Genomic DNA, 144,179 nt, shown 5'->3' on the forward strand with positions numbered 1-144,179 from the left:
TAGTCTTCTATTTTTAGACGAATAGACTTCTTTGAGCATAAATATTTCCCAAGGTGGCAAATGGTGGCAGATCAAACTATGAGTTCCACCAGAACTTTCTGATGACCGCTATAAAACTGCTTTCTGACCAAGTGGCCCACTCCTCAGAATGTTTTCACAACCGCTATAAGAATTAGGTTATAAGCTCAAGTAGTCGTATCATGCTTTTGCAATTTTCGAAAACTGGTTGTTTTAACAAATTGAAAATATTCAGTTAGTCAATCTCAATTACTAGCAAAATCATTTTAGTTGCTTCCTCTGACAGGAAAACCGAGTGATAATAACTTTCTTTCTGCAAAACACTCTGCTTTGATAAATTTTTGTTTGCGAGCTAAACAAAATACTAGAATATGGCAATATGGCTTCGCATAAAAAAATGATTTTGGTGTTGACCTTTGGTATTCTTCATAATAGCAGCAAACGAATTGTTTGGTCAGTGTGTTACCATTTTAATAGCTCAATGAAACTAACAGATTTATTGCGGTTTGACAAGTAACCGTGATAAGATCAATTTTGATTGGTGCGCCATTTTGTATTGCTACGCCACACTTATGCACTTACTGCGAGGGCGCTGCAAGTTTAATCATACATTTCCTTTGAACTACACAAAATTTCATCACAGAAAAACAGACAAGATTCTTACGGTAATTCCATCGTGCATGCAAAAACCACTCAGTCATTAAAAAAAGTTTTGCAACATGTCCGCTCGGCGCTTGTGTTTTGCTTTGTGTTTTCGAGTTTTATTTTCTGGTAGCCCAAAATCACTATTTCTTACGGCAAAAGCTGTCTCTTGAAAGTATTGATTGATTGTTAAGTTTGCTGGATGTCTTCGTCTACGGCATGCCTTAATCTACTGTCTTGTTATAGAGGCAAACAAGAATATTATCTGTCTAAGTGGATGTACACGTACAGGCATGAAGTGTAAAGCTCATTTCGTGGCAAAAAGTTACTTAAGACATAACTCGTTTTAAAATTTAAAATAAAGTAAAACGTGTGTTTAGGATAAAGATAGGGGGTCTGCAATCCTAACAAGATAGTAAAAAATACTTTACGCAACCCATTTGGAGAAAAATTGTTAAGCGATTGTTGAGGCAAAAGTTGATAAAATCAATCACATTGCTAAGCGATTTTCTCAACTTTTGCCTCCAACTGAGCCAAAAGTCATAACATGTTGGACGTTGCAGCATTCCTCGTTTTTATTCGTCATTAACCTCCCGTGTTGAGTAGGTAGGCCTCACTAACAAGCCAACTAAAAAAAGCTATTGAACTCTCCACAACAAAAACTGACCTTCGCTCTAAGCATATTGTCCGCAGTTTTCCAAATGACTGACCTGCTATGCCGGCAAAGTGGCGGTGCGGTGGCGATCGGACGCATTTCTAATTTAATTCCGATCAGCGGGCCGATCCGAGGGAGCAACACATTAACATGGTTTCCACGTTCCCCTTTTTATGGGTGATTCGGTGATGACGAACCCATCATTTTACTGTATAATGCAATCAATACGAACAATGAAAAAAAAAGTTGAATAGACTGCTGAAACCGTGCGCTCCGTGGCATAATGTTGTGGTGGCTGCTGGTAAACAAACAGCACGCGCATTCGATTGATTTTTCCTGCTTTCCATAGATCCGTTGTTGCGGTTGTGTGTATTCACACGACGTGCGATGATTCGGAAACATTTTATGGCGCACTGGCTGGCGGGGTGGAATTCAGGGAGCTTGCCGGTTCATATTTTTACGATATTTACATATATGCGAACGGGTGGTAGTAAACTGGTTCAGCCGAACCAGCGCACGCACGCATGTTGTTTGCCTCGGTCCAGACATGCACCGCACCGTGTAGAGGCCGCTGCTCTTCAGAGAGATTAAAAACGCAGAGAGAACTTGTTCCGGATTTCAAGCCACCACAATAAACTTTTCGCTTTCTAAAGAGTGAAGCGGCTCCGGGGAGGTTTAACGAGGTCTGCCCTCATCTGGTCTTGTCACTTTCTATCTGTATACAAACAAATAAACGGTTGATACTTCACCATCACCACCTGGTGAAGTTTTGACACTTTTCTCCGTAAGTAGCATGACGCAGAGAAATTACACACTTTACGCGTAAATTCACCTCTTTGATACTTTGACAGCGTATGGTTGAGTTCCATACCACATTCAAATTACTAGTTTAGATCGAGTGGAAGAGATTATACGACAGTGAAATAAGTGCCGTACGCTTAATGCCTGATTTTTTAAGTCATTCTGCAAAAAAAAAATACATCTAGCATTACGTACTTTTAACAGCGTTTTATCTCAACTTGCTAATAGTTTATGTTTACCGAATTAATAACATTTATACATTTTTTATTATAGAATTTTACAATTATGTCGTTTTCACCTAATCATTTTTAATAAAAAAAAGCATTTTCAACCTTTATTATAACTTCCGTTTGAGGTAATATCCTTAAGTCACAAAATACACAGACAACGTAAGTGATTTTTCCGCCTTCAATTCAAAATGTGAGCGACGATATATTTCTCACCTGCTCTTTTTTACGTGAAATATCATACCAAAGATTCACAGTGCTTTCCTCGATAATACTAGGGGAATCATAGGTTTTGTTCGAAATGTATGCATTTTCATTCCTGGAATAGTTCACTGCAGCAGACTCAGCACATTCCTCGCAATTGATTCCGACCTTTTTAGCGAAAAAGCGAACTACAGTAGTTCAATAGGCTTTTTACTCTCTCAAAATGGCTTCCTGCAACTTCTGGTTGATCCTTATGATCAACGGCCATTGAAAGTAACACGTTTTCAGGCAACCACGAACATTACGGCTGCTAAGAGGATCGAGCGAAAAGGGCTCCTCGAGATGCTTCCAACAATGGCAACCCCAATAAGGAAGTATATACGATGTCTCAGGTAGACTACAGTGATGGAGATTAGGTTTCCGGCTGAGGGATTTTCTCGGAAGTACCCGAGTGTTTAGGAAGCACTTAGGAAGAGTCGTGGCGCTGCAGGAGATTAACTGGAAGAGAACGATAATACGTATGTATATGGACGGTCATACTATCTTCCAGAGCTGCTACAGTACACACCAACTGGGAATAGTTTTCTATCGTGATGGGTGAGATGCAATATAATCCCGAATGTGCAGATCAAGAATTAAAGGCCGATTCTTCAAGATTAGCACAATTAACGTGCGCAGTTCTCATAATGCTAAGGTTGATCAGGAGGAGGAATTCTAACCGGTAAACGGACGCTCCAGTGCACACTAGCAAATGAACGAAATGAATGGCTTAAGATTTATCGACTTCGTCGCCACCAGAAACATTATTATACGCAGTACCTTTTTCCACTACGATGAACGGCTGAATAGTGTGCAAGCGGAAGACCGTGATAGTGAAGAAAGCGACTTCATTGGTGCAGCAAGCAGCGGAGTTGTATCACCTCCATCGATAAGTGAAGTTAAAGAAGCCATCCAGCGGCTGAACTAAAGCAGCGGGAAAGGACGACAGTAGAGCGGCACTTATGAAACCGCGACCTGACAAGCAGCTGGTCAGCTGTTTGCATCAATTGATTGTTAGGATTTGAGATACGGAGCGATTACCGGAGTAGTGGAAAGATACCCTATCTACAAGAAAGATGATAAGCTAAATTGTGAGAACTACGGAGCAATCCCTATCCAGCATGTTGCCAAGCTGGCTTCAGGGAGAGTTGATACACAACGAGCCGAATCTTCACCCTACGTCAGTTCTTCCAGAACTCGCAAATATAGATTTCCAATGCATCACCTGTTAATTAATTTCAAAGCTGCATATGGTAGAGTTAGATCAGAGTTCCCTCGCACTATTTGTTCGTTGCCTTCAAAGCTGCATATGATACCACTGACCGAAAAGAGTTATGGAAAATCATGAACGAGAACAGCTTCCCCAGGAACAGCTCATCCAACTGATTAAATCTACGATAGTTGATACACAGTGCAGTGTTCGAATTTCAGGCGGATTGTCAAATTAATTCAAAGCACTCAGAAGGCTTCGTCAAGGTGATGGTCTCTCAAGACTGCTGTTTAACATAGCGACAATGACACCAGCCGTCAGATTCGGATGCGTATTATCAGCGGAAGTCGTGCTTAATGGCCTTCATAAGCAATTGCGCTTATTAGGCCGGTTGTTCTCTATGGGCATGAAACGTGGACAATGCCCGAAGAGGACCTGCCAGTGCTCGGAGTTTTTGAAAAACGAGTGCTAAGAACGATTTTCGGCGGTGTACAGGAGAACGGATTACCTAGGGGGGAAAAGATCCATGAACTCGTACAGCTCCATGTCACACCCAGTATTCGAAAGGTGGCTAAAGTTGGACGGATACGATGGGTAGGACACGTTGCAAGAATGCAGGTCAACTACCCTGCAAAGATGGTGTTCGCCTCAAATCCGGTAGCAACAAGATGACCAAGGGCACAATAAGCAAGATGGTTAGACAAGTGACTAGGTGGAGCGAGATCTGGCGGAGAGTACGCGGTATCCAAGGAATTGGAGGGTGGTAGCCCATAGCCGAGTAAATTGGAGAAACTTTGGTCATCAGAATTTGTCTTCGAACGGCAAACTAACTAAGTAAGTAAGTAAGTGATATGATAGAGTAAACCTACAAAAGCTTTGGAAAATCCTGGATGAGAACGGCTTTCCTTGGAAAATGACTAGATTCATTATGGTTATGATACATGGGATCCAGTACTGTGTCCGGCATCCCAAGTAACAATTCTAAAGCCACTTGGAATTACTTGAATTTTATAAAGGTTTTATTGCGGTATTAACCATTACCTCTGGGTTTATTGTGATATTGCGCAATACCAACAGAATACCAGTCCAAACACACTTATAGCCAGCTAGAAAACCATATAAAAACTGTTAATAAAGCAAATTTATTGTGGTTGCTTTTATTACCGCGTTAAAACTTGTTGGCTGCACCACGTCTCTTATAAATTTACCATAAGTGTGGCGTAGCAATACAAAATGGCGCACCAATCAAAATTGATCTTATCGCGGTTACTTGTAAACCGCAATAAGTCTGTTAGTTTTATTGAGCTATCAAAATGGTAACACCCTGACCAAACAATTTTGTTATTGCTATTATGAAGAATAGCAAAGGTCAACACCAAAATCATTTTTTTATACGAAGCCATATTGCCATATTCTGGTATTTTGTTTAGCTCGCAAAAAAAAATTCATCAAAGCAAAGTGTTTTGCAGAAAGAAAGTTATTATCAATCGGTTTTCCTGTCAGAGGAAGCAACTAAAATGATTTTGCTAGAAATTGAGATTGACTAACTGAATATTTTCAATTTGTTAAAGCAACCAGTTCACTATGGTCCAGAAAGCGATTTTAGACGGACAAAAATGATTGCGCCTTAACGGGATATTCTAGCTCAATGAAGTCTTCGGCAACTTTTTGAATGAAAACATGACGCATCTTTTAAAAGGGTCGTCTAATGTTCAGATGATACCGTAACAATAAGTCAAGTAATAATTTTTTAAATAAGTTTGTTTTCCATTTTTTAGTTTCAAAACATTAAAGATAGATTAATTTCACGTAATTTTTCTAAACATTCCAAATTTCTAACTCTTACGTATTTTCAGCAGTGGACCTTTGTTTATGGACGACGCGTAAAATCATATTTCCTCTTATAACTCTTTTATCTCAACAGATAGCTCAATATGATGTTCTACAAAAATTTGTATACGTAAGAGAAGAATATTTTTGCAGAAGACTGTTTTGCTTTATCTTTATGAGTTAATAAGTTACAGCCGAATTCAGGTTAAAAACAGACCAATTTTACTGAAGCATAACTCAAAAAGCGGCAAACGGATCTTGATGAAACTTTGGCGATTTAATATGCACATATGCATAAAGTTTTTAGCAAAAAATGGTGGAGATGTTATTTTTAAAAAAAAAGATAAAATTCTTTGAACTTTATGATTTACTATAGCTAAAGTTTTCGTTTTATCCATCCCTAACTGCCCAGGTACAGTTTCTTGCTCAGTTTCAAAGCGTTAAAACATAATTTTGTGTAACTATTTTTTTAGAAAATGTCTAAAACATAATACAAAGCTTGTTGTTTTACTATTTATGTTTTATCGAGACAAATACGAACGCTTATCTTACGACAATCGCGGTCTTTTCAATCTGTTTGTGAAAAATATTCATGAAGTTTATTTGATACGTTTAGTATCAATGCCTACATTGAGAGAAAAACTATTATATATACACTGATAAATTACATAATTAAGAAATCTAAATACTATTTGCACTGCACTGTCGGAGGCAAAGGATACCAGCCATAGAGCTATACATATAGATTGTTCTGTGTATTCCCGAAACTGTACATATTTAACCTTCTAAAGAGGCAACGATAGATAATGACTATTTTTCAAGAAAGCACACTCAAAAGAAAGTCAATTTGATATTCATGCAAAAGTAATAATCTGGACTAGCAACAGTTAAGGCATATTATAAAATCTTTATTTTGGGTTTCATATCCAATCCTTGTTTTTCCAAATATTACAAAACTCAGTGCGTAGTTCATCACTGAATATTTTTGAGGTCGAACATTTTGTTTTAGATGTCCTATGTTTTCAAAAGTAAAAATTGACAAAAATCGTGCAATTATTTTCGTCACAATTTTCCTGAATTTTTGATTTTAAAACATAAGAACTCTTAAACGCATAGTCAGAATGTTGCAATGCTGATGCCAAAATGTCAATCTATTCTCAGCACAGATATTGTGTTATTCAATTAGAATAAATTTCATATATGGCTCTAAGACTCTCAAAGCAAAAACTATCTACAGAAGTCTACCCGTTAAAGGGTTAGTTATATGTTTGCTAATAATTATTAGCATCTCGTGCATTCGCTCAAATAAATCAACGTGGTGTATATTTAATAAATGTTGAAATTGACTGAAGTTTTTTAAGCGTTTCAGTGGAATACTAAGATTGAAAATAAAGAAAAAAAAATCCCGATTTATTTCCATTGTTAATTTTATAGTTTTAAATGGATTTAAAAATCATAATAGAATTCTTCTTGAATTTCAATGGTAAATTTCCCGAAAAGTATAACAATTAGTGGAATTTCAAAACATATTGCGAATATACGCGTATAACAGTAAAAGTCCGTGTTAGTATCTAAAGGGATCGTAAAAATCGTTTAATTCAAGGTTATTATTAAACATTCTTTTAGTTTTTTCGATTAAAAATAAGATTGCGAATGTAACTCTTTGAATGCATTCACTATTTTAGTATCAACCATGGTTATTGCCAGTATATTTGTTGTGTATAGTATTCCGTGGTCGCATACTTGATTACTTGAATGTGAATCTATGAAGAAAACGACAATTCTAGCTATAGTAAATCATAAAATTCAAAGAATTTTATCTTTTTTTAAAAAAATAACACCTCTACCATTTTTTGCTAAAAACTTTATGCATATGTGTATATTAAATCGCCAAAGTTTCATCAAGATCCGTTTGCCGCTTTTTGAGTTATGTTTCAGTAAAATTGGTCTGTTTTTAACCTGAATTCGGCTATAACTTATTAACTCATAAAGATAAAGCAAAACAGTCTTCTGCAAAAATATTCTTCTCTTACGTATACAAATTTTTGTAGAACATCATATTGAGCTATTTGTTGAGATAAATGAGTTATAAGAGGAAATATGATTTTACGGGTCGTCCATAAACAAACGTCCACTGCTGAAAATACGTAAGAGTTAGAAATTTGAAATGTTTAGAAAAGTTATGGGAAATTAATCTATCTTTAATGTTTTGAAACTAAAAAATGGAAAACAAACTTATTTAAAAAATTATTACTTGAATTGTTGTTACGGTATCATCTGAACATTGGACGACCCTTTCAAAAGATGCGTCATGTTTTCATTCAAAAAGTTGCCGAAGACTTCATTGAGCTAGAATATTCCCTTTAGGCGCAATCATTTTTGTCCGTCTAAAATCGCTTTCTGGACCATAGTGCAGTTGTCGAAAATTACAAAATTTCAGTGGCGCACTGATTTTATCGACCTATCATAACAATATGCACGATGAAATTAAATGCGCACATGCTGCAAACCAACTGGCTTAAAATTTAATAGATATTCTATGGGATATTTTATTCTGATCGCTTTAAACCAAATCATTCAGAACGATCTATCAGCAGAAAAGTTTAATTCTGCTCACGGATATATTTTCAAGTTGACAAACCTAGCGATTTTAGCTTATTTAGTTTTTGCCAGAAAAGCGAAAAGCGAAAAGATTTTTTAAATTATGGCGATGGCTGTCAAGCAGCGGTTTTATTGCTGCTTTCAGTAGAGCGTGATACGACTGCTTAAGCTTATAACCTAGTTCTTATAGCGGTTATGAAAACATTCTGAGGAGTGGGTCACTTGGTCAGAAAGCAGTTTTAAAGCGGGTAGCTACGCTTAACAAGTAGTCGCGGGTGTTGTGGGTTCGAATCCGGTTATAATCTCAGATTATTGCTTGGTTCGACCCATGCACCTTCCAGCATTGGACAAAAGGTAGGAGTCAAAACGAAGTACTTGTTAAATGTAGCTACCAATACATACCAGCGCTCCCCTCCTCACCTTTCCGCTCTTTCCCATCCTTCACCAAAAAAATTTCATTTCTTCGTAAGTAGCACATTTTTGTCACATTTTGTTTCTACCACCTATTTATGAAGGGGATACTTGTGAAGATTCAACAATCTAAGTGCTGGTATGTTCCATTTTCAAATTTTATTGTTATTCAAGTTTTTATTATTTTCTACAAATTAGGACCCACAGACAAAAACTATTTGTTCAACATATAATATACACCTAATACAGTGGAAGAGAAAAACTGACGTGTTGAATGCTACTGTTACTGGGAATACAGTTGATATGAGCTACGAACGTAGCAGCCTAGTTTTTACGCCAAACTATGCGAATAAAAACGTTCATCAAAACGACTGATTATTCGCAAAAACTGGCGTAGGCGTTTTTCAGATAATATAAACTTGTATTGAATTTACGATTTACTATTTGATGGGGCTTTCAACCGTTGGTTGGTTCGCCCCAATTGTATTGAATTACAAAACCTAGTCGGCCCATTTCTTATGAATAATCTTCATTGAAATGACAGATTATTTAGTTGAAAATGTTAACAGATATGGTTAAAACAATATGAACGCGTTTTCCCAACAACGATGGTGATGGTTGTCACGTCAACTATGCATCCATGGGCAGTATCAAGGGCAGTACCCATGGGCAGTATGAAGGGACCTTCATCAATTGTAGAACCATCGTTTGTAATATTCATGCTGCTAATAAAAGACACCATGCGTCTCCATTGCATTATGTAAGTTTCGATAATGCCATGGAGACGCATGGTATTTTTCTTAATAGTTTTTCTTTTCCTAAAAATTTGAGTTTTATTGTTAAATATTAAAGAAACACAAAATAAAAGAAACGAATTCTCAATGTTTTTGAAATTATACATGTGTTTGTGCTTCAGTTAAATATTTCCTGAAAAATTCCTTCGATACTAAAATCAATAAAATCGGCTCAGTGATTCAAAATTTATAAATTATAAAAAAAGTAAGAAGGAAAAACTTACAAAACTGATTAGTTTAGAAGGGAACCAAATAAAAAATTCGGGCCTAATATTTTCCAAAAAGCAACAAGTACACAAGTTTAAAATAAAATTGGACCATTTGTAAATTTGGGTCTATTTTTGTGAATGGCCGATAAATTAGAACATTTACATAGAATTTACATTGAATATGTTGCCATTTTTTGCGTGCCACACCAACACCTAAGCTATGTTTGACAAGTTTTCGTAAAAGAAAAACGACATCAACTCCGCAGAAGCGACGAGCCCAGACAATCCGCATTTTCCTTGTACATACAACATTATTGCATCGGCCGTATTAATGCACATTCGAACACTTAACTATCAACTGAGCCGGTGAAGCTCTCATTCACACGAGACAGTCAGTACAATGGCATTTCTACAGAGCAAAGTCGCGATTACATCGGCTGTAAACCTAGATTCTTTTGCATTCTTTGTTCTTCTCTCGCGTTTTTCGCATATGAAAATTTTCCCGTACAACGCCTTTCATTGTTAGTTGCGAGTTTCTCGAACATCACCACGCAAGCAGTGTGGCGTAGGGTTGGGGAGACTACCGTTTGTTTTTTCGTACCAACATTAGCAGCGTACTGTTTGCTCATAGATTCAGGCGACTTGTTTGGAATTCCCACCTCTTGTCAACCGAGCCTGCGACGAGTAGCCCGACGCAAGTTAAGAGGATAGACAAAAACAAACTTTGAATGACGGATGCGATCTGCAATCGGGCAGAATTTTGCATATTCAACAATTGACACACAGCGAAACTGCAGCGAGTAATCGTAGAAAGAAGTGACTTTTAAGCAAAGGTTTATCTTAAGCAAACGGGTTGATTAAATGCATTTTCAAATTACAATTTTTGAAGTGCATAAATATGTAGCGAGAAAACATTTCGTCGTTTATCGTTGGTGCCTTCCGTCGTCGCACGGATTGCGCCGGTAAATTATTATTCCATTTGTTTTTTTTTTAATTCGATTTCATCAGTACTCATTAGCACAGCTCAGCACACGGGGCTGGCACGCGATTTTCGCATTTGACGATTAAGTCAGAAAATAATCATCAGATTTCAGACGCCGTATGTCGCGTGAAAATTTACACACATCACGTCAGTGATTCGGAGCTCGGAGGAGGTGCAGTCGGTTGCGATCGCTATCGTTCTCAGCTCTGCTCAACTTCACCCGGTACTAATTAAGCCAAACAATGAAGCTACTGCGTGTAAACGAGTCAAATTTTGCGTGAATTTACAGTCCTCAGTTAATACTCACATACCTAATTAGAGGTATTAGGGATACAAAGTGTAGATTTTTGTAGATTTTCCTCAATTTTCAATCGTCAATTCACACCGGTGTCAGCACAATTCGATCGTCGGGATAGGTCCGGGTTTAATAGAAACACTCTTAATCATTTTAATAAACTACTGACACTAGACAACTAAATTGTCGACTGATGTACAGAGAAATATTCTCCGTAATTGTCCTCCATCTATGGGTCAGATTTTAAAGTCAAAGAACTTCACCACTAAAGCTAGATTCGACTGGATAGTCTCCTCGGCACATTAATGATTTCGCAGAATGGATACTAATCGGGACTGAAGCATTTGTACCGCCCGGCTGTTAACCTTAATTATATAGCACCCTACAACGACTCTATGCAATCAACCACAAAGCAAAGGTAGATCAAATTATACTAACGTAGTTGTTTTCGTTCCTTTCATTTCAGGTTAGTATTACCGGACGGCAGACGCGAGATAAAGACATCTTTGACTTGGGCTGCTGCTGCTGCTGCCTGTTGCTGCTGGGCTGTGCGATGAAAAGGTTAATTGGTATGCTGCGCGACCGCCATGGTTCTGTACAATTCTATTGCATTATGCGCATAATTTGCAGTAACAGTGGCAGCAAAGGAGTGCAATGACCATTGAAGTTTCGCAAATCTCAAAGTTGCATCTGCCAGGTGGTTTTGTTGTTATTGCCTGGACTTGTGCAACCGGCTATTCGCTGCAGGGGCAGGTAGGGTAGCTAATCTGGAAAGTTTCGCAACCGTTCCGACTGGAAACAACTCTAACTGGCCCTCCCCCTCTCGGCCGTTTTTCTACCATATGATCCACCATCTGAACCAGTCAAGTTCATTAATCGTGGACTTTGGCTACACGGAGGGATTTGAACGAGTCAATTTGCGCTACACCGTACTGTGGGGAGATAATGACTAAAGGCCATGTAGTTCTTTCGCAACCTGATGGAACAACTTCCAGTAATTTCATAATATTTACTTCAACAACAACTCGGACATGCTTAAATGTGGAATTGATAGTGTACATCTTTTATTACAAACTAGCATGATTAGTCAACCGCTCAATGGCACCCATATGGACAGTAGAACCGGATGTTTTACATGCCAGCAAAACCCAGGTTCAGCGTCAGACTATTTGGACACGCGACAGCATGTAGCGGGCGAGATTGATGGTTGTTCAGTTGTGAATCCGGTGTCTACAGCAAGTGGCAACCGCAGTGATTATCAGATTCGCAATGGCCAATTGAGAGCTCCTTATTTGGCCGGCCAGTTTAACCCGAGTAGTGAAGATATATTTTCTCCTTATTTTTGTTTCCTTTAAAGGGACATACCAGTGAGTGTCTACCGCTGGCTGGTTACGGCGCGGTAAGGGTCGGTATTGGAAACCGGTGCCGCACGGTTCTCTTGTGGTGAGAGGATGAAAAATTTCCGAAGAATGCAACGCTGACCAGATATGTCTGTAAAAGTTGTTTCTTTTTTCCACGCATAGTCGCCGGACGAGTAATTTTCCTTTCACTATCGGAAATAATTGAGCATCACGACGATTACCTCGAAAACACGAAATGGTTTCACTTTTATAACATTGTGCATAGCTGCTACTACGGGTGAGCTACAACAGGACCAGATCGGGTTTAAGTGATGATGAAACTATGATCGTTTCTTTTATCGATAGTTGGAGAATTTTGAAGTGGAAAAATATGTGCTGGAAAAAATCGTAAAGGCCCAGACTCAATGCATACGAATTTTAATACGTTGCGGAAATTTAACCGTTTTTTCATGGATTTTGTAGTAAATTTTAGCAAAGTATAATAATCCATACGCATTGTCTGGGCCTTTCTATTTCATGGCTTTACGATTTAGGCTTTTACAGTCCGAACGGCACACAACTTCTTAAACGTTGCTTCAGTGACCCTCCCTTATACCTAATTTGCCGCTCTTTCCCCTTCACGTCTTGTTCCCATTCTGTTTGGAACTCTATCAATATCTTTATTTACTTTCTTCAACCGTCCCGTTAGGTTATAGGCCAAATTACAGCCAGATTTTTCCAGACATTTTTATTCTCGTTTTCCAGATTTTTGTAAAAACCGGTTTGCAACGCTGCCTGGAGGTTTGTTTACATGGTGTTAGATTTTCAATTGAAATTTTTTACCCGTTGATAATGAATTAACGGCAAAATGACGTCATCGTGAAATGATCTATTCTTTCTTTCTAAGATTCCCTCCCTGTCTTTCTCTCTCATCCTGGCTTTCTGTGGATTCCGGGTTGCCGTGTCATTCACGCTCTACTCCCATTTTCAAAGAGTTAACCCTCTCTGTCCCAGGGGTGTTTTGGTGGTTTACCGTTTTTGATCATGTAAAAAAGATATGAATTAACAATTCGTCAAACGCAACTATACACCTTGTAAAACAATGCTTTTACTACGTTATAGAATCAAAATATCCATATTTAAATACCTCAAAATTTTTATCGGTCGATTTTAGTATCGAAAGTCATGGAGCACCTGTGCTACCATGGGACAGAGAGGGTTAAGAATATTGTGCCTCGCAGCAATTTTACGAATCCTACGCAAATTCATTTTTTAATAGTAATTATCCTGTACTTACCAAATATATTGAAAATATATTTGTCAAGCAAGGAGTTGGGCAAGGGGGAAAGCAATAACTAAAAACTGATAGTTCAAATTGCTAAATTGCAAGCATGTGTGGGACACACAGAAAATAATCATAATTTTCGCGTCTGAGTCTAAAAAGTTGGAATCTCCCACGGGGCTAATCACTTCAAATTTATTAAATATATTTCATACATATTACATATTTTCACTTGGGTGCTAAATATATTCACCCGTATTTAATATTTTATGAAAGTTTCGACCTTCTTCTACACGATCTTGAACCTGTCAAATCCCATAAACAGTATGTAACAAGAGTTGTTACGATGAGGTGAACACATTCAAAATATTAAATATATTTATCACATATTGAATATTCAAGCGGGAAGTGATTTACCCCGTGGAATCTCCGCAATATGAGCCCAAATTTTTTGTTGAAATCAGAAATCTACTGCTGTATTTGTAGGCAAATTACTTATATATTGCATGGAGAGTAATGTAATTTTACTTTTGTTTTTGAAAAGTTGGGAATAAAGGGTGTCTGCGATACACAACTGGCAACACGCTAAAATTGCTCTAACTTTTGGACAATGGTTTGAACAATGGTGGCTGCTGGTTGCTCACACTTACAATTGGCAAGCCAATTGTCTTCAAAAACTAGACACTAAACAAAACGTGATGAACAAAGTTTCTTCAATTTACCCGGTTGTGGACTAGCGCTCTCTAATTCCTCTGTACTCTCCACCTGGTCTAACTATCGCTGCGCCCCTGGTCGTCTTGTTCCTACAGGATTTGGGGCAAACACCATCTTTGCAGGGTAGTTGTCAGACATTCTTGCAATATGCCCTCTCTTTCACCACCACCAGGACCAGATGGTATTCCATCAGCTGTATACTGTCGCTGTATCGATGCTTTAGCCAAACCACTCTGCTTGATTTATAACAAATCGTTCGCTCAGCGTGTATTCCCTAGTGCATGGAAAACATCATTTATGATCCCCGTGTTCAAAACCGGTGATAAGCGCAATGTAAGAAACTACCGAGGTATAACAAACCTTTCGGCCGGATCCAAGCTCTTTAAGATCATTGTGGGCAATGTATTCTCTATTCAAATTACAAACTATATTTCTCCGGAACAACATGGATTTATGCCCGGCCGCTCAGTTACCACCAACTTACTGGAGTTCACATCGACTTACATTACACACCTCGAAAACAAAGCCCAGGTTGACGTCATATACACCGATCTGAAAGTGGCTTTCAATCGAATTGATCATGTAATCCTGTTGTGTAAATTAAAACGCCTGGGAGTATCAGATGATATGATCCGTTGGCTGCAATCTTATCTGGTCGGTAGAACACTTCGTGTACGATTGGATACGTATACATCGGAACCATTCGTCAATGCATCCGGTGTACCGCAGGGTAGCAACTTGGACCCGCTACTATTTATTCTCTATATCAATGACATTGTACTCATGCTTAACTCAGGTTGCAAGTTAGCATATGCGGATGATTTGAAGATGTTTTATGAAGTTCGTTCACCTGATGATTGCAGGCACCTACAAGAACTTGTGGATAGCTTCGTTAACTGGTGCAGACGAAATCGACTTACGATTAGCATTCCAAAATATGTCGTCATGAGGTACAACCGCAATCGTTTCCCTATTATATTCGACTATAGAATCGATGGTGTTGTACTACAAAGGGCAGACCAAGTGAGCGATCTATGCGTGGTTTTGGATCAAAAATTATCATTCGATCAGCATCGATCGGCGATAGTTGCCAAAGCGAATCGGCAACTAGGATTTATATCTAAGCTCTCTAGAGACTTTACGGAGCCTTACTGCCTAAAATCGCTGTATTGTGCACTAGTTCGACCAATCCTCGAAAATGCTTCTTTGGTTTGGTATCCTTATCATCTATCTTGGACTCTACGGTTAGATCGTGTACAAAAACGGTTTATTCGTCTCGCTCGTCAGGAACCTGCCATGGAACGACCCCGTAAATCTGCCGCCGTATGGCGATCGCTGCCGGTTGTTGAACTTGGATACGCTTGAAACACGACACAAGATTCAACAAGCAACTTTTGTAGCAAAATTGCTCAATGAAGAACTCGATGCCCCATGGCTGCTATCGTCATTGAATTTTCGAGCACAGCAGAGACCTACGAGGTCAACAGCGTTACTAAAGCACAACTTTCATCGCACCTCCTATGGGCTAAATGAGCCGATCACATCCATGACCCGCAGTTTCTGCTTAATTTAGTTCATTAAAGCCACTATGCTGGATGGAAAAAGATTAATAAATAAATAAATAAATAAATAAATAAATAAATATATGTTCAGCTTTAGCCACCTTTTAAATACTGGGTTCGCCGTTTTCCTGTACGCCGCCGAAGATCGTTCTTAGCACTCGTCTTTCGTTAACTCCGAGCACTCGCAGGTTTGATGAGCTTCCTCGGGAAGCTGTTCCGTCCATGATTATCCATAGCTCTTTTTGGTCGATGGTATCATACGCTGCCTTGAAGCCAACGAACAAATGGTGCGTGAGAATTCTGTATTCACGGCCTTTCCGGAGGATCTGCCGCAGAGTAAATTTTTGATCCGTTGCAGACCGTCCTTCGACGAATCCGGCTTGATAAGTTCCCACAAATCTGTTCGCACTTGGTGATAGTCGGCGGAAATATATTTGGGACAGAACTTTGTAGGCGGCATTGAGAACGGTGATCGCTCTATAGATCTCAAATCAACTTGTCACCATTTTTGTAGATCCGGCAGATAACTGCTCCGATAGCTGTTCCGTATCCCAAATTCTAATAATAACGCGGTGCATATAAACAACCAGCTTTTCTGTTCCCATTTTTTAAGCTCCGTTCCGATACCATAACTTTCAGCTGATTTATTGTTGTTTACCCGCATGATCGTCTCCTTAACTTCGCCTATCGTTGTGGCTGACCTCCCCTTCCCCGTTTGTTGCATCGTCGAAAACGCTTTCTCCGCTGCCATTGTTCTACGCCTAAGCGGCAATCAGGTGTTCATCAAAGTGCTGCTTTCACCTTTCGGTCACCTCACAATCGTCCATCAAAATACTGCCATTTTTATCCCGATACAATTCGGTTCGCGACACAAAGCCTTTACGGGATCCATTCAGTTTCTGATAGAACTTTCTCGTTTCCTGAGAATGATGCAGCCGCTCCAATTCTGCATGTTCTATCTCTTATAGGTATCGCCTTTTCTCCCGGAAGATTTGGTTTCGCTGAATCTTCTTCTGTTTGTAGTTTCCACGTTCTGACGTGTGACACTGCACATCTTGGCCGCCCGCGCAGGATTCTACTCATTCATCATCCGCCTACATTGATCGTTAAACCAATCCAGCTCGTCCTCTTCTAGCAGCGCAACTTCGAGTGAGTGCGCTTAGTTTGCGGCGACATCTAATTGCTTCATAAGCACGAGATTTATCCAAGGCTGGCGTCGGTACCCAAGTAACAATTTGAGTTTTATTACACTCTTATGATGGCATTTAAGCCCAAAATAAGTCTTGAAGATCACCATAAGCGTACAATAAAACTCGCATTGTTGCTTGGGTACTGAATGTTGTTCTCAACGAAGAGTTTTGGGTGCATCTTCACCAGCAATGGTTCGAGTCAACGTTAGCGCTTCGATAAGGATCTGACTTCGATAATGTCTAAGAAGTGTCAACGGTCGATCAAAACGCAGTCGATCTGTGGTTCTGTCTGATTTGATTACCTCTAGGTTTATTTTGTGTAGGAGTCTGTGCTGGAAGAAGGTTCTACGTACGGCCACGTTCTTCGTCCCCGATGACGATCTTGATATAATGTTTTGGGTAGCGATCGTATTCACTGCGCGTGAAATTGATCCTTGTCGTCATCGGTACATCTGAGGAAAGGGCTGTGCACGTCGATGATGCTTATGTTAAAGAACCGGTCCTTGACTTTCAATCTGCATATTCGTAGATTGATTGGCCACAACCCAATCACCCGTTTCCGAATCTGTACCCAGCTGTACCCAGCTAGGGTGTGTTATCGCAGCTGTGGTAGATAGTTTGTCCATCTCTGTACGTACTGCGCAAAGACGTCGAACTTGCGGCTCTTCAATACGTCGGAGAGCACTCGAGTGCTCCATTGGAATCCATAGTCCTTTTTTGTCTCGTGCATCTATCCTGAATGTTCCAATCCTAATTTCATTGCTCTTCGTTCGTTGCTTGATAGTTTTTCGTGGTGGTGGCTTGCAAAGCTTCCAACACCAACCCTCTTTCTTGCCGGAGGACCAACGAAGTTCAAAAGAGCCCTCCTTCTCTGTCAGCATACGACCTTGGCTTCCACCAAGGTTGCTCGTATTCCGGCTAGTACCTCGAGGAGGTCGATTAAGGGGCGGTGAACCGCTGTAGGGTCTATTTTATGCCTACAGGTGCACAAGGCACCGACAGTAAGCATTGTTCTGTCGTTTACCAGTTTACACCATTATCAATAGATTCTTTCTTAGATTCTTTTAGAGATCTCCTGATGAAAATATTTTACCATCCGCTTTTAATAATGGCAACCCCACCCATAGGAAATGAATAGTTTTGTTATTGTACTTTTCTAAACACAGCTTTACATTTATTTACTAATGTAGTATTACATGCTATCCTAATAAAAAAAGTAGAAGGTGCAACAGTGTTTTTGTTCCATGGATACAACAAACCTGTCATTCCTTTCATCTCACTTCAAGACAAAACTTGTTCGTAAACAATGTTTTAGTGTCACCACCAGGAGCAAGTATGCATAAATTATTGGCTGAGCCTACTCTGGAGCATACCACATAAAGTTTACCTTGGGAAAAACATGGTGTTCTCAGATGAACTCCACGCTGTTTGAATGATTGCCCCTGTGACTCAAACAGAGTCGGCCAACAACAATTAGCACTAATGATCGAACACTTTTTATACAGGTCACTTTGATTCGGTGCATAATTACACTTGACAAATCTACAGCTGCGAGCACTGCAGTTTAGTATTTCGTATTCTGAGTTTTTTGTTGTACGGATAAATTGTTACAGTCATATGGGCGTTACTCCCCCCTTCTCGTCAGCAACCTCCGGTCATCAGCTCCCCCTTTTGTCCTACCGGTATGTACTTATGGGAGAACCGTCTAAATATTTCGGTCCCCCTGTTGTCAACCCCTTCAGTGCTGATTCTCTTATGTCAAGGAACATGTGTGCCAAGTTTGATGAAAAACGATCAAGGCATTTCGGAGTAAAGGACCCCCCCCCTTCCTGTTATGACCCCTCCTCTTGTGTCAACCCCCCAGTGCTGATTCTCTTATATCAAGGAACATGTATGCCAAGTTTGGTGGAGATCGGTCAAGGCGTTCTGGAGTTATTGTGAAACACACAAACATACAAACATTCTCACGCTCACTTTTATCTATACCTATAAAGAAGGATTTCAGTCTGTCTGTCTGTCTGTCTGTCCGTATGTTCCTTATAGAATCGAAAACTACTGAACCAATCGGCATGAAAATATGCATGTAGAGGTTTTTTGGGGCCAGGAAAGGTTTTAGTGATGGTTAGAAACCCCTCCCCCCACTAAGAGGGGGGGCTCCCATACAAATGAAACACAAATTTCTGCATAACTCGACAACTAATCAAGCAAATAGAACAAAATTTGGCATGTGGGTGTTTGCGGTGACAAGAATTTATTCTATGGTAAATTGAGACCCCTCCCCTCTTTATAAGGGGAATTATAACTCCTCTCCTCTTTAAAAGGGGGGGCTTCCATACAAATTTCCTCATAACTCGAGAACTAATCAAGCAAATGGAAGCACATTTGGCATGTGAAGGTTTTCGAGGGCAAGAATATTTTCTATAGTAAATTAGGACCCCTCCCCACTTTAAGAGGGGGGGCTCCTGTACCAAAGAAACACAATTTTCCTCATAACTCGAGAAGTAATTAAGCAAATGGAACCAAATTTGGCATGTGGGTGTTTTTGGAGACAAAAATTTTTTCTATGATGAATTGGGACCCCTCCCCGTTTTAGGAGGGGGGGATCCTATACACATGAAATACAAATTTCCTCATAACTGAAGAACTAATCAAGCAAATGGAACAAAATTTGGCATGTGAAAGTTTTCTATGAATATTTTCTATGGTGAATTAGGACCCCTCCCAACTTTAAGAGGGGGGGGCTCCTATACAAACGAAATACAAATTTCCTCATAACTCGAGAACTAATCAAGCAAATGGAACCAAATTTGGCACGTGGGTGTTTTTGGAGACAAAATTTTTTTCTATGGTGAATTAGGACCCCTCCCCACTTTAAGAGGGGGGGGCTCCTATACAAACGAAATACAAATTTCCTCATATCTCGAGAACTAATCAAGCAAATTGAACAAAATTTGGCACGTGGGTGTTTTTGGAGACAAAATTTTTTTCTATGATGATTTGGGACCCCTCCCCACTTTTGCAAGGGGGGCTCCTATACAAATGAAATGCAAATTTCCTCATAACTCGAGAATTAATCAAGAAAATGGAACCAAATTTGGCATGTGAAAGTTTTCTAGGGCATGAATATTTTCTATGGTCAATTAGAATCCCTCCCCACTTTAAGAGGGGGGGCTCCTATACAAACGAAATACAAATTTCTGCATAACTCGAGAACTAATCAAGCAAATGGAACCAAATTTGACATGTGGGTGTTTTTGGAGACAAAAATTTTTTCTATGATAAACTGGGACCCCTCCTCACTTTAGGAGGGGAGGCTCCTATACAAATGAAATACAAATTTTCTCATAACTCGAGAGCTAATCAAGCAAATGGAACCAAATTTGGCATGTGAAAGTTTTCGAGGGCAAGAATATTTTCTATGATGAATTGGGACCCCTACCCACTTTAGGAGGGGGGCTCCTATACAAATGAAATTCAAATTTCCTCATAACTCGAGAACTAATCAAGCAAATAGAACCAAATTTGGCATGTGGAGGTTTCTGGAGGCAAAAATATTTTCTATGGTGAATTAGGACCCCTCCCAACTTTAAGAGGGGGTGCTTCTACACAAATGAAATACAAATTTCCTCATAATTCGAGAACTAATCAAGCAAATGGAACCATATTTGGCATGTGGGTGTTTTTGGAGGCAACCATTTTTTTTATGATGAATTAGGACCCCTTACCTTTTTAAAAGGGGGGGCTCTCATACAAACGAAATACAAATTTCCTCATAACTCTAGAACTAATCAAGCAAATGGAACCAAATTTATCATGTGGGTGTTTTTGTAGGCAAGAATATTTTCTATGGTATATTTTCTATGGATTTCCCCACTTTAAGAGGGGGGGGGGCTCCTATACAAATGAAATACAAATTTCCTCATAACTCGAGAACTAATCAAGCAAATGGAACCAAATTTGACATGTAAGTGGTTTTGGACGCAAGATTTTTTTCTATGTTGAATTGAGACCCCTCTCTTCTTTAGAAAGCGACTTATGGCCCATCTCCTCTTTAAGAGGGTGGGCTTCCATACAAATGAAATGCAAATTTCCTCTTATCTCGAGAACTAATCAATCAAATGGAACCAAATTTGGCATGTGGGAGTTTTAGATGGCAGAAATTTTTTCTATGGTGAATTACGACCCCTTCCCCTTTTAAGAGGGGAACTCCCATACAAATGCAATTCAAATTTCCTTATAACTTGAGAACTAATCAAGCAAATGGAACCAAATTTGGCATGTGGGAGATTTTGGAGTCTTGAATTTATTTTACGATAGTTAGAGACCTCTCACCCCTGTGGTAGGGGGATATGGACTCTCATACAAATAAAACAGAAATTTTTGCGAAACTCAAAAACTAATCGAACTCGAGAAATTCGAGACTCTTCCATAAAACATTAGTCAATACAAGACCACAAAAACTATCTATAGTAACACTAGATCATTCAGGACGAGACGGTCGGGAGTGTTGCCGGTGACCCGCCGTCGGAAGCGCCGCCCACTGGGGGGCTTGCAAAACTCGAAATTGTGACAAAGATCATCCGAGATTCATGATTTATGTACAACACAGGTTAATTTGTGGCAATACGAAGTTTGTCGGGTCAGCTAGTATATATATAGATTAAATATGTGTTCTAGCGACAAACAGTCTTCAGAGAAAGTGAGTATTTTAGCATACTGAATAACTTTGTAGAGCACTCGAAAGCAATAGAAAAATCGTGTGCAAAGTTATTGAGCATAATTGATAGAAAACAAAAGATGTAACATTGTACAGCAAACTCATTGTTTTATTGTGTACGGTAATTTTTGTTGACAGGAGATGAGGATCATCGCTCGTGCATATTGTTGGTGTACATTTTGTTGGTGTACATTTTGTTGGCCTCGTAGCGTACGGTTAGCCTGATGAGAGACAGTAAAAGAATGAATAGGTACACATAAAAGTGCTATCAATCCTTAGGATAAGCGGATGACTTGGAAGTTTGAACGAAGCATCCAAATCCAAACTCAATTCGATAATGGCCAACATAACTTAGTAACTCGCGAGTACTTGACATCATTAAACCAGCGACACTCTTTGATGATAGTTTCGCTGAATTTTCCATCATCGATAAGTGTCGTGGGTTTAATGATGCGAGTTATTGAGTTACTTGGCCATTCTCTAATTAGGCGTCTTTAATTGGTAATAGGGTCAATGTAGAGAGCAGCACTCACCAGGTGTTGTTGAACAGACCGGTACTGTCATTAGAGACGGCAAACACTCACTGAAGGGATTCCAGTACCTAATCCACGATTTCTAAGGCCATTGTGTGAGGATGTTCGCAATCGAACGGTTGCGGAAGAGGCAGCCCTCGAAGACATCCGAGACTTTGTTAATAGCCACGTTCATCAGCAAAATCTCCATAATGTTGTTGAAGTTCGGCAGCTCCGGCGCGAGCTCATATAACGTCTCACGATAACGGCCCATTCTTCTTAGCTGGTTCGTTCGTGTCTCAAGAGTCGAAAGTCTGAGAGGTAGACGCTAACTTTGAGATGGATTTTTGCGATGACAGCGATGTTGATGGAAAAGTCGATCAATTCGATGTATTTGCTCCTTGGAGAGCAAGGACTCCATTTAATTAAGGAGAGGGCTTTACGCTCCATACTTGCTGATGATGGGCGTTACATTTTGGAACTGCTTAGTTAAAATCTTGCTGGAACTTTTGAAGGTGATAACATGCCATACGAGCTCTTCCATTGTGGGTCGGGAACCGGTGAACGTACCGGAAGCAACGAGGGCAAAAGTGAGACCTTGATCTAGTTATGTAGCTGCCGTGGCAAATCTGTGAGGAGCTGAATGGATAGTAGAGGTCATTTGATGGATTGCTGTATTTACAACGGTGATTATTTGACTGTTGATAGGGAGCGAGGCAGTTTAGGGATCTGCCGGCGAGTCTGAAGGGCAGAATGCTTGACATCTGTGTTAACTGGTAACCGGCGATCGGCATGCCTGGGCACTTGGAGCAAGTGCAGTTGGTGGCGCAATAGTTTTCACCGTAGATGGTACACTTATGCTGGATGTCGTCAAGATGTACACAAATCGTAATGGGTTGGACACCAGCACACTTGTCGCAGCGTTTAGCTACGCTTGGTCTTGATGACCACACCAAAGGTAACTTGTTCATTAGATCACATCACGATGTTACAAGAGCTCCCTCTTGATTTACCAACAGTGAACCAACACCAACTGCAACCGAAAGCTATCCTGGGATGCTTCTGCAGCAGTCGCATCTCATAGACAATTCCGGACAATTCTGACTCTATCTAGTAGTACCGCCCAAACAAGATTCGAACATGCTTGTTAGACCAGCATCGTGCCTCGAAGCTAATTGGGCAGAGTGGCGTTTTGGTCATACATTCCGGTAATTTCCGTTATAGTGAAGCTAGATTATCGCATCGAATAAGTGTTTTTTCGCCGAAATTAGAGAAAATTAGGATCGGTACATTCAATTCGCTCCCAATTAGACGTGAGGCGTCTAACGCGGGCTACGGCTAGTAGGTTGATATCTATGTATACTGGCTCAGACTCATACTTTAGATGTAGTCTCAGACTGAGTGGTTTGAAACCAAACGTGGAATAAAAGAAACGCAAAGGAAACCTGGTAGAGATTATAATTATTATATAAGCCATAAACTGGTATATTAATAACATATGGAGAATTTCCCGTGAAATTATGTCATAGTACACCTGGCGTTTCGGACACTCGTTTCAACCGTTCTTTGCAACATCGACAATATAATTGTTCAACAACATGTGTTTAGTATAGACATTGAGTGGAAATATGAAGCACATTCTAATATATAACTTTTAGACACGTTTAAATATAGCTCACCAGACACGTTATATGGCTAATAATGTCATGTTAATACATCTTCGCGGCCTACAATTTACGCTACCATTCACTCCCTCGTCATAAATCAAAACCGACAGCATCACCTCCATCTAATGTGGCAGCATGCACCGTTACCCAAAATTCACACGTTCTTTGCTGATTTCTGAAGTGCCCCTTTCGATCTGCCAGCCAGAGTGGGTACATTCGCGCTGGTATTTCATAATAACCTCTCATTACCTGTCGCTCACCCGTGTAGGGTTACGCCATACCGGCAGCAGGCCTTCATATACATACAAGGAAGAAGTACCTAGTTCAGCATACATGGCCACAAAATGTGCCCGTCGGCACACCGTCTTCACCGAGCACCGCGCAGTAAGCGCTTCTTGGCTGCCAATTTGACCTGCATCATCATTAGTCCCCACCAACCTGCCGAGAGCTGGCTGAGGAAGATGATTTATTTCCAAACCTTGCCGCATCGAATGGCTCAGGAAGACGGAGCATCATGCCGATCGGCGTATGTTTAGCTGAAAGAAGCCAACCGTCCGTCCCATTCGTCCACTCACCATTGACTGCACTACTGGCGGTGCGCTGCGCTCTGGTGCGAAGACATCCTTCAACGTCTCGGCAGTCTCTCCCCGTCGAACGCCATTATGCAAGATCGTGATCAGCACAGCAGCCGGTACTTTTAGTTTCGTTTGAATTCGGTTTATTTATTCGACCCGTTTTGCTAAGCAAACACGATGCTGATTAACAAACAGGCTATATCAACATTAGTACAAGGGTTCATTTTATGTAACCTAATATTGTGTTTGTAGTGTGTGTTTTTGAATTTACTTCGACAGATGTTCATATTTTAATTTTTAATTACCTCTAGTTAGTAATTGATAATTTAGAATTAAATTTAACATAGATTTTCGGTTGGTATTTCAAAACTTCAATTTAATATTTTGAAGGATACTATTATCCTAATCGATCTAAAAATGTATAAATGAGGCCAAATAGCTTGATTTGTTATTCTAATTCTCGATGCTATACCTCACGTAACTGAAGAATGACACCCATAAAGTAAAGTAAAGTAAAGTAGAGGACTACAATTGAAGCATCTATAATTAAATGGCGATATTGTTGATGATGACATCGTTGTCGGTTTTCTTTTCGCCATACTGACCCAGAGCGCCAATAGCGGTCGTCGAGCTGGGGCAATTGAGGCAGCACCCAAACAAGACATACCACGTACCCTGGTTCATTTGCATAAAAGCATTGCCAAACTTGCGCTGGTGTTCCACCTCGTTGATCCACCGTGAAAATATGCACCAATGTGTGTATCAGCCATTTCTCTGCACGCTGCTGCACGTACGGCGTTCCGAAATGTCGAAATAAACCCGCAGCGAAGACTGCAATCGAGTATATTGGTTTTCTGGTACGTGTTTCAATAATGTCACTGATCGTACCAATGGAACCGTCACAGGTTGAAGGAATTGTTTGTTATTCGATTCTGACCATCCAGCAATAGGATTGGATTCGGCTGAGCTGTTCTGTTCTATCTGTCGAATATCGCAACTAAATGTCATTATACTAGAGCCAATATACCATCTCGACTTATGTTCAGCATAGGTCAACATACACACTTAAACGATTCGGTAAAATTTACCGAAATCTAAACAGCTGAAAGTTCGGTAAAATTTTTTATTGCACCAAACATTACTAATGATCTGTAAACGTCGATTGGCACCATTGAAATTTTTACCGAACGTTCAGCTGTTTAGATTTCGGTAAAATTTTACCGAATTCGGTGCTTTTTATTAAGTGTGTAGATTTAAATGTTATTCCTAATGTCAACCGTAGCTTCCACGTTTTGGAAACACAATATAATACGTTTAGATATAAAAAAACTGTACGATTCGTTGACTATCACCTTTACCCATCTACGCGGTAACATCTGTAGTATTTTTACACCATCTTGTAAGATCAATTCAAAGTTCAAATGCAAAAACTTGAATTTGCGAATTAGCAAAAAAGAAATATCTGAAATATCTATTTTACCAGCACCTAACAGTAAAACAGCCTAATTTTTCAATAGCTTTTCACAGTAAGGTAATATTTAGTGTTTTTTATCTGCTGGGGTAACACTAGAACACTACTAATGTTTTAGAAAGCAAGTACTACTCGCATTTTAAATCAAAGGTCAACCAGTCGAGTTCTAGCATCCCTTACGTCGAGATCGAGATGACCACAGTAGAAGTCTGTACATTGACGTAACACAGAATGTAGGAAAGGACACGAAGGGAAAGGGAATAAACTTCATTCGTCTAGTTTCTAAACATCTTCAAACATCATTTATTTGATTGCTAAACTGGTTTTAAAGTAATAAAATATCGTATTGATGTTGAAAAAAAAACAACACATGCATATTTAGTTGTTGATACGATGAGAAGATTTGCTGGGAAATGCAAATTTGGTTTAACAACCGTACCGTACGTAGAACATCTTCAATATATTGAAATTTCGTAAAAAGAAAGAAATAAATCTTGTACACGGCAATACGGATTTTTAAAGCAACTATAACTTTTGAGGATACAGCCAGATACAAACAATTAACACTTGCTTTTACAGGGTTTTTGTTGTACTTTTAAGTAGAGGTTGTTTGATCTGCCACCATTTGCCACCTTGGGAAATATTTAAGCTCCAAAAGAGCTCAAAATCTCCGAAACTTCAGCAAATAACATATAATAATGTTCCACAAAAAGGTTGATTTTAGCAAAATAAACAACTTTTTAGAACACTATGAACACGTAAAAATTGACCAGAATAAGTCAGGGGTTAAAAACAGTTTTAAAGGGGTTGTCCACGAATAACGCTTCATAGATAATTTCCATGAAGAGATACAAGTATGGTGCCTTTGATAAAGTTCTTTGTACTGAAGTTTAATACAACTTTGCCGAAAGTACCAAACCTGTATCCCGAATATACGAGAAAATAAATTTCGTATCTCACTTTTAAGGGAATTAATCACCCAAAGATTTTTCACACAAGAAGGGGCATGTTATACCAAGAAATGTTCCTAACGACACTACATTCGAAAAACTTCACGTTTCGGATCAATATCACACGATTACGTATTTCGCTGTTTGGACCACTGTGCGGCGATAGAAAAAAAGAGCCATTATACAAAAATAATTATAGCTATCTGCAGATAGCCAGCTGAATGCGATATTTCGATGCGTATTTCGACATTTTAAACTTCTAAAACAACTTGTTTTTAAAACGATCAGCTACTGTGAATTTACCATTTCCTGTGTAAAGCTCCCATCCTGGGATTTGATGAAAGTCAACTGATGTATACATATAAATCCATTCGAAATTCTAAAATCGAACGCCGTCTACAGACCTGCAGCCTTACCCGTTTCAGGATTAACATGGTAAAAATAAACATAATTTACAGGCATTAAGCCTTATGAACTGCGAAATTCTATATATTTATCAATTCAGAGCAATAAACTTTTGGTTTCGCGATGATATTACACACTTAAAATAAAATAACATCATTTTCAGTATGGACATGAAAAAGTTTTTGTTAGAAACTTTTTTTCGCTTAAATATGTACATTTTGCGATGTATGGAAGACATACAACAGGTCGCAAAATTATCTATCTTTAAAAAAAATTCATCAATCTCTGAGATGGCCCATTTTAGCAAATCAATTTTTAGCTTTTAATATGCTTCTTTTAATGTAGAAATTTAGTTTTATTTCAGTATTTTATTTTTGAAAATTCAGGATATTTTCTAAAAGTTACCCTTCGATGATTTTGATCGTATAATTTTGGAGTTATTGACCACAGTTTGTTTTGTTTGTTCATCGCGGTTTGGCAAATTTGATACCTTATGAGTATGTAATCCAGTTTTTGCTTTGACTTTTTGGACACAGTTTTGTAAAACGCCGATCTCCTTGGCAACATCACTTGTTGAAATATTGGGATTTCAGATAAAATTAGCCTTGACCTTTCCCTCCGTCTTCCTGCAAGCCACTCATGGTTTTCTTGCAGATGTTGGTTTATGATCAAATGTTAAGAGATCCTAGAACGTTTTTTCTAACACTCTAGAATGGTTGAATTACAGATCTTCAACCTTTTCCAAAGCACGAAGGGATAGCTCCGGATTTTGCATATGAGCGTACAACATCTTCTCACGCATCTCTACATGACATGCCTCCATCTTGGTCGAAACAAAACGCACACGGGAAAGGGAGGAAGTGTCTGATGCGAAAAATGATTAATTAGATGAACTGAAAAAAATTATAGACCAAAAATACATCGGGGGACGCTCTCTTAGTTGGTACCCGAGTGTTTTACTAACTAAACTACCGCCACCCTCCATATTAGGTAGTCTAATGTGGAATTATTACACTCTTATGATGGCATTTAAGACCAAAATTGGTCATGAAAATCGCCATAAGAGTACAATAAAACTCACATTGTTGCTTGGGATTCTTCCAATTCTATCACTCCCGTATACGCAACACAAACTTCCCCATGCGACGATATTATTTGTATGACAATTTTTTGCTTCTACCAGTAGATCCAGTAGATAGACCCGGTCAATGTGATAGATACAGAACAGTGCGTTGCTGACGTTCACCACGGCACGTCACAGATTAAATCTCAATGTTTTTCATGATCGCATAAATATTAAAAATATTCACTTTTTGGTGTTTTCGTGCAATGTAGACCAGAGAGTCCCCATTTTTTATACTTTTTTCGAAAATTGTTAATTATTAGCTTATTAGGCCAGCGTCTTCGCTCGAGGCCAATTGGAAGATATTTTTTACATAACATATCAAAAACTCAGAAAAGCATAATTTTAAATTTTAGGACTAGTTTTTTTAAAGTTATAAACCCACAATGAAGAGGCATGGTCTTTTGAATTTATCTTTGGCAGTGAAAAGCAGTTCTCTTGTTTATTTATTTGTTTCAAAGCTTCTACAATAATCTAGTGTTTTGCCCATTTTTTCTCGATAATGTATTTTTGTATTTTTTTTAAGTTTAGAGTTAATTTTGTTTACTAAAAACCGACTTTTATGTTTGAATGTTTGCCATTTTGACGTAGGACTACGTCTTCCCGCACGGTGTCATTCCTTAATTTAGATTCTAGTTCCATTCTTTGCCATTACGCGGTTGCAACCGTCAAGGCACGAAAATTGATTAACATTAGCCGGTTCATGACTGCAAATGTCGCCTGTTTGCAGCATTCTGTAGCTAGCAAAAGCCAAACGATGATGGTTTTGCTTTTTTTCGTCATTTCAATAGTCTTAACATGTGAAGAAGGCCGCAAGTTTATTCCGATTCTCTGTCTTGAAACAGCAGCAGCAGCTACCACAACCACAAGCTTGGTGAATGTAATCGTCCGTCCGTCATCCGTCTACACGGAAAATGTATGGGAAAATTGTAAACTAAAAGTTTCCATTGATTTTCTTCATGTAGCGATTTTCTAACAATCTTTTCGAGAAAGCCATACAATTGCTGTATCTTTTATGAATCGAATAGTATGGAAATCAGCAAAATCCGTTCTAAATTGAAAGAGCTATTAGCGTTCAAAATCTTTCATTCTTTCGTGACGCTGGCTTGCGTCCAAATTTTGGATTGACACCCTAGCGTTATAACGTAGTTCTACGTCAAAAATTGTGAATCAATCACGAGATAATTCAATATGCTTTCATATTATTTTGGAATATTTCATTTCGGATGAACCACCAAGCGCTAATCCATGGTACCGCATTTTATGTCTTCTTTGAATGATCAAGGAGCCATAGGGGAGAAGGGAAGAGACTCCTAGATGAAAACAAAATTGTTAATGTTGGACTAAAGTGAAATGTTTAGAATACAAAAGACCCGAATCAAGTCGTTATTCGCGTTATCGAGAAAAAATATTTGAAGTGAGAAAAATATGGCGTTAAAACTTCTATGCCGTCTTAACGGGAAATTTCGTCGGAAAGTCAGATTTCGGAAGCAGGTTTTGGGCCCAAAAGCGGGATTCTGATAATAAAAATGTAGGTATTCATTGTATTATTTTTGCCAATCTGAACACAACGTATATATTTTCATCAACAGAATTTTTGTTACAAACAAAAAACAGCTTTTGAAATTGGCAGAATTGATGAAGACTAATTTCCTTAAGCTGTTTTGTACGTCCAATCAGTAACTGGCCAGCTCTGCGACATATTAGCACACATCCTGGCACCATTAAGATAAGAAATGTCGTAATGCAGACGGAAAAATTCCTTCAGATGTTTTCAATTCAATAACTTGTACTGCATCGTCACCGTCAATTCCAGGTAATAATTTGATAATTCGCGCTAATTTGGAGCCATATTTTCCTCTTTAAATAGCACAAATCTTCCTTTAGTTACATTTGGTGAACGGATGATTCATTTTCCGTGAGCCTATAATTGTATAAGAAACTCCACTGACTACCTTTTCCAAAAATGTTGTTTAAGCAACTGAAGATGCTAGAAGCGAAACAATGAATTATGAGGATTAATTACATACAGGTTAAGGTAAAAAATAAGCGGACGTAATGACGGAAGATTCGATTGGATCACTGCTAGAAACAAACAGTATGGAATTTAGGGTTACCTTTAGGGGTGTGTAAGAATGATGCTGTATTCCTCAAAACTCACAGAGGTTTTCACGAGAATTCAATTTAACTGGGTTTTTAACATTTTTAACAGTCGCTTCCTAGCACCCTCCGGAATTAAAAGAGGCAATTCCGCTCAATTCTCAAATCTAACAAACCATTTGTTTACTCACTAGCTATATTTCTCATTGCATCGAAACTCGCAGAAAACATACGACATACCCAGACTATTTAATGACCACCTGACACCACAACTACTGATACATGTAGGCCAGAAATTGATCAACCTAATAATACAGCATCCAACAACTTTTATCGCCTGTCTTATATATCAGCATTCTTATGACAAACAATGCAAAACTACTTATTCCCTAGTATTTTAGTTTGTTGTCTATCATACGCGATCAATCAAAGTGAGCTGAGATCTATTTAAATGCTTTTTGTCATTAAAGAGGTCCTACCAGCCAAATTTCCTACGTTTTTTCGTGCGACGAAAAAGAAAATGTCGACTAACCGTTTTAATTTCCGTCATTCATAAATGAAAATAACTAACGCTAGGCATTGTCGTTATTCTACAGCCAGGAAAACTTGCCTGACCTGCAGAAATTTTTCAGAATAACATTTGTCAACACAAATACATGCGCGTTAGCTTCCTAAATATTGTTGTGATTTTTAGTTCGGACGATGAAAAATTTTGATGGACGGATTTTAAAACAGTACGACAAATTTAAGAAGTAAAGGCAGTTGCGCAATTTCAATAATATGCTTTAATAATCGCTTTTCAGTGATTTCAAAGCTCACGGATCGGAAGGTAAGTGTGTTTTAGTCAAATCAGCACAAGAACTTTTGGAGTATTCATTAAATTCCTCTAACAAATGATGAAAATTAGAATGGCTTTAGTTACTACGACGGGAATTAGAAATAAACCCTACTATACAAGTAAGTTAAAGTTGTTTGCAAAAGGTTTTGTACCTTACTACCTTATACTGACTTAACGGTCAAATAAACATTGACATCACTACGGATCACTCCTGCCTTGTCTTGTTCATCATTTTTGAACGAAATTAATCTAAATGTAATACTTGACTATTGAAACTATGTAAAGAATTGCAGGCAACTAACTGACGCAAAGCAGCAAATGAAACGTTCATATTTTTGGATAAGAGAGTCGCTGATTTTCCTCGCTTTGAGAATTGCTGCGTCACGTGAAATGCACAAATATCCCTTCAGCCCTATTTCCAAGCAAGACAACAGTTCCGAACAAACTCTTGCAGCATATGGATGCAATCTGGCCAAAGGAAAGGGTGACCGCACACTTTTCTATGAAGTTTGACTTTCAGGACATCAAATTAGACTAGATTTAATGTTTAAAGGTGATATCGGTTAAAGGAACGGAGGACGTCAAATTGGACCAGGTTTAATGTTTAAACGCTAACACCGGTTGAAGAAGAGGGGTGGTTTCGCAGTCTGGTGTACTTCCCAAGCACAGACAACAAATTGGACTAGGTTTAATCGCGTTCGTAAGGAATTTTGTTGGGACGAGCGGACTTTATCACTCTTTCTGGCGTACTTCCCAAGCACAGATATCAAATTGGTCTAGGTTCAACCGTCGCAAAGAATCTTCGACCCGTTGGGACGGGGATATTTCATCACTTTTTTTCTAAAAATACGTTAAAACTATGATGGCGTCTTTTGCAACCAATTACGAAGCGAGGATTTACAGTTGGACATTGCTTCATTATTTTCAATTTTTGAATAGTTCAACATCATGTATCCTTACTTTTCTTCATTTGGGTCAATTTTTAGAAGATATTCCGAATCGATTTAGAAACCGCTAAGCTATTAGCGTTCAAAACCTGACCACTTTTCAAGAAAGATTTTTTGGAATGACACCCTATCCCAAACCTTGCCGTGAGACGTAGTCCTACCTCAAAAATTACTGCCAAATGAAGTCGTGTGTTCGAATCTGGGCTGGGAGAGGCTGTTAGAATTAATAGGGTCGTATTATTAGCCCCGGAAGTGTCCTGTACTCTAATAGCTGACTGCGAAATCTGTCGTATAAAAACAGAAGGTCAAGTCAGGTCAGATCGATAACGGAATGTAGCACCTCGGCTTTGCTTTGCTTTTTATAAGTAACCTGGTAATTAAAGAAATGAAAAAGCAACGGTTTCAAGTTACTTCCTTGTGTAACACAAACGTATTTGGATTTTTACGGAACAAATCCGATACCTGAAATTGGTGAAGACATTGGAAAAAAAATGAATGAGAAAATCAAATGGTATAAATTAGTTTTTCAAATTTCCAATTCTGCGACGGGTCAATGAAATCGTATTAAGTCTTTAAAATTCAACCTCTTCAAATAGAAAACGAAAAACTAGCAACGAAAATTTCCAGAGGAGGCAAAGCTAAGTAGCCTCCCGTCGATTGGATAATAATCATTCAACAACATCTTACTTCAATTATTCCGGTAGAAACCCTCGTCAGCCGCATGACAGTATCTGACTGTGCCGCGCAAACTTTTTTTTCATAATCACTTTTCATTAGGGGTTATCGTGGGTGCAAAAAGTTACGGCAATCACGACGATGACATTTGGGTTTCATCCTGCAAGCGAAGATTCAGCCAGTCCACCACCGCCACCGCTAGCAGGTAGGTACTTACTTACCAATCAACTGGCTGTGGGAGAAAGTTTATCATGCGGCAAAATAAACCTGAACCGTGGGCTCTTTCTCGAAAAACTGCAAAGCGTGATTTGGCATTGGCTGATGGCATTCGTTTTATTTTCTTCCTCGTTGGCTCTTTCGTGGTGTCCTCACGAAACCGTTGCAGGCCATTTAAATACGGCAAGCATGGCACGAATTTTGATAAGCCTTTACATATATTATGTAACTGCGTTGGCAATTTCCAAGCTTTGAGTTTTTTCTTTCATTTGAATGGAGGTCGATCGCAAAACTATGCGATTGGGTTTGTTGCATGAGCAATTAAAAGCCCGAACAAAAATGGTGCCAATGGCGATGTGGTTTATGTGACAGCAAATCACACTTCAACTCGATTCAGTTTCGTCAGAACTTTTGGAACTGCTGTTCCAGCGGTGACAGTGACGGAACACATGCCATCAGACTATGCATAAAACCCCCAGCTGGCATTGAGAACTATTCAACGATATCATTCGAACACGTTCATGCGCTGTGCGATTGACACGTTGGTGCGACTTTTCAAATCATTTAATCAATTTCATCTATTGGAAAAGTACATTACCATAACAATAATCCTATGAAACATTCCAAACCAATCGTGAAATTGAAATTGATTGCGCCCCAAACGACAGCCGATATTGGATGGGAACCAGCGCTAACAAAAGCCGCAGTGGCGCGGTATTTGTGGTGTATGTGTACAGCACAACAACAAAAAAAACAAACATCGAGTTTCAGGAAATGGGCTTGCCGTAACGATGAGCAGACGACATGAACGGAGCCACGATTCGTAATGGTTATTTTGGCGCATAAAAGCAACGGAATTCCACTGAATCCACTAATCGTTCGAGTTAGTTAAGGTTATTTTCAGCTAACAATGATACTACCTACTTCATTACCCAAAGGGGACATTATGTTAACGGTAGCGTGTTTTTTTCTTTTCTCGTAATTGCAGGATGTCCGTTTTGCGAACACTGGCACTGCTGGCCATCGGTGCCACCGTGGTGTTGGCCCAGCGACGACTCGCCCTGCCCGACCCTAGGAGTTGTGCAAACCGTAAGTATTGCAGAGTGCGAAAGCCCCACAATTATTAGTAACAAATCTAATAAATAAAATGTTTTAAGCAGAAATTATGTTCTGTTCAAGTGGTTTTAGTTTTTGTGTATGATTTTGATTAGAAGCTAAATTCTTCGTTAAAAGTTAATCGCTCAATAGTTTAAAATCGTGCTTGCAGTGATTTAATCCTATGTGCTAAATTGAAACCCTGTTTTTAATTGCCACAAGGCTTATACAAGAATTCAAACTCAATCAATAGTGATAATTATTGCAACCAAATGTCATTCTCCCCCAAAGAATCAAGCCAAATTGAATTCTTGACAGCTTGTTTGAAACTAGAAATGATCCACCCGAAATCCGAACAGAGCACCATCCATCGTAAATTGAATCAGTTTGACCAGCTTCTTGAGGAAGCTGTTCTCGTCCATGATTTTCCATAGCTCTTTTCAGACGATTGTATCATGTGCAGCTTTGAAGTCAACGCACTAATGGTACGTGGTAACATTGTTTGCACTGCCTTTTTGGAGGATCTGCCGCAGTGTAAATATTTGATCCGTTGTTGACCCTCCGTCAACGAAGTCACCTTGATAAACTCCCACAAATCTGTTCGCAATTGATGATAATCAGCAGATAATGATTTGAAACAACACTTTTGTAGGCGGCATTGAGAACGGTGAACGCACGTTAGTTCTCGCAGTTCAACTTGTCGTCTTTCTTTTAGATCGGGCAGATAACCTTTTCTTGACACTGCTTTATTCTGTTTTTCAAATTCTAACAATTAACCGGTGCAGCCAAGTGGCCAGGTTTTCTAGTCCTATTTTAATAGGCTCCGCTCCGATGCCATGTCTCTCAGCCAATTTACTGTTATTTAGCTGCCAAATGGCCTCCTTAACGTCGCCTTTATCTGGGGCTGTCAAGTCTTCCTCGTTTGGTGTACCGTAGAAATTGCTTTTTCCGCCTGCGTGATCATCCGACAAGACGCCATTCAGGTGTTCATCGAAGTGCTGTTTGCACCTTTCGGTCAACTCTCGATCGTCCGTCAAAATGGTATCATTTTTATCCCGACGCATTTATGCTCGCGGCACAAAGCCATTGTTCAGTTTCTGGTAGAATTTGTTTAGTTTCTGGTAGAATATTTGCGATTCCTGAGAACGATGATGCAGCTGCTCCAACTGCGCATAGTCCTGCTCTGCCAGGTAGCGCTTTTTCTCCCGGAAGATTTGGGTTCGCTGCATCTTCTTGTGGTTCCACGTTCTGACGCGTGGTACTGCGCATCTTTGACGCCCGGTGAGCATCCTCATCGATCACCCTCCTATATTCATCGTCATAACTGTCGTTCCGCTAATTCAGTGTCACGTGCCCGATTATGGTCTCCGCTACATTGCTAATGACTATTTTGATGATATTCTAACAGTCCTGAAAAGGGCTTCGATCAGTTCGTCCACTTCCGGCAGCGCAGCTTCGAGTGCGTAGTTTACAACGACGTGGTCTAGGTAGCGGTTCGAGTCAACATTAGCGCTTCGATAGGATCTGACGTCAATTGTATCAGAGAAGTACTGATAGGCAATCAAAACCGATCGACCACAGGTCTGGTCGATCTGTGGTTCTGTCCAATTTAGAGACTTTCCGATGTACTTGTGTAATAGTCTGTGCTGCAAAGAAGGTACTACGTACGGCCTTTGCGGTACGTAGTCCTAGGCCCATTTTTATTGCTCTGCAGGTTTACGCTGACAATCTTGATGTCATGTTTTGACCAGCGATCGTATTCACGCTGCAACTGCAACGTTGTTGATGTTTATGAAAAAGAACCGGCCCTTGATTCTCAACCTGCACATTCGAGGATTGTGTGTTGCCGCAGTTCTGGTACAAGGTATGTCCATCTCTAAATGTGCATACCGCTGAATACTGCCAGCAACTCTCCTGCAGCGCTACAACGTCGAACTTGCGGCTCTTCAATACGGCAGAGAACCCTTGAGTGCTTCTTTGGAAGTTGAACGATTGGTGGTTCCACGTCCCCAGTTTCAAATCCATAAACCTTTTTCGTCGCATTGGTCTATTCCAATAGTTCCAAACCGATTTTTATAGTTCCTCATTCATTGCTTATAAGATTTTCATGATGACGGCTTGCAAGGCCAGCGACAGCCTTGCCGGTGGACCAACGAAGCAGGTAAAATGCCTCTTTCCGCGCCAGCATACAACCTTGGCTTTCACCAAGGTCGATTACACGATCCCCATCAAAATTGCTTGTATCCCGGCTGATAACACGAGCAGGTAGGGATCGAAATAGCTGGATACGACTGTAGGGTCTATTGTATGCCTGTTATTCATCCATTTATTAGCCAGCCAGCAGGTGGAGGCAAATGACAAGAAGCCACCTAACACGCCAGAGGTTCGAGAAATATTGGGCCATCATCAAGCGGTCAAGTCTTAAGAAGACCCATAAAACTGTTGGAACATAACTGAACATTTTGGCATAGAATTACGTCTTAGCAAAGAGTGTCATTCAAAGACTTGGATTTTTTTTGCTAAGGTCGTTTATCTCAATATTTTCAAGTGCCGTTGGGCTACATTCGATTTTTTTTTTGATGTCGAAAGAAAGTTATTTTTATGGGGATTTTGATGATGTGGTCCTAGCTCAAGGCACGCTTCTGTTTTTAGCAGTTTTGGCCAAATGAAGGGGATTTTGCCCTACTTTTTTGAGATGTATTGACTATTAACTCTGAACCCACTGGAATAAAATCAATCGTTTTTCGCCAAAAGAAAGTTATTTTCATGCGGATTCCGATGATAGGGTATTCAATTGCGTCAAAATTAATCATTTTTTCCTTGCTTTCTCATTTAATGTTGCAAAATTACAGTAGCATTATATTTGTTTGGCCAAAACTACAAGAAACTGCTGTGAACAACCGCCAAACTAAAATCGCTTATTTATGGCGATAAAAGATCAATTATATCCCAGCGAAATCCGGAGATATGAACTTATATCTCTTCCTATCGAGGATAAAATACTAGGATAAAATGCCCTTGTTTTGGTACAAACTGCTAGAAATAGATGCGTGCCGTAAACAAGTATCACACCTTTGGAAACCTAATAAAAATATCTTCTTTTTTTTGACATCAAATGATTGTACCTAGCTTATAGCGGCATTTTAGGATATAGTAATAGAGGACTGTTTTCGCAAAAATCTCTACTGTGCAGTGGCACGACAGTTAATATCTTGAGTCTTTAGGAGAGTTTTCGTAGTGCTTTTTTGTTATTCCAAAAAAAATGCATTGAGGGGTGGATCAATAAATAATCAATTTAACTTTTTTATTTGAAGACAAAAATTAACAAGAAAGAAGAAAGAAAACTTCTATCGCTAAAGGGAAATAAGATATAGAGCTTCAAACTAATGTTTACCCTTAATACCAGTTTTTCTATGTTTTTTCTTGTTATTTTCATTTCTACGCAGTTATGATGTTCCAAAAAGTTAACATGCTGTGAAAATACATGTTTTAGCTGAAAAAAGTGTAGCTTTACCCTTTTGGGTTTTAGAGCTATTGCAACTTTCGTTTAATTTTCAAACAACTTTTAAGGGGCTTTATTATAAATGGGTGCAAGTATGCGCACCCAACCTCCACTACTTTACATACTACATTGCAGTATGTTTCACTTCATATGTATGTCAAAGTGGATGACGGTGGAACCTTTGAGAAAATTGCAAATTTTACTGAAATTTACAATTTTTAAGGGGATACTTAAGCTTGTAGCTCTATAACTTATTTCTCTTAAACGTTAGAAGTTTTCTTTCTTCAACAAAAACTCCTTAAATAGGGGAATGTTGTCGTGGTTGGGCCGCCTTTTTGACATTCGCCCATAACTTCCGTTTCAAAAAGAATTTTTAAAATCTAAATAGATCGTTGGAAAGGTCTAAGAATATGCTATATTTCTGGAAAATCTTGAACTGATTGCTTAAAAAATAATAAAGTTATAGATATTTACGTGAAGACAAAAAATGTTGTCATACTCGGGCCACGTTGTACAGGTTGGGCCACCGCTCTTAATCTAAGAAATACGTATTGAAATTTTATGTAGAGACATCGAAAGAATGAATTTCGTGAGCAACGGCCCTTATAAGTATAAATATCCCATTTTTAATAACATCTTTGCGAAATTTTTGGTGATCTTGTAAAATCAATATTACTACAATCGCATTTCCCGAAGTGTAATACTGCAAAGAAAAATCAACCACAATCTAGGTTTTTATTATACTAATTTTGCTTTATTTCATCATATTTCCCGCAACTGACTTCTCTAGCGAAAATTGCGCTTCTGTGCTTAAAATTATGGTGGCCCAACCATTACTACGCAAGTGGCCCGACCTTTACAATAAGCGCTTTTGTGGCATTTACCCCCTTACCCTATCCAAACACCTAACTGCACGGGATTTTTCAATAGCCTTCGAATAGAACACAACACACTTAATATATTTTCAATATTTAGCCCGATAATTGCATTTCATGAATCATTTGTTGAAAAAAAGTTAACTGCACCTGCAAAACTTTTTTTGTATGGATTCAATCAGCGAATTCAGTACGCGTGTTTTGAATACACGATTGAAACTCACAATATTGTGAAAAGTTAGCTGTCACAGTAAGAAGTTTTACATTGCTTGTACATACGTATCACGAGTTACTAAAACTGAAAAAATCGTGCTGGCCCGACCATAACAGTGGCCCGACGATAACGGCATTACCCTAATATTTTGTGCTACTTTTTCTTAGGCATTGTTCATTTTTGGCTTTAAATGAAAAAGTTAAATTGATTATTTATTGACCCAACCCCTTAATGCAATTTTTTTTATGGGGAAGAACGAATTGCAAGTAACCTCTGCTTCTCGCCCGTCTCGCAAGAGTTTTGATATATGTGTTAATCGCCTGTCTTTCAGGATGATTAATAAAGTAAAGTTTTGAAAAATAAACATGTATTCTCCATCAAGTAGTTGTAAAAGTGGAACATTAAACTACGACACAAATACCCAATAATTCCACCAGGTGAAAAGATTTAACAGTAAGAAAAAGAACTACATCGTGATTTAAGTGCTGATTCTCGCCGGCAGTACCAGTCTCACTAAAACTGCCCTTTTTAGGGTCATGAGAAACATTCAAATGCTACAAAACAAGTACCAACAATGTTTTATTTAGTTAATGCCATTCCACATCTAATTTGATGAATGTTTCTTATAGCAGTTTTTCTCAGCTTTCCGTTGAAATCGATTGTGGGGATCATGGCGAAAATAGCAATTTTTTGTTAAAATCCAACATGGCGGCCAAATCCAAGATGGCTGCCAATTTTTTTTTCACTTCGTTTATAAGTACTATCTCTCCTCTTTACAAAACCGTGTCGTTTGTATGTAGTTTGTTTCATAGCAAATTTTGGAAATATCACAATAATTATATGAAAATTGTGAACCTTGCTACAAATAACAGGGTGTTTCATTCAGTTAATGCCATTGCATACCTAATTTTATGAATGTTTCTTGTAGCATTTTTTCTTAGTTTTTCAATGGTGGTCTTAAAATGAAAATCGGCTGGGGGTTCATGGCGAAAACGGCGATTTTTTGAAAAAATCCAATATGGTGACCAAATCCAAGATGGCCGCTAAAAAAATGTTTACTCCATTTGAAAGCCCTGTTCTTCTTCTTTACAGATTCCGGCCATTTGTTAGTTGTTTCATGGCAAATTTATGAAATATCACATGATATAGATGTCAAGGTTTGCTCAAAATTCAACTTTTTTTGAAACTGTTAGGCCCCTTGGTGAACGAGGGGTGCACTATTTCGAAGTATAGAAAGTATAATTCTTATTTTTTAGACATTTTCAATCAATTAAGCGCAAAAGTTCCAATATTCGAAGACCTCGTGACAGTAGTGTCCCCGTTTCAGCGAGAATTACTCTCGTTTGTTTGTCATTTTGTTACTTTTGTATAAATTGTCACAATATTAAACTATTATTGTATTTTGTGTAGTTTAGGCGGCCTTGCTTATCTCCTTATTCTATTCCCAAATATTTATTCAGCAAACCACTAACGGTAATGTTATCAAAAAGCATAATTTAAAGTAGGATTAGGCAAAATTGCCGAAAGTATCGATAATTGAATATCAATATCAAATCCGCCGCTTTATCGATACCGTCGATATATCGTCCGTGAAGCATCGATATTAGATTTATCGATACTATTTAGGGCGGCATTCTGAGATTAGGAAATGCTACACAAAAAAGGGATTCATAAAAATTAATCAATAAAAACAAAGAGAGCAAAGAGAGTGCCCCCAAAACACGCACGCAACGCATCACTCGCTCCAGTGCAGCTCTATTTCGGACACGTCGCTTTGTACGGAAAACCTCACTCGTGCACCACCTGCCACAGCTGTCTGCGCCCGACTGAATCGTACGTTACCCCGGAATCCACAAAAATATGATGGATTGCACTCCCGACACATCTGGATGACTTGCCGAAGAGTAAAAATTTGATCCGTTGTAACACCTCCATCAGGCCCACTTGGTACTCCCCTTCGAACCCTCCTGCCACCGGGGATAGACGACGCAACAAAATCTGGATGAGTACCCTATTGGTTGCTTTGACCAGCGTTATTCTGCGGTAATTACAGCAATCTATCCGATCACTCTTTCAGTAGATGGGACAAACCACTCCCTCTCCAATCCACTCGTTCGGCAGCCCTCTCCCAAACTCAGGGGTTTCAGGGAACCATCCAGTGAGGTGTCGTTGCTGGCGGTTCTTGGCCATTCCTGCAGAGTTCCGCCGGGAGTTGCTCCTTTCCAGTTCTAGCTCTTCTAGATTTCTGTCCCACCACTGCCACTTTCATCGCTATTATGGCGCGTGGAAAGCTGGAAAGTCTTTTGTAATGCCGTTAACACCCAATACTACTCTCTGTGCTAGTGTGCTCTCTGGTCAGTTCTGAATTACTGAAAATCGCGTATCGTATGCACTTACTGTTCAATAAGCGTTAAACATGTAAGTGACATTGTTCAAGGTTTTGCATAAGTGTAAATTCCAATAAAGTAAATTTGAGAATAAAGCTTAGTTATGTGAAAAGAAAAGAGTGCGAAAAAATCCTTAAAATTTTGCTTTCTTGAGCATTTTCTGGCCTAGTTTTAGCCTATATTTTTTCAGCTGCATATCCTGCTTTATCAAAACAGTATCGGGGTGAAATTATCGATTTATCATAATATCGACGTCGCAAGTATCGATAAAATATATCGAAATATCGGCCCTCGAGTATCGATATCGCGGGTATCGATAAGGTATCACCCAATACTAATTTAAAGAATCCTAGACTTGTTGTATGTCATTAATGTGTATTACGAATAAGATGGGCTCTATAAAACTTCTTTAGGGTGCCTAAGTTGCTCTCAAAGCATTCCAATTATCAATTACTAGAATATTCAGCCAACCTATATTTGAAATACTTATATATGGGGCACTTTCAGAGCTTATTTTTATCTACAAAATTGTTAAATTATATATTACTCTATCTTTTGAGTTCACGGTGCACTTCTGGTCCGAGTGCTACACAAAGAGCGCTCTTTGTGCACCAGTAGGTGTGAACCGGGAGTGCGCCATAAATACTTACGTTAGGGTAATACTTAGTTAAGCATTTTATAGATAATAATTTGCTCTTTAAATGCTCCATACATAACCTTTTCAAATTTTACTTGGTTGATGTGGTACAGTTAAATAAGTTAAATCGGTGCACAAAGAGCAGAACTGCCCTACTAATTACCTTAAAATGCTTTATCGTCCGCCACTAAAAGGGTCCAAAAAATGTTTCAGTAGCACCTTTCACGATAGGTGTAGTTCAGGATGAGGTAGTACCATTAGATAACTCAACTGCTGCATTTGATGATAAATTGCGAACACTTTCCTGATACATGCCGCATTTTTCCCTTGAGTTGTAACTATCCTGTCCATGTCATATCAATCTTGAATCACTCTATCATTAACATTATCTATTGTTTCTACTTGGAATGGAAACAAATGTGTTTTTGTTCATCTATCGTAGCTGACCAAAAAGTGCTAAACTAGTTCAATAGACCGATCGATCGTTAAAATACTACCAAGGAAATAGTAATTAAACTTAGATGTAATTGCTCGTTATGTAGGTTATAAATCTTGGTTTACATTCGCTGGTTTTCAATAATGATATGTGGGTTCTCTGCATACTCGAGCTCTTTACTGTTGTTTTTATGTTGTTGTTACGGTCAATCTTCCTCTGCTGTGGCTAGTATTAGTTACACAATGCTTGTTGCATCATTTCTCTCGGTAACGTTTAAAATTCCAGAGAACTTGTTGTTACTAGCTATTCGAATGCATGATAATTACATGCTTTTGTTTAATTATCTAATGAATCAATGAAGACAACTAGTTTTCAATGACAACCCGCATAACTGAAAACAATCGTGTAAATGGTCCTAGTCAAATCACTATTATAATCTCTATACTCACCATAAAAACAAAGGTTACAGTACATTCCAAGAGCAGAACTTTTTATGGCGTTTACTATTTTTATTATTGTCCGTTTTCGTATGGTGAACATTCTTAACAACCTTTGGCGCTAAATGGTGCTAAAATAGTCCATATGCATCAGTGCCAAAAGCAAGTTGTTATAACTCGAATACCAGCTGTCTTCAATGATGCATTGGTACAAGTTCTTAATGTGTAAAAGAAATGTTTTTTTTATCAGGGCTCCCATATAGACCACAATAATGATAATATTAGAACCAAACAAACAATTTTTTTTTAATTGTTGCGATGTTGCGTTTTTACTGACAATAAAACGTTAATTTTTCTCCAGGCGTACGACACGCGACCTACCGGGATGCCCGCGGCGTAGCACATTCGTACTTCTTCAGTTGGGAGCACACTCCGACGCGCAACCTAGAGGTGGACTGGCTCGATGCCCGTAACATTTGCCGTCGCCACTGCATGGATGCCGTCTCGATGGAGACCCCGCAGGAGAACGAATTCATCAAGCAGCGCATCGCCCGCGGAAACGTGCGCTACATCTGGACGTCCGGCCGCAAATGCAACTTTGCTGGCTGTGACCGCCCGGATCTGCAGCCACCGAACGAGAACGGCTGGTTCTGGTCCGGTTCGGGAGTCAAGATTGGCCCGACTACTCAGCGCAACACCGGCGATTGGAGCTACACCGGAGGATACGGCCAGGCCCAACCGGACAACCGTGAAGCGGCCCAGGTTTGATACGATTTTCCAGTCCAATCTGACTTGAAGAGTATAAAAAAGTGAAATTCGGTTAACCTTTTCTCATTTTCAGGGTAACGACGAATCCTGCCTGTCAATCTTGAACAACTTTTACAATGATGGTCTGAAATGGCACGACGTTGCTTGCCATCATTTGAAGCCATTCGTTTGCGAAGACTCCGACGAACTGCTGAACTTTGTCCGCTCCCGCAACCCTGGCATCCGTCTGTGAAGGAACTGATGGACTAGAAAAGTTGTCAGCAATTCAATCAACTGATCTTCAGTCGAACATGTTTGGTAAACTCGTAGCCCAGAAACCATTCAATTCCCAAATCGATAAAATGTTGCCAAGTCGTAAGGTGCCACCTAGCTTTAAAAAATCAATCAAATTGAATCAAACAGTTCCCAGTTGAAAGCATTCCCATTCAATTGAAAAAAAGAAGTGATAGATATAAAGGGCTTTTGATTAGCTATTGCTTGAGCGGTTAATTGAGACTTGGCAGCATTTTTCTAATCCCAAACCATAAAAGAAGAAATGAAGAAAACGGTAGAAGAAAAACAACAAGAACAGCAAACCAGTACGTTAAACTAATCGTGTTTTTATTATTTATTGTATTATAATTATGTTTTAATGCGAAAGCAAATCTCATGATCACCTGCGCGAATTTTCTCTGTACAAAGAGTTAAAAGAGAAGAAAAATCGAAAGTTAGGATGAATCAGTGGTGCCGAAGTTGCAATGAGTGATCTGCGGAAATCTTTCAAATTACACATTTGCAACTCTGGTGCCAATGAATCAACACGTTGTACATTTGTAAGTTTTTGTTTTCTATTAGGGAAAATAAAAAGTACTAAAATTTAACTGATTGGAAAAATAATTTTAACGAGAATGTCCCTGAGGAAAGACCTAGCTATTGTGAATTTGTTTATTATGACTATACTGTAAATTGAACTGTACTTACTTACTTTACTTGTAAGACAGCTGTCTGGTTATCTATTTCGCCTAAAAATAACCATTGCTGGTCGCTCATACCATAAGATCGCTACATGTCCAGCCAACTGCATCTTGTCGTCGTTTAAGCGCTCAACAGATGAAGCGACAAGTGACACGCCTGTATATACACCATGCATATTTCCGAAAACTACAAAACTCAAGACTGGACTGTGTAAGGACAAGCTAATTACGCCCTCTACAGACGACGGTGGCGGATGTACGATTGTCTTACATTTATATAGTGTAATGAAGGTATTTTGGACCATGCGTTACGCGGTCTCTATTTTGCACAGCTCTATTTCATTTTGCCGTGGTGGTCCAAAATAGAGAACGAGTAACGCATGGTTCAAAATACCTCCATTACCCTACCCTTAGGATAACAGATGGCGTAAGTAGTAACATGCTTTGCTGTGCATAAGGGAACCTTCTGCTATGCTCAGTCTGTAGTTTTTTAGTCTTCTATATTTCCTTCCCAGATAACATCACACACAAGATCGTAATAAAAGTCCTCATTAAGTCATATGCTTGTCAATTTGAGATTGGAATTGCATAATGATTAGAATATATGAAAACGAAGTTTACAATAAGTTGTTTTGCAGTCTTTAAAGCAGTATTGATGACTGTAACATTTAGTCATATCTTAATCGTATATTGAGAAGTATTAGGTCGCGAGTTCCAAAAAGTGTTGGATTGAATGCAAGATAAAAATACAAATGATTGTCAAAATCTTGCACGTATATTGCCTTCATTTTGGCACTTATATGTTCTTATGTGGTGTGAAATATCACTTTTTCGTGCGGATATGATTTCGTATTTCTCAGTTGCAACCAAGATATACAAACCAAATTGTTCGCTGGACTTTTACGTCAACTATGAATTCATGGGCAGTGTACTGCCAAGTTATTTGTTGGCAGCTCTAAACACCACAACGTTATGATGTTTACAAGATTGGCTTAATATAAACCCCACAAAAACAGCCGGAATATCAACCACTAGGTAAGGTATGTTTTCCTCCCCTATACTTATTGGTGTCAGGTTGAGCTTCAGGAATGTAGTCAAACTCCTCAGAATAATTCTGAATAAATAACTTAATTGGGCTAGGCGGCCATTTTGTTAAGCAAGCATCCCATTGGAATCAAATACAGGGTTGTATATAACAGTTAAATAGTTTATCTACCTAAATCCTACAGAAGCTAAAAAATGCTCAACTTAACTCGTGGTGAATTACGTATAATCACGGGACTCCTAACTGGACACTGTCCCGTTCTTTATTACTTAAAGAATATCGGATGTTAGCGAAACCTGCCGCATCTGTAATTCGGAATTTCAGCGCATGTGCTCTGCAATTACGGGGCGCTTGCTTTATCTAAGTCTAAGCATAATTTCTTCGAAACTTTCCTTCGTAGAGCCCAAATCCCAAAAGGTCATCGATTTATTTAACCATGTTGTACCTAACTGGGGCTCAAAATTGCAGCTATCAAGCTCAACTTCATCAATGAGTATGAGTAGTCCGTAAACAATCTACAGCAATCAAAGTCTGCACAGGGACTCGCGCGTCGCTGGCTCTGATACAGAGCAACATGATGCCACGCCAGCTACCGATACAAAGATGGGTTGAGCATTCTGGCTGCAATGCCGTCTATCCCTGGCGCTCTGGTGCATTTCATACTTTTGATGACTGGTTCAAATTCATCCAGTGATGGTGAACGCGATTAATGTGACGAGCTATTAGCGTCATGGCCTGCTAATCTGACATTTGAGATTCGCAAGCATAAGCATTATTCAAAATGTTCAGTCTATTGCTTAAGCTGTTCTGTACTACTTACTATAACTTACCAACTCTGTCCTTTAGCGACATCTTGGAATTCATCCAGGCACCACTAAGGCGGCGAGAAGTATCGCACAACAAACGGATATGGCCATTGGTGGCGGTGGTGTCTCCTTCGTCGGCTAGAGAGTTGCTTCAGGCTCTCTTGTCCGCTTATAAACAACTCTCTCCAGTTCGGTGTATCGTTCATAGCTATCTTATCCGCTTTGGTTTGTGCTCGCTCAATGCCGACTTTCGCCTATCTCCGCTAGTCGATCTTCCTCCAAGTTTCATCCGAGATTCACTTCCTCCGCCTGCTGCGCACTTTGCCGAGAATTTAATCACTGGTCTTGATGAAGCTGCTCTATATGCCGGTCCATTGCTCTTCGACGGTTCCACCAGGTAGCAACTCCGAGGCTCGGCATTCAAGTTGCTCGACAAACGCCCTTTTACCGCGAGATTCTCTAATTGGCGGACGTGGAAACAACACCGAACTTTCTCCTCTAGTCGTTGAATACGTGCGACGCGCAACCGTATTCCAGTCATAACAAAGTGATGGTCACAGGTAATGTCGGCGCTGCGCTTGTTGCCTGCATCAAGAAGGCTTGTTCTCCACTTTTGGCTGATGCTTACTTACTTACTTACTTAATTGGCCTAACGTCTTACGCAGTATATTTTCTCCATCTGTTTCGGTCCATGGCAACTGATATCCAGTTCCGCGGGCACCCAGTGCTCGCCAGATCTCGCTCCACCTGGTCTTGCCACCTCGCTCGCTGTGCCCCTCTTCCCTTTTTGCAGGATAGCTGTCCGGCATTCCAGCAACATGTCCTGCCCAACGTATCCGTCCAGCTTTAACCACTTTCTGAATACTTGGCTCGCCGTAGAGACGCGCGAGCTCGTGGTTCATTCTTCGCCTCCATACACCGTTCTCTTGCACTCCGCCAAAGATGGTTCTTAGCACCAGCCGTTCAAAAACTCCGAGTGCTCATAGGTCCTCTTCCAGCAGTGTACACGTTTCATGCCCGTAGAGGACAACCGGTCTAATTAGCGTTTTGTACAGTGTGCACTTTGTACGCGGGCTCAGATTGTTCGACCGCAAGTGTTTGTGGAGTCCGTAGTAGGTCCGACTTCTGCTGATAATACGCCTTTTATTCTCACGGCTGGTATTGTTGTCCTCTGTCGCCTGTGAGCCAAGGTATACGAACTCGTCGGCTACCTCGAACTCATCCCCGTCGATTACCACGGTACTGCTCAAGCGAGCCCTGTCGCGCTTGGTCCCGCCCGCCAGCATATACTTCGTTTTAGACGTATTTATCTTCAATCCAATCTTCTCTGCTTCGCATTTTAGTCTGATGTACTGATCTTCCACGGCCTCACAGCATGCCGACAGCATCCACGTCATCAGCAAAGCAGATAAATTGACTGGATTTATTGAAAATCGTGCCCCGCATTTCGATCGTCGCTCGTCTTATAACACCTTCAAGCGCAAGTCCCTTGCGAGATTCGAATGGGTCCGACAATCCACCCGAGATTCTCACACAGCACTGGATCCCATCCATCGTAGCCATGATAAGTCTAGTAAGCTTACCCGGAAAGCCGTTTTCGTCTAAAATTGTCCATAGCTCTTGACGGTTTACGCTATCATATGCGGCTTTGAAATCGATGAATAGGTAATGCGTGGGGCTCGGAGTTCGCGGCATTTCTGAAGGATCTACCGCTGGGTGAAGATTTGGTTCGTTGTAGACCGACCCTCCATGAAACCGGCCCGGTAACTTCCCATAAATCTATTGGCTCTTGGCGATAGTCGATGAAAGATGACTTGGGACGGCACTGTGTAGACGGCATTCAGGATAGTGATCACTCGATGGTTCTCACAATCCAGCTTATCACTTTTTTTTGTAGATAGGGCGGCTAAACCCGTCTTTCCACTCCTCCGGCTGTCGTTGCGTATCCCAAATCTTGACAATCAGTAGATGCAAGCAGCCGGCCAACTTGTCCGGGTCCATTTTAATAAGTTCTGCTCCAATGCCATCATTTCCCGCTGCTTTGTTGTTCTTCAGCCGCTGGATAGCTTCTTTAACTTCCCTTATCGATGGGGGTGACACATCTTCGTTGCTTGCTACATCAATGTGGTCACTTCCTCCGCTATCATGGTCTTCCGCCTGTACGCCATTCAGGTGTTCGTCGTAGTGCTGTTTGGGTGATCGTTTGGCTGATGCAAATATGGTCAATTTAATTTTCTTTTCACGCGAAATTAAACTGACTTCGGGATTTTCTCCAAGAGACTGTTCAGCTAGCTGTAGACACTCTCTTTCTCCGGCAAGTCGGCGGCATCTGTTGGTGCAAAACACTGCATTGCAGTAAGGTTTCTTTCCCGTGTTCTAAGCCTGACTACGACCATTTCATCGAAGTCGCATGTGCCTTCGGGTTTAGTAAGAATGCAACTCCTCTTTCTCGAGTAGCACTTTCAACAAGACGATGTATTCCCCAGTGTTCGGCCAATGGACCTCACTCAGCGCCAGGATTTCAAGCTTCAGGCGGCTAGCTTCATTTGCAAGTTGAGCCAGTTTACTCTATTGGGCAAGGGTCAGTATTTACACTTTTATTTATATTTACATTTATTTGTGATAATTCATCTGACCTTGAATTTGTCTACATGAATAAAACTTAAGTCAAATGAAATTAAAACTACGTAGCTTGTGCGCAAACAAGTGCGTTGGTTCACCGAAATTGAACAGTTCCTCCGCCTTCGAAAAAGTACTAATGCATACTGTGATTGGCTCGTTGTTGCCGAATGCAGTCCGGTGAAACTGCGTTTGCAATAATCCAATAAGTGCAATGGGCCGTGATTTCTGGCACACTTATACTATAATCTATTACGGTTCAAGCGATGCTAACTTTAGCTGCCAGTAGGTGCCTATTTACGGAAAAATTCTTGTAAAAACGGTAAAATTTATGCTTCAAATCAACTTTTAAACCAAATAAAGCAACATACGATATTTACACCTTCTAGAAAGTTACGTATTTTAATAATATCAAAAAGTTTGTAGAACATGTCAAACCTGTTGTATGAGGTTTTGTGTACATAAAGTTTAATAATCTGATTTTAGTGGGTCACGACAGAAAGTCAATTATATCTCGCAAACCATATGATGCAGATACTTAGTATCTTCGACAAAGTTTGATGAAGTTCAAAGATCTACAACTTTCCCTCTTCCCTATCTGCGTTATCAGACAAACTGATGCGGTTCATTAAAGCTATCCTGGAGCACGTGATGTGCTACGTGCGTGTTACGGGAGCACTCTCGAGTCCTTTCGAATCGTGCAGAGGGTTACGGAAAGGGTATGGACTGTCATGTGTGTTATTCAGCATCACTATTGGAGGTAGGATCTGGCGAGCGGGCATCGAAACGAGAAGAACGATCTTCAGCAAGAGTAGCCTTCGCAGACGACCTCGACATCATTACTAGAAACCTTGGGACGGCGGAGGCAATCTACGCTAGACTATAAAAATTGAGGCTAGGAGGATTGGGTTACAAATCAATGCGCCGAAAACCAAATATATGCTAAAAAGATGCTCCAGAGAAAACAACGTTTGCCTCCCATGGACAGTGACTATAGACGGCGATGAATTGGAACTCGTTGATGAGTTCATATATTTGGGATCTCTGGTCACCACCGACAGTAGAACTAGTAAGGAGATTCAAAGACGCATTCAAACTGAAAGTCGAGCCTACTTTTCTCTCCAGAAAGCCTTGGGCTTAAACCGTCATTAGACATTACCCTTCTTTATCGACAGAATTCGCAGCCGGCTGTTAGGGTACAGGAAAATTACGGGGCCAGTGTAGCGATCATACTGACGCAAGCACCACCTAGCCGAGATTCGAACATACGACGACTGGCTTGTTAGACCAGCATCGTACCTCGAAGCTAACTGGGTTTCCCTCCGCTAAACACTTCGATCAAGCAGCATTCGCCACAGCGCATAGATAACGATGTACAAAACGCTAATCTGACCAGTAATCCTCTACGAACTTGAGACAGTAACTTTGCTTACGGAAGACATACGTGCGATTGCCGTATTTGAACGATAGGTGTTGCGAACTGGGGTGATATTGCGATTCTCGTTTCGAATGATTTTGGTTCGTTTCGTCCATTCGTTTAACATGGTCGAAACGAACCAAAATCACTCGAAACGAGAATCGCAATATCACCCCTGTTTTTGGCGGAGTACAAACGGATAGCGGAGAGTGGCGTAGGCGTATGAACCACAAGCTGCAGGCACTACACGGAGAGATTCCCTTCATACACTTGGTAAACATTAGGAGACTACGGTGGGCCGGCCACGTCACAAGGATGCCAGACGACTGCAGTCAAATTTGTTCTCTTTAATGTAATGGTTTGCTGGACCGAGTCAGTGGAGAGAAATTCATGATATGGTAAGAGCCAGCCCGGTTCTATGCTGTTAGAAGTAAGTAAAGTAAGCAACCTTCAAATGGCAACCCATACTCCTGGTGTGGAAACAAGCAACCTTGAGTAAGTAAGTCATTCAACTAATATTTTATAATTTGGTTTTATTTTTTATAATCAGTTTTATACAAAAAGACATTTATTGTTTACTTTTTTTTCTTGTTATCATATATCATAATGCTTATCCTGTTCGAAGAATACAATATTCTTCGTTTCGTTACTCACGTCTAGTGTTTGCGCAACGTAGTGTCGATTAGTTGGTTATTTTGTGATAATTCTCTTGTCAACTTATGAATCTTGTTCTGTTACTGTTAAATTTCACCTGATCAGCATTAGTTCTGTACTCATCGCCTATATAGGATTGAATATCGTTTATCTGGTTCATTAGCGTTCTAAAATTGCCTGCCATTTATCGCGTGGTTGGTTACGTTGCTTAAAATCAGCGCTCTATGCTTCTACACGATGGTTCTAGCCTTTGGTTGCCTGTTGTTGTGTAGACTTTTTTAGACTTTTAGGGTGTGTGTGTGCTTGCGTTGATACTGCTTACTGCTGCTTTTGCCTGGTTTGTCGCTTCTGACGGTACTAAGTAAATATTGCATTCGCTAAACGTCACAGACAGCGCACGCTGCTCTCTGCCCACCCCTTCCAGGTTGGCATAAATGGGAATATTTGTTCTTTCTTGTCTCACATATTGACACTACTTAAAATGATTTAAGAATTGCTGGAAAGATGCTGTTATTTTTCGCCCGCTCGCTCACTTTTTGTCTGAATCGACACTTTTTTCCATTTTAGACTAGAATATGTTCAGTTTCTATTACTTGTAAGCTTGTAAGTATTTCGCAATAACATTCGGCTCATTCGGTTGTTAGTTTGACTGCAGTCAAATAAAGAAACAAAAAAAACATATCATCGACATGTAAACGATTGCATACTGTTAGGCCATTTGTGCGATGAGTATGTAAACGAATCGAATACACTTCTATTGAATACTGATAGGCGCATTTCCCGTTTTTCGGTTAAATTCGATAGCACAATCATGAAAAAAATTAAAAGAAATCAAATGCCACAAAGTACGTTTAGTTTCACTATTTTAATCAAAACCCAATTTTGTAAAACAAATGACTAGGAGAGCGTTTTGAATGTTACTTAAACATCTCGATTATCGGATCAATAGGAAATGCTTGGTCTGTAAGTGCAACCTTCGACCGGACTCGCATAAAACAATAGCAACTGTTATTATGTGCTTTTGCTAGCCGATAAATCAAGCAGCTAAATTTAGCGGGCTTTCTCCAATAAGTATTCTACGCTCTGCAGCGAGGACAGTCGCAATATGGGCCAATATGAACAAACACATACAAACATAAAAGGATTTGGAAAACAATAAAACTCTAAAGACGTTCATATAAAAATCATTTATCTATATTTTGACTATTTCTCTTGTTTTAAGCATTTTATACTATAATAATCAAAAATGAAAATAAATTGAACAAAGAAAAAGAGATAAACAGAAGAGAAGGGGGATTTTTATACAAAGAAACCTAAAAATAGGACAAATCACTTCACAATTTGTTGGCATTTCTGTCGGATTTCACTTTTTCTTTTGCGATGTTTGTACAAAACTCATAATCTCTGCAATTTCAAACTTTCCTCTGCACTGCTCCTTCCGCTGTGTTTAATTTTCTCTTTCCCTCTCTATTGGTATCATTTTGCAGTAACTACGATGTGATGTCGGTTTGATTTATGGCAACAAGAATTTCCGGTTAACAATAAATAAAATAGTCGGTTACTGCCCGTTTCCGCGGCGATCCGTGCAGAAGGAACTGTTCAGAAGGCGACTAAATCGTGCATTTGTAAAGCTGCCAAAGTTACACTTTTGTCCTTATTGCTGAATTACTGAAAACGTTTCAACCAAACTGAATGATTCAGCTTCCAGCAGTAAGGCTGTTTTAAAGAGAAGAAATTAAAGACGGAGGATTCATTCAAATTATTCTCATTTGTTCATGCCATCGGGTTGCTGTAGTCGGTCAATTTGCCGTTCATTTAGTATCGTCGTGAATCTACGCACTCTTCGAAAACAAGAGTCATCCAAAATTGGCTTTTCTCACTGTGATCGACCGACTAGGAAGCTCCCCTGTTGCATCGTCCTTGTTCGGTATTTCTAGTTTGCGTTTCTCAATATATGTAATCGAAATGTTCTGTGATTTGATCGACTTTCGCAACTAATTCGATAGTTTTGTTTTCTGTTTCACTTATTTGCTTCATACTGCTAGTAGAATAGTCCCACTTTGACTGAGCCTCTCGCATTCACGTTCATCCACAATCGCGCTCACATTGGAAAAAAAATGAAAACATTACTCGCCTACTTGGATGCAATTTTCGTGTCTCGCTCACTCACGCTCATAATGAATATTCTTACAAAACTACAGTTTCCTTGCTTCTCCTCATCGATCACTTTTTTCACTTCTACCAATTAACTTATTTGTGTGTCTGGTTGCTTCCTATCTGTTGCCTTTCACGCACATTCGTTCTCACTCTATTCATCAGTGTTAGCCAATATCTCACTTTCATGTTAGTTGTATAAAGTTGTATTTAATCAATCTAAATTTAAATCACTTCAAATAATAATAAAAAAATCACACGGATTTCTTGTCTGTCTTATCCTTGTTGTGTTCCTTTTTTAATTTTGTCAATTTTCGATTCGTTTTCTATTTCGTTTTTCTTTGTTTACTCTCTGTGTGCTTGCTAAGGTTACATCCTAATAAACTTCTACAAAAAGAAAGAAAGAAATGCAAAAGTCGGTTGTTGTTGTTATTGCTGCGAACAGATTCTGGTACTTTATTCGTTTTGTTTTCTTTTTTTTTTTATTTGTATATTTTGCATTCGGTCATTCGCGTTAATTCCAGAGTCGTGCAGACTTTTGAGAGACTGATGCGATTGGGTCTTTACATCATTCTACCACAAGGATCGATGGCAGTAGAATGTTCTATTGTGTACCTGAATTTCACCCAACCGAAAAAATCTCCAGGGCCCTCAACTTTTGGGGGTGTGCAAATGTTGTGATTGTTTACTTAGACTTGTATTGTAAATAAATAGTACATTTTATCTGGCCTCTTTCCTAACACGAATTGCCGTTTCAAACGATGGTTTTTTTTCTCTTGTTGGAAGAACAGATCATCTTCGGCCGAGATGCGAATGCGCAGCCCCGCTTCAGGTGATAAATGCAAAAATTTAGCGATTTGTTTTCTTGTTTAAACTATTTCTTAGTCTGTTTCGACGTTTGCTTGCGGTTTTTCACTTGCGATGATCTATATGTTACAGATTAAAAGCTTAAAAAACAGAACACATTATGCCTTTTGCTGAGCTTACTCAAAAAGGAATAAGATGAGGGTGTACGGAGGGGATCCAAGGTTTGGAAGGGAAATTCAGCCATTTTCCTCTCTTAGTTATTTTACAATTGCTGAAATCAAAAAAGTGTAGTTTGCGCTTTTTGATTTCGAATTATTCTATCTTACAAGTTTTCTTCCTTCCTTTTTACAGCTTTTTAAAAGTGAAAATATTTTTGCCTTTTTCCATATATTTTTCTCCAATATATATACTTAAATTTTTGTTACTTCATCTGTTTTTTTTTTCTCCTAGTGTTACTATTTCCCTTAAGTTTTACTTATCGCAGAGTCCGTATATTAAAAAAAAGTGTTTGTGAGATTGTTGGGAGTGGCGGAATCGAAATCCCTATTCGCACAAAGTCTGTCAGTTTGCTGGCGAACAGAACCGAAAACTATCATTGTATTACTTTTTTTTCCTATCCTGAAAGCTCAGATAGAACACGTTGCCTAGCATGTTATCAATTACAAGTCACGCGCTAACCCGACCGGCTTTCGTCACCATTCTAGTCCTCGCGCGTCTCTACGTGTTCCGTTAATCCGAGAGGAGAAATTAATATCTAGCCAATAATAATAATAGTAAGCGATAATTATTTTTATTAAATAATTAATAGTCGGCTATTGGGTTTCCTATTATCTTCGGTCCCGATACAGCAGATAGGTTTTCATTGACTGCGGCAGCTGGAGGTGTTCGATGCGTTCCTCAAGGTGCGTCCGGCCGATCTTTTGACGGATGACTCGTCGGCAGAGGTCCATCAGTGGCAGCGGTTCGGCTAAAATTGGTAAAAAAAAAGTATACATTAATAATGTTGCACTATGTTAGCGAACAGTTGTTGGACATTCAAACATAAATACTGCTGCAGTAGAGCTATAGCCCGAAGAAAATCTCAATATTGAAGAAGCGAAGGCTGAATAAAGCAGGTGAAAAGTTGTTCCCGCGTCGACACAGCCATCGCACATTTAGCCTTTTTTTCGAGGCCACCAGTGTGAATGGTTTGTAAATAGACGCGCGCCGGTTAATCAATTTCGGCGGAGGTTTTTCGTCTCAAGAACCACAATCGATGGCGCTTTGGCAGGGCTACAATCACTTTTTGTGACTGTACCTTGTGTCGTTAATATGAAGTAAAAAACACGACAGCAAGAGAAAGGCACACAAAGTACCTACTTTATTGGGATTCGATTCCAAAGCAGTCCAAATCGTTAATGAGATTCGAAACTGATTGGTCACACGACACGGAGCTAGCGATGACAGACATTTTCCTTCAGAAAATGTAGTTTTAAATTTAAACACAATTCTTTATTTAGAGAGTTTTGTGTTTTTTTCTATTCTATTCCAGCAAAGAATCACTGAGTAAAAGAATGTACTATTGAATTAGAAATAGACAAAAGAACGGGCTACTCTTTTATTTTAGAATTTACTATTTAGAAAACTTAGATAGGTTGTTAAAAGATATATAAGACCTCGGAACCGGAAGTGACCAAAGTCCCACGTACTTCACTCAAAAACGACAAAGGAGACCAGAGGATCCACTGACAATGAAATTTTTAGCCTTTTAAGTTGTATAACCCAGGTAACCAATAAGCATTAGTATAAGCAGTAAATCAATCGTTTATTAGCACCCCTGGCGTTTTATACTGCAGGTTGCTGTTAATCAGCCTTCTGACTGCATAACTGTTGTAAATTGGCAATTCTATTTAAATTCTTCTTGTCGGTAACAAGCTGCAATTAAGCATTGTCAGCACCATAAGAGGGCTAGCAGCAAAGTAGCCGCTTATTTTGCCAAAATAGCATTTAAGTAGCATTTAGGGCAACTTAAATGCTTATTGGCTTGCTTTTAAAGTGCGTTAGGAATGCTTATTGGTTACCTGGGCATTGATCATCTTATGCTAGTAACTGTCTGTTAAACAACAAATACAAAAGCAAATTTGACAGTGATGTTCTGCCATAAAAATTTCTATATGAAAATCTGTCGAAACTAGCACTCCACATTTCTTGATTCATCTTCAACGAGCCAATAATCGCTAAAACTGCAAGTGAGTGTCCATTACTAAGCAAACCCTACCTACTCAAGAAATTTCAAAACTCAGGACGCAAAAATTCATATAAGGTACCCCGGGGCAAGTGGGACTACGGGGTAAGTGGAAACGGAGCTCATAACTCTCCTCAACCTCATTTTATCCAACCGAACCTTTCTAGAAATGTAAGATACATATCAAACGCATGTATTAAAATTATAGATTATTTATAACAGGTATTCCAAACACCAAAATTGGACTTTAAATTGAGCGTTATTTTCAATTTGCATTGTAACTTTGACGCACCTTTCTATAAATGATATTTTGGCCACAGGTTTTTCGTAAAAGTACATGTTTTTCTGGCAGTAGGTGAACATAATGAGTGTATTAACAAAATAAACCCGAAAACTAGTTGTTTAATTTGACAAACGGCAGTAAAAAAATGGGTCGGAATAAGATCGGCACTTGAAAGTACACGGGGCAAGTGGGACCTATTAAAAATAAAGTGTTTCAGCACAAAACTTCCTGTCTTAAAACATTTTTTAGATGTACTACCGAACATTTTCAGTTCAATTACATAATATTTATATCAGTAAAGCTTTAAAATAAAACCGAAAAGGACTAAACTAAGGCCACCCAAAAAAGAACATCTTTAGCACAGCTTATGAGGGAACAAACAGTTTGGTCACATTTTGGTTACATCTAAACGTACGTTCTCTGTGGTCTCATCTCTGTGATTTGAGGTAATCTGATATATTTTTTCTTAGATGTGTTGTGAAACCAGTGCAGTTAGAAGCCCCTTGATTAGTATCCAATAAAATTTTTTGACAGTTTTTGACTTTAGGGGGGTGCGCATTTGAAAAGAAATTGATTGTAACTTAGATTTTTAAAGGAACACAGAGAACAGATTACCAGGCTCGAAGGAAGTAATCGATTTTTTGTGTGTAAAATCTGTCGGTGGCGCCCTCCAGAAATAGTTTGCCAAACACATTAAAAAATATTCATGTATTGCACCTGGCAGCAATTTAACATGTCCTACTTGAATTCGTTATTTAATAATAATTATCCTGTACTTACTAAATACATTGAAAACATGCTTGTCAAGCAAGGAGGGGTGCAGTGGGGAGGCAATAACGACAAACTTATAGTTTAAATTGCTAAATTGCAAACATGCGTGGTAAACGCAGAAAATAACCACGCTAATAATTTTCGCGTGGGACTCTAAATAGGTGGAAACTCCGCAATACCTTTATCAATATTTCTTTGTGCTGGAGTTATTGCGATTATTATCTAAAATTTTTCTTTCGTCGGTTTAGTTGTGCGCCTAACAGTTGCGCGCAGCTCTTTTCTGGTTGCTCGCAGTCAAAGTATCTCTTTTACACTCTTACGAAATCTCGTAAGAAACTGTCAACGCAAGAGTGATGAGAAAAACAACAATATTTCTCTCTCGCTCATCAGCTGAATGCTAGGGTAGCTTGCTTCGTGTTTGCCCGTTCAAACATGAACAAATTTTTCACAAACGCAATCAGCATTTAAATTTTATTATTTTCGGTTAACGTAAGACATTGTAACTGTGTTGTTTGTAAGTCTGTACGTAATAGGACAAAACAAATATTATCTAAGCAAAGAATAAGAGCATAAACATAAAAAACTTACACGTGCTTACACTGTCAATAATATATGATTTACCTTTGCGCACAACTATATTAAACTGGAAAACGAAATATTTTCTCGGGAAGCACAATACATAGCAGCGATAGCAGCGACATCAAGATTTAGTTTGCCACTTACTGATCGAGGTGCGCTCTATCGAAGGATTACTCGTAGATTACATAAAAATCATTTACACACTTTTTGTCGATTACCTGGTAAATAGTCTGTTCTCTGTGCTATAGGTTCACTCTTAAATGAGTTAACCCGTAAATTGGTTAGATTTAGCTGAAACTACTCAAAATGCCCTTAAAGTGTACAGATTCAAATTTTGAGTAGTTTTCCGACCAAACCAAAAAATTGGTGGTAGTCATTTAAAAACGCAATAATTCAATTATCGGTTGGCAAAATTTGTTGAATTTTTTTCAAAAATTTGAGTCTGAACACTTTAAGGGCCTTTTGAGTAGTTTCAAAGTTTTAGCTAAATCCGACCTATTTTGAAGAGTGGCTTATCCATTTTCTTCAATAATTTAAATAAAACGCATGCCAGTTTCATTGGGAAACTATAGTGGTGATGTCGCTGAAGGCGCATAAAATTCTGCAATAAGCTTACATAACAGCAAGTTCTGTCATATGTGCACTCAAAATAATTTTCACGTCGAAATTATAGGAAAACTTATGTGAATATTTTCCATCTAGCTTTTTCTGTACTATTTACGTGAAGTTCAGGTAGTTCGCACGCATACTAATGCCTTTACGTGAAAATCAGGTGGATGCAAGGGTGGATGTTATTATTTTTTCCAATAACAATCAGCTGAAAATCACGTAACTCCCTGTAGAGAAATTTACGTGATTTTTCACGTGGAAAGGACGTGTGGATTATTTTGAGTGTGTAATCTTTATAGTCCATATCCATATCCAGCGACAAACTGTTGTCAATGTGCAAATTTAGTCTAGAAAAGTGCCGCTAGTATTTAAAATATACTATTTTGAATTTTATCCAAGAAGTCAAGTCTCGGAAATGTGAAACAGACCTGAAAAGAGGTCTGTTCTCTGTGGTTGAATATTATTATAAATAATCTGTGCATTTGTGAACAATTTGATAAATTCACTTCAAGCGAGCAAAGTGTTTAGAATTCAAAACGCTTCGAGCTTCTCCAGAAGTATTCCAGGAGATGCATGCTGTGATAGAATTTAAAATTCCGTAAAATGTGGAATTCGCTCACTCCGGTTTTGCATTTCAAAACCCGAATTTCGAAAACGATATTTTTAATGCTGAACGAATAAACTGGGAACAGAATCCAACCGAAACGGTCTATTTGGGATTCAGAACAGTAATTCTGACGAGAATGGGTTTGTTCAAGCAAATGTCACCATATGTTCAGCATACCCGGAAAATTATTGTATATATTAGTCCGAATGCAACAAAGTATTTTAGGATATGACTAACATACCATAGGAATGACTTCTATGAAGAGGTTTGAAGGTTATCAAACAAGGATCCACAACTGCATACTCAAAAATAACTGCTCATCAACAATCAACATTGGAGTGTGCAGAAGCTATAAAACTAGTTTCAAGATGCATTTGCATTTGGCTATTTGCATCTGTTTGCACCCCATCAATAATAATAACTTATTCTCGTGTTCACAATCTTCATCAAAGCTTATTCGACAGGTTTTAGTAGGATGAATCGAACACCTGACGTTAGGATGAAAAGGTTACTATTTATTAAGCGACCACAAACAGCTTAGGTTAAATAGTGAAAAGATGGTCACAACGTTTCGTTAAATCTTCTACTTCAAAAACGTATAGTTTTGTCATAACCCTGAAAGACATACTTCAAGTCTGCAGCAGCTGAACATCCCAACCGTCCCAAAACCGCTCCCGTTATACTTACGATCGAGGCCACCGATGTATTTCATCGTAATTTCGCAGTGCCCCCAGACGGCGGACACGATCGGGTACAACTTTCGGCCCTTCAGCCCCCGGAATGCCACCCCCAGATACTGGCCGTCGACGATGAAGCTGAGCGTGCCCTCGTCCATATCTAACGCCACCAGGAATTTGTCCGGCACTAGGAAGGTCTCGTCTGGTTTCAGTATCGCAGGGTACGTCACGCCGGGGCAGGTTTTCGAGTTGTGATACAGCATATTGCGCCCCAGGTCCCAGCCCCAGCTCTGGTCGTTAGATCCGACTAAACTTTGATAACCTACGGAGTGTAGTGGTGCCTCAGAGGTGGCAACACCGATCACAGCATGAGTACCGCGCTGCCGCGTCGACCAGAACACTTCCCACACGTGTAGACCCTTCGTGAAGCCCACCTTGCCTCGTATACAGTCTGTGCTCTGCGCCACCGGATGCCGGTGGAATGTCATCTTGTCATCCTCCTTCACGAACACGTTCAGCGAGCGATCCTCCGAATTCCAGGAGTACTTGACCTGAGTTTCCCGTGCTACCGGGGGCATGTCAAGCAGGAGATCGAGACGAGCTGGCCGCTGGAAGTGCGCTGCTAGTTCGCGAGGAATCTTCGGAATGAATGGCGATGGTTGGTCGCGGCTGCTGACCGTTTTAACACCTCCGCTAATCTTTTGGCCCATTGTCATACCAGGGTGAACACTACTGCTGGTACGACTGTTGCGGGTGCTGCGGATGGCAACCTTGTATGAGACGCGGATACGATCGAACTCGCGAGGATCTATGCGGTTGAGCACCACTCGGGGCAGCAATGTGGAGGTGGATGACGATATACTCTGTGGACGGCGACGTTCGCTTGACCTTAGCACCGGACCCCGGCTACTTTTATATCTGAAAAAATGAAAAGAGAAAAAGGCAAACAGTCCAATTAGAGTCGTACAAACATTTGATAGAATCATTGCAAAGTGCTATACGGTGAACATGAATAGATTGTAGGTAAGAGGCATTGTCCTTAAAAGGCAGTACTCGATCAAAACAAAACTGCTACCGTACGCCGGTCAAGGTTAATTAAACTGACTGTATGTTGAGTTAAGAAAGGTTGATATCCTTGTAGGCCTAGCAGTAGACCAAGACTGCGGGGGAGTAACTTGCAGAGTAACCTTTCAAAGCGACGCTTCGAAAGGTTCGAGGCGAAAGGGGTCCGACATCTCTTCGATCGTGGCTACTACTCTGATGATAAAACCGTCAGTCGAAGAAAGGAAACCAATTGCAAGGTTAATGTAGTCTATTTACGGAACATTCGTCATACGGCGGCACAGAACAGACAATCTCCCCCAATGAATGAGTAAGTGTTACTCTTAATGACGTCGAATTGGTAAACAACGAACGTCCGTACATTCACATCCAACTTCTGCCAGATACGTGTACAACCGGTTAGCAGCAGCCGCTTGCGAAAAAATTGCTCCAGTTAGGGACCGACAATGAACGGTGGGCAAATGAAACGTTTCATGTAAATAATAAAACGTAGCCCTTGTTTCTGTTCGGTTCACCTTCAGCTCACTGTGCGGCGCCAATTCGTTCGTAACTTCAAGGAGCGATTTTTGGTTAATGCGTGATTATTTTTTTAGCATTTTTTTTATTTCAGAAAAGCAGCACTCCCTCGATTCGGCCTGCTGTTTGAAACGGTAAACAAACACATAAAATGAAAGCCAATATCGACGAGTTTCATTCGCAAACGGAGTGAAAGATCACTTGCAGGTATTAAGATCGAGGCTGATTGCGCGCGCGTACATTCGTATTCACACTCGCCAAGTCCAGCGGCCGTTCCCTTTGCTCTAGTTTCGAGGTTGGCTGCGTCCCAGATTACCGGACCTTACAAAAGGAATGGCCGTTCCTTTCGAATTACCTTTTTCTCCCGTAAGACACTGCAACCAAAGAACGGCTGCACTTCACTAGTTCCCAGAAGGACTGACACGTTCCATCCGACAGAGAGTGTCGCCATTCTCCTCTACTTGCATTTTTGTGCAGTTGTTTCGGCGTACCAAGAAGCGTTACTCTATTTGTTTATCATTAATTCTTCACCGACCGAGTCAACCTTTCGTAGATTGTGCAGGAATTGGGGTTATCTTTAGGGCACGCGACGAGTAAATTTTGCATTCTGCAAACTTGAACATTTTTCGGTGATAAGCAACGCGGAGGAGCATCGTGTGACCTAGGCCAACGGAAACCGCTGGATGGTAGTCTTCTTTGTTGTGTCACACATTTAGAGACAAGAGCGATGATGGCAGGGCTTGCGTGTAACTTGAGTCATAAAGTTGTTTGATAGTTGTTGCACTCACGGCTCAAGGCGGAGGATAAGTGCATAAGTAGAATCGCACACCGTTCCGTTTCGTCTGTCTTATCTTTAGACTGGAAATGGCTTTCGCTACAGAAAGGCAGGACATAGTTACTGCAAAAAAGTATTTCGTTGCATTAATGTTGTTCAATTGATTTTATTCTTACTAAGGCGTTTAACCACGCCATGCATTTTTTGTTTCTTCAATATTTCTTGGCATATCTTTTATTAAAAAGTATTGTAGTTAACTACTTTCAATTAAACCGAGCCGCAGCCGAGATTCGAACATACGACGGCTGATTTGTTGGACCAGCATCATTCCTCGAAGCTAAATGGGCGGACAATCCAGCCAAAATTCGTTATCGAGTCTAAATTTGATAATCCGGCCATGAATTTGTCGGATTAGTCGGGTGGTACTGCTGCTAGTTTTGGAGTGGCAACCAGAGATGCCATATTTTCTAAAAAAATGTCTGCAACTGCTCGAAAACCGGAAAAATCGAGCAGTTTTCCGGCTACTCGAATTTTCTGTTTTGAAAATAATCTGCGAAAATCTGCACACTTTTTTAGGAAGTCTGTGAAAGTTTAAAGAGCTTCGAACAAAAATCTGCAACAAAACAATAAAAGTCATAAAAACTGCAAATATCTGCAAATTTATAATGATCTGCAAGACCGTTCCAAAAATCTGCAATTTGCAGACAAATCTGCAAATCTGGTATCCCTGGTGGCAACTTCTTCTTTTGGCGCTAGTATATATTGACGGTTTAATGTACACTAGCGCCAGAAGCAAGCAGTTGTCACTCCAAAACTAACTAAGTTTATTGTTCCAAGGGGTTTCCAATAGTAGTGATTACAATGCACCACACTAGAACTGAAAAAACTCTTGATTAGTGATTGTCTTCGCTAATCGATTACTTCAACTATTCTAAAAGCATTCAAATAAAATATATTCGAATTGAGCTTGCTGATGTTTACCGTTCGCACACATCGGCACGCGATCTGTTGTTGCTGTTGTTAGATTTTACATTGATTTTACAGGTTTGTTTTTGTTTTCCCCCAGTTATTGAGCTTGCTGACGTTTATCGTACGCACACATCGACGCGCGATTTGTTGTTGCTGTTGTTAGATTTTACATTGATTTTACACGTTTGTTTTGACGTAGGCCTACGTCTTACGGCAAGTTTTGAGATAGGGTGTCATTCCAAAAAATCGAAAAATGCGAGCGTCACGAAAAATGAAAGGTTTTGAGCGCTAATAGCTTAGCGGTTTTCCGATCGATTTTCAATATTCTTACACCAATCGATTGGAAAATCTTCTAAGAATTGGAGAAAAGTATGGATTCTTGATGCTGAACTATTGAAAAATTGAAAATAATGAACCTATGTTTTACCAGAATTCTCGCTTCGTGATTGGTTGGAAGATTCTTTGCGATGATCTAAACCTATACCAATTTTATATCTGTGCTTGGGAAGTAAGCCAAAACAAGTGACCAAGTTTCCTCATTTCAACAAGATTTCTTAACACCGCGGTTAAACCTAGACCATTTTGATGTCCTTGCTTGGGAAGTACGCCAGAAAGAGTGACAAAACCCCCTCGTGCCAACAGATTTCTTACGAACGCGATTAAACCTAGTCCAATTTGATGTCTGTGTTAGGGAAGTGTGCCAGAAAAAATGACACAAGTTCGTTGCCCCAACAGATCGCAAATTCTTTACTGCGAGACGATTAAACCTCGGCGAATTTGATATCTGTGTTGGAAAAATATGCTACAGCTGTAGTGTTCGGTTATAATACGACTCTGTATGAAGGTGAAATTAGTCATCATCGATTCTGCCAATTTCAAAAGCAGTTTTTTTGTTTGAAACAAAAATTCGGTTTATGAAAATATATTCGCTGTGTTCAGATTGGCAAGAAGAATGCAGTATATACATTTTTATAAACACAATCCCGCTTTTGGGCCGAAAAGCTGCTTCCGAAATTGGGCTTTCCGACGAAAAGTCAATGACTGCTAGTTTCCCGTGAATACGCATGCTTACCGTTTCATTAGAAGTGTATTGAAAAGATGTGCTGTAAAAAAAAGAGGATTGAATTGGTAAAATCCCTTCAACGTGGGGAACCATGGGTAATAAAAACAATCTTTAATTTCAGTAAGGTAGCAGGAAAGCAATAGTTTGTGTTCTTGATTTTGTTAAATTGTTTTCAAATGCACAATCTTTTGAGAATTGAACGAATGCAATGTTACTACTTTGATAAAAGTTACATACAACGCATGTAGCATGTATATATGTTGCATATAGCATGTATACACGAAGAATCGAATGATTACAAGCATGAATACATGCTACTATCACTACAAAGAGACTTACGTAGTCCTGCGTCACCTATATATGCGGTCGTGTCTTGTACACAACCCCTCTGATTTTTTGTTTTCCCCCAGTTATACCCCGGTAAAAAAACATACGTTTGAGTGATAAACGATAAGTTTTTGTAGCCTTTTGCACTGGGCTTAGCAATCTCTATACCCCGGTAAAAAAAACATACATTTCGATGAAAAACGATAAGTTTGTATAGCTTTTTGCACTGGGCATAGCAAGCTCAATATTTCTTTTTTTATTTGCTTAGTCGAATTAATTGAAAGATTATGGGCATCTTTATTTGTAGTTGAACCACGTTGAACTATTCGATTAATTGGACTACCTGTGCTGGCGGTATTCGTTTAAAAACACCCTATTGACATCTGTATATCGAGCTGCAGTAAGTGACAGCGACTGAATGTCCCGGGCTCAAAATTTGACAGCGGGCCCAAAACACTGTTCAGGCAGTCGAGTGAAACGTCGCGACGAAGTGCTGTCTTATTTCTGCTCACGCTATCATGTTGGCACCCAAAACATGGTGTCCTGCCAATCGGGTGTTTACAAACCATTCGATTTTTTTCCTCCGATTTGTTAAACTAATCGCTATTAGATCAGTTTCTTCCTGTCCTGTTTAGTGGCTTACAGGATGATCTGTTAATTTAAATAAACTGTTTATTGATTCCGAGCTCAAATCAAAACAAACGTGGGTTGAGACACGAATTGGCTATAGCCAATATTGACTGCAAATTCACCCAGCCCGAAGAGGTCAGCTCCTTCCTCCTTCTTTCGACTTGTGTCGCCTTTCAAACTATCTTACTGTGTGATAGAGAAACGGATGATGACGAAACTAGTCGGCTCGGTTTGATGATTATACAATACCGGAAAACCATTTTTAATGTCTCAATATATATAGTACCAACAAGCACAATCGTTATGAACAGATTAATCTCGTGATTTATCATCTTATTAGAAGCGAATCGTAAATTGGGATTTCCCATGAAAAAAATCACCCATGAGTTTATTGGTAGGCTTTTATATATTAGGTCCACTCCACTTTTTGTGTTTTGCAAACTTCCAAACCAATTTATTATCACAAAACGGAAAGGCAAATAAAGCAGTATCTATTAGCAAACAATGAAAAGATCATTCCTCGCAAAGTGTCCGAACGACGTGTAATCGATCAATTCGGATTTGAACCAAATTTTTGGATATCATTAATGTTGAGGTCAACATATAAAAATCGCAGGTTTGGTACCGGTTGGGTATCCGCCTAATCAATGGGACCGCCTCTTTGAAAAAAAAATACCTTTGCTTTGTGAAATCTTCTTGTTGCAAAATTGCTATTTATTCCGAATTTCACAAGACACGTTTAGAACATTAGCAATGGAACTCATTTTTGGTAAAACTGCTGCATCCGGAGTGAGGAGAATCTTCATGCTATTATCTGTTGTATAGTGAAAAACAGGGCGGTGGAATCATTGCTTATTTATTTTTCTTTTCAAAATTCATATCGGCCAGAACAGTTGATTACGTGATCACTACAGGACCTTCATCACCAGCTTTCTTGTACCACAATCGAATGCCCTTAATATGGAGGAGCTGTGGTGTCATCAAGACAGTACAACATACCACACCGCATGGGCCACAATTGATTTATTGACAGAAAAGTTCGGCGAACGAATAATTTCGCATAATCGAGCTGTAAGTTGGCTTCGTAGATCATGCGATTTAATATCGTTTTAACACTACTTTTGTGGAGCTAAGTTTCTAATCTTCGCTGGTAGGCTACAGAGGAATAAAATAATATTTTTGATGAAAACATTCGCCACATTGTGCTAATACACGGTCTCCAGTGTAGCAAAGTGATCGAAAACAAGATTTCCCTATTGGATATCCTCCAGGATAACCGACAAAATAACGGAAATTATATTCAAATAAAAATGACACGGAGTTCCTTTTTGAACAAAGCTGAATTCATGGCAATTAATACCATTTATAGGTATTTTATTTCAGTCTGAACTGCAGTCTCTATAAACACACTCCTTACATCTAAAATTTCATTAAGTTCAGAGTAGGTTGTGCCCAAATCTTGTGTGTATTGAATATAATCCTTTTAAACTTGTCTCACATATGCCTACATAATTGTTCCTGCTACGAATTGCAAACCGCAAGGGTGCTACCAATGTCGAACGTAGCGCGTGACAGTTAATAACTTGTAAATGTTGATTTTCCATTTCGAACCCATGGATATTGCGTACGCAGTACGCAGCAGTGTCATCTGCAGCTTGGCATACGCTTCTCGGTGCTAAATATGTAATTTGTACGCTGAAATTAGCGTCGCCTCCGTACCCGCTATCGGTAACCGATACAGCGGGTTAAAATTAAAAGATAATAATTGTGAACCTTCTGGCCCTGCAAGCGTCGTGTTCGACGAAATGCAATCTCTTCAATCCATGCGCACCATACAGCCACCGATCCGCAGCGGCAGCTACATGATGCTAATTAGTGCAATGAATCGTCGGAATCGATCGCCGTGATGTTCCGCTCTGCTGGTCGATTCATTTTATATCGTTTAAATGCCAAATCAATTTTCAATGGAATCTTCAACCTTGCAGCATACCTCACACAGCAAAGATCGATGCATTCTATCATTCAAATGTCACCACTGGTAAAGGCATAAAAATCGTTACACAGTAGCTCTTGTGGGGTGCTGCCAACTAGAAAAGTCATAAATCAGAAACGGAAATGAACATTAGCCCAGCAGTCAGAAAACTTATCGATTAAACGTCAGCGTTTGGAACCACAAAAAGACGAAAACGGGGAAATTACAATTTAAATGCGATACCACCAGTCCCTATGTACAACGAGAAACGTAGGACGTAAAATCTTTCCAGCTTCCAGCAGTAAGTAACTTTGGGCAGTAGCGGCAGTAAACGAAAATTTCGTATTAGTAAATGGTTTCATCTCATTTACCATCCGGTTACGGATCATGCGCAATGAGTGCAACTTCGATGCGAGAATTCAGCATCACCCCTTATGTGCTTGGACTCCTTTCGAGCACGTTTGTATATACAGAACCAACTCTAACCGAGGGGACGCACGGGGTAGCAACGTGCTTGCCTTGCCATTTTCAGTTCTAGGGGTTCCAGAATCGAGTCCTGTGTACCGAAGCCGGTCGATATTGTATGACAAATTTCCACACCCTAATATATTAAATTCTTGGTATGCCTTCAGCAGAGAACTGTAACAGAAAACAGGAAAGGTATTTCGAATATTGTCGAGGGGTCCAATGGTAAATAAGCGTATGTATGGGTTTGTGTCAGGGAATAAGCAGTACTCTCAGGGGTGCGGTTGCCAACTTCCGACTTCTTGCATTGAAGTTCATTCATTTTTTCTGTTTAAAGAGCTGCAGCGGGATACGGGGTAAGACATAAATAAGCAGCGGCGTAGTTATCGTTTATCTGTCAATTCCGATGGCCCCACGTATGACCAACATGGACGGGGTGAAACAGAACGTAAGAATTACTCTGCGGCACGAGTCTAACCGGGATCAAAGAGGAAAAAAATAACTATCATAAACACGGTCACCCTTCCCACTCGTGAAGGGATTGACTCACTTTGCCAAGACGGACGGCGGCTAATATTTAACGCCAACTATCCACTGTAGCCGCCTGGCTACAGGGGGTGAAAATCAACGCCTAGTGCACATGGTGGTGGCAGCGAGAAAAACGGCGGCCCCTTTAGAGAGAGAGAAGAAAAGAAAACTTTTCCCTATCGGCCAGCAGAACGACGTACAGGGTTCTTGACCTGGTTGATGTATCGATTTCAAACGAAAAAGGCTAGAGGCGCGCTACCCTAGACGCTCCTCTTGTGTATGTACGTAACTGGCAGCTATAGCTGCTTGTGCATAGCTACTATAAATGTAAATTCTTATGAAATAACAACGTAACCAATTTGTCATATTTCATTACTAGCAATCGGACTGGTTTTTTATTTTATTCGTGTACTTCCATATGTGTGGCACTGTAAATGTACGCAATTGGCAGCCCCTGTTGGGTTGTTTTTATTAATGTTGCGGTTTTGATCAAGTATAGGATAGAGTAGCAGATCTAAAAACAAGCTGTCCAGCGTTAGAAGCTCACAATGAACGCGCGTGTAAGCGCGTTAAGCGTTAGGGCACACTTAAGTTGGCTGTCTATTCGGTGACAATGTCTTAGAAAATTTATCTAATTTGTTTGTTTTTCAAAACTGACGTACTACTTATCAGGTCCCCGGTAATTGATATAGTCACAGCGGAGATTTATTTTTACCATGATAATCATTGATTAGGTTAAAAATTGATCGCACCTAGCACACAGGTTTGAACATGTGGTGCCATTAGTTCAAGTTAGAAGCAAACAGTTAAAATTAATTCACCTTTAAGGACAAATGCATTGGTAGCCAACGATGGGAAACGAAACCAGCTGTTAAGTCTTTCTTTTCAACGTTAAATGCTGGTCTTATATAATGTATGCCTTAGAGAAGGGTAGGATAATTGCGGATCGAGTTAACCAGGGTCGACTTCTGTCAGGGTTTAAAAGTAATGGTGGGAACGCTGTTTCAAAGGAAACGGAAAGTACGCCACATTTCCTGTTATCACCACAAACCTCGACAGGACATGTCACTAAAGATGCAGAAAAGCTACACAGGCAGTCTTGACAGTCACATCTCGTCAGACATGGGTCAAATTACCTACATCCTTTTTTGTAACTTATGCATCGCTGGGAAATATTGAAACAAAAAACAGTAGCTTGCATCGCACGCAATACTGTAAGTCTTCCGCAGCACCATAATATGGTTATTCTGGAAAGCGGAAACGCCGTTAAATTGTGTGAAATATTATACTACGACTAGGTACAAGCATTAAATGGTGTGTTGAATGATTTTTTAAATAACACTTTTGTAACAAAATGAAACAAATTCCAATTAACCTGAAATCAAAAGCAGACTGCGGCAATGATGACGGTTACATGAGCCATTTCTATTGAATGACAACGAGTTTCGCCGAAGGCCAACTCCTACCGCAGATGAAAACTTGATTCGAACATCTGCTCCGGTCGTTATAGAAGTTTGTGTGAAACAAGCTACCCGAAGTGACAATTCGTCAGTTGATTTTATTCAGCATATGGAAATGATGCTAGTACCTACTTTTTCAACCCTAAATTTTCATTTCTTTTTAAAGCAGGATACATCAGGTTTACAGTCTGAGAGCAAGCAATAGAAATCTAAAAATTTAAATTTGTACGTTTTGTATGCAGCCAATGCAAGGAAGAACCAATCCGTCTAATTTGAAACAAAGACGCATATTCTGCATACTTCCAAATATCTTTTTTGTTAGACCCTCACCGGAGCCCATTCTCCTCGCTAAATTTGCTCAGCAATAGACAAAGTCATCATCGATGCTTACAGTAGCGCCATCGTCCAATTCCACGGTCCCACAAACCATCTCGCGGAAGCAATAGTAAGAATGACAGGCACGTCTGCCACGCTGCTGTACCCATATAGCAGACGACCGTGAACGAGTTGTTTCAACTCGAGGCTACGCAGAGCCACCAGCAAGAAACCGTCGCAGTTCACCTGCTCTTCAGCACCGTGGAGCATCTGTTTCTGACTGTAAACAGTGAGCTAAGCGACAAAGTCGCGGCCAACTTCGTTCGCCAGGGCCACTACGGCAAGATCGAGTGATCAACGCACGGTATTAGTGTGGGAAACTGGATATTTATTCGCAAATTCATTGTACAAATAGCTGCGATTCGATCGTTTCCCGGCTCGTTGCGTCGCGTTGCGCTGTCTGTCTGATGCAAAGCCTGTGCGGGTAAGTGATAGTTTCGAGTGCCGATTCGAAGCGCCGAAGCAGCCGCTACTTTAAGCCACATGATCACCGCAGCCACTGCTGTTATGTAAGGTCCATTCGTCAGCAAACATCATGATCTGATCGGTGCCTACTCCGTACAGTGGGTAACCTTCAAACGGCAGCAGCCAGCGATATCGTAGTACCGTAACTGGAGGTGTCGATCAGTATAGGAACTGAATACTTCACTTGTTACCGAGATCACCTCATCACACGGTTCCCCCGTCAGTCTATGCAAACATTCATTCAAATTTTGCATTTTTTTTTACAATTTCCAGTCACTGGCGAATACGTAGCAAATTGACCACATTTACATAACCTTTATAGACGGACTCGGAACCGGCGCGTACGCATTCCAATAGCAATTAGCCTATGTACACGCTAATTTGCGTACAGATCGAAACAAAAGCAAGGCTCGATGAGCGATGTGGGTGAGCGGAATGAGGCTCACGGAAAATGTAACTCAGGGCTGAGGGGAAATCTTTCGTCATCGCGACGATTAATCATCATTGTGTGTCCGAGAGCACGAGACGGGAAGGAGGCGTGTCACGGCTATTAATGTGTCAGAGTGGCTGTGACGACTAATCGTGGATCGCTGGCTGGCAGCGGCGGCGGTTGAATGTCCACTTCTCGGTACAGCACCGGGTACCTATCCGAGAAACCCCCGTGCGCACTTGAAAGGTCAGGAAAGTAATTTCAATTTCATTCGGAGAGAAGGAAAAAAGCCAACCACAGTACGGCGTTCGTTGCCGCCGTACTGAGCACTTTTCATTGCGCTAAAGTTCGGTATAAAATAGTCAAGGTTCCACTTCCAAGTTACCGCAGACGCCGTGTTTTTACTCGAGCATGGCCATGCTCGTATACACTAGTTCGCATCGCTTGTAACTGCAGCAGAGTTTCTCGTTCCCAGCTGCCACGCTTTAGTGGCGGTTTTTATGTTGCCCGAACTGAGCATAAGCGTGTGCGGCTATTTTTGGCAGACGGAAAATTCGGTGCCTCTAAACGCTCAAAATGTTATGCATACACTGGTCGTTTTGAAACTTCACAAGCGTTTAGTTCAACTTTTAACATAGTTTCTTTTATTATTCTAAGGAAGCATTGAAAAACTTCGTTTAAGCAATACCTCACCTGTTACTAACGAAGTAAGTAATTATTCTTTAAATTTTTGACGGGTTCATCAAAATTCAAGAAAATATGAGTAACATTTAGATAACTTTTATCAAAGATAGAAGCGGAACTGAATTTTTATAGTTATGATAGTCCGATTGTTTTAAAAAATTTAGAGAAATTTTTCCATCAATGTTGCATCTAAAAATGTCATATTTTGTAAAAGTTACGACTTGAATTTCAGCAAATTATTGTCTTTGTCTATACCGCCCTATTGGCAGGCAACCATGTTTTGGATGCCAACATGATAGCGTGAGCAGAAATCAAATAGCACTTCGACGCTACGTTTCATTCGACAGTGTTTTGGGCCCGCTGTCAAATTTTGAGCCCGGGACACTCAGTCGCCAATAGGGTGGTCTATACCGATCATTTTTTCTATACCTTGTAGCTGTAAGCTTAATAGCGAATTTGTTTATTCAATCTGGGTTGGAACTGGATGAATTTTTTGTGTTCATTTCCTCCTATCTGACATATAAAATTCATCCAGTTCCAACCCGGATTGAATAAATAAATTCGCTATTAGATTATTAAAGGAACTAGATATGTCAGTCTTTGATTTCCTCATATATGAGCAAAAAGTATACTTGAACACTACTAGACTATCGTAGTGTTTGTATCGCTTTCTCATTTTACACAAATGTTACTGGAAGATGATATAATCAAACATGTGCCTATGAGAACGCTTTACGAACACTATGACAGATTAGGAAACTCTCTTGCCGGCAGGAGCCATTTTACCAACCCATCGGCAGGCAACCATGTTTTAGTTGCCAACATCTCGTGTGTGCGAAAATGAGATAGCATGTCAGCACTTCGTTTCACTCAACTGCCAACAGTCTGATTTGGGCCCGCTGTCAAATTTTGAGCCCATGACATGCTGTCGCTGACGTTTACTGCAGCTCGATATAGAGATGTCGATGGGGTGCATTTTACTGACGGTTGAATCTGCAAAGTGTGGCGTAATTTAATAATTTAAATATGTCAATAATCTTTGCTGTAAGTTAAAATGCCACACGTAGGTGTCACTACGATAAATAGATACGGCAAGGGGTTTACAAAAGCAGTGATTACAGCCCGCCACAAAAACCAAGGGGTTTCCAGTAAGGCGTAGCATTGTTAGTAATCAGAGATTACTTTTGTGATCATTTACTAATTAATTAGGTAATCAATGGTAATTAGTATAGTAATCAATCATAATCTTAAGTAATCATTGGTAATCAAGATTAATTTTTAGTAATCACAAGAGGTTGATTACTGGTAATCAGAGGTAATCATTAAAGTAATCAAAAGTAACTTTTTTCAAGGGTACGTAGTAATCATTGCTGTTGGAAACCCCTTGATAAAAACAAGGGATTTTCAACCAGATGGATAATTACGTAGTAATCAAAATTATTTTAATATATTAATTGCTTAATCAATGTAATAATTATTATCACAGAGAACAGACTACCACCCAGCCAGCACCAACTCGTATATCAATGTACGAAAAATATCTCTTAACAAATTCGGATTCGTAAATAAAGCCTAATAAAGCACGCATAAATTGACATTCTAACGTTTATAATGCTAGTAACTGACAAACATACGATTTTCAGCACAAAATCATATAGCTGCATGCAGGTCGCTCTTAATAAAACCTATATAAGTGTATTGCTCAAAATTATTCCTCATTGCGCATATCGCCTCCAAACTGGTACGGATAGGCGGCTTTTGCGCGTCGAATATGATTTTGTTGAATACATATCAGTATGTAACTCTTATTTGCAATCTAATTATACATATGAAAATGCTGACTTGTCCAGTGTAAAAGCACAGAGAACAGACTACCAGGTAATTGACAAAAAGTGTGTAAAAGGTTTTAATGTAATCACCGAGTAATCCTTCAATAGAGCACCCCTCGAGCAGTAAGTGGCAAACTAAATCTTGATGTCGCTGCCATCGCTGCTATGTAACTCCAGCACAAAGAAATATTGATAAAGGTACATGGATGTTTTTTGATGCGTTTGGCAAACTATTTCTGGAGGGCGCTACCGACAGATTTTACACACAAAAAATCGATTACTTCCTTCGAGCCTGTTAATCTGTTCTCTGTGGTAAAAGGTTTGTGTGTAAAAGTGTGAAAAGGGTTTTTCAATAGAGCACCCCTCGAGCAGTAAGTGGCAAACTAAATCTTGATGTCGCTGCCATCGCTGCTAGGGTAACCAACGTATTTTGGACTCCCTCAGCAGCTGTACATAATTTGGACACTTACAGCAAAATTAAATGCAAGTGTCCAAATTATGTACAGCTACTGATGGGGTCCAAAATAGGTTGGTTACCCTATATAACTCCAGCACAAGGAAATATTGATAAAGGTGCATGAACATTTTTATGCGTTTGGCAAACTATTTCTGGAGGGGGCCACCGGCAGATTTTACACACAAAAAATCGATTACTTTCTTCGAGCCTGTTAGTCTGTTCTCTGTGCTATATCCAGAGATATTCCTTCACAGTATATCACGGGGATTCCCACCGACTTATCACTTTGGGATAACACAAATTCAGCTCAGGACTACCAAATGGTGTCAACTAATAACATGTGGTCAAAATAAAATGCCAATTTCAAAGTGTTTTATTCGTGCCAACCTACAACTCTACCACACCGGTAAGATAGTCTTCATTGACATATTGCACAATTACTCGCCGTTACATGGACAACTGCGAGACCAAACTATCGTTTGGTATTTTGCGTACGTCTGTCGCTGGTGGTAGTGTGTTACATGCGGGATCCATAAGCGCAGCCACGCAGCCGAGCCGGCCAACCGAACCTTTTACGAGTTCAATCGTGCTGACTCCGCGTCAAGACATTTAAACTCACCTGGAAAAAGACAGAGAAAAGATACCGGTTAGTGTCACCGTAAGTACTCGTAAACTGCGTACGTATCAAAATGCCAAATTCCGTAATGACAACCATATCATCAATCACTCTGTTGAAGCGGCAAGAAGAGAAAAAGGAAACTTGTTCCGTGTAAAAGGAAAAACTTCGCAAAAAACCCGTGTGTATGTATCTAGCAGATGAACACACGCATCATGCTGTCACCTTCGTCGAAGTTGACCTTTTTCCAAAAACAAAAAAGCAACCGAGCGCCATTGGGAAACCAACGTCGAGCCGAGCCGTTCGTTAAAATTTATGCAAATAACAGTGACCTCTACATCCATGGAAATTCATCGACCGCTGTAAATTGCTACGCCACCTGGTGACCAGCCAGCATACGAACTGTTTGACATTTCTTGCAGCTTTCCGTTTTTGGGCGATTTTCAAGATCACGTATGTTGCCGAACTATGCTACCCATGGTGGACGATTAATTGAAGTGTGTGAAAAAGCAACCCGGAGGCGGGGTCGGTCGTTGATACGAATTCAGGTTCCTCCATCGCTTTAGTACTACATAGGCAAAGTAGACAAAATTCAATGAACTGCGGGCGAACGCGCGCGTGAGCGTCCCACGGCGAACTTCGATGAAGGAGAGCGATAAATAAAAACAAACAATAACTTTTTTCGATGATACTTGAAGGGCGCTAGTAGAATAAAGCGGGGGAGCCACGCAGACATTGAGTAATAAAACCAGTTGCGATGACCCTGCAGGCAACGGGCACCGCACCATCCATCGCCGTACCGTGGCAACGACACGACACTCCCCAAGTAACCAGTGAGCACTTAAAGAAGCAGAAATCTAGCTTTTTATTAGCCTATGGTGCACACCAGATCGTGCAGCATAGTTCAATATGCCTCTAAAAAGCTGCTAGAAAGCCGATTTTGGCGAAATATCCGGCTACATTAGTGCTTGGAGATTTACAAAAGTCATAAAACGTAACGCCTGTTGCGTAACGGCAAAACGTCAAACATAAAAAAATGCGAAAAATATATTGTACATCCTCTTTTTTATCTTCCCTCTCTGTTATGCTTATATGGCGTACTTTGTTGACGTTTCAAGATTGCTTTTTTGTTATTTTCTTTTTCGGTTAGAATTGAACCGCCACACCAGCCAATCCTGTTGATTACGTGGCTTGGAGTGGAGGAGTAGGGCAACGCCTTTACCAGTTAATCTGTAAACGGTAGTTGCGAGTCAGCTGCCAATAGCTCTACTTAAATTACCGAAATTCTTAACTCGGATGTTTGATTTGCTTATCAAGGCGGAATGAAGGGAAATATTTTGTTTTTCACATTTCTTCCATCAGTTGCGCTTTGGGAGAATTTTATTTTCTTTTTATGTGATGGCATACACGTATAGAAATATTTCTTGCATATTATCCGTATGCATATGCCCTATAGATTCGTGTTGATGTTTATTCAATTGGCGGTGCAGGATTTTGCGTAAGATAAAAAGGGAGGGAAGCATTTTTTTCTGTTATCACACGTACGTTCGCAAGGAGATTTCCTGCAAGTGTGAGCAGTGTTCAAAATCTCTTTTGATGCCGGTAACGGCAATAAAGCTCGCTTAGAGCATCTAATCAGCTTTTCATAGTGCTTCAAGTAAATTTTAATTTAGCATTGAGAATGCCATTTTAAAGCTGCTATGCTTTGACAATGCTGAATTATATCTGGCAGCATGTAACTTGCAAATATAGAGCAGCTTTCAAGCTTAATTCAGTGCTTAGCGGTTACCTGGGTCTGTTGCTATTTAACGGTTCGCGCAGAGTGACATCATAAAGCTATCACACTTTGTGGCGGACCATTAGCAGATGGTGTCATCGGTAAACACTTACGATGGACGGCCTCCTGCTTGAAATGACGCGCGCTAATGTTAAGTATCAATAATCCACACTAACAGCCTGAAACAGTTTGGTTGTGTGGATATATTGCATTACCATCTCTCGTAATCTACTCTCGTTTGAGGGTTGAACGGTAGTGGTAGCCTTTTGTTTGGCAGGTTTTGGACCTTTCATATTTTTTTACGAAATTTTTATTTTACACTTCTCAAATCAGCATACGTGAGTTCAGAGCTACACTGTCACGAGGAGGGCGAAAGAAATTACTATATGTTGTGAGCGTTGTCAGATTTCGAAATCTTGTGAGTTTCAGTAATCTGAACGATTGTGTTACTTACATATCCAGATTAAGATTATGATTAGACATTTAGCTGAATTCAGGTTGTTGTGACCATTCTGCAACCAAATAGAAATTATACAATTTCACGGGACTGTATACACAGAAAGAAATTTTATGATAGAACATACTATATTAGAAGGTAGAAATAAGAAGACGCACCTCTAAATGTTAGCTAAAAAGATTTCTGTTTAGCTTAAGCATTACTCTGGTCAAAATTACTATGTGTTACCGCTATACATATTAAAAATAACAGCTTCGTGCTCAAAATTACTAGAATTAATCGTGAAAGGTAGTAAAATTGACTGAGGACATGTTGCTTGTGCAAGAATCCTGGTAAAATCATGGTACTTTCGAAAGCAAGCATTTTCAGGGAAATGGTACCAGATACTATGGTTCTCGTTTCAGTGTACGCACTCGAAATTTAAATAAAACTAGTGTGTTGGAAACTCCACAAATTACGTCGCTTGCACCATACGTAAGCTGGCTTCAATTTTAAAACATTACGCTAAGTATTGAGAGCGACCAAGAGGTATTTAAAAGAGTAATAAACTGCAGAAGCATTGAAATTTATTATGATTACAATATTTAAATCAGGAATGCAATTGAAAAGAAATGAATTTTTCTGTGTCCTAATTACGTAATCAATCAAAAATGTAATAATCAGTGAAAGCCTTAAATAACATCGGTATGAATTGTTAATTTATAGTAATAATAAGAATTTGATTACCAATAATCAATACAGTGGACCCCCGTTCGTTTGAACGATTCCTCATGCAAACTAACGGGGTTAGTTTTTATTTGAACAACTGGTAACCCTAAATATGCTGGAACTTGTGCGAACTGGCTGCCCCGCTCTTTGTTATTGTTTTGGTGGTTTGATTCAGTTGGCAGTTGCAAGCAGCGGATATTCATTCTCCGATCAGATTTCTACCATAATCGTTGGGAAAACGCAATGTGAAACAGATTAAACACGCTAGATCAGCATAAATAAATCGTGTTTATGTGCATTGTCTGCATAAGCAAATGATGTCATATTGAGTATGACGTTTGAACCATTTTTAATTTGCACGTCGTGCAAACCAACGGGGTTCAAATTAAAGTGTTCAGATTAAAAACGGTCAAACGAACGGGGGTCCACGGTACTAGGGTAACCAACGTATTCTGGATCCCATCAGCAGCTGTACATAATTTGGACACTTACAGCAAAGTCAAATAGAAGTGTCCAAATTATGTACAGCTGCTGTGTGGGTCCAAAAGGTTGTTTACCGTAAAGCGGGGTACGCTGCTGAAAAGTAATGGGTAAAAAGATAGGACAAGAAATGCTCAAGAAATTGATTTCTTTTACGATTTCTTAAGCAGTACGCACCTCATAAGTAATATTATTTCACGTCCAGATGGCGAAGTTTTACACGCAAGTGAATTAAAACGTCACTTTTCCGAACGGAATAATATCCGGCGCAATTATTACCACAAGAAAAAATGACAGGAGGAGCTTGTATTCGAGTTGTCAAAATTTCTTCGGTAAATAGCAAGATTTTTTCTTGAGCCGTTTTCTTTTCAGCAGCGTACCCCGCTTAATCAGTAAAGTAATTAAAAGTATGAGTCTGCGATGCGTTGTAATCACAGCTGTTGGAAACCCCTTGTGGCTGAGCTTTCATGTAAAGCCAAGGGGTTTCCAACAGCAATGATTACTACGCACCTTTGAAAAAAGTTACTTTTGATTACTTTAATGATTACCTCTGATTACCAGTAATCAATATCTTGTGATTACTAAAAATTAATCATGATTACCAACGGTTGCTTAAGATTACGATTGATTACTATACTGGTTACCATTGATTACCTAATTAATTCGTAAATAATTACAAAAGTAATCCCCGATTACTACACACTGATAGGTCCAAGGATAGGCCTTACTGGAAACCCCTTGTGTAAAGCTCTCAAACTTTAATGCGCACTGAAAAGAATTTTCACTTTAATTTAATTTGAAAAATTATGTGAATGTTTTCAACTTTAACATTATATACAAATTGATGAAAATTTGCACTACCGCAGAGCACAATAATTCGCCGTGAATTGGCCACTTGTCTAGGAATTGAATTCTCTACCAGCACACATATTATAAAGCAGTTTAACTGACTGTTGTAAATATGACTAATTTTAGTCATTAATAAGTTGATATAACGATTAGTACCGTAAATGTGCTATTTGGGTAGTCCCATTGGAAAAGCCATTTAATGTTTGATTCATGAATTTCTTGCTCTCGTAGTTGTTATAACCCCACATAAACTCCCAGTTTCAGTTATGCGCTAGTTAAGTCCCCGATTAGGAGAGGAAGTATCAATGTTCGCAATGATAGTACGTAAGAGAGAACAAATAGAAGAGCAAACGAGCACTATCGTGAGCGTTACGTTGTACGTTGGGAGGCCTTAACCAACATCGAGGAGATTTCCTAACGTACGCCAAAGCTGCTACTACCGCCGTCGCATCGCGTTAGCGGGTAGTACTAAACAATATGTGAGTAACTGCTGCTAATAAAGTGGCCAAGGTCATAATTATTACTATTCATGTAATATCATTACCCATTCACACACTTGTTTGTGCGGCAATTCATCTGCTGTCTCGTTTTGTATACTCAGGTAAGTGCGAGAGTGTCGGAGTGTGCGTCCCGATTCGGTAACGATGGGCTCTAATGCCAAACTTGTGCTCAATTTTATGCATTTGTGGCTGAACGGCGGCTAGCCAGTGGACTACAACAGTTTTGCCACTTTGTCACGGTGATTGATTGCCATTGTATTCTACCGGTTTGGTACCTCGCCACCAGTCGAAACCAAAGTCACGTTCCGTTCAATTTCCTGTCACGTTGACAGTTTGTAATCATACTTTGGCCCATCCGTGTCGACGTTTAGCTATATATTACCGTCATCGAATAACCCTTCTGCAGAGCTATTCTACCTATTTGTTTTGTTTTATATTTAATTTTAGTCGGTTTATAAATTGAATGTAATTACCGACAAAGACTACATTTTTAGAATACCTATAGATACCTACCTGGTAAATGGTAGATTAGAAAAATCTGTAAATTCTATGAGATTCGCTATTTTACGAACGGAACCGCATTCCCAAACGATAAAATCTATCTGCCTACCGTCAATTGAATGGCTGTGATTGAACAAGCAATTGCGGGAAAACTCAGCGTTCTGTGAATTTTCTGAGCTAATCATTCGTGACGTACATAGGTGCTCGACTGGTCGGACAATGGTTAGTCAGTACATTGTGATGTTGTTTGAGCGTTAAGCTTTGCATCATAACTGTGTTTCGGTGAACAAAGAGCTGACACGGTGCGGCCGGCCTTAGCGCGTGTGTGGGACGTGCCCGTAAAGGTGGAAACAACTGGTTCTGGATTTCCGCTGGGCAATGCTTACTCGCCATAGTCTAGCTGAACGTGCCATTCGCAGAAATTTAGCCATTGCACGTGGCCTCGCGAATAGTTCCAGGTGTACGAAAAAATTCTGTCTTGTTTTATCGTTTATCCGTCAAAGTGCAGCAACACACATGAACCTCGAAATGCAGTTATATTTATTTCGGAACACCAAACCGTATTTACTTTTATAACTTGATGCATAAATTGACACTGGCAACAGTGAACATTCGAGTTGGCATTTTTGTTGGCAAAGATGCCGTTGCTGCCAATCGAAGGCTACAGACTGCCGCCTACTACGTGTATGCCATACGCGGACAGAACTGCATGATTTCTGGGAATCAACTAACAAACAACGGCCGGGGCACCAATTTGGTTGCGTTCAATTGGTTAATTAACCACCACGATAACAGAACTCAGCACGGGTGATGTGAGCCATGTCTTTCTTCGCTGCATTTATAGTCGTTTACTAATTTTAACGTTCGTCACGTTCTTCCTGAGCGCACTTGGAAGAAGCCATGCCGTTTGTTCGCTGGCAAAACGCCCTCAACACGCTATAGTGGCAATTAATTGAGGCAATTTACGCACCCAAGTTTTGATCCAAAGTAGCATGAAATGTTAGTGAATGCAGTATAGCAGGATAGCACTTCAACCGAAGACCAAAACAAAGCGGTTGAATTTAGAGTTCATGTTTTGTTAGTTGCTTCGGATTCAGATCATTGTAAAATTTCATGGCAAACTACTTGAAACCACAGTTCACCCAGAGCACAACAATTCATAATAACGTATTGCTGAATTTCGCCAACAAAAATACGGAACTGCTGGTTATCCATTATCAGCACAGTACACAAAACACAGCTGCATGAGCTCATAACTGCATGTGACCCACTTTAGGTAAATATTGCACCAAGAAAGAAAGATCCCTACTGCAAACAGAGGCAGGTGTGAATATGAAAGAGAGCAAGAGGGAGAAACAGAAACAACACTAACCGCTACGTGTGATAAGGTCGCGGTTAACAAATGCGGACAATGTATGGAAAAACTGACAATGTGTAAACAAAACGACCGACATAGTACAAAACATGCTAATAGAAAACGTCCATGGACATGCTTCGTTTTTCATTTGTTTCATTAATGGTTTCCAAGGGTTCGTAGTTCAACAAGCATTCAGTGATTATGAATTAAGACAATATCGCTGATTCTTCCCATATCAAGCTATTCGCTTTTGAAGTATGAATCTAACGTTGATAAGACATTATGAGTCGACTGCTCCTGGTCATTCCGACGAGTCGCATCAATTTGGTGAATACCATGCCTCACGTCGCAAATCGAACATGACGCTTCCTGGTCGGGAGTCGGGCGACTACAGTTGACCCTTTGGCGGCGGCGGCGGCGATGGCAACTGCCGCAATCGAAAACCAGCCGCCGCCTGCTCAAGTGCGCCAACTACAAAGTGTACGGGTCGTTGGCGAAAAATTTCCACTTATCGCATCGTTTACCACGGGCTGGAAAACGGCGAAGCGAAACCGGCGGAAATCTATTGTCAGCCAGTGAACTGTTTACTCGGTCATGCAGGTCGCCTCAGATATTCTAATGTGCGTTCCACGTTCAGCCCTTTGCCGATTGGCCGCTGTCGAATCGTTTGTACTCAAACGTCAAAATTCGATAACTACGCAATGGTTTTGGGTGATTTATCTCTCTAACATGCTGAGAAATTGCACGGAAAAGCAACCTCGGTCGGGTAAGCAACACTGGGAGTTTCGACCGAGGAATGTTAATGAAAACAGATGTTTTAATTTACGATCGAAAACCAGATCTCTCACGCAGTCAGCAATAATGTGAGCAAGTGGAAAATCTTTTACACTTCACTCGTCCTCGTCCTCGTGTTCGATTCAGCTTAGCATTGAGTTTGAGTAAAAACACACCACCCGCAAGCGCACCAAGGGGATGCCGGATTGATCTCCTAGCGCCGTCGAAATGATGTATGCGTAAAGATATTTTGGACGTGAGTCTCACACACAGCGCAAAGCGAGTCAATCGACGCTTGGGGTTTTCTAGGAAAACCAGAGAAAATACACTGTCACATTCCGAAATGGGAAACGAAACGGAAATGGATTTCTCCCACCGTTAAATTAGTCAGATTGGAAGCTATTTTTGGCCGATTTTCAACTCAAGCTGATTCAGTGCGCGTGGCAATTATAGCTGGTGCTGGCGGGTTTCTGATCAGAACTCAACCAAAGCGGCGAATGTCATTGACTCTCGTCGTTAGCGGGCGCGACTAGGTTTCCGGATGTTTTGAAACCATATGGAGATTAGAAATTCTCGGATCGGATCGGTCAAAGGTATAAAACCAGTTTATGCGAAGACTAGCAACAATTTCCTATTCCAACGGAGATCATCATATACTCAAGGGAGGCGGAATTTTTCAAGAATCTCTCGTATAGTCACGTCATCCTCATTTGAATAAGTTAATTGGATACAAACGGCATGCGAAAAACAAAAATCAGGTGGTGCCAAAACGTGTCCATGAAAGTGCCTCTAAAATGTTAAAAAACCACTCAAAAAATAATCGAATTTGTAACTCGATTTTAACCGGTTCGTTAAAAATCGATGAATTATGTTGAATTTGAACAAATTTCAATTATGTGTCTTATATGTCAGTACGATTATTTTATAATTTGAATGTAAGATTCTGCTGCAACATTTAGTGAACGCACTTTTATATTAGTCTTGTTGTCTTGTTGAAAATTCTCTAAATAATTGAACTAGACGTATAGCAAATGATCACACACGTTAAAATGCATATATCCTTCAAGCGGTTGTCCTTGCAGCGGTTAGCTGACCACACCACCACTGTGGCATGGGGAGGGGTGTTCCATTCCAGCTGTTTTCTAGTCATTCTACTCTGTCAGCTGCTGTGACCTGCAAGCCTGGCTGATTCCTGAACCGTCGAATGGAGCGCACTAGCATTGTTCTTAATCATTAGCGCGAAATTAGCAGTCCATATCGCCGGCAAGGTAGTCCTCTAGCGCTGAACGCGGGACAGGCTGGGTCGGTCGGGTCGATTTAGCCAACGGGGCAGAACTGTAGCGAGAGCGATACGCACACCCGCGCCCGGGCCCGAGCTCGGTCGGGTATGAATTTCACAATTGAACAAAAGTTTCCAATGAATAATTTGAGATAATGTGTGATTATCATATTTTCAGGCGTACCAAACTAGAAAATATAGCAAATAGGTAACCCGCAGATCCCCGGCAGCCGATCGTTGACTGAGAGGAGGTACAGTGAAAGCGCGGCAGCAGTTGCAATGTGCGTTACATAGACCTTATTGCTTTCGGTGCCATTTTTGACGGTTTTTGCACTCGCAAGTCACTTGGCTGAGACCGGTACATTTGGCTGCGTTTTATGGATTCTAGGTTTTCCATTTGAGCTCCCGCAGCTGAACCGAACAGCGCATGGTAAGCTGCTACGCATAGATTCTCCCCGGTTGGCAAGTCACATGGACAGACCCAGAGAACTGTGCAGTGTAGCCAACCGACGCCGCCACCGCCGTCGTTCGTAAACTGCGCTTCCGTAACCGGTTTTTCGGATTCGTTCGGTTGGTCGCTCCTTCTGACTCGAAGACCCTGAGAGCAGCAGCTGAAGCGGCTCTCCAAGTTCCGAGGCCACGGCGGAAGGTGGAATTTTGGAGAGCTTCTTTTTCGATGCGATCCAGAGAGCGTCACTGTTCCGTACGGTTTCAGTTCACTAGCATGGAGCGAAATACAAAACTTGAAAATGCAGAAAACAAAAAAAAACTAAACAGCATGGCATCAACAGCCAGCGGTAACCTAGAGTGGATATGTCCAAAACCCAAAACCGGGAGGGAAACCGTAGTCGAGCCGGTTCGACTCGGTTGCCGAGCAAGAGAGTTAGAGAGAGGGATATAGACGGAACAGGCAAAATAGTTTACGTTCGGTGTTCAGTTCACGTTTCACTGAATTGAAAACAATACACATAAATGTGGTGTGCATGCTTCGGATCGATTGATCTCACGAATGGATTTTTATGCTACGACAAGCGTCTGTTGTTTTTCACTGCTCTGGTGGAACAGTTTGCTCTAGTGAGACGGCGATGACGGCAAAGCCGGCGACGGCGACGACCACGGGAGGGCGAAAAATTTTTGCGCTACATATTTGGGATAGCGTAACGCAGCTGCCCCTGGCCGCAGTCTATCAGTCTGTCTAGCTCGGCCCCAAAGCATAATACGGTTACACGCTTGAGCCGTGCGTCGCCGTGCTCAGGATCGTCGACAGACAGCTGATTTGACTGCAAAATTAGTGGTGCTAGTATTGGTATTGATGTTGTTGTTTTTGGCAGGTGTGTGAACTAATTTGGAAAATAATCGACTTTTAACCCTCTAACGGGTAAGACCGTTTATAGACGACCTTCGCTTCTGAAGTTTGAGAGCCACATAAAAAATTCTTTTGAATTTACAATTTGAAAAATATGTTCAGAACAGATTTCTTAACATTATATATTAATATTACAAGATTCTGACCATGCATTGAAGAGTTATCATTTTTCAAAAACAAGAATTCAGAAAAATTGTGGAAAAATTACTGCGTGAATATTCCCTTTTTTAATTTCGAAGAAAAGGAAATCTAGAACCAAAGGATTGGCCAAAATATTTTTGTATCAGTATTTTACATACTTTATTTGACTTCTGTATTGTCTGAATTGGAAAAACCCGATAGGTGAACAAAACCTTCATTCGACAAGTAGTTGGCGCCGCGGTAAAAATGATGATATTTTTATTTCGAGCTGTCAAAACACATAGAAAACTAAAATCATAAGAAGCGAATTTGAATTTTTTTAAAACTGCGCGCTTTGGAATCAATCAAATGTTATGGTTGGGTTAGAAAATAACATATATACTTACTATAATTTTTATTTGCCTGCATTTTATTTAAAACCATTTATAATTTTATTACATAATAAATACTAAACAATAAGGACATTGATTCAACATGCCTTGTATGAAATATTGTTATAATTTTGCTTAAAATCATTGAAATTACCTTAAACAATATATAGAACACTTTCATGAATATATCTGGATCTAAATTTTTCGGTCTGGAACCTATAAACATAACCACACACACCTAAACTAAATCCGGATCTCAATTTACTTGTCCTAAGTACACATTTCATTTGCAACCACCAGTGCGCTAGCTGGTTAATAAGATTTCTAACCCGCTGCAGAAAATTCAATGTTCGCAATATTCATTTTACTGAGATTTAATTGAAAAATGTTTTGATTTGTATATCCGTCCAGCGAAAATTTGTAACTGATCATCATTTTCCTAGTTCAGACAGCCAAATGTAGGAGTCGCATGGGCTTCATTAGTTTTGCGTTTATTCGCCTATGTAAGCCGTTAGACCGGAAAACCCAAAAAAAGGGAAATTGGACTTTTTCAGTCCATTCAGTCCATAGATATCGTGCTCACCGCCTCATTTTAGAAATGTTCCAGGAACTAACACTAGCAGCTATTAAAATTCCTATTTTTGCAAATGAAATATTTAAAAATGTAGTTGAAAGCTACCGTTATATGTACAAGAAATTTTACTTAAATCAGTCATAAGATTTTCTTCAGAAAAATGCTAGAAAATCGACTGAATTAGGTCTCTCCTAAGAGGAAAAACAATTTTTTCACCTTGCAAATGGTGCCTTGTAAGTAACAAACGACTGTACAGTTTTGTCGTCCCGGTTAGTAAACGTGCTGCTCGAAGCAAAGATGCTGATTAAATTAGTAAATTAAATTAAACTTCTCGACGGTTTGGTTGCAATAGACGGAGGAACCGAAGAAGTACACCCAACAAACATTTCTGTTGATTAGTAGCTTATTCAACAGTTGTATAGCTAATTACCGGCTTACAAGTGCTTGATAAATTGTTATATGACAAACATGTTTGCAGGGAAATTTGTCTAAAAATAACTCAACTCGCAAGTGTTGGTAGAGATTGAAGTACGTCGCACGCTTAATAAGGGCGTTGTGTAGTCTCCTTTTTATCCGATCCGTTGTTCAAAGGTTCACCAATACCGGCGATCCACAGGACCCAGGAGAAGTGAGTTCAAATTCGGTTATAATTGGCTAATAGCTTGTTGCGATATCCTTCAATGACCTTCCTTTACCTAATTTTCCGCTCTTTCCCCTTCACGCCTTGTCCCGTTCTTTTTGGACACTGTCAATGCCTTTGTTTCATTACCGTCTACTGTCTCTTACGTCCGTTCTTAACTTACTTCTTATAATAATAATCAAAAAATTATTTTAAGCTTGTAAAAAGGTTATTGTTATTTTTCACGATAAAAGGATGCTTAGATTTGTTTGAGTGTGTGATTACCATTAATGAATCATTGAAAATAATAATTAGTTTTGATGTTGAAAATACCTTACTTCTGGCGCTAGTGCACATTAAATCTTCCATATACACTAGCGACAAAACGAAGTGGTTGTCACTCCAAATCCAGCTATCTTCATTGTTCTATTATCAAAGTCAAGGGGTTTCCAACAGCAATGATTACTACGTACCTTTGAAAAAAGTTACTTTTGATTACTTTACTGATTACCTCTGATTACCAGTAATCAATCTCTTGTGATTACTATAAATTAATCATGATTACCAATGATTACTTAAGATTATCATTGATTACTCTACTGCTTACCAATGATTACCTAATTAATTCGTACATGATTACAAAAGTAATCTCTGATTACTACGCACTTATATGCCTTACTGGAAACCCCTTGATCAAAGTAATCAGTCGTAATCATTGGTAATTTGTTTTACGATGCGTTGTAATCACTGCTGTTGGAAACCCCTTGGAATTACCGTTAGACAAGGCGTTATGTTTTATTTGGCTAAAAAGTGTCAAATTGTGAGTTTTATTTTTTAATTTATTTTGGAAGCATTTTAGGCTTTTAAATAAAAAGTAAACTAAAAAACCTATATCAATAATTTTGCTGTTTAGCAACTATACCTAAGTGTTTAAATCTATAATTTGTAAGTGACAACAGTAGTGTAAATTGTTATCAAATCGTTTAGTTTGATTCCTGCTAGCACAAAAGGTAAAATTTTGATTGTTTAGTTTGACTGATATTTGAATACCTATGTTTAGAAAAACATTCGTGCCTAAAATTGTAAATCACAAGATTAGGTAATGAATCAAATTCAAGAAATAAGAAAACTATAAGGAACATTGCAATGTTTCTGTATATCAGATTTTTCTGTACCGAAATTTAGTAGGTAAAACAAATTAACTTGCTCAGCACAAAGCACAAGAATTCGACATAAATCTGCAAATAGTATATAATAAATTTTTACAATCTTTGTAGGTATAATAATTTAGAACACTATACTATTTCATACGGTTAACATACGGTGATAACATAAATCTAATTGATAACACAATTTTGTGAAATTCCGGATCAAATAATAAAAATATGACCATAAATTTACCAAAATGAAATGTAAAACTTATTCCAACAACAGAAAATTGCTTCACTTTGAACGCGCTTCATAATAGAAACGCTTGCAATCAACATGTACCTAATCATATGAAATGCTCAATAGGATTGGTTTTCTTCTGTAAAAATGCTTGAAGAACTGCGACTGGACCCAGTGTGTAAGCTTGCATAAAGCACGTCGCCAAATTGACCAAACCTTTAGTCAAACAGAATGATTAAAAGTCTCCGCCAATGGCAGGATAGCAGAGGGTCATCACCGCTCGCTGCGCCCCGGCGGGGCTGCAGCCGGTCAACTGCATGTTGCTAAATTGCAGCTGCAATGGTCCGCATCAATGATCCCCGCTGCTGGTGGTAATGACGGTTACAGACTTTCGGAATTATTCGCAGTCGTTGAGCGCACAGGGTTGAGCACATCAGCCAGCCATAGCCGGAGCGCGCCAACCGACCGACGGACTATTAGCGAAAATTCCGAAAAGCGGTAAAATTTGTAAAATCATTGATTCCATTCATCGGTCCAGTGATGCGCGTACTTTTTCCGCGCTTTCTTGAGCCTAGAGATGACGGCACGCCCGGCGAAGGGTGGCTGCTCAGAGCAATCGAATTTCCATTCGGCTGGATCATGTTTTGGCGTTCAAGCAGGCGAGAGTTGGAAAATTTTCGCCTTCTGCCCAGCCTGCCAACTTGCTTGCCGTATTAAATATTTTATATTTTTCGCGCTCGATCGATAGACAAAGAAATTTATTTTGAAGTTGTGTACCTTTTCATATGCGGAGTTGAGCAGCTCGCTCAACTGTGAGTTTTCGCTGACTAGGTACGAATTTACCCAAGTGTTGAACCACACTCGACCGACTTGCTGTGAAGAGCTCTGGATTCTATCCCGCTGTTTGCAGCAAACAAGTCGATTTGCGTCGATGCGTTCGAATAGCTCCGTACGAATTACACGGTACCAAATTTTGAACGCTTTTCCGATCCCTTCTTTGTCAGTTTTTTTTGGTTTTTCCGCAGACGTCGTCGTGCTAAATGAACTCGGTTGGTGCAAATTTGACCGATAACTGCCGCTCGTACCAACCACGTTGAAGTACCAACTAATCGTTCTTAGCCAGAATTGCGGTTTCATTAACGTGGTTGGGTCTGTGTGAGTGCGGGGATATCGAGCGTTTCGACCCCGAAGAATTACTTTACAAAACCATGGACGTGGATCCAAGTGGAACCAAGCGATAACGGTCGAGGAAAATGCGTCAAAGGATCAAATTCAGAGGAAAGTAACGTGCTGTCTGTCTGTCCGGTTGCATGAGTTTTCAGCAGAGGGAAACGATCTGTAACAAACTATTTCATTACGATTTCCTATGATCAGAATAAAAGTAACCAATAATACGCACTTTTGTGCACACCCAGTTTATCAACATAAACATCTCGAAACAGCGTGTTACCGGCGATTGTAAATTCAAACGCTTCTTAGATAACCAGGTGAAACAAACTGCCTATCAATGTGTCTTTAGAAACCATCTCCTCACCAATGACAAACAGCGGGAACGGGCTGAGATCAGAACGTTCAGCTGTGAAATTTGAAATTCAAATTCCGCAAAGCAATTTGCTAGGAACAAACTCGCCTCAGTTCACGGGCTGGGGCTTAAACCAGAATAAGAACCGAGCGTATTGTCCGCAGAGTCGTACAGATGGAGATAGGTACAAACGAAAATATGCGCGCACAGACCGCCGCCGCCGTCGACAGACAGCAGCGATGGCTTATGTTAATGCATACCAATAGGACGGGGACGTGCTGGTCACATAGCACTAAGTCCGGGGGCAGGCTTACGTTGATACCCGACTCGTCGTACGCCTTTTGAAATTCAATTATCCAATGACACGCAGCTTGGAGAGACGTTGAGAGATATGCAAGGCATTACGAATGGCTGACGAGGTGGTGTAGTGCAACAAAACCTTGAAATTGTGCGGCTCATTTGGACTACCATGCGACACATCAGTGGATGAACCAATATTGATCCAGCGGTTTACAGCGGAAATGCGTTTTATTAAAGAAGGGAAATAATCGCACCATTTACCCTACAACCAATGCGTACAATATGCTGGTCTTCACTTGTGGCTCAGCATCGGACGACCCTTTCAATCTTGATTTATTCACCGGGGTGTTTGCCGGCAGCGGTAATAATGAAAACTGACTGACTACTGCCTGCCGAGAATGTCCGACTTTACCAACTTTAATATTTCGGGCTCCCTTTGCTTCGAAACGGACAAGGCTGTCTAGAGGGTATAGCGACAGCTGCTGCCCACAGTTACAGCGTATGGTTTGAGCAGACCTCCCTTTTCAGAAATATGAATTTGATTCGATTTATGACTGCCGCTAAATGTTTTGACTCGACACTTCTGCTCTGTCGTTTTATGTACTTATTTAAAAGCAAAAACATTCCACTATCTGAGGCCACCAGGTGCACGTGTGCGTTCCGTTATTTGTTGAGTCAATCAATCGATTCAATTGGTTGATCCGTGCAGTGTTTCAAGTCGGGCCAGAGAGACGCCTTCATGCACAGCCTAGACACTTCGGCGACCCACTTATGTAACTCGCGTCGGGAAACAGTACTTGAGTGAATAATTTATCCATTTGTGATGACGCTTCGTCAGAAGTGCACACTAAATGGTGACGACCCACGCGACGATCGTCGATGCGGTCGGACGGGTCGAGAATTAGCGGAAGAAAGTACTTGTGTAAGTCTCGTACGATGCAGGCAATGCGGAACGAGCCGTGTATATATCTTTCCAGCTCGGCAGGAGAACACACTCCGTAAAACGAATTCTAAATTTAATCAATTTGAACCGGCTTCTACTGAGCTGGCGACGCCAGCAGACCCCAAGTGACACTGTTCCATTTCATTTTGTAGAACTTTTACCATCAGGGTATTGCCTTCTTTCAAATAAGGCATGGTAAAGTATCGGGTTCAAGAAACTGTGTCCTTCAAAATTTCCTCTCCGAGTTCGAAAAATAGCACCTTCCAAAAACGAAGACGCGTTGATCATTTAATGTCCGCACTGAGCGGTTTCCTTTTATTTTGGAGAGGGGAAGGGGTGATAGTCATCATCGCCAACGCGCGCGGTTTGCGTGATTAGCACATCAACGCCGTTCGACGTCCGACGATGAGACCGAATGAGGTAACCCAACGTCAGCCAAAAGTTCTGACTTGATTGCTAACTCAGCCAATCAACTCGAACACGGAAGCGGAGTCCGGTGCGTGTCGTCTGCGGCCAGCCAGCGGCCGTAATTCGGGCGCGACTTGTCGGGTTGTGGTTGCAGTCATCCAGCAACTGGTTGGCTAGGGTTTTGACCTAGGAACTTAATGTAAGCAACAAAAAAGATTTTTTTTCGATTTCTATAATATTTTTTGTTTATTATTTCTCTATTCCAAACCTGATCTTTGGCTAAATTTATTGTTGCATTCTAGTGAACTTACCAAGCCCAAGTTCGGTCAAACTAAAAGCTGACGTTATTTGTTTGTATCTTTTCTTATTTTTGGTCATTTCGCGATACACATTTACCAATTAGCACTTTTTGTACATCATCGTGAGATGCGGGCTATCGGACTAATAGCAAAGATATTTCGATATTGCTGCGCAATATATTTTGGTAACCGGAAAGCCCAATAAGTACATTATTATTTAGAAGATAAGAATGAATCGCAAAATTTAACATTGTAATATTTAAAAATAGAAAATCAAGCCGTAAAATCGAAAGACAGCAGAAAACTGCTCGAAAGCTGTTTACAGTAGTAACCAGCAACTAGAAGGAATATGAAAGGAACATGTTTTGATTGTCCTATTAGATATAACCGGTCACTGCACTGAAGCTCTCATTTAAAATACAAACAGTCAATTGTGATGATTGTCAAATCAAAAGATATTGGACAACATATAACATTAAATCAAGTAAAAAGTATTTTAGAGCCAACTAAACAGAACGACAACAATAAGACTGACATTTGCTGGGCGCCGAGCTGAAGTTGTTTATTTTGAAGCTAAGAAAAGACTGGATCCGTGTGCCTTGAATTTGATATTATAATTTTTATTATTTGAACAGCAAACAGTTTCGGCGGAAACCACAGCTAATGTCAGAAGATATTAATGTGTGTTTAGGTATGGCTTGATTTACTCCATCGACAAATAACATCTCTGGAACGGTAGAAATGCCAAAAGTTTCAGCACAGAAATCTACTGCTTTTCGGTCGATTGCGTGAGTATTAAACAGAGTGACCAATTCTGCATTAAATTCAAACCTATCAATAGGAGGAGAATTGAATGAAAGACGAGAAGAAGGTTTTAAAGGATATTAACAATGGTTTGCTTGAACGTTTTATTTTATACAGATGAGGCATTAGAGCTTATCTTATCAGCACACAGCTTATAAAATTTGCCGGAAGCAAGGAATACGCGTACCCTTCGAGAAATTGGGCCGCGCATTTTTAAAAATACTTCATTGTTTTATGTCGCCGTTGCTAGTTCTATATCCTTACCAACTTTTTTTTTACTTTTGACTTGCGATTATTCGACCGCGACTTGAACCTCCGGGTCTAGGCAGGTTCAACGAATTGTGCAAGACCACCGTGATCTGTGACCCAATATTAGTTGACTTGGTTACGATAATTTAATTTTTAACTTGATTGAATACATTCCCAGACATGTTTTTATGTGCATGTCGGTGACTTTAAAGCATTTAGAGCTACTTGAATTTCGGACATGATGCAAGCATTTGAATGTATTTAATTTCTACGGAAGCATACTGTAGAACATACATACATACTGTATGAGTAATTTATAGCATTTTAATCTATTGATTTTTTGTCCCTTTTCAGGTATGTTCCGTGCTCCGAGAGATACTTTAACTGCATGATCAACTGTTTGTGCGCCACTTCGTTCTCCGTTTGTGGACACGAGTTTGTCGAGTAACTCGACTGAGTTGACCGCTGAAAAGCTAGTGACAACTGTCAGTAAGTGACGCCGAGCTTTGTTTTGGTCTTGCATTAAGCCGTAGGGCTGTCCGTTTTCTCCCATACTCGACAGTCGATAGGGTCTGAGTCGAGTCGAGTTGCTCGACGTGACGTACATAATATGGCTCTATATTATAGGTTTATAGAATGAGAAACTACACTCAAATCTGTATAGCAAGATAGTGTACGGGGGATACGTTTGGATAAAAGGATGTAAAAACATCCAAAAACGATTCAAAAATCGTAAAAATACGTGTAAAGGGACTTGATTGTACTTATGAACTGGTTGGAAGGCATTAAATGCTCCATTTTCAAAAAGGACCGTCGTCCCGAGTGTAGCATTTATTGAGGCATTACCTCCTCAATTCTGCACACAAAATTTTCCTCCTCATTCTGTTTCATAGATTGAGGCCGTTTGAGAATTTAACTTGCAGATTCACCCTTTGTTCAAGGCGGTGTACGATTCCGTTAAACGAAATTAGCTATACCCTTAATGGTTCGAAATCCAGCGTCAGAATAGTGGGAGTGGGACATCCGACTCATTTGTGACGTTAGATGATTTGAAGAAAGGTGACAGACTTTCGAATTTGTTCAACATTGCATTGGAAGGTACTATTCGAAGGGCAGGCGTGCAGAAAAGCGGTACCATCGTCACGATATCTTACAAGCTCCTAGGGTCTTATCTCACGATATCGTCGATATCATCGATATTACCCGTGGAGCTGTGAAATGGGCGTAAATAGGAGGAAGCTTCCAGGATAGGTCCAAAAATTCTAGTAAAAGTATATGGTGGTTGGGGCGTAGTAGACCTTCAGGTGTTGAAACTGCTTTAGTGTTAGATAAAGACACTTTTAAAGTGGTCGACGAATTTTTTTTTATCTTGGTTCGTTAGTGACGCAGAGACTCCGTCAGATGAGCGCTGCTGACGAGGATGCCAGAACAGCTTGTGTTAGTGGCGATTGGAGAGCGGCAGCCCATCCGACAAACGTAGAGACAATGGTAATCCTGTTTACATAAGAGATAGTCCAGAGCAGATAACGAAAACAAAAAATCTGACTCTCTTCATCCCCCACTACTATCCGCCACCCGAAGTACGCCCCCTTAGGCTAATCCACCAAGCTCAGGGAATTCTGTGCCCTTCGATTTAAATATAAATTTTTAATTGCTTTTTGCAGCAAAGAGGCTGCATATCAGTGATAACGTGGCGAAATTTATCTGTCCTGTGAAAGCGTCAATTGTCTGCGATTTATCGGCTTAGATAAGAGACTCTACAAAGCCCAATAAAAATGGCCCAGCGGTGCAAAGTCGCATGCTTTTGGAGATTAATTTACCGTTCCATTACGCAAAATCATCTTTTCATCGTACCTTTTAATAAGTCAATTACGAGATGCGGCGCTGTGGCATGTTGCACTGTCTTGTTGAAATCATCGATCATCCACGTTTTGAGCATAATATTGCGGTACAATAAATTTGGTGGCTTATGGCCCTGCAGTGGCCATTAAATTTAAAATTGAAATTTTATCGCTTAGTTGTTATTTGCAGTAGCTTATTAAGCGTCTCTGATAGTTTAAAAATAATACTCTCGAACAGCTTTTGTTCAGTGTCCTTAAACAGATTCGAATAACTTCTGTTGCTAAGGGTGTATCATTTAGCTGTAAACTACTTTATTATTCTTATCGACAGGCCTTTAGGAGAACGTTGTACTCCAAATGTCAACACACAAAGGTCTGGGATTCAAGGCGGAAAAAAGATTTGTACCTACATTTTGTATAACTTTCGCATGATAAATCAGAACAACGCAGATACTTCAGTTAGCTGTAACGACTATAATTAGTGCGCCCAACTGAATAAATTATACTGAATCATTCAACATTCAGCCTACTTTAATTCGCACAACAAAATGTCTAAAAACCATTTCTAGCCGAAATGCTATCGGTACAATGAGGTCTACTTCCTCTGTGTGAGAATGCATTTGTACTATCAACTCAACTGTCAATAACTGCGTCCTAAGCAAACAGCTAGAATTTCTACCCGGCAAACAGATAACAGCATGTTATCTCTCAGTTTCGTTTTCGCTATCTCGTTTTCTACACGACTTCCGCGATCGAACAAGATGCTTCTTACACTGACTTACTCACTAACACGGTTCAACGCTTATCTGCTGTTTGGAGCGTCAACTTTCGAATCATTCCAATGACACCGTTGTCAATAATAATTTGTTGATGCACGTCAGCAATCAAAGCTAACCTGTGGGACTTCTTTCTTGTTCCAGTGATCGTTGAAGACAAATTACGTAACCGATCGACTATCGTCTAATCATTAACGCAGCCGTAACCATTTATTTCCTAGTGTTCCCACGCAGCCAGTACGAACAATCGCCGCAATTGTTGTTCAGCGTTACTGCTGATTTGGCTCCCCACTTCCAGAGGTGCGCTCAGTCAATAGTCAAACAATCTTCACCGTTGTTGTTGACTTACCGTGTGTATCGTTTAATCGTCGTCATCGTCGCTGTCGACAATGTTGTGGTTTTTCTTTTATAAATAATTAATATGACATTCCACCCTTTTGCAGTTTTACAACAGGGAAACAAAAGAGGTACACCTCCCCCCCTTCCGCCTAGACATGGCTGCATTTGTTTTGTTCGCTAATGTCTAAGATGCTTAGGGCTGGTTAGTGGCAATCACGGCTCGAACCATACGGCTAATTAGCGTATCGCACCGCCACCGCAGGTGGAAAATCGCAGACAGTGTGTTAAAATCTGAAACGCATTCTACTAAAGCGCTTCTCGTTTTGTTAGCATTTAACTTAATGATGTATTTTTGCTTTGAATGGCAGTATGGGACAGTGAACCCCGAAAAATTCAAGTCAGATGGAGATTTGTGATCTAGTTTAATTAATATCAACGCAATCCAACACATGGTAGCATTGTTTTCATAAACAAAACTGTTAAAATAGTAAAAACATGAAAACATTTAAAATGATACTGTAATTTTAAAAAATTAACCGCCCATGTCCCACTGTGTCTGCTTGCAGTAACTGTAGCCTACCGGCCAAGGTGGGCAGCAGACCTCGGGAAAGCAACAGAGCAACAACACCGCCATGCCACTTTGTTGACTATTCACAGACTAGCCACTAAACCAAGTCAAGGAAAATGGCATAAAAATATATGTAGATGTATTAAAATGGTACGAACGGCATTCGACGGACGGTTTATGCTCGCAGCGCAGCAAAAGTTGGTTGCCTTTTTCCTCTTGGGAAGGAAACCGAGCTTTTATATTTAGATCGCGCATGCATGTAGTGTGACCATCTTTTTACCTGTTCGACAGCGACTAAATTTTGACGACAGCTGCTCGAGGGTCGGCCGGTCGCTTAGCGTGGATGGCAAGCAAGGACGGAGCGAAAATTAAGGTAAATCCATCCTTTTGCAGGTATCGTCAAGTCATAAATCTCCTAGGGGTCTATCGTTAATGCAATACGCAGCCGAGCGATAGCTTATTTACGAGTACTATTGGGACTGGTTTAGGGGTTTTTCCTTCGCAGACGCAAGTAATGCTCACCTGCGAAGGTCTCTGTGACCAATTGTTTGTATACTTTGTGCTTATTCATCACAACGGTAGTTGACATGGGGTCATTTATCATAGAAAATGTGGTAAGGATTGATCGCTACCAAGCGTGAATATCGTGTTCAACCAAAGGCTAAACAAATTCCTATCATTTATCTGTCAGATCTGATCGGTTATCGCGCAAAGCAATCGGTAGACATTACTGGATTGACGTTTTCGCATCTAGAGAGCCCGCGTGGAAGTTCGATTAGGCAATTGGTTTTTTTTTTCGAACTGTCGACGGCACTCGACCATGCGTCTGTCACAGCCTCGATAAATTTACACGTCGAAACGTGTAAACGCAACCGAAAACCGCACTGCTCGTAAAAACTTGGACGCAACGCGCGCACTGCCGTTCGGCGTCATTCAATGGCACTTGGACAAAATACTAAACTGCCTGCACTTTAATACACCAGCCCGTAGCGACCCGGGTGTTGCTACTGAGTAGCCGTTTTTATTGTACGATATTAAAATATTTCAATTACCGTACTGGCAAACAGTTACACAGCCGTTCACAACCGGCAAGTTACTGATTGCTAAAAGTCTTTTCAGAAACGCACGCACGACTCTCCGGCTCGGTGTACCTCCCTTGACACTGTATTTTTCATTAGCACGAGAGGCGGTATAAAAACTTGTCCTGTTCTGAGTGCCATGAAGGCGCACAAACAGAACGTACTAACCAGCATTTAGCAAAACCCTCGACGTGTAAATATGACAGCTGTTGTGCGCGCTTTGGTCTCCTGACGAACGAAATTAGGGTAGCGTTCCCAAACGTTCGATTGTGCCAGTACACACATATGGTCTCAACCCAATAGACCCTCGTGCATACGAGTTGCTGCGACGCAGATTTCCTCTCATCCGTCGTCGTCGTCGTCGAAAACAACTACAGCAGACGACGACGACAACCGACGACTACAGTGTGCCAGTGATGAAAAACAGCAACTCTCCGGGCCATAAACCGGTCGTTGAACCCGTTGCTGCAACTGCAGCAGATTAGCCAATTGATGAATACCCGGGAGAGGGTCTGCGATGGCCGACGCACAAATTAATTCAATTGATTGGCTCGTTGAACGGTTTGTTGCACTTAGTTTGTTACACCATTGAAATGGAAACATTAGCCAATTTCATATTATTTAATAGTAGCGACTAACAATCTAAAACTGTGAACAGCTAAAAGTTTTGTATTGTGTTTCTTTTTTCCAGTTTGAGTTCTCAGACGAAAATGATAACAAAGCTTCCTTTTCTAAATGTTCGCAACTGAATTTTTGATTGCTTAGCTCAGCAGCTCGGCTTAGTTGACTCACAGCAGTTGAAGTATCTAGACAAACAAAAAACACATGTCGAAAAAAAAAAACCAAACGAGAGACAACTTAAAAACCATCTGGGTGGGTTACTTATCGCATTTCGTTAGACGGACGAACGGTTGTCTCTTTCTGACTAAACTGTTGTTGCCCTTGGTAGCAACCTACCCAGCCATGCCAGCCGTAGCTGGCTGAGAAACCGAGTCCTTCCAAGAATTTTGTGAATAATGTGGATTTTCGTTTCGTTTTTGTGAGACGAGACGTGATGATAGCAGAACAAACTCTGCACACGATTTGTCAGGGTTAAAATAGCAATGTTTGAAACTTGTTATTTCGTGATTTTTTCGTGATTTTACTGTTGGTTTTCTGGATTTGAGCAATTGCTTTACATTTTAGATTGCTTATTTGATAATGATCTATCTGTAGAGCAGTTCATCGCTATTCCTGTTCCATAAACATATTATTGTATGTTGACTTTACAAAAAGCGCCTTTTCATTCTTTTCTGGGAGAATATCTCAGAAATATAAATCCTCCTCGAGAGGCTACCCGCCCAGCCATATTTTGATGTGTCCATTTGAGCAGAGCTGATCAGCCAAACCATTTGCCAGTGAACGGAATAAGTAGTAATTGGACAGCGTAATATATCGGCAATATAGCGGCTAGGTTGGGACTTTTCATTTCATTTTTCCACGTGGGTTTAAGCGTATTTGGCAATGTGAAGTCTAGCATAGACTCTAGCATAGAAGTCTAGCTGTAGAATCACTTTATCGCGCATCTGCTTGCATTATGGACCTTTTGGGCGCAAGTACTGGCTCAAACGCATCAATTGAATTCAATACCAGTCCCCAGCGATGATTTCGTTCGCTTTCAACAGTTCATACTAAAGTATCATCTTTACAGCATGGATATTTGGACGATCCGACGCAATCTTTATAATTTTGTTTTCTTTGAGGTGTTGTAATGGATCCCTTTTTTTATCACCCGTCACGATGCAATGAAAAAAACCCTCCTCTTGAGTTGCGGAATTAATTGTTCACATACAGACAACGACGCCCAAAGTTCCTATACTTTAAGACATTGCGAACCCAGGTTTCTGCTTTTGAATCATTCCCAACGCAAGCAATCAATTGGAAATTGCTTGACGGGTAACTTCTAATGCTGAATAAAGCAGATTCCTCTTGCAATTGGCACGGATCCTCACGGTTGAATTGAAAAATTCAGTTTTTTCCAGTTTCTAACCAACAGCAACATTCTATCTCAACTGTTGTTTAATTGTTTTCACGCGAGTATCAGGAGTGTAGCGGGTAAGAGCAAATGTGGAATAAGGTTCACATTAAGGCAGCCGAGCCTCCTAGTTCGAGACTTCGAGGAGCGACACTGCTGTAACAAACCAGTTGTCGCGTGTTTGAATCTCGACTGAGAGCAAATGCAATCAGAGCCAATAGTCCTGTACTCTAACAGCTGGCTGCGAAGTCTGACAAATAAAAATAGAAGGTCAGTGTCTGAAACCGGAATGTAGGTAGCACCCTGGGCTTTGCCTAAGGGCAGCCCATAATAATTAAGCACATGTGTTGAAATTGCAAGTCATACAGACATTGTTAAAACGTTGTATCAATTCATGTTGGGGCTTACAATCAGAAGCAGCAGTCTGTCTTCATTATTTACTTTTCAAAAATGTTTCTTTCGTAAATTTTATAATCATAATAATGCACCTCTCACTGTATAAAATTATTTAAAGCAAATTATTGTACTTCATACAGCTGGAAAATGTCTGAACAAGCGATCTCTGATACATCCAAGGTAGTCCTGGTTCGTTCCAGTTATCATTTAAAAACTTCCACTGTATAAAATTGCTGTATAAAGGTTTTTAAAACCAAACAAGATTCCTTGGGAAATAGCAGCAAAGTGTATATTTTCCTAGGGTTGAAAATTGAAAACGAATAGTATTAGGTGGAATTGATTATGTATTTCACCGAAATAAATAAAACGGATTAAGACTGAAACATTGTTAGGCACAACTAATTCAATCAATTTCAAGAAGTATTCGACCGTGCAGTTCATATATTTGTCTCCCATTTTTATGTTCACAGTAGAATGCGGAAATGCCTTTTGCGGAACGGAGAAAGAATTTCATCGATTCACCCGAAGTAGGTGGCTTACTCGGACAGATCAACCGGAAACGGACAGCGTGCCATTGATTGAACCACTTCGAATGAGTCAGAAAAAAACAACTGTTGAGTCGGCGTTAAATTTATTTTTCGGTTGAAAATAGATACCTTCAACGTTGAGAATATTGGCTCACACTTTTTTGGATATGCACCACTTCAATTTAGAACTTGCTACCTGTTTGCTGACCATCTCAAAAACGATCGTAGTGCAAAACAAAACAACAAGAAGTTGGATCCATTAAAAGTAGCGCAAGCTAGCTCAAATCAACATACGGGGGGGTCGGTCCTCTTAAGCGTCCAGTCGACCTCATCCGTCTGGTGTCCTTCGGGAGGCTCATTCAACCCGTATTGTCGCATTGTGTCGTGTGTTGTTCAAACGGCGAATTTTTTTCGCTCAACACGCGAGTTAACCAAACATAGCCTTCGTTTTCGATGAAAGGAGTAGGACCCCCCTGTCTACATATCATCATCAAATCGCGCGCCATGCGCTTGGATTCGTTCATCGACCATGTGCTTCATCATCATCATCATCATCGTAGTCGCCGCCGTCGTCGTCGTCATCATCGCATCGTCCGCTTTGTCTGGCCGTTTCTTGTTTTATTATTTTTTTTTTGTTTCAGTCTACTCCGCCCGGCCTCCAGCACCGACAGCCGCGAGCCGTAAGTGGAAGATGAACGTGCGATCGTGCGTACGGAAGAAACCCGAAACAAAGGATCAGCTAAGCAGTGAACGATGAGTTGGATCTTATGCTCTAAAGTGGTTCATTTGGATCTCAAGGTTTCATCTTCCACTCGTTACCATCGGATGACGGTAGCGATGAGATAACAAACGGGAAACGTCTGCGAAGCTTACGTAAAACAATTATGTAAGAAGACAACTGGCACGGAGCCCGAAGTCCTTCGAAAAAGTCGATATTTGTCCCGAGAAGATGCAACGATTCTCTAAAATGGCTCCTTCTGACTGTACCAACTTTGAACAGTACGCAATCCTCTGCGGTGACTTCGCTTTTAAGGACGAAAAAATAAAACTTCTGTCAATGAGAACAGTATAAACCTAAAGGAACAAAAACTAGTAAACCGGTAAACGTATCTCACATCTTGGCACGGAAAAGTATCAGTCATTCTGACAGCACTGTTATTACCAGTGAGTATCCTAAAAACATAGTTCCAACCCAACCAACCAGCAGCAGCAGGGCGAGGGATGAATGGCACGGTACCTACGGATACGGATCCGGCCAAGGAAGGACGGGACTAAAAGCAATTGTCATGTTATCATCAACTGGATGAGTGTTGGAAACGGGAGAACCCTCTTCACTTGGAACAGCAAGCAAACGCAAGGGATTCGATTGCTGCTTCTGTTTTACAGCAGTGTAGGTGGATGCTGCCATTTATATGTGTATGTGCGTAGATAGAAGCGACGGCTGCCTTGATATGAGGGTTTACGGAAAAATTGTCCAAGATTTCTATCCTCGATATTTTAGGCCGATTGTTCAAAATGAATTAATCAGGGACTGCCCATTGAGATATGTATGTACATAAAAACAACATCGTTTCTTTTCGCCTACAAACGGAATCGGTTTCGGAGCGGATGTGACCTCGACAATAGAGATGACAGGTACGTTTGGGTTTTATTATGAAAATTAAAAAGAAAAAATCAGGTAACGACTTCCAAAGGCAATTACCTTTTACGTGCTAATTCCATTTAGCTGATTTTTAGCTGTGTGGAGTATCCAATACTAGTTCAGGAGGTTGGTGGTACAGTTGATTGCTTTTCACGTTATCCGAGCCTTTTATTTCTCTCTAATATATCACACTTTGTGGTGTTGGTTCTTTACTTCCGCGGTTGGCGAAATAAATTACGTTAACTTATACGAGAAAAATTATCGAAAAATTTGTACTATTCACTGGCTTTCGTAATTGAGATTTCTACTCTCAAGGAAGGGTATGTAACTGAACAACTTGGTTGCAAAAACTGAAATTATACGCGCGGTGGATGCGAATTTCACGAGCTCATAACGCGCGCCGCACCGATCGGACCCTTCCTTTGTGACTGTTAATCCTATTCATGCTCTCCACGTGCTACACTTTTCGGAATTTTCAACAAAGTCGTGAACCACATTGCCCAATTTTGCATACACTTGGTTACTACGTTCACTATTTTTTCACGATAAATCGGGTAGATTTGTACCCGTGCTCTAAACTGCCTGTCACAAAGTGCTGTTCTCTTCAAAACTTTTCTTCTGTTCACTATTCAAATAAATACTTTCAGTAACATTTGTTTGATTGATTCGTGGTCGCCCGCGTGACAAAAGTCGATTTGCTCCACGTTTCGTAACGAAAACTGCCTTAACCACATTAAACTTTCAGACAAGTGCCTTCTTCCGTTTCCTTCAGGTCGTCCTGTTTGCTTTTCTTGTTTTCTACACGATTTGCTTCGCGTATTTTCTTTTATTTTCTTTTATTCCTTGTTATTAAACACTACGCACGGTGTAATAGTACTACACACTTTTCTGCATACTATTGGGGGCAACCAGCCGGTTTCGATCATCGAACAGGACACACAAACCGTCTACGACCGATAAAGGATGACTCCCGGTGTGCGTTAGTTTGTATTTTGTGTGCGTTTCGCGAACTGCACCAACTATTGTTTTCCTTTTTGCTGCTACTGTTACTGTTGTTTCTTCGCGCAATGACAACGACCCACTGACTGCTGAATGGGGAAGTAGGAAAATCTCACACCATAATCAATTGACGAAAAAAAACAACCACTAGACGACGACTGCGACAAACGACACAGGCTCCTCTCACCCTCTCTCTTTCTGACGCTGAGCACAGGCAGGCACACTGGCAGGCTGGCAGACAGGCAAGCGCAAGTGAAAACACGAACAAACCCTTCGATAGTTGCGACGCGACTAAACCTGGCTTGTACAACCGAGCGCGCTGCTACCCCGACAGGGCGAGAAGCAGCGGGTCGAGCTACCACCACAAGCTACCAAGTGATCGACAAACTACGACAGTCGCAACGCAACTCGCAATCGCAACCTACTGGCGGTGGTGGAAAATCTGAGAGAATGGAAATTCGAGGCAGCCACAGCCAGCAGCCTCTGCTGATGGAGGTGCGCGCTCTCACTGTGTGTGCTTCAGAGTGCGTGCGCGCTCCCCATTTGGCTGCGAGCTTTTGCGTCCGACTGACGATTAAAGGAAAAGGCGGAAAATGAGTAAATCATGCAGTAGGGCGGGTGGATCATATTTGATGGCGCAGGTAGGTTTTTAAGTTATCTATTTTTAGCAATACAAAAATAACTCAGAAGGTTTTCTTAACCTGTAAAAGAATGGTCATGCAACTCAATAATACGTTAGAATTCTCGCGTATATGAAAGTGTAGGTTACCGCAAACACCTGGGCGTTGCAGTGATGAGTCCGCATAAAAAAATGCTTACGTTCAAAATTTCATAAAATTTTAAGACATTTTGATAATAATTTTAAAACATGTCCATTTATCCGTTGTACCTTATATTTGTAATTTATTATGAAGATGATTATTAATGCAAATTGTGTTAGTTCTGATGAAAAATCACATTATAAAACAATTAGAAAGAAGTTTTTCAAATAACCTGCTGCATACCACTACATACCAGCAGCATGGTGACAAGTGCGTGTCATGTTCAAACGCGAAGATCAATAGAAAGCACAAAATTTAAGCAAAATCTTTCTGGCCGATAAGCTTATCGCCTGTCCTGCCAAAAATAATGGAAAAAATAAATGATGAGCACATGAAGTCATCATCTTCAGCAATCCTTCAGCAACAGCACAGTTGTAAGAAAACTAGTAAAGTTTTAGTTCTTTGAAGCAAAAGAAATTTCACTAGCTGCCTCCCTTGAACAAAAAGGAGCATTGGATAACTCATATCATAATTCACTTCACTGATAACGGCTGTGACGAAATGTGGTGTCGCCATCCAATGGATTAACGAAATGTTATCAAAAAGAGAGATATCAAGAAACCCTGGAAACTCAGCTATCAGTGTTAGAGCAGTGCAAGGGTGTCCACAACAAGGTGTAATAGCACTTCTTTCGTTGTCTTTAGTATCAGGCTTCATTCTCGGTTTTTTGCTCAGTAGATACTCATTTGACTGCAGTGCCTCAAATAAACAGAATTCGAAAAGGTAATATGAAAGGCAATTGTAGATCTAATTATTATCTACATTATTGATGAAGAAAGTATAGTTTTATCTTTTGTATTTGCGGCGCTATGCGACTGCTGCCCCGTTGGTAGCCAAATGAGCGCTCTTTTTGCTACCAACGGGGTAGCAGCCCCATAGCGCCTCTGGTCCAAGCTGAAATGCAAGCAATTCTAGTATGTTCTACAGTATGCTTCCGCAGAAATTAGAGACATTCAAATGCTTCCATAATGTCTGAAATTTAAGCAGTTCTAAATGCTTTAAAGTTACCGACATGCATATAACATCATGTCATGGGAATGTATTCAATGTAACCAAAAATTTAATTATCATAAGTAAGTCAACTAATATTGGGTCGCAGATCACGGTGGTCTTGCACAATTCGTTAAACCTGCCGAGTCACGGCGACATAAAACAATGAAACATTTAAAAAAATGCGTGGCCCAATTTCTCCAAGGGTGCGAGCAGCGAAATAGAAATTAAGTAAAAGCTTATTTAAACTCCTCCTTCCGCGCACCTTCTGGCTCGGAGAACAAAGTTAACATATGAACATTTCCGCGTGGTATGCATAAAGCACCACGGTCGTTCATTTAGTTATCCGTATGGGCGCTAAAAAGTTGCCTCTCCTCGAGACCATAAGTCTCAGAGTGCGCTCAAGGTAAGCGAAGAGAACGCGAGAAACGCTCTACGCTTAACGAACTTTGTTTATCAATTCTTGCCTTCCACAACTTGCAAATTAACCCGCGCGGAAAAAGCACTCAGCGTACGGTATGGAATCTGGCCATTGCTAGAAAAGGAAGAAGCGATTCTCGCGTGGAGAAATTGCATAGGGCCCCAGAGTAGGTGGGGAAAGCTTCCCCTTTATGTTAGGTTAGGTTGAGTACTAATGTTTTGAACAAGAATAAACGACTCGATTCCAAGAAGTCACTCTGTCCCAGTGATACCCAGTCATAGACATGTTGCGGGCCAATTTAGATCACCTCATGAATACCGCGGGCCGCAATGACCTGCGCCTAACAAAAGGTAAAATATGCAGCAGCAAAAAGCATTTTCTAGAAATCACCACAATATTTAAATTGGAAAGTATTCAGATCCACCCTATGCACGAGAAATTATTCCTCCTGTCTCATCAAAAAACATTTTGCTCATAAGTCCACCACCCTTAAAATCAGTCCGCGGGCCGCACGAATCATCTGGAAGGGTTTGGCCATCGCTGCTTTTATTTTTTAAACTTTAAAAATTTAAACCAAGTAGTGGTTGGCTAAGAGAGAAAATGTCCGAAGGGTAGCACCGGGCTACCTGAGTCCTTATGTGGCATATCTGCTTCTACCTTGAAAATGGAGCTAAAATCATAAGAATGTACGAAAGTGGAATCAAATTGGAACAACACTTTCATGACCAAGCAGTTGAAACGGTTTTTCTTTCCAAACGTTTTATTATGATTCGTAAAATTTTGGAGCTTTATAAGAAAGATCTTACCACCTACATTATAGTGTACAGGACATTGTCTGCACCGCTATCATGCGAAGTTTATGGAAAAGCTTCAAAATGATTTTTGTCGCTTCTGTGGCATGAAAAAGGAACACTTGTTATCCGGTTTTCTGGAAAGTTTTAATAAAAGACTGAAGTTCTCCTATAGAGGGCTATTATGTTCAGTTAAACAAATGGTCGCAGTGATAAAACTACCCAAAAGAGAGAAGTCAGCATACCAAAGTCTTATAATTTTGTTTACAATTCTATAGTTAAATTCTGTTATTAAACAATTTCAACGTCGGCAATCTTTCTTTAATTGAAATATTTGTTATTTACAAATGAAGCAAAAGTGGCTTTGAAATGTTGGGTTAGTTTCAATGAATGAAAATGAAAATCAATGAAAATGAATCATTATGATTAAAATATTGGAATTCGCATTTGTGAATTGTGGGCTCGAATCCGGTTATAATCTCAGATTATAGCTTGGTTCGACCCATGCACCTTCTAGCATTGGACAAAAGGTAGGAGGCACAACGACAACTTGTTAAGCGTAGCTACGTATTACCTTCACCCTCCCCTTCCTTTCCACTCTTTCTCCTCCATTCCCAAAAAATCCTTCATTACTTTCCCTTATCGTCCCTCTCCATCAATTGTAGTACCATCGTTCCAAAAAATATTCACATTTGTAAGCCAAATTAGCAGCAAAATCACGGAGTAGTATGTGCAACGTAAACTAAATTTTATTATCGTTGCAGCCTGGCCTTTCGATTTTATCGGTTTAATAAATATTGATGAATTCCAGGTTTTTCGATCACTGATGACCTCGGCATACTATTGAGTGCGTCTACACGTTTAGATCTTCAGAGTTTTGTTATGTAAATGCCTCCAGCTACTGCCTTCCCTACGATAAAACTGAACCTTGTCGTGGTGTAGGGCTTTTTAACTAATCAGTAAATGAACAGCGGTCACGTTTACTTCTGTGGGTATATATCAAAATACTCTTGTGATTTCAAGTGGGACTCGGGGTAAAAATTTACCAAATGTGATTGTTGCGTTGTTCAGAAAGTGCTTTTATTCCGTTCAAGAATAAAGCCAGTATGGGGATCTCTGACAATAGATGAAGTTTTCTGGGATTCATCCCTATTTATCACAACTGTCACAAATATCTCCGAAAAATGTCGGATTGATTGAGTTGGTCGGGGGCTTAGGGTTAGTAAGGGGATGTAAGCGGGATACCAGATCCGATTGGATGCCGAAGGACCACTCTGTAATGATTACGGGTAATAGCACTTCTTAGGTAGCAGATGGGAAAATTAGGTCAATTCGTGTCGCGTGTTCGAGTTTCGGCTAGGCGGTGCTGCTAGATAGAGTAGGATTTTTGCACTGGCCCCGTGGCTGTCCTGAGCTCTGATGGCCGCCCGCGGGCTCTGTCGATTGGAAGGGGTCGAGTCTTAAAGAGACGTTTGAGCCCAGAGCTTTACAACACTTTGGTCTCGAGGGTTGGAAGGCGGGCGAGTCTATATTTTGAAGCTTCTGTCGATTACCGCGAATGTCCAGCTTGTGCTGCGCTCAATTTACTTTGTATCGTGGGAATGCACTGTGAATGCTAAGGGGATGAAAGATTAAATTTGCCCTGATAAGTTGATAACCATTAATGCTCCGAAATTTGTTTTACCTATTGGTTCATTTGTGGTTGTTTGTGTTGGAAAACTGAAAGCGGGCGCGCGGTTCAAGACCGGTGTCAGGCGGGGCTGACGAATCCTACACTTCTTCACTATACCACATATTGCAACTCGAGTGTTACAAAAAGTCCAAAGCACATTTACAAATTCGATCTATTTTTTTTCTTCTCATCATCATCATTATCATCATCATCGTCATCATCATCATTATCATCATCATCGTCATCATCATCATTATATTTAAAATATGACATTCCGGCCTTTGGCAGAGAGATCTTAGAGTCAGTTCGGGGAGTCCGCGCAGGGCCGAAACGCCTCCGCCTGCGGGTATAGGCGTGACGGCTATGCTTGGGGCTCTACCTGTGTTTAGTGGGCGACAGTGCCTGTCTCGTCAGGTAGAACTGATGTTTGAGGTCTCCCTGACACTTTGTTGACATCACAAAAGGGCCCAGCGCAGAGTTTTATACGCTATTAAGCGACCAGTTGGATAACCCGAAAAAAAGGAAAAAAAAAGAAAAAAAGGCAAATGCCTCCAGCTACTGCCTTGCGAGATTTCAGAAGTATTACTGAATGCATGTGAAATAATGGAATCCAGATTGACACGCAAAGTGCGGTCTGATAGATGTGAGCTCAACCATGGTATGAAAAGAGCCACATAAAAAAGTCAGTCTATCAGCTACACCGAACTTGGAGAGCTTGTGTTTAACGATGAAGAAACAAAGCATGTTTTAGAGAGCTTAAGGTGCGAAGGCCACACTACACAGTTAGCAGTCTGAAATGCAATTAAGAATTACGAAACTACTCCTTATGAATTGATTAAAAAATGTATTCAAATGCGTCATAATGCCATCTTTACATCCTAGACTGCCATATGGAAGCGATACGCGGTTTATTCTCCTAAGATACTTACAGTCCATCAAAGAACACAAAACTTATGGTAATGCTGGAAATTCAGAACAAAGATTTAGGTGAGCTATACTATACAAATTAAGAAATAATTATATTCTGATTTATTCCTTTAATTTTAGGTTTTACATGCCTTTGGATATTTGTCGAACAATTTTGTAATGCTTTCGAACCATCATTATATCTTATACTAGTACTTGTACTAGTACTTGATGTTTTGATGTGATGAAAACATGTTTCTTGATTATAATTTTATTCAGACTGGTTGGTATGCCGAGCTCATTTGAATGCCGTTGCTGTTGAAGTGAAAGAGTTGGATAGCCAATTAGACACGGCAGGGGAAAAAACAAATGAACAAACTTTCTAATAGTTTGTTTATTTGTTTTTCCGCTTCCATCCAGTATAGGAAACTTGTTTCTACAAGCTCGAAATATGAAGATGAAAATAAAACACCGATAAATTTTAGAAAACAAGGTATGTATTCATATTGCTTCATGAAAGTACACTTGAAATAAACTCAAGTTTTGATTTTTTCATGCAAAAATAATTATCTAGATGACCGCAAGGCAAGAAATAGTCTACTCCGCCGAAAATAGTGCGCAACACCTTTCATTCAAATACGTTAAGTGCACGTATGTCTGCTGTAAGCAAAGTTACTGTCTAAAAACCAACCCGCTACCTACATATTTTTTCAATCAGATCAGATCTATTGTAAAATTCAAATCCATTGTAAATTTGTAGGTGTACAGGGTGTTACACAGGTAGCCTAAGGGAAATGATCAACTTGCCAGATCTGAATCTGAGACCGAATATTACTAATTTTTTTTACAAAATCAGTGCTTATTTTGTTTTCAGTAAGTTATGAACTGACGGTGGAAGCATAACTGTTAAAAAACATAGAAATGAGAAAACTGCAATCAAAGTTTGAAAATGCAGATGGCTTGTATCGTAAAATTTCGCGGTTTTACTTTGTTCACTGTATTGAAAACTAAAAACTGGTAAAATACTTTTTTTTCATATGCAACTTAAACAAATTTTACAAAAAATAACTATTATTTCAATGAATTACCCTCTGGGACGCTTATGCCGCGAACTGCGCTGAGTAGTCAAAAAATGTACGCATATTGGTCCCACTGCGATTAATTCCTGTTTATTTTGTAGTTTGGTTTGACACGTAACGGTTGTGCTTCGTTGTAAAGTTCATGAGTGCTTCGTTTTTTTTATCAGGTGTTGCAAAAATCGGAAGCGGAAATGTGTCAGGTTTAGAGTTTTTGGAACAATACGGTAGTTCCAGCGAAGATGAAAAGAAATTTTTTGGTTTTGATTTGGAAAATGGTACAGGTGAGCGATTTTCTTCAATAATGTCAGTAGATACCGCGACAGAGGGCAGTCAATCCGGCTGCTGTGATGCAATTTTTGAATTTGGATCATACGTCGGGGAAGGAAATTTATGTGAGAAAATGGCTGCAAACTTGGAGCGTTCAGTAGACAGAAGTTACGATTCGGATAGCTCTTGCAGTTTTCACGAACAGCGGATACAACGAAAGTATAAGAGAAAAGCAAGAAAAAATGTGAAGGGAGGATTCGACAACAAAACGACGCCTATCACGTACTGCTGTCTTGAAAAACTGTGGATGTAACCAAAATTGTATGTAAAAGCTAACGCGAGATGACAGGTTCAAATTTCAAAGCAGCTTTTGGAGTCTGGATAAGATCGGCCAAGAAAATTTGATTAAGGGTATGCTCATCTAACACCTGTCGAACGGCGCCGAAAGTACAACATGAAGGATTTAGCAAAATGGTTGGCGTATGCATGCTCCTTACAAACTTCAAGCGGTAATCCTATTGTGGTTTGCATATTTTTTTTTTTGAATATTCTTGAGTTTGGCGAACATTGTGGGTAAGTTGTAGAATACGTTAAATGAATACATAAAATATACATAGGTAAAAAATAGTAACGTGATTTACAGCTGCATCTGCAAAGCGCAAAACGATCCTCAAGGATATCGGCGGGGAAAATATTGTAGGAATAACCAGGCACAAGAAGCTATCAGGAAACATATTTTTGGTTACGCCCATCGATTCCCCAAATCCCCACTGCTGACGAACACATACTCCGAATCGTCTCTATTTGCCATCCGGTTTAACAGAATAGTGCTTGTACAAAGACTACACAGAAAAAGAAAACATCACAGCAAGCTATTCATTGTACTGCAAGGTAGTAAAAAAACGTAACATATCATTGGTGAAAGTAGGATACGAAGAATGTGAAACGTGTGTTGCTGCAGAACAGCACAAAAGATCAATGGACATTGTGATATGGAGAAGGATACCTGCAGCAATTACACTGATCATACACTGCATTTAAAATGTGCATCAGAATCACGATCATCATAACGTGCAGATGGTGACGCAGTCTTACCAAACGAGGTGGTTTTGTCAGTAGATTTGACAAGTAATAAGAAAAACGTTGCACATTCAATGATTTATAATACACATACTTGTAGATTATACAACTTCGTATATTTTTTTTTTCGCAGACCTCTGGTTTTTAATGAAACCTTCGCTCCTGTTGACACATACGCTCGACTGTTTCCGGTTCCTGCGTGTGTTTGGCCCGAGTCCATCAGTGGTGTGCACAGCCAATGAAATTCTGAGTTGCTTTTTCAAAATAATATGGAAGTATGCTCATCTGAGGAAGGTTACACTTTGGTTGGATAACTGTTCTTCGCAGAACAAAAACTGAAACTTGTTCTAACACATTGTTCTTCTTATAAACAGTGGTCATGCATTCCTGGCAACCGGCTCATTTCACGCCGCGGTTGAAACCAAAATGCAACATGAACGAGTTGTAACTTTCGATTATTTTAAATCTGCGGTCGCTAATGCGAAAAAAAATGTCGATGTACTACTCCCCGTGGAATAGAAAACGATAGAATCTCTATTGGCAGTTGTACTTGTTTGCGAACAGGAAAAAAACCTTTTTTAATGATCTTCCGATAAAACAGCATTCTGAGTGATAATCTTACATAATGTTTGTGGTTTAAGTTTTTAATAAAAGTAAAAACTGAGAGAATAGAAGCAATTTAAAATTAACTAAATACATCATGTGCCACCTTGAATAACATGAGAACTTATTGACAAGGACAATGGAAGTCAAATGATGAACCTAGGACGTTAATGATCAGATCCAAATAAACCTGAGGAAACTGGCCAGTTTCTGGTTTTGCTAATCGGACGCTAGGCATAAATACAGTACATGTACGGTAACCATAATGAGGGTTTACCATTGTATTGAATATTACCTTTTTTCTATAAATGACTGTAAACGAGATCGAAGGGTGTCGGTCAACAGGCTTTGTTTTAGGATGGCAAGCCACCTAAGTAAGTAAGTAAGGGTGTCGGTCTTACCCCCATAGCACATGTTTTTTTAAGAAGGCGATTTTTATACATTTACTACGCTAACTTATTTCTACTGAAATCTCGCTGACGACAAACAATACTAGTAAGAATATGTTGAGTCATAAAACTTAGTTTGAAACTTCTTCTGAGAGCTTAAAACCTACTCGCGAAAAGTTACATCGGGCTCCGGTTATCGGTGACACTCGCATTTGTTTTATTTATGTTTTTGACTACCCCTAATTGTAAAATTGTTAATAATCAATGGGTTACTCCTAAAACAACAAACAAAGTGCACTTTGACAAAACATCAATTAGTCCGGTTGACCTCTGGGCATGGGCATGAAATGAGCACACTGCTCGAGCACTCAGAATGTTTGTACGGGGCGGGAATTGAGAATCATCTATGGTGGTGTGGAGAAGAATTGTGTATGAAGACGAAGAGTAAGCACGAATAAGGGCGTCTATATGGCGGACCCACCATTTGGGAGGTGGCCAGAGCTGGGCCGGGCACGTTGTTTGGATGAGACTCCTCCTGCTAAAATAGAGGTCGCATCGGAACCAGGGCCGCTGACTCTTAGAGTCAGAGGTAGTTAAAAATAGCATTGTGACTGTAAGATGTGGGAAGATAAAAGTGAAGTGTGAATCGAGCCCTCTATTGAAATGGAGCACGGTGTGCGAGGTACCAGGATCAAGCGAAATAATATCTATTGATCATTTGGTACCTGCTGGACTGGAGACTGGTTAAATGGAAAAATTGTGCTTTCCAGACCTTGTCATGAGACACTAAACCAATTAAGTAAGTAAGTAAGCATTACCGCTGACTTCAACTACGACAGACAAAAAAAGTTTAAAAAACTAACAGTGTCGCAATTGTTTTCTCATCGTGTTAATTTAAGAACGGTATATACGCAAATGGTTCTCTGCGTCATTGAACGCTGTGCAACTTAACGGGTATGTAGGAGACATACCGCGCTTGGGTGTATGCGTTGATAAAAGCTCAACCAAAACCAATGACGACAAAAAAGCTCATGACCATGCCCTTCTCCGTAGACCGTAGCACAGAAGGAAAAGGAAAAACATTTGAAATTTGATTGTATGCATTTCGAGTCGCACATACGTCCAAAGACGGTCGTGTAGTATTTGCTTGCCGCTCGATGCTGAGCAAGTTCGAGGTAATTCTCTCTTTCATAAAAAAAAGTTTATGCTTGGTGTCCCGTCGCACGCACTTAATTCATTGCCTGATGGTGGTAGTTGGTTAGCACTTTGGCAATGAGGGATCGATCGTCGATCCTTTTACCCCCTGGTTCACTACCCTCCAGGTATACTGATGTGAGTGAGTGCACGATTGGTTGCGCTGTTGGATATGGTGGTACAATTCCCTTTAATCGCTCATATCCTCTATCCTCGACGGAAACCCATGCGTCGCATAAGCGAGCATATACACATAACGAACAAGCCAAGAGCGACGAGTTTTTCGTCATTGTTGTCGTTGTCGTCGTCGTCGTCGTTGATTGCTCGCTCTTTCGGTTGGATGGTTGATCGACTGGCTGGCTCTAGTTGATTGAATTCTAACCATATTGGCAACGTTGCATTCTGCGTTTGCAGGCGTGTGTGGTGTTGTTCTTCGGGTATTGTTATGCTCCTTGCTGCAGTGTTGTCGGATCTGGCGAACCCTTCGATTGCCATTTACCGACCACATAAAGATACATAGGTACCTACGTGTGACCATCGATGTATGAATGAGTTTCCTTTTTCGGCACAGGTTAGACGGCTCTGAGGACACTGCCGCTACACTCTGGAGGGACTTGCAAATTATGCACCTGATTTGATTTGTCACAATTGGGGACATGAGTCACTCGTCCATTATCGAAATTACAGTCCCTTTAGGAGGAGTTTCCTGTTAAGACTGCTGAGAGCGATCGAAGATGTGCAATTATGTCCGACCAAGGCGTGATGGCGTTTGCATATAAAACATTGTTTTTCAGTTTGGCAATCTGCTTCCGGGCATATGAATTCCAAACATCCAGCAAATTCTTATGAGCCATCTTCTTTGATGATGTTGATACCAGAACGACTGCTTGTAGTTAATACATATGAACCTTTCAGCTTTCCGATACTAACGAATTATTGATAATGTGATACGTCACTATTTTATAAAGTGCATACAGATAGAAATTTGCTTTTATATATTAAGATCTTTAAAAGCTACCAAATTTGTTTCTTGAAAACTCATTTTGGATACATCTAGCTTGTAGCCTGTAACCAAAATTCATGAGGCACCAAAAAGTGAGTGATAAATAATTATAATAGTTAAATGTAATAGATATGATGTAAAACGGTTACAATGTTTATCAAGCTTCCCGATAAGCTGGTTGGGAACGAATACTGGAGGAAGCTGTTGCCAATCAGATAAAACAGGATCTAATATAACTACAATATTAAACTCTTTTTAAATTATAAATTGGGAATTATTCTCGAGATAGTTTTTCTTTAATCCGAATCCGTAAAATCATCAAGTTAATGTTCCTCAAAAACTCGCATCGAATGCCGGAAACAAAACATCTCGGAAACCGAGGCAGTGCTATAATCTCCTGAAACGGCAAAGCCTGCCATTGTTGGTTGCCGGGCAAAACGTGGCAACATGGCAACCGTTCTATACGTTCTGTACATCGCATTGGTCCTATCAGCTTCATTGGTGGAAGGACAATAAAATACAAAAACGTACGCACGGCAAGAGAACGAGAGACTAATGTTCGATGCCGCATCCACAAATGCTACGCATCCTGCCTCCTGCCGAACGTAGAATCCTCGTCCCGAACCGGGCGCAGGCAGGACGGTACCGTGCTCCGAGGCAAACGGATAGCCAAAGTGGAAATTGATGTTAGAGAGCTCACCTCGGTGCGTCCTCTGCAGCTGAGTCCTTCCTGCCGTTTGCGGTTTGACCAGCACTTTTGCCGTCGCGGTCGGTGGTGATGTTGTTGTTTCTCCGAGTTGTATTGAAACGTTGCTACCGAATCGCGAATGAATATGCATGAACTGTTTATCGATCTAATGGCAAACCACGTTCAATCTATGACACTCCGGCAAGCAACACTGAACCAGATCCCGGTGCGATAAGAAACAAACGTAAGGAAGGTGCAAAGCTAAATCTTCAAGAGTAATTACCACTGCACAAGCCAAAGCTCTATGATGTGCACGTTTGACCACCACCGCTCAGCTGAGGAGCTGGAGCTACTACTGATTACAGAGAAATTCGTAGCCGTCCGTATAGAAAACTGCTCGCCCATCAGGAATAGAGAACGGGGAAAAACAGCTGCTGAATGGGCGATGAGGTATGATCAAAACAAGAGCTTTCATGCTCTTTCTTTCATTTTTTTTGCTTCGTCTGTGCATCCTCCGTTACTCACGTGCGATTCCGCATCGAATACCATTCGTGCGTCCAAAATGGCATAGCAGCAAATTACACAGACTGGGGCCCATGACCGAGGGGGACGGAAAAGAGATAAGAACGGCCTACGAAGGCAAACCGGTGTGTGTGTTGGTGTAATCGGAGTAGAAAACCGTACTTAGGACCCTTCCAATTTTAGGTGTGATTAATCGAATGGAATTATGCAAGGAAGGTTGGCATAATGTATACAGGAAACACAGAATGGTAGAAGTCAGCTGTTTTCTGGAAAGAGATTCCATTTGGAATGGGATTAAAAATAGACCATAGAGTGTCACTAATCATATTAGAACTTAGAAGTAGCCTAATCCCAGAGTGGTAAAACATAGTCTTTGATTTTTTCAACTGTTACTGCATTCGAGTAGTTGATATTACTCGACCTGGAACATTATGTTTTCAAACGAGAAAAGTTAAGAGAAAATTCCGTTTTGATATTTATTTTTGTTTATTTAATTGGAAAAAAATCTTGACATAATATGATCTTAACTCGGGCGTAGCCAGAAATGCTTCCTGGGAGGAGGGGGGTTTACACGAAAAAATCTTAAATATAGCCTAACCGTAAGGAGTTTATTCAGGAAATGGGGAATTATTTTCAGTTAAAAGCTATTTTGGTTGAAATTGGATCGACGTGGATGTTTTTGGTTGTAAGGAAGACGAACAAGGCGATGTATCCTTCTATGTGATTCGGTTTGTAGCGTCCTAGCCTGATGGTAATGAGACCAGCGTAGTCCACTCCGGTGATTTCAAATGAGATTTTCAAATTTCAGAAAATTTTCCATGAATTGATAGGTTCCCTTCGGGTTAATATAAAAGCAACTGATGCAAATTGAAACAATAGAAGAAAAATGGTAAAATGTCCCAGTTGGCAATGAGGTATAGTACGTCGTATGTTCGATTCTCGGCTGGGAGAGGCTGATAGAGTTCATAGAATCGAGTTTCTTCCAGACGCGGCGAGGGTGCTGCCGACAACTTATTCTGCATGATTTTCCACATTGGGGTCCCACATTCTTGGGGTGATCCGACGAGTAGATACCGAAACGAGAGGTATGATTTTCAGTAGCTTCTTGGCTATGCATGTGACTTTGAACTAAAGCTAGACAATTTGCCACGGCAGAGCGCTAGACTGAAAGCCGAGGGTAGAAGGATTGAGCTTAAAATAAACGCGCCGAAGACCAAATACATGAATGACAGTAATCATTGACGGCGACGAACCAGAAGTGGTAGATGAGCGGGTATGTGGGATCGCTGGTAGCCGGGCACTATAATACAAATAAGGAGATTCAGCGATGTATTCAAGCAGAACTACTTCTATCCAAATTTTCAAGAGAAAATAGCCAATGGGTAATTTTCTACAGCACTTCTTCCGCAGTGCAATTTGATGTAGGACACCCTTTAGACCATACTCACGAAGGACATACGCGTCTTTGCGGACGACATTTGGCGGAGTACAGGGTGTTCAATAAGTTTGAATACACTTTAAAAATGTGTTCAAAAAATGAAAATACAAGATATTCTTTTCTAAGTCAATTTTTATTGAAGCAGAACCTTTACGACATATTTGGTGGAAGCACCTACCCCCCTCCCCTTGTGCTTGATGACGAGCTTGAGACGTTTCTTAAAAGAATCACACGAGGCACGCACCTGGTCCATAGGTATCTCGTCCCAGATCTTGGAAATGAGCTTCTTAAATTGGTTCATACTGCTCACTTTATGATCGCTCTGCTTGGCCAGCATGTACGAACTTACATAAAAGTCCACGGGATTAAGATCCGCGGAGCTGGGTGGCCACAAAGTCTTATCGAGAAAATCAGTCAAATTCTCCCGACACCACGCTTGGACGATATTCGCCGTGAGGGCCGGTGCGCCGTCCTGTTGAAAGACGTAATGATCTTTCCCGTAGAGGTCACGAAGTGCCGGGGCCACAACCTTCTCAAGAACCTCAGTCTTATAGTACGCGGCGTTGATTTTCACGTTTTTCTCGATAAACACCAGTGGAAGCTTCCCACGCTTGGATACGGTCCCCCAAACCATCACCGACGCGGCGCTCTGGAACCGCGGGATGTTTATGTGGGACGGGGGTACGCTGGCCTATTCGCCTACTTAGCTTCGAGGTACGATGCTAGTCTAACAAGCCAGTCGTCGCATGTTCGAATCTCGGCTAGACGCTGCTTGCTTGATAGAGTCAGTAGGATCGTTACACTGGCCCCGTAATTTTCCTGTACTCTAAACAGCCGGCTGCGAAGTCTGTCGATAAAGAAGGGTAATGTCTAATGACGGTTTAAGCCCACGACTTTTTGGGTACGCTGGCCAACGCCGGCGCCCACAGTCGATCATTTTGGACATTGTGCGACTGTTGCAAGATGAGTAGTTTTTCAAGAAAACACGAAATATTGACCAGCGTTCCGCGAAAGTATCAGTTTCGCTTTGTCCAGCTTCTTCGTTGTAGCCTCCGTTACCCCATGAACCTTGCGCTTCTTGTACGGTTTGCATCCCAGGTCCTTCGTCATGATGGTGTGGACAGTCCCGATCGACACATCCAGGTCAACAGCGGTCTTCCGGATCGAGCGGTTCATTTGTCGACGAACCCGCTTCCTCACCACCTTGATGGCTGCTGGCGTCCTCGCCGAATGCGGCCGTCCGGATCTAGCACGGTCCTTGGCCGAGCCCGTCTCCCGGTACCGACGGAAGGTGTTATAGATGAAATTCCGCTTCACCCCGTATGATTTCAACCGCCGAAATATGTCGCCGGATCGCTCACCTCTCGCAAACAACTTTACTACGACGTTGCTGTACTCCTTCATCGTGCGCGGTAAACAAATAACAAAGGACATCAAGTAGACATCTTGCGCGTCGGTTAGCCTATATATAAGGCTAAAGCCTGCACATGATGCGCACTTACACAACGATGAAAAGTTGTATTCGAACTTATTAAACACCCTGTACAAGCTGAAAGCGCACACGCAAAATAATCCACACGTCCTTTTCACGTGAAAAATCACGTAAATTTCTCTACAGGAAGTTACGTGACTTTCAGTTTACACCGTGGGATGAAACCCAAATCTAGGTGGACAAAAGTAATGACGCTAAAGCCGCTAGTTCCAGGTATATAGTACGTTCATTAAATATTGAGCCCGAATCTTACGATCCGGAAAATATAAATGTCTGTTCAGAATTCCGAAAACTGCGGATACATTCCATTGGCCAGTGTTTGCGAAGATGTTTAATATTTGTATTAGTTCTTTGAGTTCTTATATTGCATTATATTGCCATATAATATAGTTGTACATAAAAGAGTCAGCCGGAAACTGAAACATAGTTTTTATTTAACTGAATAAAAACTTCTGGCTGTTTGCAACATTTATGTAGTCTGATTAGAGTAAAATGTTGCTTAGAAAATTCTTGATCGTTTGCTATCATTAACTCATTTTTTAAAATTTTGCGACACCGACCATATATCGCGACAAGCAATCGAGTTTAGCAGGCGAGTCGAGCAATCGAATCAAGCAATCGAGTCAAGCAGTTGGGTCGAGCAGTCGAGTCGAACAGTCAAGTCGAGCAGTCAAATCAAGCAGTCTAGTCGAGCAGTTAAATCAAGTTGTTCAGTCAAGCCGTCCGGTCGAGCAATTGAGTCGAGCAGTTGAATCGAGTGGTCGAGTTGAGCAGTTAAAACGAGTAGTCCAGTTGAGTGGTTTAATCGAGCAGCTAAGTCGAGCAGTTGAATCGAGTAGTCTAGTCGAGCAGTCGAATCGAATGGTTTAGTCAAGCAGTCGGGTTAAGCGGTTAAGTCGAACAGTTGAGTCGAACAGTTCATTCGTACAGTCGAGTCGAGCAGTTCATTCGAGCAGTCAAGTCCAACAGTCGAGTCGAGCAGTTGTGTCCAGTAGTCCGATCGAACGGTTTATTCGAGCATTCGAGTCGAGTAGTTCAGTCGAGCAGTTAAGTCGAGTATTCTAGTCGAGCAGTTGAATCGTGCAGTTAAGTCGAGCTGTCGAATCAAACAGAAGTCAAGCAGTTGAGTCGAGCAGTCAAATCGCGCAGTCTAGTCGAGCATTTAAATCAAGCTGTTCAGTCAAGCAGTCCAGCCGAGCAGTTGAGTTGGGCAGTTGAACCGAGCAGTCGGGTCGAGCAGTTTAATGTCGCTGTTAAGATACTCATCGAAGAACTGCTATCACCTGTCGACCAACTCGCACTCGTTTGTAAACAGATTTTCCTTCTCCATCAACTATACACGTGTACAAAATTTCATGTAATGATAAGGGCTTTAATTCCATCTTGTACGCTTATTTTAAAAAATACCCTTCTGCTAAGTCATTGACCTAGTTGAAATGTTTCGAATGCCCATCAGACTTGCGCAGTTGACTAAAGCAAGCGCCGAGTATCATCAAGGCACAATTTATTCAAAAGCGGAAAACGTGCTGCCATCGATCAAAGATTTATTTTGGCAAGAAATACATGGATACGTGGTTTAGTTGTGTCATTTCCCTGTGGAAAGTTGCCCATTGGTCGCCCATCGGAAGAATTCGGGGAATTCAGCGAGACGAAGATGCGCAAACACAAGGTTTCTAGGGAAAAAAGTTACAGTTGATCACATTCGGTATGTAGTGTAGCTCAGATGTGTCAACGAGAAGCTGGTAATATGGATATGCCGGTAATTCTTAAGGAGAGTATCGGGGAATTCGTCAAAAGCATCGGATGGGCGAAAAGTTTTATCATTTTATGGACCCCAAACAATACAAATTAAGGCTGTCTAACGGGTAGTACCGTTAATACCGAAACCGGCAATACCGACCAATTTTTGGATACCGAAATACCGGTGAAGACAGTGTCACTGCTCTTTCTAGGGGTTGGAGATTAAACCTATTCTTATAAAATAAACATAAAATGGGCTTGATTTTACTAAGAATCGAACCCACGACCAAAGCAAACCTTGCGGTGTCGTATCCCCCTAAAAATCTGTGTTTGTCAAGCATACCTTAATGTCAACTTTGATCAAGGCTAAAGTATGCAACACTGCCGCGGGAACAAAACGTAACTTGAATTTTATAGGGTAGTTTGTCAATTGTTGCCCACTGCTCGGTTTTTGAATAATATCTGAGAATATCAATATTATCGCAGCACTCCAAGCAGTCACAACACAAATATATGTTTGTATTACCTTCAAATATATGTAAACATAATCGTTAGCTAACAAATATTTGGCATAGAAAAATTACCACATTAAATCCAACTCTTAACTCCGAACTGAAACGAGAATGCTAGTGGATAACCTAATAACAAGAGAACGAAATACCAATGGCGGCAATACGGTCGGGAAATCCCCAAAAATCCTCGGAGTTGACTGGAAATAATGTTGATCTCAGCCGGGGATTTCATATTGAATGCTACTACAAGTGGATATAGTGTCGGTCTGGAAAATTACTATTTTGAGCTTCAAATTGTTCCAGTATTGATGAAGGATAAATTTTCAACAACAACTGTCTTTGCTTTTGCTGTCAACTAAAATGTAACAACTCAAGTGTTTAGGAGGATCAATAATTGACGGTAGTTGCGAAAAAGATGAACACCTTTGAAAACTATGCACGTTGTAGTTTTAGTACTCTCTTTATGCTAGCGGGTAACTAACCTGTTATTTCACAACACTCATAACTGTAATATCGTAAAATTTTTCTAAGATATGCTCGATTTAATTTTCTGCGATTTGATTTGGAAAATTGCACAAGTTTATTTCAAGATAGACACATCCAGGTGAACACCGATTTGCTCAGTTTCAAACTTAAATGCGCGGGCTATAATTGAAAGGCAAACTTTTTTAACGAAGTTACAGTCTTTCCTCAGAACTATAACTATAGCAAACCGTAATGGCACTTTCGTAGTGTAGCTTAAAAAATACCAGTTATTATTGCTAGAAATAAGCTCTACAAGGACATAAAACTACAAATAACGCATAATACAGACAAGAAGTCCCTGTATTAACAGCAAGTGCCTATGATAACATTCGATTGTGCATAATTGACGTAGTAAGTGGATGTTGTCATTTCGGTTTTCATTGAACCATGCAATGCATTTCAAGCTCACGTAGCAGTTAAACTGATAAGCATAAATGACACATTCCGCGGGCCGGTATACCAACCAGACATTTTATAAAAGTTGCTTTTAGCATTGTTGAATATTTTTTCATGATTGGGCAATGTTTGAACCTTTCAAAACTGCCTTAATTGGTATTCTAGCATTTTCGGAAGTTATATAAAACGTGTATTGAAAATAAATGAAATTTACAAGAAATAAATGATTTTTCGTGATATTTTTAAAAATACTGCTACAGTGCGCTAAAACATTTCATAATATCATTTGTTTTCGACCAACTTACAAAGGAATATATGCTGAATCCATTCCAAAAATAGTTTGGATGTAATTTTGCAGTTATTTAGTATTTCAAGTGGATGAAATGGGGCCATTTTTTTGCGTTGTAACGTCACGAAAAAGGTGTACTTTTTCGCTTTCGCAGAAAAGTACAAATTCGAACAATCTAATAATCCGTATTCTCTTTGTACTCAAAAATACCTTTAAAACGGTGCCTAAAGAATGATGATAAGTTAAGTAGAACCTAAGTTATAACTGATTGAAGCTCGCGTTGTAACGTCACGGCGGGCAGACGGACGGATTCAAAACAAGTGAGACATAAGTAATAGCATCGAAACCTTAAGACATAGCACTATAGTTGCTTCAAGAAAGTTTCTTCATTTAAAAAGCACTTTCTAGTGGTGAAAAAATATTCGGACATTAGGGTGTCCTCAAGCAGATACAAAAAATATTTTCTCTATTTTAATTCAGAAATGATTGCTGTCTACAGAAAGTTTGTAAAAAAATTAATTTCAAGAAACTTCGTTGAATAATGAAGATTTATATTTCTAACATGAAAAAAGTTATAGAGCAAAACACTTAGGGACACCCTTAAAAAATTTTTTTTTTCGATCTAGTTCTCCAATAACGCTTCGTACGCCTTTTAAATGTTCTAAGAAATTGGTAATCGAGTTAAATTGCACATTTTCGTCGCAGATAGTAGAAATTTATCTTTTTTCCTTAAGGAGCTATCCCTTGTTTCTTTCATTTATACATGTTCACCTACGGTTGCTTTCATAATATTTTTTTTTAGATTTTCCACAGTCTTCTACCCTAAGTTGTACATGGTGGAATACAGCATAAATTAACTCAAAAAAAAACAAGTGAGATTAGCTGCTCATAGCTGCTCTCCCTCGAGATACACCCTCTTAAAGAGTACATATAAAAATAAAAAAGCCAGTGATAGTTTCTAAAGGCAAAAAGATAGTGCTCTACTATTTTCGACAAAAATGTGCAATTTAATTAGATTACCAATTTCTTAGAACATTTGTAAGCCATACGAAGGGTTATTAAAGAGCTAGATCGAAAAAAATTTTTTTAAGGGTGTCCCTAAGAGTTTGGCTCTATAACTTTTTTTATGTAAGAAATATAAATCTTAAGTATTCAACAAAGTTTCTTAAAATTAGTTTTTCTACAAATTTTCTGTAGACAGCAACCATTTCTGACTTAAAATAGAGAAAATATTTTTTATATCTGCTTGAGGACACCCTAATGTCCGAATATTTTTTCACCACTAGAAAGTGCTTTTTAAATGAAGAAACTTTTCTGAAGCAACTATTATGCTATGTCTTAAGGTTTCGATACTATTACTTATGTCTCACTTTCTTAGCATCCCTCCCACAGCGCGACGTAATTTGTGAACAACCCCACAATTACGTTGGCGAAATAGTGAAAGACAAATTAACAACACATTTTTGGATTATCCCTTATGTACAGCGGGCAGCAACAGCGATAATTAACGCATATTAAATGAACAGATTTTTCGTGACGTTACAACGGAGCTACGACCCTCTCTGTGCAAAGCAGAGCGTTGTAACGTCACGAAAAGTAAAAGCTGTTTAAAAATTAACTTCACTAACTATCGGAATTCTGAAAACGGCAAGTTGTTCAGTATTCATCTCTGACAAATCATAGAAGAAAATCTTTAGATAAAATTTGAAAGAGAGCAGAATTTTCATGTTTTTTAACAGAAGAACCAAAAGACGTATTTCTGGCGCGTTGTAACGTCACGCTACATATTTGCTTTCCAAAACAATCTGGGCAAAGCAAATGTTATTAATTTGTCCACTTTTAATAGGAAATTTTATGCTCTTTCCAAATATATAATAATATTTGGGGGTTTCTCAACGATTTTCCCAGCTAAAACATAAATACTGTGCAAAGAAAAGTCAAAACGTTGTAACGTCACGGCGGAATGTGTCAAATTAAAACAATCAACTCCCGAAGACAGCAGTCATGGCCGCTAAATCAATCACTGCGGTTTGGGGTCAAGCTCTGGTATTCGATATGGAATCTACAAATTTCAAAACTAAAAGCTAGTAAAAAGACTTCTTAACTAAGTTAAGTTTTTGGAAATGAAATTTGACAGTACTGTACAAAGCAAAACAATAAATAGGTAAATCGATTGCACTGAACAAAAAATAATAGCTTTCTTATCTCTAAACTTTTCAATGGAATAAACGAGCAAACAAAAGAATGGGATTCCATTGATGGGGAAGTTAAGAAACTTCACTTCATGTTTACTTCTGTTTTGGCTTGTTAGCATTAAATAGATATAAGGGGAAACATTTTTGCGATGTGTTTTGTGTACTTTGCAGTTTATAATTTCACTTTTTCATTTTCCAGTTCTAAAAGTCAAGTGTCATTGTAAAATATATGAGCATTTCAAAATCCGATGCTTGCCATAAGCTAAAATCGGTGCCAAAAGCAACCCTGGAGCTTGCTGCCAAAAAATATCTCTGCGGTGGAAATATCCCCATAAAAAACTCCTACATTCAGCACGTAATCGAAAAGTTCACTGCACGCATGATTGAATCATTGATTCTGTAATGGATTCGAAAATTACTCACGTTTCGAAGGGCTCATTATAAAATACCACCGCCGCACCTCACCGCACCGCACCACGGCACAGGTAAGCTTAACCCAGCCAAGGTTCGCCAGGTATTTCGCTCTCCCGCGGCAACGGATTTGCGTCGTCGCGAAAAGGATTACTCATAATAATATGACAACTGGTTGATCTCATTAAATCGTGTACGCCTCGGGATTGCCAAGATGTTGGAAGCCGATGGCGGCGGCGGCAGTTCGTTTTTCCCATTCTTTCATTGGCCAGAGTGGAAAATGTTATTGACTTGAAACACCTCTCACTGCAGAATCAAGAATCATCGGGCGGACGAACCGAAACAGGTAATATCCCACTCGCTCTCCGAGCACAGAGGTAAATCAAATTGGTTCTGAAAGTAAATTTATCCTGCCATTATCAGTTCTTATAACCGAGAGAGTTCCAGCAACTTGGATGCAGGGGCTCGCTCGGGAGGTGGGGTTGCGCACGGTATGAAATGTAATAAAAACGGAACGTGAAAAACATTGGAAACGAGAAACGAATTGAACAGAGTGCCTCGGAAAACAAAGGGAATCAAGCAAGCGGCGGTGGCGACGGTGAAGCAGAGAACGGTCACGCTGGAAGCTGTTCTTAAGCAGTGCGGCATGTTTGAGGAGAAGGGATAAAACACATCGGTTTGGGGCCGCAAACAATAACCCATCAGAATTAAGAACGGTTAGTGGCCAAAGCCCTGAACATCGAATCCTCACGTTCGGTTCGAAACGGGAGACGAAAATGACGAGAGAAAAATGTAATCAAACAAAGAACCCACGAAGAAGGATATAACGTGATTATTTCACTCCATTTTCTGCGTACTGGCCCAGGATGTTGGTCTAATAAGCCAATCATCGTTTGTTCAGGCTCGGAACCATGGTGGATTCTCGGTATCGGTACCATTAGCAATGTTACACTCTGGTACTGAAGGTTCCGGATGGGGACAAGCTCTTACCTTAACTTTACCGCTTACTTTAATCTTCAAATAAATTCCGTACGAATAGAGAATTGGATTCTCATAAAGATACATTTTGGAAGAAATATAATTGATAATGTTAACGATTTCCGATCTCTTATGGTTTCTTAATTAGATCGTATTATAATATTAACATATTTAAAACCGGCCAGAGCTCGAATTACGGTAAAAAATTTTATAATCGATATAAAATCTGGACAAATCCATATCCTTCGAAACTGTTGGTTTCTTATTATGGTGTTATAATTCTTGTTTAATATGGTATTTTTTCAAGGCTTTTTAGTTTGTAATCTAAATCGCGTGCCGGAACGTTTGATCGCATGTTACGCAATTATTACGTGTTCGTTTTAGGTAGGTGTTTATCGAAGATTATTATCTCATAAACGATATTATTCAGATATATTGCACTTTTTGGTGAAAAATAGTATTTGTTTAAGCTCAAATATATTTTAATGTGTATAGTAGATGGAGGCATATCTAAACAAATGCCAATAAACGGTTCCAAATGACTGCCTTGTGTAAGATTCCAGACGTTGCCAGAAATATTGGCGAAACTAGCGCTCATTTCTAGGGGGCTGTAGCCCCCGGCATTTTTTGGACCAATTTGGTCGGCCAGGTCCATTTTTCTAAGGGGGGGCTAAATCTCTCCTAGGGTGGGCTTAGCCCCCATACTTCCAGAAAGTTCTTTCAGATTATGCTGTATTCTCCACAGCTGTCGTTTAAAGCATTCCGGACTCACAACAGCATCTTTAGCATGAGAAGCTAGCGCTCTAGTAAGGCTTGCTGTTCAGCGAACGTTCTAGGTAGGTTCATGTCGATTGATTACGACCAGTCGATAGTGTCAAAGAATTCGGCAATGCGTCGGTGATCAGCATTCCGAAAGTCGTAGGAAATTCGTAGGATGGTTTTCATTAGATTATAAATTAGAATGATGGTCGTTGAGGGAAAGGACGGGAGTAGATTGATGCTTTACTAGGTTAACCAGTGGCGACGGAACGAGTAAATCACTGGAGCAACATCCTCTACGATAACGAGGACTGCGATTGTCGTAATGTGGCAGAGCTATAGTAATCGAGAAGGCTTAATGCTCCGAAGTACCACAGCGAAGCGTCCGGGAGCCGGATGAAGATAATCATTGCTGCATGCTTGCCACAGAAATCCAGGCAGGTTGAAATCCCCGATAATAATGAGCTTATCGGTTGCGGTAGCCAAATGGATCAATGACATAACCGACGGGGAGTGAACGTCGATCAGAGCATAAATTCTCCACAAAAAACCAAAGTCATGAGTATAAACGTCCTTCAGAACTTGACCCTTCTTTATCGACAGACTTCGCAGACGGTTATTGGAGTACAGGAAAATTACGGGGCTAGTGCAAAGATCCTATTAACTCTATAGCGGCACCGTCCAACTGAGATTCGAACATACGACGACTGGCTTGTTAGGCCAGCATCGTACCCCAGAGCTAACTGGGCGGGCAAATTCCACACAGGATAGCCTTGCAATTTGCACGCTTGATACAAAGTTAACAGTTATAGTTCTTGTCGTTGTTGTTGTTGTTGTTTTCTTTATTAGCGACACTTTATATAGTTCTTGTAATATGAAACCTATATGCCGTGTCCATTTTTACCTAATTTCTCGTAGACTTGAGCTTTATGATAATCGACAAATTTTATTTATTATTTATTTTAAACATTTTTCTTTTATTTCCTGTTGATTCATTGACATCTGAATCCAGCAAAAACCAAGCAGTTGGTTTTTCGGTTTTTGTCTTGTATGACAGCTCCGTATTTGCTCTCTCTCTCTCTCTCTCTCTCTCTCTCTCGCTCTCTCTCTCTCTCTCTCGCTCGCTCTCTCTCTCTCTCTCTCTCTCTCTCTTCTCTCTCTCCTCTCTCCTGTCTCATCTCTCTCTCTCGCACTCTCTCAGCGCTTCGGCGTAAAAGTATTCGAAAAAATAGTATAAGGACAATTGTAGAGTTAATTATCATCTACAACATTCTTGAAGAAAGTATAGTTTTATCTCTTGTATTTGCGGCGCTATGGGACTGCTACACCGTAGCGCAGTGGTGCCGAATCGAAAAAATGCGATCATTACTTCATTAGTGTTTTCGCCAAAAACGCGTAATTTTTTAAGGTTAGTGGCTTTGAAGAAGTTTAGTAATGAAATACCAAATACTAGCGCATCTTTTTGCACTATTAGAATGACCGTGAATCCATCGATTAAGGAGATTCAAACCCTTGGTTTTTGAAAATACTAAAATGAGCAACTTTGCTGAATATAGTAAGAGGCCATCCATAAAGTACATCACGCTTATAGGGGGAGGGGGTTTGAGCTAATCGTGACGTTTTGTAACGTAGAAGAGAGCGGAGGGGGGGGGGGGTTAAAACAGATAGTGAAATTTTTTGAATGACAAATTTTTATTTTCAACATATCTGTGTGAACAGGATTCATTTATTCTTCTAGTATGAACTCTCCATTAAGGCTTTACAGAATATGCTGTAAACTAGAGATGGTCGGGTAGCGGAAAATTTACCCGAAACCCGCACCCGTACCCGTACCCGCCGAGTTCCGGCCGGGTTCGGGTATCAAAAAAAAAATAAACTTGCGGGTTCGGGTCGGGTACGGGTTTTTAATTTGTTTCTTAATCGGGTACGGGTCGGGTTCGGGTATTCAAATTTTCATACCCGACCATCACTACTGTACACCACTGAAGAGCTCTTTGCCTAAAAATTTTTGCAACCGCAAGTGTGCTTCTGAGAGGCCACCGGGTGCTACCAGAGACCAATGGCAATGTTTCCCCTTGATATTCGTGGTGAACACAATCGATGAACATTAACGCATACCGAAGTTCCACGGTTGGTTTTAAGGATCTTCCGTATAACCTATACTGGCCCTCACTCAAAAGTTCCCTGAAGGATAGTGTCTGTGCCACTTGCGGATTATATTTCGCATCTATGAATGATTGCAAAAATACACAAAATAAGAAAACCCGTTAAAAAAGTTCTACCAAGCCGTGTTGACGTCAGCAGGAAGTCCTGATCCTTTCAATTAGATCAGACGAATTTGAGTGGATGGATATAAATGACGTGGAAATGCGTGAAACATTAATCGACGACGCATCTGCGACTTCTGAAGTATATCCGATCACAGCAATTGCAAATCATTCTCAAAATCCGTGAATCGATGACTTGAAAGCTCGAAGCTCGAAAATTATCCTCTTTGATGTTCTGATGTTCAGTTTTATTATTTGATGAATTGATTGAAGTGAATTATATTGATAGCTTGAAATAAAAAGGTTGGAATGTATATTTAATGTTTTTTTGAAGGAGGAGTGGGGGTGTTCCGTGACGTGACGTATTTTGTCGGGGGGAGAAGGGGTTGATTTTGATCAAAATTTGAATGACGTACTAAATGGATGTCGCCTAACTATCTGAAGGTTATAAGTCTTTGCCAAGCTTCTACCAACAAAATAATGAAAAGTTTGTTTTAATACGTTGTGCAATTTTTGAGAAAATAGTTTGAATATCGTGTTTTTACAGGAGTGGATTCCATCGAAGTTGTTCTACACCGCACTGGAATGCTCATGTGTATGGTCGTCTTTCACGTCTTTCATGTGTATGGTCGTTTTTCGCAGTATCTATACCTATAAAGAAGGATTTCTGTCTGTCTGTCTGTCTGTCTGTCTGTCTGTCTGTCTGTCTGTCTGTCTGTCTGTCCGTATGTTCCTTATAGAATCGAAAACTTCTGAACCAATCGGCATGAAAATATGGATGTAGAGGTTTTTTGGGGCCAGGAAAGGTTTTAGTGATGGTTAGAAACCCCTCCCCCCACTAAGAGGGGGGGCTCCCATACAAATGAAACACAAATTTCTGCATAACTCGACAACTAATCAAGCAAATAGAACAAAATTTGGCATGTGGGTGTTTTCGGTGACAAGAATTTATTCTATGGTAAATTGAGACCCCTCCCCTCTTTATAAGGGGAATTATAACTCCTCTCCTCTTTAAAAGGGGGGGCTTCCATACAAATTTCCTCATAACTCGAGAACTAATCAAGCAAATGGAACCAAATTTGGCATGTAAAGGTTTTCGAGGGCAAGAATATTTTCTATAGTAAATTAGGACCCCTCCCCACTTTAAGAGGGGGGGGCTCCTGTACCAAAGAAACACAATTTTCCTCATAACTCGAGAAGTAATTAAGCAAATGGAACCAAATTTGGCATGTGGGTGTTTTTGGAGACAAAAATTTTTTCTATGATAATTTGGGACCCCTCCCCGTTTTAGGAGGGGGGGATCCTATACACATGAAATACAAATTTCCTCATAACTGAAGAACTAATCAAGCAAATGGAACAAAATTTGGCATGTGAAAGTTTTCGAGGGCAAGAATATTTTCTATGGTGAATAAGGACCCCTCCCCACTTTAAGAGGGGGGGCTCCTATACAAACTAAATACAAATTTCCTCATAACTCGAGAACTAATCAAGCAAATGGAACAAAATTTGGCACGTGGGTGTTTTGGAGACAAAATTTTTTTCTATGATGAATTGGGACCCCACCCCACTTTAGGAAGGGGGGCTCCTATACAAATGAAATGCAAATTTCCTCATAACTCGAGTATTAATCAAGCAAATGGAACCAAATTTGACATGTGGGTGTTTTTGGAGACAAAAATTTTTTCTATGATGAACTGGGACCCCTCCTCACTTTAGGAGGGGGGCTCCTATACAAATGAAATACAAATTTCCTCATAACTCGAGAGCTAATCAAGTAAATGAAACCAAATTTGGCATGTGAAAGTTTTCGAGGGCAAGAATATTTTCTATGGTGAATTAGGACCCCTCCCAACTTTAAGAGGGGGGGCTCCTATAGAAACGAAATACAAATTTCCTCATAACTCGAGAACTAATCAAGCAAATGGAACCAAATTTGGCACGTGGGTGTTTTTGGAGACAAACATTTTTTCTATGATGAATTGGGACCCCTACCCACTTTAGGAGGGGGGGCTCCTATACAAATGAAATTCAAATTTCCTCATAACTCGAGAACTAATCAAGCAAATAGAACCAAATTTAGCATGTGGAGGTTTCTGGAGGCAAAAATATTTTCTATGGTGAATTAGGACCCCTCCCAACTTTAAGAGGGGGTGCTTCTACACAAATGAAAAACAAATTTCCTCATAACTCGAGAACTAATCAAGCAAATTGAACCAAATTTGGCATGTGGGAGATTTTGGAGTCTTGAATTTATTTCACGATAGTTAGAGACCTCTCACCCCTGTGGTAGGGGGATATGGACTCTCATACAAATAAAACAAAAATTTTTGCGAAACTCAAAAACTAATCGAACTCGAGAAATTCGAGACTCTTCCATAAAACATTAGTCAATACAAGACCACAAAAACTATCTATAGTAACACTAGATTATTCAGTGTGTGCGAGTGTTGCCGGTGACCCGCCGTCGGAAGCGCCGCCCACTGGGGGGCTTGCAAAACTTGAGATTGTGACAAAGATCATCCGAGATTCATGATTTATGTACAACACAGGTTAATTTGTGGCAATACGAAGTTTGTCGGGTCAGCTAGTAATCAATATATATAGAATGCCAGTGTCGCTGGTGTTTCATGGATATTTTGGTGGCAAACATGTTGCTGGTTCGTGTCTTGGATACGGGAACAACATTGTCAAGTTGGCCAATAGAAAATTTTCCTGCCGACGAAATACCCCAAAACGACCAAATCGGGTGATTTATCCTACGTGATTTACGGAAAAGCAGGATTTTTTATTGGGTTGCCTTTTTAGTTTGACAATCAGATTCCCGTTTCGAATCGTGCACTCACACATATGCGCTTACAATGTAAATACATAATTTTCAAATGTGTGATGTTTACCACGAGCACTGCAGCGAAACTGGCATTCTATATATATTGATTCTACTTTTTTCGCCCACTTCCCGTGGTCGGATTATTACAAAGTTAACGGGTGCCAACTAGAATTTTGGAATTTTTTTCTCAAGCTGTCAAAAAAAGACAAAGATACATGAAGAAGGTCTGGTTTACCGAAATTAAATATACATTATCCATTGTTGAAAAAAAAATTAGTGTACATTTGAAAACGGTCCGTAATCGGCTGTTCGGCGAAGCTTCCGTTTGATGTCCGAACAGGAGCGTTGTACGGCCGTCATGTCAACTTTGCGAATGCGTCTCTTGATTCTACCAATCAACTGTTTGCAATTCGTGGCTATTATTTATGTTATTTTTGTACACCAATGAACTCAAAATCCCGAAGTCGACTGGGCGCACTGAGACAGATTTGTCGGGTCATGGTTTTTGCGTACAAATGCAATCGAATGGGTATTCAGGAACGATTGTGTTTTTGGCGTAATGCAATGATGCTCTATCAGGAGAAAGAGAACGATGTCCTAGGTCCATAATTTTTGGCTGGTCTTCCATTACCTTGCGTGGGAATAGTGGTTGGGCATCTTAGGATATGGTAAACAGTAGAAGCCGCAACATATTCGCTTTCCAATTGTTGTACCATACAATTTTTGCCGAGATTTCTGTGGCAGTTCGTAGAAGTATACAACGCGCTTCCGAAATGCTTCTTGTTTTGACGTCATTTTAAGCAAAACTGGGCAAGCACAAACAAAACAAAAAATATTGACAAAAAGAGGAGAGAGAGAGAGATTCCTCTCTGAGGTCGTTTGTTGTTGAGTATAGGGGCCTCTAGAAAATTACAAAATTTTAGTTGTCACCCGTTAGTATCAATAAGCAAAAAAGACTAGAATCAAAATCTGAAATAAAAAATTATGATTTTTCCAAAAATTTCGTGTATGTCCCCTTGACGAGTTATAAAATACTCTATCAAAAAGTAACAGTTTTCAATTGATTTTCCGGTTTTTTCACCGTTGTCTGACTGATATTTTTCACAGATGACTGAGAAAATTTTCCTTTTTACCTTTGTTATACTATAACAAAGGTTTAAAAATTGGTCGAAAAACACGAAATTGATCCGAGGCCCGGAGGGCCAAGTCACATATACCAATCGATAGGGTTCGACGATTTGAGTAATGTCTGTGTGTGTGTGTGTATGTATGTAATGATTTTTTCTATCGCCTGTTTCTCAGAGATGGCTGAACCGAATGGTTCGCTATTACTTTTGTTTGAAAGGTGTTATTGTCTAGTAGATCACTATTGAGTTGTTTCGTGATACGACGTTTCGTTTAAAAGTTATAAGCAAAAATGTGAAAAATACGTGACACGGGTTTCTTCGGAACTACATGACCGATTTCAACGATCTTAGTATCAAATGAAAGCCCTTATTAAAGCTAAATTGTTCAGCAATTTTTAATTGAAAACAAACAAGTAGTATAAAAGTTATGCTTAAAAAACCTGTTTTGACAAGGTAGTAATTATCGCCTGTTTCTTAGAGATGGCCAAACCGATTTATGCGCTATTAGTCTCATTGGAAAGAAAATATATCCTAATAGATCACTATTGAATGGTTTTTTGATTGGACGTTTGATTTGAAAGTTATGAGCAACCGTATACGCCACACCAAAATTAACAATAATTTATAATGATTTTAACCAAGATAATTCACCTAATTTGAAATATTTTAATATCAAACGAGAGGTTTTGACACTACGAATATATATGCAAAATTGCATAAGAATTGGTTTTACCGGTTAAAAGATATTACCCCTCGAACACTCGCGCCAACTTTTGTAACACAGTTACTCGCGCGCACAATAGCCCCAAACCAAAGAAAACGTGTGCACCAGAGTTTTGACTGGGAAAACTTGGTTTTAAGTTTATCGAACCTTTAGAAGAGTTTCTTGAAATTGAAAGCTCTATCGTCTGGTGGAATTTAAATTTTGATTAATCCCCCTAAAAGTGAAATAACAAAATTATTTTTCTTCAGGGTCAATATAACACATTGATGTGTTCTGCAAAGTTATAGAGAATATTATTACAAGAAATTTTGCTAAAGACAGTAACCTTCTATCTCTGCAGCGAAGATAGAAATATCTTATTTATTGTATATGAATTTGTAAAATCAGTTTTTCTATTTTTGCTCTTTGTTTAATTGTTGTATGACTTTTTCATGTACTATAAAATTGTACAAATAGTAAAAATACACAACTTTGCTGAAAAGACTATACCTACCTCTATGTTTGCTTGTTTAGGATCTGTGGAACTTTGATTATAAAAAATACTCTAATTTTGACTCCGCATTACTCGACTACCAGCAGACGGATACATTTTAAACATTTTACATTTGCTGATAGTTTTGCTGCATAAATTTTCCCAACAATTTAAATTATTAATGCATTGAATAATTATGATATTTTGCTCACAATAAGTTTGTTGAAGAATATATGTTAGTTAAACAACGATTTGTAACTTTATAACAATATGGCGTTGAAAAACCTACACGTGTTGTATAAAATACAACAGCGTGAGTTAATAAAAATTGATGAAAATTATTCAAGAAAACTATTGATGTGAGTCAAATAGCATGGCATTACAGGAAACTATGCATAGTTCAAAAACCTATAAACTAGACCTTTACTAGACAACGTATATGCTAAAGGATAAGATTTCCACTTACAACTTACTTTCATTTGCACTTACTCAGATTAATAACAACTTACTTATCCTTACTCGGCAATTTCATGAACAAAGAATCTATCAAAATTTAAGTGTTCCTATTTTGTTAAAATTTTGTAAACTTATTCAATTTTCAAAAATTTTATGTAAATCAACGCACTACGCAGCGATAACCAATAGATGAATTATGTTCCGAAGACGTGTCGATTTCTATCTCAAATAGCAAGTAAGACCGTATAACAAAGGTTCCTTTCACCTAGGTTCCTAGGTGGATTAAGTCGGGTTTTTTTTATTAAAATTGTTGCTCTTCGACGCTTGGTTCAATAGTTATGATTTTTTTTAGATAAGTGTTATTCGAGGAAATCGGAAAAACTATTTTGCAGTTTTCTAGGAAAATACGAGAGCTTCCATTTTTCAAATATTGTTTCTACACTTATTATTATACATTTCAGCCCATTGTATACGATAATTTTAAAAAATGTCCACATCTGTTTTCGTTTTGTGAATTTTCAGGATGTAACAGAGAAACAAAAGCTTGTTCCGAATTTACACTTCTATAGCTTGTCCCATCTCCTTCTTATCATCTATCTCCCAGCTACTAGTGCATCGATTCTTGTTCGATAATAAATTCCAATGCAAAGCCCTTTTAACTAATTTGCACCTACTTTCCCCTGTTAGGTGATTCCCTTTACCTCTGCCCCCACTTTAGGTCAAGCAACACGCATGCCAAGTTTGGTGAAGATCACACTGGGCGTTCCAGAGTTATGGTTTAACATACAAATTATTGACTTTGCAAACAAATGTCGCGGATCTTTAAGGTGGTAGTTGACGGCATTAAAGTAGTTGAGGAATATTAATGGACTGAGATGACTGCCTTGTGGGATTCCTGAATGAGCCCTAAGGGAGGCGAGTTGGAGTCGGATGCGAGAGAAAGAGATGCAGCTAAAACATAGTAACGTTTAAGGAAATACGAAGAACGCATTTTTTTCCGTACCGATACCGGCGAATTCTAATCAAATGATCCCATAAAATCCCAGTTTCAGTGAAACTAGCCAGCAATGAAAGTAACGCGTTCAGCAATGAAAACATTACTTTATTTGTGTTAGAGTTTTTCATTTGATTATTATACAATTATACTGAAACTATAAATTAGTAATCAGAAAAGGTTATTTACTAGTACGAGCTAGGGCCTTTCTCTTTTTAGCATAATTTTACACAAGAATTGTGTGCCTAACTAGTAAAAGTACCTTCGCTCGCTAGTAGTACCGAGTATCGGACTGATACATTCTCCCTTGCTAACCGGTAGAACCAACGCGTTTTGTCTTTCTGGCATTGCGCTTTCGCTTCATTCCGAAGAGAATGGACATTTCATTTCTCGGAACATTCTTGAAAGCCATTTTACATCCGTTTTGGCACGATTGTCTGTGGCCACCTCATCTGCGGATGACCTCATTTGCTACCGCAAACCCGACCGGTTGATAAAACTCGTCGCTGAAGTTTATTGCCCCACACAACTTTCAGATAAGTTCTTAAGTTTTTGCACCGAAAATTTACCCGTCATAATTTTCCATGTTTTATAACAACAACCCGACAATTTCATCAGAACAGTAATTCTCTCTCGGACGAGGTTTCCGCAATGAAATAGTTTCATAACTTCACGCAGCCACCAGGCTTTAAAGTTTACTTGCGAAAAGCTTCTTACTTCATGATCTTCATATGCCAGTGTTTCCGTTCGCCGTTGGTCGTAAATTTTCGTTCTCCTTTCAGTTTCCTTTCTCCAGAAGAAAAAGAACGCTAATAACACAAAAACAACGTCAATAACAAGCGAGCGAATTTAAGATTTCGTAACTTTCAAATAATAATAATAATGTGTTTTTTTTATTCTGATTTCTTTCATCTCTCAGAAAATGGAAAGTAAAAATCGGTTCAACTTCCCATCCCTTTCTCCTCTGCCTGGTAGACGAGCGGTGGACTTCGCGGGCAACGCGGCAGACAATCTTGAAACCTCGTGGCTCGATTATGGTCATACACTTGAAAACCTGATTTCAGAACCCAAAAGATATAATAAAGTAAAATACAACCAAGACAGTAAAGTTGCACGAAGCTTGCGATAGAAGCAGAAACAAGGGCAAGGGCTATGGCCCACTGCACAGTGTTGCCAAAAAATCAAGCTTTAGACTGTGTTAAGCTCATTTTCTGAAAAATTCCTTACACCATCCACATTTGGCAACACTGACAACGGCAAGTCTGTTGAGCTTCATGAAGCAGATTCTGACTAAGCTATTGTTCCTGTGTCGGACCAACGACCGGCGAAGATGGAAGAAAATGATAGCAAAGAAGAAGCGTTGAAATTCTACATCTTTCAAGTTTCTTTTCTTCCATGCACAGAAACCAGCATCCATCGGGCGGCGGATCTTGGTCGGGTTCGTCGCTCGCTCGTTCTTTGTGCGAAGACATCTCGTGTGCTGCTCCAGCCACCAGCCACAGCCTCCCTGCTTTCCACAGACTAGGCTCTTAACTGGCTATATTGAGCAGCAGCAGGGAAAAATAGCGCCGTAACATTGAACGCCGTTGAACCTGCAACTTCTGGGATTCGGACTAGTACCAAGATAGAACGTGATGGTCGGTCGTCGTCGGTCAGCTGAAGGCAAAGAACTTTTCCATTCTAATTATGGCTAGCATTCTACTAGTCATCATCATTATAGGCTTTTTTCATGGTGGTGCCTATCCTGCCTCCATCTCTTTCTGTCTGTCTATCTGTTTGTGGCTAGAGTAGATTTTCTTTCTAGCCGTTCGGATGCTGCGAGGCATGAACTCGAAGTTCTGGTTTTGAACTTGGATCTTTCTTCTCATCCAATGGCTCGGTGTTGTTGTTCACATAATTTGCAGCATTCAATTGGCCAGCCAGAGTCGAATTCTGCCGGATCTTCAGTCTGTTATTTGAAGAAACTTAATTCCCACTCTGAGTTTCGTACTCTTACCGCATCAACTGCTCAATTGACCAGTTTTTGTCGTTTTCAAAAGTCGTGCCAGAAAACATTTTGTTGTTATTTTTCTCTCGCGCTATCGTTTCGTCACCTTTCTCAACCCCTTTAATTTCTAATGATTGTTTTTCGTTGCTGCGGATATACATATAAGAGTAACAACGTGATTCTTTCGGTTACCCGAAAAGAAAAAAAAACTCGTCACATTCAGCTGGCGAGTTCCCTTTTGCAGAATCTCAAACCGAATTATATACGACTGGTACATTCTACCGGTCGAATAACAACTGAATCGAAACTCGACTGCAGCAGCCAACGCAAGCAAACAAAACAAACAACAATTGGACTCGGTTGGAAAATTTAAATTTTGATTCCCTTTTTTGGAGCAATCATGCAGTCGCAACTCAGTCACAACTATTTGGTCGGTTTGGCAGAATGCGAGATGATGCTGCTGCTCCTGCTGCAGCTTTCTGGTGATGTTTTATTCAGCTGAATTGGATATGAAATCGAAAATGGAGATTTTTTGTTACCAGATTTGCATCGTCCATTTTTTGCGTCCGCTGTTCAATTCAGCCCAGCATCGAGTGGAAGCTTTTGGGTGCCCAATATGCCTACACCTTTAATAAATTTGTTTTGCATTGATCAAACTAAAAAAAATTCTTTCGTGACATGCTCTGCAAAAATATTCTGTTGAAAATAATTTTGTTGTGCAAAACCTATTGTAAGCTTAATCTGAATTAAGCGGTTTTATTCTGTATTTCAATTTCGTATGTACTAAAGTCAATAATTGAGTAAGTCTGTTTGAAAACTTAGTTACAGCTAAGTTATTGATGTCTCCAAGAATTTCCTATTATATATTTATTATTAGAATAAAACTGCAAGTTCAATGTTCATTGTTTTCTATGACGTATTCCAGGAAAAAAAAATTTTTAGGTTGTCGAAGCGAAATGCTGGAACTGTGAATACAGGTACCACATCAGTCCGAATGACATTAACATCCCTATTCTGTATTTCGAACGAATCTTTATTTCGTTCGACTCGTTTCGAACGAGACGTTTTGCCCATTTGAATTTGCTGGCGGAAATTTCGTTCGAAAAAAAACTTTCGTTCGAAAACCCAATCCGTTCGAAATATAGAATAGCGATGTAAATTAGAGTCATTACAGTTACGGGCGGAGCTCTCTAAGTGTTCGGTGGAAACCAATGAAAATCCAGGAAAAATATGAAGTACGTGACGTCCATGGTTCCAATCGAGTTAGTATACCTACATAAAAAATAATAGTAAATTTTTCTTTCTTTTATTCATGATCAGTTCTTTTGACGTAGGACTACGTCTTACGGCAAGTTTTGAGATAGGGTGTCATTCCAAAAAATCGAAAAATGCGAGCGTCACGAAAAATGAAAGGTTTTGAGTGCTAATAGCTCAGCGGTTTTCCGATCGATTTTCAATATTCTTACACCAATCGATCGGAAAATCTTCTAAGAATTGACCCAAATGAAGAAAAGTATGGATTCTTGATATTGAACTATTGAAAAATTGAAAATAATGAACCTATGTTTTACCAGAATTCTCGCTTCGTGATTGGTTGGAAGATTCTTTGCGATGATCTAAACCTATACCAATTTGATATCTGTGCTTGGGAAGTAAGCCAAAACAAGTGACAAAGTCTCCTCATTTCAACAAGATTTCTTAACACCGCGGTTAAACCTAGACCATTTTGATGTCCTTGCTTGGGAAATACGCCAGAGAGAGTGACAAAGCCTCCTCGTGCCAACAGATTTCTTAAGAACGCCATTAAACCTAGTCCAATTTGATGTCTGTGTTAGGGAAGTGGGCCAGAAAAAATGACACAAGTTCGTTGTCCCAACAAATCGCAAATTCTTTATTGCGATACGATTAAACCTCGGCTAATTTGATATCTGTGTTGGAAAAATGTGCTACATCTGTAGTGTTCGGTTATAATACGACTCTGTATGAATACGCATGCTTGCCGTTTCACTAGAAGTGTAGTGAAAAGATGTGCTGTTGATAAAATAGGATTGAATTGGTAAAATCCCTTCAACGTGGGGAACCATGGGTAATAAAAACAATCTTTAATTTATGTAAGGTAGCAGGAAAGCAATAGTTTGTGTTCTTGATTTTGTTAAATTGTATTCAAATGCACAATCTTGTGAGAATTGAACGTATGCAATGTTACTACTTTGATAAATGTTACATACAACGCATGTAGCATGTATATATTTGCATATAGCATGTATACATGAAGAATCAAATGATTACAAGCATGAATACATGCTACTATCACTACAAAGAGTCTTACGTAGTCCTGCGTCACCTATATATGCGGTCGTGTCTTGTACACAACCCCTCTGATTTTTTAGTTTTGACGAAAATTAAAAAAAAGACAATCCGGTTACCATAAAATAAAAAAACAATTTTGCACTGAATTTTTTTTAACCATTATATATTATTTTTATATCAACGTTTTCATATGTTCAAGTTTCAATGAGCAAAAACACCCAACGAAGAAGAAGGATTCAGTGAGGTTGACAATTCCATACCGTCAACCAGATGAATGTGAAAGTTTTGACAACACAGACGTGTGATTTCGCAAAAATGTTGAATGATGAGCCATGAGCTAGTGATTTTAATATTTTGCACGATAAAACTTATGCAATAAGGATGGAATATTCCAAACGGCTCCTTGGAACTTCGCTCAGTTGTTATCTATATACGGAAGTGCTGGAAACGCTGAGTTCAGGCGATCCGTCTGGTATGTTTTAATCTCGAAGAGGAATGAATGGACTTATGTCACTGGAAAGTACGATTGTGAACTTGATCAGTTCTATATTTTGCTTGGTTTTGAGATTGCAAAAATCAATGCTTCTAGAAAGCTCTTCCCGTTTGCTTTTTTCCATTCCAGTCAAAGTTTTTTGAAGAAACATTAAAGTGCTTGACTGCAAACCCAGTACAGTTGAAACTAAAGCTGAAGCTGGGTTATAAAAAGAACGTAGTTTTTTGATTTTTGTGTGTCGTTATAGATTTAACCAACAAGAAGTAAATTTAAGAAAGCGCAAATAAATGATGGAAAGTGGTAGAAATTCTTAGAAACGTACAACACCTGAAATATACTAAACTGCTTCACCGATTTAGCAAAAGTGCTAGTTGGCTCATAAGTAGTTTCATTTTAAATCAACCATTGTTTATTTGACCGTCTTACCTGAAAAGGCAAAAAAGAAAACAAAAATTAATGTTATGCCTTAATTCTACTGCATATTATTATCTAATGATAGATACGTATATCGATCTCGACGTGAGTTCTTCCTCAGTATCAGTTTAAGTCTCTAAGTATTGATTTTAATCATCATAAATATAAGAGGCTTATGTCTGTCGCCAATGCGAGGGGCGCGATATGTATTTTCGTGATAATAATCGCCCACATTAAACAAAGACTCAAACCAATCATACCAGATTACATTTAAGACGAGCAAAAGTAACGTAGTTGCACTTAATAGAGTTACATAGCGTTAGCGTTACATAGTGTACCTCCAATTTGCTCTCAATTAGACGCGAGGCGACGCGCGGGTGTTACAGCTAGTATTAAATATTGATGATAATAAAAAAGACCGCTTGTTTTTGTTTCAATTTTAGGTTGCCCCTTGGTCACGGGTTGCGGTTCAAAAAATATTTCTTTTCGGTTTACAGTCGACGTTTCGACAGATATCTTTAAGGTAAGCGTACCAGTAGCGCCCAGTTAGCTTCGAAGTTCGATGCTGGTCTAACAAAGCAGCCGTCGTATGCTTGATTCTGAACTGGGTGGAGCTCCTAGAGCCAGTAAGATCGTTACACTAGTCTCGTAATTGTCCTGTACTCTAATAATCGGCTGCGAAGTCTGTCGATAAAGAAGGGTAAAGTCTAAAAACGGTTATACCCAAGGCTTTGCTTACCAGTAGTAACGCATTTAGTAATGAAATTTTAAGTTTGGTCAGTTTTTGGTAAAGTGATATCAGAATAAATATATGTACATGCTAGCACACGATATGATTGGAATGTTCTTAATCTTCCTAAAAATAATGGTTGGAAGCATTGAAAATACGTTTTTAAAGAGAAAAACTTTTTACCTTTCTACTATATGAAAATCTGTTTATATAAGTACCGAAAACCAGGTCTCTGACAGGACGTCATAAGAGGCTTATCGGTAACTAAAAACAGGTCCCTGACGGACGTCATGCTTTGGTAGCAATGGGTTGTATTCTCAGTCACCTCACTGGTCGACAGCTGGACTGCTCGATTGCTCAACTGGTTGACTAGACTGCTCGACTGGACTGGTCGATTAGACTGCTCGGATTTATTGCTCGACTGGACTGCTTAACTGAACTGCTCGACTGAACAGTTCGATTCGACTGTCCAACTCAACTGCTTGATTGGACAGATCGACTTGACTGCTTTACTGAACAGCTCGATTTAACTGCTCGAGTGGACTACTCGACTTAACTACTCGATTCGACTGCTTGACACATATGCTTGACTTACTACTCGACCCGACTGCTCGACTTAACTGCACGACTGAACTGCTCGACTGGACTGTTCGATTCGACCGCTCGACTGGACTACTTGACTGGACAGCATGATTCATCTGCTCGACTAGACTGCTGGACTCAACTGTTCGATTCGACGCTCGACTCAACTGCTCGATTCAACTTCTTGATTCCACTGCTCGACTGAACTACTCGACTCAACTGCTCGACTCGACTGCTCGAATGAATTGCTTGGCTCAACTACTCGATGGACTATTCGAATCGGCTGTTCAACCCGACTGCTCGATTCAACTGCTCAACTAGACTACTCGATTTGATTACTCGACTCAACTGACGTTTGATCCAACAGCTCGACTAGACTAGGCTAAGTCGAGCAGCCACTCAACCCGACTGCTCGACTCAACTGCTTGACTTAACTGCTCGATTCAACTGCTCGACTGGACTACTCGACTTGACTTCTCGACTCAGCTGCTAAACTGGACTACTCGACTCAACTGCTCGAATGAACTGCGCGACTCGATTGCACGAATGAACTGCTCAACTCAACTGTACGACTTAATCTCATCAAGTAGTCGGGACTTGACTAAACCATTCGATTCACTGCTCGACTAGACTACTCGATTCAACTGCTCGACTAGACTACTCGATTCAACTGCTCGACTTTACTGCTCGACTCAACTACTCGACCAGACTGCTTGACTGAACAGCTTGATTTTCGTGCTCGACTACACTGCTCGATTCGACTGCTCGACTCGCCTGCTCAACTCGATTGCTTGCCGCGATATCATATGGTCGGTGTTAAATCAGACCGGACCAAGTCGTAAAATTTAAAAAAAATGAGAATGATAGCAAACGATCAATAATTTTCTAAGCAACAAGAGAAATCATACTCTTAAGAAAGAACATTCTAGTGTAAACAACTAATCTTCTAAAACTTGATGCCCTTAATTAATTCAAACCTTGTGGTTATTTTCAAGAAACTCTTGAAAGTCATTATAAATAAATATAGATAAATATTACAAGTTTTAAAAGGACCTTTGGAAATTTTCTTAAGAACCTTCTTTAGTGTAGGCCTCTCTAGTTTTAAAAGGATTTTATGGCTGTTTTATCGTACTTTTGTAGAATTACAAGTTTTATTATCGGTTTAAGGAGCAAATGCTGAAACCTCTTCAAGTGCATCTTAAAATTGAATTTGTTATTTGGGTTGAGTTTTACTCAGTCATATGCAGAACTAGTTTTTATCTACAATTTCGCTTAACGGTGCTACAATGCGAGTACCTCATTAATAACTAAGTGAACGTTCATTTAATTACTAATGAGGTACTAGCATTGTAGCACTTTAAATACAAAAGATACAGCAAAACTTTGTTCAGAAAAATTGTAGACAATAACTAGTTCTACAAATGTCTCATACTCAACTTTGTAAAATTTTGCTCGGCTGGTGCGGTACTGTCAAATGAATCAAAATTGAGTCAAAGTGATCGAACCATCCCTGCAGGTAACATTAGCAAGTCCAACAGAATGCTTCTACTAATTTTTGAAAAAGATTTTCTTTAGTTTATTTTACCGCTAGAACTACAGATATTTATTTCAAATAAACCGTATAACCCATTACTTGTGTGTCATTTGGAAGTAAAATTCCATTTTGGTCGTAAAGGGCTTATTTTATCCAAGTACCACCACTAATGGTACTACCTCCACTAATGGTATTACCTCCACTAAGGGTACACTTACTCTAGGTAAACTTTGTTTCAAATATAAAATTGCAATAATGCAATGGACACACAAAATGTTCTGTTTTACCTGCAAAGAAACGGATTCATACGGTAAACAGGTATACATACTCAAATCTCAATCGTTACAAAGGTATTAGTCAACATTTATAGTTTACGGTCATGTTTGCCTTAAATTAGTTCTAGTACAAAAAGTATGCTAGCTAGCTCGGTGCTATTGCTTTTATTCGAAAGCTGGGAAAATTTTACATTGAAAATTGCCCTTAAACTTCCAACTTACTGAACCTTAGAAACTTTTCAGAAGCAAAAAGCCTTGAAATATGTGGTTTTCAAGGTGTTTTCAAAAAATTTCTCCAGAAAAGTTATCACGCCTTTACGTTGTACGTTGCTTTTATCTACCAATTTGGTGCTCTGCTACCGTTGCACAGTGGTCGGAAATATGAAATTCTTGGCCAAAACCTCATGATAATAAGATTCCGTGTTTTTCGGGCTACTGATTTCAAAAATGATATTGAAAATGTGAAATTCAAAATGGCTGACCCAAAATGGTGGCCTATTTTGTTGAATTTTAAAGCTTTTGATGTAAATTTCATCTAAAGGTGACTTTCAGGTCGTCGAGTTCAATAAAACTTCAACAATAAAACTCAAAATGTAAAATATCGGACCAATATGGCGGACCACTTTTGTATCTTTTAGTCCTTTTTGATTTATATCTGGGTCACCTCGCTTTTTGGTCCCTTTAAAAAAACAAAATAGGTCGTTCTACAATGGATGAAGGGACGGTAGGGAAAGAAATGAATTTTTTTGGTGAAGGAGGGGGATAAGCGGAAAGGTGAGGAGAGGGGGGGGGATATTGGTAGCTATGCTTAACAAGTAGTCGTTTTTTCTCCTACCTTTTGTCCAATGCTGGAAGGTGCATGAGTTAAACAAAGCTATAATCTGAGATTATAACCGGATTATAATCCGTTTTTTTGCTACAGTAAATATAAGCAAATCCATGGGTATAAACGTCCTTAAGAATACAAGAGAATTAATAGTAAATATACTGTGTTGCAATAATTTTGTTTTTTATTAAAGATGGAGGAGCGTTTGATGAGGACGAATGGTAGACTGGATGATACTGCGAAACTTCGATGTGGGGCCAAAAATATATTGCGTAGTTTAATTTCTTGGTGGGACTCTAACCCACACTCTCTCGGTTGACGACCGAGTGTTTTGACAGTTAAACTATTACCACACGACACCCTACATTATAAAATCCCGCATCTAGTTTCGATCATTCCAATCCAACCATTCGTACGCACATACATATGCTCCACCCTGGAGCCTTGACCCTTCTTTATCGACAGACTTGGCAGTCGCTATTAGAGTACAGGACAACTAACAACTAAACAAGGACGGACAACAGACGCTATAGCAGCATCGCCTAGTCTGGCAGGCTTGTTAGGTCAGCATCGTAACCCTGAAGCTAACTGGGAGGATAATAACTGTATATAACTTAATTAGTACGGAAAATCTCCTAATCTCTAAGGTAGTTATTTAGCTGTCAGTTTTCAAAAACTTGTCCAAACAGTTGCTTAAAACTATGTTCGCCATAAAGTAGGAAGATTTAGGGCTGATCTTCGAAAAACTGAACTTTCGAGAACATTTCT

At 39.9% G+C, this 144,179-nt stretch overlaps 2 protein-coding genes across 2 annotated transcripts; one reads left to right on the forward strand and one right to left on the reverse strand.

The window, feature by feature from the left end:
- Positions 1-34,191: 34,191 nt before the first annotated feature.
- On the forward strand, positions 34,192-43,785 carry LOC128741717 (uncharacterized). The gene is made up of 3 exons (XM_053837703.1): positions 34,192-34,291; positions 43,147-43,547; positions 43,627-43,785. The coding sequence occupies exons 1-3, from the start codon at positions 34,192-34,194 to the stop codon at positions 43,783-43,785; spliced, it is 660 nt and encodes a 219-aa protein (XP_053693678.1).
- An 8,438-nt stretch (positions 43,786-52,223) lies between these two features.
- Positions 52,224-102,494, reverse strand: LOC128744112 (protein gustavus). Its single transcript, XM_053840898.1, has 3 exons — positions 101,291-102,494; positions 59,769-60,676; positions 52,224-54,975 (listed from the first exon to the last, which is right to left on the reverse strand). Exons 1-3 carry the CDS (start codon positions 101,308-101,310, stop codon positions 54,836-54,838), a joined length of 1,068 nt encoding a protein of 355 aa, XP_053696873.1. The 5' UTR covers positions 101,311-102,494; the 3' UTR covers positions 52,224-54,835.
- Between the last annotated feature and the right edge of the window lie 41,685 nt (positions 102,495-144,179).

This window comes from Sabethes cyaneus, chromosome 3, assembly GCF_943734655.1.
Source record: "Sabethes cyaneus chromosome 3, idSabCyanKW18_F2, whole genome shotgun sequence".
In the NCBI taxonomy this organism is placed as follows: domain Eukaryota; kingdom Metazoa; phylum Arthropoda; class Insecta; order Diptera; family Culicidae; genus Sabethes; species Sabethes cyaneus.

Coding starts and splice junctions, on each gene's coding strand:
- LOC128744112 (XM_053840898.1), bottom strand. CDS start 101,310: ATGGAATTAGCACGTAAAAG. Junction 60,677..101,290: donor ATGGAATTAGCACGTAAAAG/GTAATTGCCTTT, acceptor TCATTTTTTCAG/ATATAAAAGTAGCCGGGGTC. Junction 54,976..59,768: donor ATACATCGGTGGCCTCGATC/GTAAGTATAACG, acceptor TACCAATTTTAG/CCGAACCGCTGCCACTGATG.
- LOC128741717 (XM_053837703.1), top strand. CDS start 34,192: ATGTCCGTTTTGCGAACACTGGCACTGCTGGCCATCGGTGCCACCGTG. Junction 34,292..43,146: donor CCCTAGGAGTTGTGCAAACC/GTAAGTATTGCA, acceptor ATTTTTCTCCAG/GCGTACGACACGCGACCTAC. Junction 43,548..43,626: donor ACAACCGTGAAGCGGCCCAG/GTTTGATACGAT, acceptor TCTCATTTTCAG/GGTAACGACGAATCCTGCCT.